Source organism: Pipra filicauda, unplaced genomic scaffold (assembly GCF_003945595.2).
Source record: "Pipra filicauda isolate LSUMZ 115617 unplaced genomic scaffold, ASM394559v2 scaffold88_size2543281_pilon, whole genome shotgun sequence".
Lineage (NCBI taxonomy): Eukaryota > Metazoa > Chordata > Aves > Passeriformes > Pipridae > Pipra > Pipra filicauda.
This window is the reverse complement of record NW_024105075.1, coordinates 1,055,841-1,163,796: the sequence shown is the minus strand read 5'-3', so window position 1 is coordinate 1,163,796 and position 107,956 is coordinate 1,055,841. Positions and strand designations below refer to the sequence as shown.

Genomic DNA, 107,956 nt, shown 5'->3' with positions numbered 1-107,956 from the left:
CAGAAATGCACCAAAAAAGCAGAGATGGGTCTCAGTGTTAGTAATCTGCTACCCTTGAGCAGCAGAGGTGGTAGGATGAAGAACTGAGGCAGTCCTGATATTGTTACCGAGTTCTGAGGAAGCTGGGTTGTTTCTTAGCCAACTCCCAGTGTCAGTGTCCCCCAGCCTTAGTGAGAGAGCAGCTCAGTGGGAAGTGACTCAGCTGTGCTGCTTGTAGCAGTGAGCACGAGTCAGCACTTAAATTCACTGTACTAATTGGCTTCACACAGTTTGTCCACACTGCAGTGCCTTGTAGACACAGCTTGCTTCAGCCCCATGTCAAATGTGTCCACACTGCAGCTCCAGCTCTGCAGATTCCCATGCCCTTTTGCACTATGACAAAGGTATTTGAGAGCATTTGTCTCCTGATTTCTCTACACCATACACCTCTTGTCAACCTCCAAATACTCTCAGGTGAGGAGTTCTCCACATTGCACTCACATTGCAAACATGTTACACGTTACAGGTGACATGATGTGTGATACCACTGCCAGGACTCAGGAGAGTTTTCTCCCAGCCTGACAGTGCCACCAGCAGCTGTTAGAGTCCTGCAAGGAAAGAGGAGACTATGGTATGGAGTGTGTCTCTATAGGTCAATGTTAAAGGGCACTGCATGCATATATTGTAGTCTCTATGCTCTCAAGCATTGCTTTTTTTCCAAATACCTCAACCATCTCTTGCCCCTCCTGCTCCTAATTCCTCTTTCAGAGTCAACCATTCCCCTGACACTGTATCATATGAAGCCTGTCTCCTTAAGCAGCTGTCCTGCCTTCCATACTCCCTTGCCCAGTACAATATATACTGGGGTTTAAAATCCTCCACGTGTTCTGTCCTAAATCTTAAAATAACATTTCCGTGTCATGAAGAGCTATTGCAGTCTAGCAGTTTCCTTCTCCCTGTGCCCTACACATAGCCAGGCTTTTCTTCCCACTCTGAGATACCCCTGCAATGCATATGCAAGCTCCCTGGTATAGACCCTGCATGTAGTCCTCAGGATGCTCATCAGAACTCTAATAGAAGCAGATCACACTACACCCCAGCTGGTGGCCTGGATAGATGATAAGAAAACCTTTAAGAAGCCAGAGAGCATTCAGCTTCAACAAGCTAAATATATTTATTCCCTCAGGAACATTGTAAAATATGGCTAGTCTTGGCTTGCAGTAAAAACATAAGTAATTAGGAAATCTAGTGCCCAAATGTACATTACATGCCAGCAGAGAAAGTGGCAGCAGCAGCAAGGTGTGACCAATGCAGGCTAACTAGGCTCTCTCAGGAGTCAAGAGAATATAATGAATGTTTGGAGGTGATATAGATCAGTCCCTGGAAGGAGCAGATATAGAGCCCCTGGAACTGATCAGCCTTTTTTACTGAGGCATCCAGAAAACACATCTAATTTTTTGGCCTAATTTTGCACAAAATATATTCTGGTTTAGAGTAGAACAACTTGATTAATAGAATGCAAGTGAGATCTCTGCCTCCTACCTCCCAACACACCCATGCAGACAGCACTTCAAATATATTCCTTGAGGTTTCTTATCTTTGAGCAGATGTCATTCTGAAGTGAACATGTCAGGCATCCTCATCCTTCTGAGCAAAGCAAGAGATGGCTTGCTGTCACATTTGTGTCTCCAAGAGTTCAGTTCACTTAAGTTCAAACACTTAAACAAATACACTCATTGCATTACAGCAATGTTGTTAGTAGGAGGATCTATAGTCCTTTCCAGCTGTACCCACATCAGAATTGCATCCCGTATCCCCATGTGTCCTCTTCCATGCGTTGCCTGACTTAAGAAAAGCTGGGCAAAGGCAGATGGGGAGATGCTTTTCCGTCTCTGCACTTGCTGCCTTTACTCCTCTGGGAGGCAGCTGAGGCAGGAGAGCATCCAGCAGGTAAGTGCAGGAGAGAGACAGAGGAATACGGTTGTCAGACTGTGGCTACAGGTGCTCCTGGGAGGCTTCTCACCCAAATGTTAATCTGTTGTCTCCATTCCCTGAGGTCTGATGAGCTCGAAACTCACATCTGTATCCTCTTTGTTGGTTTTTGCCTGAGGAAAGCAAGTTGTAATTCCCTGGAAGTATCGGTGATAAATCTGCCCCATTACTTCCATTTACTCTGGTCCTCTTGATACTTCTCAGTCAGTATGGCTCAGAAACACCATCTCACCAGAGCACTGCCTGTAGAAGGGGAGAGATGGAATGTGAACGTGAGCACTGAGTCTGGCAAAGAGCACATTGTGTAACAGATGACTATGGGTTCTTTTACTTTAATGATCATAATAATAAGTTTTATTTATATAGCACCTATTTTCACAGCAATAAGAGCAATATGTGTGTTTCAGTGAAATGAGACATGACAGCAAACAGATTAAAAACTACAATTCATCTTGAAATGAGGGAAAACAATCAAATGAATCACAGAGCCAAGCAATGGTAAATCATTATCCTTAAAACAGCATTAAAGCAAAACAAATGAAAAATACACTGTACAACACTTTTTTCTTGTCTGATGGCAAATACTGAGTGACGCTGCCAGCTTATGCAGAAATTGAGCCAAGTTCTCCATTTAAGTTTCATGGACACCCTGAAAAATGATATTATGTAAGTGAGACTTCAGCCGTGCATTGGCTATGTGCTAACTCCCAGTACACACATGGGTTTGGACCCTTGCAAAAAGTACTATCTCCAAATCCTTGCATTGCTTGTCATGTCACAAGGATAAGAAAATGCGTTTCCTCAAACTTTAAGCCCCTTCAAATTTAACAGATTTAAAATTGGACAATAATGGAGCAGAGCCTCTTAATATTCAAACTACATTTTCTCATATGGAATTCATCAGCTTCCTCAGCCCTAATTAGTTTTCCTGAGGCTGTCAGTTGCAAGCAATAGCAGCACTCTAGTCATCTCTTTTGCCTTCTCCTCCCATCTCCTCACCCATATTCATTATTCCTATCCCCTTCATGCCAAAGTGTCAAGCCTTCTCCATGTTCATTTCTCCTAATGACTCATCCTCCTGTAAGGCACCGAAAAAGTGATACAACAGTCTATACACAAATGAAAGAATCTTAACTTCAGAAGTTTGAAGAATCTGATTTTATTTACAATGGGATGGTTATGCATCTGATGCCCTATCAGATGCTGGCCGACTTTCAGGATGAGAGTAGTCTCCAGTTTAGTGAGAGAAACCATTCATTCAAATTTCGAATAATTTGACTTCAGCTGCTCTGTGAAGCTCTCTTCATAGGAAAGTTAGGCTTTTCCCTAGAATGTGCATCTCTAGACTTGTATGTTTCTGTTTATTATGTTTTTCTACCAATAAAGCTCTTCTCAATTTATTATGATACATAAATATTTCAAATAAGAAATGGAATATAGGGAATAGATGTCCTCCTGGCAGGTGACTGGATCTGCCCCATATTAAAGAGTAGCAGACAGAGCAGCACTTCTGTCAATTTAGAAAAGACTGTAACTCAGATTAACAAGGTTGTCCTTTCCTGGGCTGGTAGATGTACACGTCCGGATGTCACGAAAATGTATTAACACATGAAGAGGTTTTTACTCTATTAGCAGCTGTCCAGCTACAGTTTAATCATGCTGCACTAAAGCTGATGGCAAAACACTCCTCAACTTCTTGTGTCAAAATGTTTAGTTCTGGTGCATTCTCCCATTTCTTAGAGAGAAAAGAAAATATCAGCATGATTCAGGATATTTTAAGAAAACAACACAAGTGTCTTAAGCACCTGGGTGCCCTCTGTTCCCTGTCACTCCACTACTGTTAAATTAGGTTCTGACATAAGGATCAATGGAAAGATGTGGGAGCCAATAAACAATGGGTAATTAAGCTGAGGCATTGAAAAGCCTGTCTTTCCTGAACTTGGCCCAGAGAGTGGGAGGCTGTGCTCTGTGGTAAGCACCTGAGCTCCTAAACTCAGTTTGAGGGCTTGGAAAGGATTTGTGGCTGTGAACAGAGAGAATGAAGGCACCTGGGACTGGCTGATGGGAAATGCTCTGGCTGCATATGTTTTTCTCACCACATGCTTGCATCCCTTGCCCAGCTGCTTTACAGGGATATGAGCAGCACTTGGTATTTTCCGTTAAAACGAGAGAGAGGCACCAAGAAGAAAACAGCTTGTTGAGAGTAAAGTCTCAGTTGAAAGAACCCAGCCAAAAAAGGTCACTGAAAACTGCTGTTGATGTAAGTTCTCAGACAGGACATAGGAAGACTTCCATGGTCACTTTCAGCAAAGTTGAATTTAAGCCCAAGCTGGGTGAGCTCAGGCCTGTAGTCATAGAGCTGTCAGCTGGTACCTACTCCCTCAGGGACATAAAATGATGTACATGTCGTCTGCAGATGTTTGTATGGACCAGGGACCTACAAACTGTCAAATGCAAATTAAAGATGTTTGCAGTGCTGCTGCACAAACACGATCGCACTGTTTCTCCCTGTCCAGCTCTATGAGCACAGTGCTGCTGCCATCTCATCTGAGAAGAATACTCTGATTTGGTGAAATCACTTTTTTTACCAGTGTTTTGTAAACCCAGTAGAGCCACTTCCTGACAATGTTCGTCAGAATCTCAGTTTGGGAAACACTGTTGAAGAATCCTGTAAGAAATATGATGTGACTAAGGTGGAATCTTAGTTTAAGCATTTTGTTTTGTGATTTTTTGAGCATTTTCCAGCACAAAAGCACACACCATCTGCCTGTAAGCTCCTGCTGAGCCACAAGGGATTGCAGGTGCCCTTCAGTAGGAGCCACCGTGTTAAACAAGGGCTAACTGTTTAAATGATCAACTTAAGCAAGACACATTTCAAGCTAACCAAATGATTATGCCCAGGTCAAAACCATCATATGCAGTAGAGCTCAAGAAGCAAAAGGAAGAGTTCGGTGTATGAAGATATTTATAACTCTTCTTTTTGACTGACATTAATTAACTTGCCAGCTGGACTAACTCACAATGAATCAACATCCTTCAGAATTGCAATGTTCCACCCAAAGTGGGAATAGACTTTGCTACTGAGCTGTCAAACGCATATTTATAAAACACCACGATGCTGGAAAGCGGTTTTGCAGTGTGAAGAAGTGCAGATATGAGCTATACATCTCGGCATGCAGTATCATTTTTTTTTACCCATTTGGTTATTTTTACACAGACCACTTTTTGCCTTTATATTCATCTTTCAAAAATTAGTAAGACACAACAAAAAACACATATAAGGAAAAAAAAGTGAGGGACATCTTGATATATGTGTTTGCCACAGTAGTGCTGTTTGGTGCTACTGAAATGTATAGAAGATAAGTAATGTTACTACTCAAATATGCTGGGTTAGGATACTACATGAGGGAATTAAAGGACAATGTTTTGGCCACAAGAGGCATTCTATATTTTCCTGTTAAACCAACAGATACATTTTGAAAAACCTTAAAAGGTTAATTTGAAAATTAAATATAGACATGGTTCATTCTGTGCTTTGCCTGTTTTCTATTACCTGCCAGAATCTACACACATACTTGCTTTAATGGAACGTCTGTCTTAATCGCCTGTATTTTGATTCCTGAAAGAGAACAGTCAATTGTATGTTATTAAGATTCAGATTATTTTGGAATGAGTAAGATAATTACAGGCCAATCCTGCCTTCAGTTTCCTATCATAATTTAAAAGTGCTGATTCTGATTTCCACTGATACAAAGCAGTTTAAAAAAATTCTGAAGTAAAATATTTCTTAAATAGGAAAGATGTTTTTTATTTTTTATGTAAGATGTATTTTACATAAAACATTTCTGCTAGAAATTAATATCTTGATCCCTAGAAATGGAATCTGAATCTCCTACTGAATTTAATGGAAGCTGTTGGGGTTAGGCCACTGGTAGAACTAGAAGAGGGACACAAGGTATGGAATCTTTTGCACTCTTTATTTTCATCATCTACCTTGGACATTGCCTCTTTTCAACACCTAGTAAGAGTTATCAGGAGGATTAGAACCTTGTTTTGACTGCCAAAGTTATTGGTGAAATTTGATCAAAGATTTGAAACACAATGAAACCTATTTCAGGTTATGAATAAAAAAAGGCAAGAGAGATAATGTTGTTCATGTGCAATGTTCTTCATGTGCCATGTTCTTCATGTCTCAAAAGCTGCTAAGTGCTCTTCTCTTCTTCTAGGGTAGCTTTCAGCTCTCCAGAGTATAAATGAAGCATTCTCTTGCTGAGAACAGTGTACTATTTTGTCAATTAATAACGTCTGTAAACACCCACATTTAATGACAACTGCAATTCATTTTCAGCTTCAAAACAAAATTTGTGATTTTCTCTATGAGAACAGTGACAAGAATGTGAAGATGATGAAAAATGCAATCTATTTTGCCCATACATTTTTAATAAATGAAGCACGTATTACAGTGCACTATTTTTAAAGCTTTTTCGTCTGCGATGTTAAAGTGTGTAGGTACAAAATCCATCAAGATAATACATTAATGTTTAACAGTTAGCACATCAAACTCTGTTCTGAATAAACAGAGATGCTCTTTTACCAACTTGATTCTATTCTCTCCAACATTTCTTTATACTGTCAGAGCTTATTTACTTCACTCTATTTTTGAAGCACTAATGTAATCTTTTTTTAATGCACTAGAAAACTCAAAAGCCTTGCCATATTTGTAAGTTATCACAGCATACAAGTTTGGGATAATATATTATTATATGTTTATTAAGATCTGATAAAATACTAGACACAAATATAGACAACTCTCTACTGTAAAAGTTTATACACTAAACCAAGAAAATATGTATTGAGTAACAGGCACATTTAGAACATTTTTAAGTTAGTCTTCTCTAGCTTAAGAGTTAGTTTCCCCCTTCTTTCCAGTATCTGCAGCAGTTGTGACAATGCAGTTCTGAGCTCTGATAAGACTGCCTGAATTGCGACAGGATATGGAAACCTCAGTGCATCGGGTTGAAACTCCTGTCATTGTTAGATGTCGACATAGAAGACACTTAAAATACATGAGAAGCTTAGTAAGGTGTTAGTTGGCAGCTTTCCTTAGTTCAGTCCCTTCTTAGAAAGAGCCAAAGAACTTGTGGAGAAGACCTTGCAGGAACTGATCTTTGAGGCAGCAAAAGTTCTTGGTGAGAAACACATCAGCTGGCTCAGCTGGCTCAACTGCACTGGAGCAACTCAGTTACTTATCTCCTATCACCTTGGAAGAACCAGAATGCCTCAGTATCAAAGCTTTGTGGAAAGTCTGGAGAGAGCCTTCCTATCCACCTCTCTATCCATATGTCATTCTATCCATAGCTCATGGCTGAAGTATTTTTGTATTAGTCTAGAAGGTTTATTATAGGAGGTAGAGATTGCAATGGTAGTCAGTCTGATGCCAAAAAGTAGGCATACGAAGTTCTTCAGATGACATGAAGTATGTAAGACATCTGGGTAGAAATGACAGTGAAGATGAAGAGAGATCTAGAAGAGGCTGGCACCTTCTGGAAAGACGGCTGGACACCATGCAGGCTGCCTGCAATGTCAAAAATGTCTTCGTTTAGGCAACGATTTCCTACCCAGTATGACTCACATCTTTCCATGAAGTTCTGTGTCATCAGGGAGAAATGCCACAATTTGCTGGTTCTCCCAACACGTATGGAACACAGTGTTCTCATCCATTTTTTTAGGCCAAAAGCAGTCAATATCTCAGTGAAATGCAGATTGTTTCACTCCATAATATATTACAGAAAGACACAATATGCCATGTTTTAATGGTCTATTAAAATTCACCTGCTGTGCTTCAAAACACTCAAGGCTGGGGAACTTCAGCTACCCAAAAACTGTACTAATGGTCGAATAATACATGCCTTATTGTGTGCTATTCCTATAATAATTTGGTTCTCTAATATTTATCAATAAACATCCATTTTAATGAAATCTATTTCAATGAGTTCATACTCCTATTTATGGAAAAATAGATTGCTATAAAAGGAGAGGGCTTCTAGTGCACTCTGATAAAATTTTTTAAAGCTGCCATTTTAATATAGAACACTAGAAATGTAAGTGATAATAACAAATCATATTCACTGGGGTAAGATTTCTGTTAAATAAAAATCAAACTCAAGTGTATAGTTCAGATGATTACAAATTTGCACTTGGTTACTAATGCACCACTGAAAAGGTAGAATTTTTTCAACACTCCTTTTCCCTTATGCAGAGGTAAAAAGGTCATGCCACAGAAGATAAATGTACAAAACCATATGCTCCCTTCTGCTTCTGTGAGTGGAAGAGAGCAGACAGCTGCACATCGCAGCAACAGGATGGATCCCAGTAGGGACTGCCAGCTCTACGTTGGCTTTCAGTTCGACATAGAAACACTTCTCTTACCCTGGAAGGGCTAATTTAGGCCATACTCCTTACGATGATTTGGCATCCCTTTCTTTCTCTGGTTGGTCTTACTCCTGAGACTGGAGCTGTGAAGGGCATCGCTCCCCTGCAAAAATCTGTGTTTGCTCTAAGTGGCAGAGGTTAGCCTTCATCACTGGGGAAAAAACTTGAACCTTAGATGAATTCAAACCTCTAAGAACTTATTTTAATTTTTTAACAGCTGATACCTGCATTCAATGGTTAGCCTTTTAAGCCTGGTTTTGACATCAAGTGCTTTGCATTTGGAAGACCCCAATTAATTTCCAGGTTAAGAAATGAACATATTAGCTGTCACAAAACCTCAGCTGCTGGTCTTACCAGTAGTGGTGTGGGGTACAACTGGAAACATGAGCTCTTGTGACTGTGGTACTGGTGATTGGAGGTGGATTGGAGGGTGGATGCATCTTTCCCAGAAGCATCAATGAATTGAAAATTAGTCCTGGATTCTGCATCCAGTGTGTAGTGGACTATGTTCAGTCCTGTACTGGGACAAGAGTGGTTTTGCCCAGTCCAAACATCCGCAGACTTGCTGTAGATACAGAAACAGTGCAACTGCAGCCTTGCAATAGTACCAGTGGGTGCAGAGTGCTGGGATCCCATGATATGGAAGTATCACGTGGCTAAGTATGCCTTTGTGTCTATAGAGTAGTTGCACCTGGCCTTGCTATAAGTCACTTTTTCCCTGCCTTTGAGCTATGTCTCGTATACTTCAGACATAGATGGGAATCTAGATAAGATATAAATTCAGGGCCCTGAAACAACAATCAGGTTGCAATTAGAAGAAATCACACGGCCTTGTGACCTGGCCAAAATCTGTGCACCACTTTCATAAATCCAACCTACAGATGAATACTTTCTTTATTTCTTGTCTTTTTTTTTTTTTTTAAACAGCTGTGTACTGTTGAATATCAACGGCATGTCCTCTTTCCTTCTCCCTTCCCCCCTCCAGATTCCAATATTTGACTGACAGACAAATAGATAGTATCTCTGCATAACATATATATGAGTTTATAAAGCAGTTTGGTCTCTCATAGGCTGAAGTCCAATACAATACTAGGTTACAGGTAGTTTCCACTATTATCTAGCTTTCCTTTGAGTAACCTTATGCCTGGGAAACTACTGCTGCCAACTTCCACTTTTGATTGAAGATGTATTTAATTTTTGGTTGGTTTGGGATTTTTTCTTTAATGAGAAATGAAAAGCCAGGTAGGAAGGAAGTGCTGTTAAAATCACTGGCAGTCTGTTAACAGAAAGAAAAAGGATTTTTACCCTTGTCTGATAGAACTAATTCAACTGTGACTTTTAGCAGCAGCTTCTAAATTTTGCTTTAAAACAAGTCTTGAACTTTACATCATTCAATTTTTAGTAAAATATTTAAGAAGTAGAGAGGCAGCCCCATGACGTGTACACAGCTTTTGAAAGGCACAAAAATGCTAGAGAACACCTAGGAGGGGGTCTGCTAAAATCTGAAGTCAAAATAAAAATTAGGACCCAGTGTATGTAATGTTGTTAGAACCTAAAAAACACAATTTACTATTTTTACCAATTTTATTCATAGAAGTGCCTGTGGGCTAACCAGAAGTGGAATTTTAATAGATTGGGCACTCTTTAGACACAGAATGAAGATAATCCTTGCCTTATGAATCTTAAATGCAAATAAATAAGTCTGAAAAACAACAATTAGTAAGTACTGTAAAAAGGATAGTTCTTTTATGTAGCAAAACCTCTTTAAAACATTTTCTTTGTGTAAAAGAACATAGAAGCTATTCTAATAATCCAGTGCAATGTAAAACACTGGATAAATATAATTTCTATTTGGTTTATAAATCATTCTCTATAAATTACAGGAAACTAGGAATGCAAAGGATCTCAAAAGTCAAACAATCCCTGTCCCTGTTTCAAGGCAAGATGAACCATACCTCTGATAGTCTGAAGGATCTCAAAGACTGACGATGCCGGAAATTCTGCCATATTTCCTAGGTGATTTGCAAAAATAATATCTTGTATGAGAGAGTTTAGCCAATAAGCAGAAATTCAACCCTGCCAACAGCCTTAGTCCTGTGAAAAACATAAAATAACTAGCCTGTACCTCGCCTTTGGCATATGCTGCCCCAAATTAGTCAGCTTGTTCTCAATTGCCTCCTCTGCCAGAAATTTGTCTGAGGCAAAGGAAATAAGAGCTGTATCTGTAGCTCCCACGGACAGATTTGCATAGTACAACTCCATGCATTTGTATTGTAACCATCCCTGTTCCCCAGAAAAAATTGGACAAAGAGGTTCAGGAGGCTGTATTTTCCCTGGCTTTCCAAAATGCACTCCACAGCAAAAATGGTGTTTTGACTGGACATAAAACTCAGAACAAAAGGATACCATTAGTCCTACAAGCCAACTTTTCTCAAATGAGAAGCAATTTTGTGAAAGAAATTAACTATGGGAACAAAACGTACAGATTTGGGGTTGGTTTAGATGATGCAATATAAGTAATTAGTCTTTAAATGGAGATATTGTATTACATGTGCACACAGTCAATTATATTTTTTAAAGCCTGGTTTGCTCTGGTGGCCATAATTAGATTTCTTTCAAAGACTTTTAGGACTTTTAGGATGGGCTCAAATCTTAAAATTACATATTACAGTCTTACAAGCATTTGAAAATTAAAGAGGAAATGGAAGTTATGTAAGATCAATGCTATTGAAATAATTCCTTAACTACTCTTTCCATGGTATCATATTTGTCATAAGAATTTGATCCCTAAATGTGGCTGTAAGTAAATGATTCCTTTCTAAAAAGTAAAATACCTAATCAGCAGTTATTTTCCTCTCTGTTCTCCTTTTTAATCTATGCACCTTTTAAAATCATCCTGTATTGTTTCTTCAACATTTGGTCTTTACTTCCTCATTCAACAGAAAAGTGTCTTCTGATGCTGTTGTTGTCTCTGCCAGACTGACCTATAGGTTCCTTTAAATGAATTTGCTACAGCAGATAGCAGGGAACAGGCAGCAAAGCTTGCTACTGACAATGTTTGTCTTTTACTAGATTTTCACTGGAGACACATTTTTTTGCTGGTATTCCATTGAGCTGGAGACATGAATGGCAACGTATTTCATCTTAAAAAGATTTGCAGCTAAAGAGTTTGGGGAAGGAGCTGCCTTTTGTAGCCAGAGCTACAACACTTTAGGGAAGAAGACTTCGCAGTCTGAAGCTGCTAATTTGCTGTTCATTTCTCTCTTGTAAGGGGTGGTTCTTCCTGCCCTCAGCTGACTATTAATTTGGCCTTGAAGCATGAGGATACAAAGTTTCTCTGGCAACACTTACTGTAAGAAGAACACTGCTAGGAAATGAGCTGAGCCTACTCATGTAGGCTGCAGAGCTGTGGCTTTTCTGATATGCTTAGGTTCACAAATTATTTGATTCCCTGGAGTTTATTTGAAGTTTTTAATTAAAATTCTCTCCATTGGTACTCTGATTTTATTGAATGTGACAAAGATTTCTTGGGACTTGATTTTTCTTTAAACTACGGTCCCTTTACAGCCATCACATAGTGTGAAAGAATTTTGAAGTGTGTTTAAACGACATAATTTTAACAATATAAAGGAAACCTTTGGGAAAATGAGAATGTCTGTATTCTATTTTTCTGAAATTTCATCTGTGTGTCTCTGGACTGAAGACAAGACTGTGAAGTAGGAGAATTCTTACATTTTCTTTCAAGAAATTTTTTTCAGGTATGAGTTCCGTGTCAATACATTTTACAAGCATTATTTTCACAATTTTGCCATGCTTCTCTTTCACTTTGGGTGCCCTTCTTCTCTGGGAAGGAGGCCATGGAAAGGAAAAAAACTAAGACTTTTGTGGTGGCCAAAAAAGACTTCAGATATGCAAGCCTTCTTCCTAAAGCAGAGCAACCAACAGTGCATGGTTGCTGAGACCAAAAAGAGAGTAAACAATGGAGAGTATGGCACTAAGCTCACTTGCTACTGCACAGCTGGGTAGTTGTAGCTTGGATTCTGGCCCATGCTCCCAGTGTAAGTTACGATTTACCATTTTATTGGATAAACTATACCAGAGCTGTCTTCTTTTCCTGTCCTTTTTTTCCTTTCCTTTCCTTCTGTTCCTTCACAGTCCCTGTGAAGTTTTTGAGTCATTGAATCATTGAGTAATTCAGACAGGGAGGGGACACAGGGGGTCTCTAGTCCAACCTCATGGTCCAGGAAAGGACAGCTATGAGAGCACACCATATTGCTCAGGGCTTTATCCAGCTAATTCTTGAAAACCTGCAAGGAAGAAGACTGTAGAACTTATTTAGGCAAACTCTTCCACTGCTACCTAACGATGAAACAGGAAGTCATCCTAATGATGAATTAAGGTTGTTTTCTTTACAGCCTGAATTTCCCTTGATTTCGTCTATGTCTATTTTTTCTCAGCCTTCAGTCATGCACCACTGAGGAGCATGGCTCCATCTTCCCAATAACCTCCTAGTAGGCACTGCCGGGCTAGTGTTATCCCCGCTCAAAGCCATCTCTGCTCCAGACTGAACAAGTCCAGTTCCCCCAGCTTCTTCTTGCTGGACAAGTGCTCCAGTCCCCAACCCTCTTGGTGTCCCTCTGCTGAACTTGCTTCAGTTTATTCAATGTCTTTCCTGTACTGGGGGGTCCCAAAACTGTATTTAAATGTGATCTAACAAGTGACAAGTAACGGGGGCAATAACATACTGACTTTCCTCTTATATTAATAAAGCTGGGTTGCTGTTGATTTTCTTTGCTGCCAGAAGACACCCCTGGCTCATATTCAGCTTGCTGTCCACCAACACCCCTTGGGCCTTTTCAGAACAGCTGATGCCCAACCAGGTATTTTTGCCCAACCACTAACATCTTCTTCCAGCCTGAATCAGTGCAAGGAGTTAGTCTACCTCTGGTGCAGGACTTGACATTGGTCCTTGCTGATTTTCATGAGGTTGGCCCATTCCTTCACTATGTCAAGGTCTTCCTGAAGGGCAGACCTTCTCACCAGTATTTCAGGTGTACCCCAAACCGCTCTCATCTGCAAATCTGTTGAGCAACTCTGTGAACTCCTCCAGATCATTGTTAACAATGTGAAGCAGGACATGTTCCAGGACAGACCGTTGTGATGCTCCACTTGCTAGATTTGCTACTGTCCTCTTAGAAGAGCACAGTCCATTAACCACTGCTCTGTTGGCCTGACCATCCAATCCATCTGCTCATCCAGACTGAAACAGGTGAACTCAGGTAAAAGGGCATTGTGAGAATCAATGTCAGAAAACTTGCTGTATTTTATTAAGTTTTTTAAGCCTTGCTTAAGTCTTGACATCCATAAATCTAGCCATTTTACCATAGAAATGCTTTCAGGTTGGTTAGACATGATTCAGTCTTTGTAAATCCACACTTTCTCCAGTCACCTTCTTCATATGCTTAGAAACGTGTTCCAAGAGGACTTGCTCCAGGACTTTCCCAGGAACCTAAGTGAGACTGTCCCTCCTATAGTTTCCTTTTTCTGAAGATGGGTGCAAATTCTTCAGTTGTCAGGGACCTCCTTTAATCTCTATTACTTTACAAACCTTGTAGAGAGCAGCCTTGTAAGGACATCAGCCAGCCCACTCAGCTCTTTCAGGTGCAGTCCATCTGGTCCCATGGGCTTGCATGAGATGAGTTCTTGCAAGAATGCCCTGTCATGATTTTCATCTGCTGCTGGTACTTCTCTTTCTCCTTGCACAGAACCCTGGGAGACCTTGCTGGTGAAGAATGAAGGAAAAACAAGGCACTGATCACCTAAAACAGCTATGTCTGTTGTGACTAAATTACCTACCCTATTCAGTAAAGAGAACACTTTCATGGTTCAGCTCTATGGAACTTTTGTGCCTTGTTCTGTATTCAAGAGAATACTGTAGACAGTCAATGCTTTACTGAACTTGTTTCTGAGACCTGGGGAGTAAACAAAAGTTTTATATTTAATTCAACTTCATTTAGCTGAACCTTCTACAGCTCGGGGCCATGCAGCCTAGTGAAAGACACTGGATGAATATTCTTTCTGTAAGACAGATAAGCACTACTGCCCCTGCGAAGAAGTTTTGAAATTGTCTTTGTTTAAGCTCCTCTTATGTTTTCAGATTTTCTTGTCATGTAACCCAAGTTTCAAGATGCCAGTGAGGTTATGTTTTGGTAGACTTTTTCTGTGCTCTGAATGTGGGCTGAGAGGTGAGAATGCACATAGGCTGGGCACAGGGGAAAAGTATAGGCCACCTGAAAATAATTAGTACTTTTAAAATAAATATATTTGAGATACGGGTCAGGGTAATGGCAGTTGTTTCGTTCGAGGTATAGCTCATGGAAACAGACTTGTTTTCATAATATTGGTTTACAAAGAATTCTGCTGTTGTGCCTCCTAAGAAAAAACCCCACCAACTCATAAAGAGTATCACATTCACATAAATAACAAATTTTGCAGAAAAATAGCTAAATATTTTCAGTTGCAGCTAATATAATTTCCCTGATGCACACACTGATGGAAAATAAAATATAAGTATACACACAAAACACCTACAACAATATGTTCAGGCAATTAAAGAAAATCAACAGTACTTCCCAAACTAAATATTCCAAACACATGTCATTTCAACTCCTAGCGAAGAGCTCATCATCATTTGGGGCTGTGTCTTCCCGCCTAAACCGCTACTAAGATGCAAATTCTGTAACATTACTGACCTAACCAGAAGGAAATGTGCACTTGCAACCTGCAACATCTTAATCAACGCGATTCCCATGTCTAGTCAGTGACATCTATTTTTGAACTGGAATACCAGTCTCAGGTGGAGGAATTTTTGATAGATTTCAGACAGTGATGCACATGTTTAGGGGATTTTTATTTTTTTTTTTTAACAAACATGAGAATTGTAATTCTAAAATTCTGACAGTTTAGAGGAGCACAAGTGGCACAAGAAAATAGTGCTCTTTTCTGTGTCTGGCCAAGTACAGCCTCTGTTCTCTAATAACAGCAAAAGCTGGTTTCTTTAGAAGGTTGTACCTCTTCTTCCCAATAATAACCTTGCTAATTGTATAGTGCTGTATACAGTGGAAAGATTTTTCCTGACCCCGCAGGGAACTAGTGCTATGAAGCATGAGATTTGATTAGTCTTATTATCTTAGCTTGCCCAGTTACCAATGTTGTAAGCTGCCATGAAATTATCCACCCCTTTTAAAAATAAAGCCATACTATTTGTCTTCATTATCTCCTCCTGTGGAGTTGAATTCCACTTGCAAACAGAACTCAGTGATGAAAATAGCACAGGAATTAGACATATACCCTTTTAACTGTATAGGTGCTGTTTCATTCTATTCTTTCATGTTACTTTTACATATAAATCAACATTCTCCTAATTATTATGGTTTTGATAACCCACCCCTAAAAGAAAACTGGTTTTATTTTACCATCAATATTTGTAATCATCTACATGATCTTTTAATGAGTTCCTCTGAGATAGTTTGGAAAATTGGGTTATTTCTTATAGATTTTGCTGCATTTACTGGATCTTTTTTAAAATCTTCCATGATGTCTTATGTACAGACATGTAATCAAACTGTATACCAAAAATACATAAAAGTAATAATAATAATTAAAAATCCCGTGGTTCATTTCTTTGGCACAAAGAACTTAATAAAAAATATCTTGGATGGTGTGCCAGTGGATACATAAACATCGTAAGATTCCCAAATGGTGATAAACACAGCAAAGAAGCTGATACTTTATTGTCTTAATTTATTGGGTCACGAAGAAAACATATTTTAGGGGTTATCAAATAAAGAAGTAGTCTAGAATTCCAGCTGTCTTAAGACTGATAATAACAACTGATCCAAGCTAGACATTGGTTAATGAAAGTACACAGAACACTGGACTTGCTGAGTATGCCACCAATCAGTTTAAAACTTCCTTTAAAAATATACAGTGTCTCAAAATCTTTCACTCTAAGTGCTCAACAACACTTTGCCACAATAACTAGATGTGAAAAGGGTAACTAACTCAAAGTTACTCAAAGAAGCTCTTTGGGTACATCTGTTCATTTCATCATTAAAATCGTCATCGGAGCAGTGATAGAGAATTCAGAATTCAGACCCAGAGTTCTGCGCAGCATGAGACAAAAATTTTGACATAGTTGACACCGGGCAGTTGATAATTTCTCCACTATTGTGGCAGTGCTGGTAGTGATTACAGGTTTTCTTTTTCATGTGTACATCCAGAACTGTAAGTGGACTGAAAACCACATCGTCCTCCTTCTCACTTTCTGTATACTGGAGTGTCTGCTCCTCTAACTACTGTAACATCAGGGTGGGAGCCCCAGCAAAACTAAAAGACCCTGGATAAAGACCTCTACTTTGTTACTTGCAGCATCAGCACGGAACTATCACAACATTAGCCACCCTGGTCCCTGCAGTTTTACAAAAAGGAGCAGCAGACTTCATAGTAAAAGAAACCCTTTGCTTCAGTGAGATCTGTATCACCAAAGGCAGAGTTCAAAGCTCTGCAGAGTCATAAACTCCAGTTCTAGTGAATGCTAATCAGTCAGTCCAAAATTATGAGAGTTGGAGCTGCCCTATCATACAGACTTTATGCTCCCTGAATCCTGTGGTTTGACAGAGACTGAGATAATCCCTGGCATAAAGCAACTTGGTTTTGGCACTATTCTAACTTATGCCTAGCTGACCATGATCCCTAGCCAGACATTGCAGGGGCATAAGTCAGCCCTGGCTGGGTCCCCATCTTCTCTGCCCTAAACTGGGAACAGGGTGAGGTTTGGCTGAAGTGCAGTACTTGCCCATTAAATGGATAAAAGAGATTTACAGTCATTTTTGCACTGCGGGAATGGCACAAAGCCATCAGATTGAACAGGACCAGCAGGGTCCTAAGAACCATCCTTCGACGGCAGATTTCTTCTGTGAGCGGCATTTGAATGTAGGTAGTAAGGAGTCAAAAGGATATGATAATTCCTGCCGGAGGGTGAACATCAAATTCTAAATTCTTCTCTGAAACAATACATCTCTAATTCCTTCTTGACCCTAATGGGTCAAATGTATTAAACAGTGGGCAAAATACGGTGTGTGAGCATTTGGGACACATTATCTAGAGGGCTTTAATAGCCAAACAGCAGCTGTGGAGGCAAGGATGAAAGATGTTCAAAGGGCTGTGGAGCAGTCAAAGTACTCCGTGTTTAGATATTTCTGTTACAGCCAAAAACAGGCTCCCATGTTTCACAGGTTTGGATTCAAGCTTTAAGTAGCACTGTAATAAGGAACCTCTAAGTTTTGCAGTGAAGCAATTTTCTTTCATAGGCCACGAAGGTAAAGTCAGGATGTCATGAAAGATGTCAGCATAAATTGCTACAACCCTTTCTCCTTAATAAAATACTGTTCAGTCTCCACAAATGCAGGGACTGTAAGAGAAGAAGTCAACAAAATGTTGAGTTGTGAAATACAGGACGAGATGACATTTATGCATTTTGTGGCTCTGGTTCAAAAGATTTTCCATTAGAACACCACAAAAAATAAGCAAGAGGCAAAGGAGAGAGAATGATGTGGAGTTATTTTTTGAGGAGCGAAGATTTTCTATGCCTGTCAGTTTTTCCATCGTAGCTGCAGGGGTTCGAATGCCGAAATGGTGGTGTAGGTAATTTTGTAGCTTAGAATTCCTCATGCCATTTTAAGTTTCCTTTCAGTTTGATAAGGAAAAGATAACTGCTTGTGAAGCAAATTACTAAAAATATGTTCAATTTGGACTTTTTAACTGAGAAATTGCAGGAGGGCTGTAAGCTCTTTGGACCTGGGGATGCATAATTTCACATGCTTGTGAAGCTCTCAGCGCAGGGTAGCTACTGTAATTTTAAGAGTAAGTAAAAATGATTCCTGAAGGAATTTTACATGCTGGTTTCCTAAGATGAGGTCCACAACATCTTGTTTACTTGATGCAACTTTATTGGTCAATCTGAGAAAGGTTTTTCACCTGCTGACTGCTGTTCCACAGTTTCTGTAATTATGCCTATCATATATATAGGCTGCTTTTTTTCATATCTTTGGTTGCATAGAAATCAGCTTATTTGTTATCTGGTAGGAAAGCACAATCTGAACCCATTAGAATGAAAATTGGTAACTGTGGGATTTTCTGTTCAAACTCTGCCCCCACATAGTTCTGGCTTTCCCTTTTCCCCAATGGCTCCCAAAGGAAAAGCCAGTGTGAATTGCAGACTGCTTGTTATGAAGGGTTACCATGTCACACCAGGCTATCAGGTGTTCTTAAAACAGCAAAATTAAGCAGATTGCAGCCAAACTGTACACTTGGATTCAAAAGATGTCAGGAAAGTCTGTATGAGAAGGAAAAAAGTGAATTAAAACAAGCTGAAGAATGAAGGGTTGTTTTGGATATGAACATTTTCTTTTCTGGGGCAAGTTTTACCCTTAGGTAAAAACTAAAAAAAATCCACCTCTAGTTAGGGAGAATATTTCATACAGGACTGACCGAGTGCAACCCAAATTTCCCGAAGTCCAAGAGTATCCAAAGGTGAGAGCCTCTGTAGAAGCAAAAAGTGAAAGCTACTCTATTATCACTGTTCAAAGCGAACGAATGGTTTAAAGCAAACAGTGAGCAGAAGTGCGGGAAAATCGGTTTTTTCGTTGTTGCTTCCAACTCAGTGGTCTTGCAGGTTACTGGCATCAGGGGAAACTACCCGCCTCCCCTTTCCCCTCTGAAATACGTGACTTCTCTGGCAGTATTTCTCGCACTCGGTGACTGATCAGGCAGCGCCACGTGTCACGCCAGCGCGTCCCCTCCGGACTCGGACCGAGGAGAGTCCGAACCAGCCCGGGCAAAGCCCGGGCCCCGTCCGGGAGCGCCTGCGCTCCGCGGCGTGGGGACACGGACACGCTCGCACACGCTCGCTCTGTCCCTCGCCAGTGCTCCCCGTCAACAAACGCGGTGGCCCTCACACGCCTGTGCTTTTACACGAACACGCGTGTCCCCTCACACGGCCCCGCACCGTCCCCGACACGCCCACACGTGCCGCCTCACAGACACGCGCTCACACAGGCACGGTGACACGCGCAGTCACACACTCGCGCGCTCACACGCGCTGACCCCTCTCGCCCTCAGCCCCCGGCACACTCACGCAGGCTCTGTCACACACGCGCGCGCGCGCTCTCTCACGCGCAGTGACACGCGCTCTCACACGCGCCGACCCCTCCCGCCCCCAGCCCCCCTCGCTCCCGCGCACACACACACACACGCGCGCGCACACACACACACGCACACACACACACGCACACACACACACACGCACACACACACACACGCACACACACACACACGCACACACACACACACGCACACACACACACACGCACACACACACACGGAGGTGGGGGCCGAGTAGAGGCGCGCGCGCTCCCTCCGGGAGGTGGCTGGAGCGGTGTTGGGGGGGTGTGAACGGGAGGCGCTCGCGCGCGGCCGCCGCGGAGGCCGCGCGCGCGCTCGCCGGTGGTGGGCGGGGGAGGAGGAGCGGCGGCGGGAGCGCGTGCCACAGCCACGCCGGCGGCGCGCGCCGAGGCGGGCGCAGAGCGGCTGCGGAGGCACCTCCAGCTCGCGCCGTCCCTCCGGGAGACCCGCGCGCCAGGGATAATCCATGGGGCCGAGCGGCGCCCGCTGAGGGAGGAGGGAACGAGGAGCGGCGGGAGTCGGTGCCGGCCGGTGAGTCCCCGTACCGGCGGGGAGGTCGCGTGTGCGCGGGGGGGGGGGGGAGGGAGGGTTGGTCCACGCGCTTCTCCCCTCCCTCCGAGCCGGCGGGGAAATGGTGGTGGGAGGCGGGGTCCCGCAGCCATCCTGGCCGAGCCGCTCGTCCCGGCGGCGGGAGCGGAGGCGCCCCGTGTTCGTGTGGCGTGAGGGGGAAGAGCCGCCCGCAGGTAGCGGGGCCGGGCGGGCCTGCAGGGGAGCGAACATGGCAGCGCCAGAGTCCGGGAAGAGGGATTTTTGCCCCCAGAACGAGGATTAACCCTCCTCCTCCCGCCTCCGGATGCGTCCCCGGGAGACTCGCGCTTCATCTGCCGCTCTGGATTATCCACCCGCCCACCCTCCTTCCCCCACCCCCTTTCCCGGTATTTTCTCTCCTCCTGGAGATTATCAGGTTTCCCGCCCCTCCCTCTCCGGGATCCTCCGCCTCTCCCCCTCCGAGGGGATTATCTCCCCCCTTCTCTGCAGGATTATCCCCCCGGTTCGCTGTCCCTGTCCCTCACTCCCTGCTTAGGCTCCTCCGCAACCTCGCCTCTCGGGGATTATCTCCTCTCCCTTTGGGGTGATTCTTCCTCTCTTGATCTCTGCCCCGGCCTTTCCCTGCCTATTTTCCTCCCGAGGAAGTCAGCCCTCCCCTTCCGTCTGCTTCTGACTGGGGAAAGGGACGAAAATGTGGTTGTGATCGGGTGGGCAGGAGTTTCCAGCAGTGCTGTCACCTCCTCGGTCGCTGTACGAGTACTACAGGCAAGTGGATGTAGGTGGTAGGAGAGAAGGCACCAGGGATGGATGTGCGGAGCTTGTAGCGGAGTTCAGCCTGTGGCGTTGTGTTCCGTATGCAGGAAAATATCTGCACCCTTTCCGCGATGTTATATCTGATGGAGGTGAAGGAGAGCCGGTCTAGATCAGTGCTTTAAAAAGACACGCATGGTTGAGTGGTAGAGACTGCACGCCAACAGCCTCCGAGTTTCTTTGAGGAAAATGCAGCGTACAGGAGTAGCATTATAAGTGGGAGGGCACTTGGTTGACATTGCTGCTGTCCAGGGGTCAAAGCTTACTTGGATAGCTTCTGTCTTGGCTTGCAAGCTGGCTTGGGCTGTTGCTCAGTGGCGAGGAGGAAGGCGGCAGGTGTGTTTTGCTGAGGATCTGATGCTGATGTGGTTCATTACCATCAACATGCTGGCAGAGAAAAAATGAGTGTTCCTAAAGCGGACGGGGAAGGTTTGTGCCATGTGTTTGGCTGCTATGTAGGTTAGATCAACCTCATCTCATAACCCTTGGTCTTCACGCACGTGGGTTCGCTGGAGGAGAGTTGCAGATCTGGCCATCTTGCAGCCCAAGGCCCAGCATTATATCCATTAAACTTCTCCCACTTGGCTTTGAGAGGAGGAGAGGCTGTGAGAAATTGTAGAGAGGCTGGGCAGCTATAAATAGATGTCGGACTAGAGGAGGCTCTGCAATCTTAGCATGCTGCTTCTGAACAGATAGTATCTGTTAAACTGCTTGGTTTGACACCAGCATCATAATGTTTCCCTTTTTTTCTACTGAGGTAGTTGGCTTTTAACACTTTGAATACGGCTGGACCATACAACATCTGCCAAAAAATTCTTCTTCAAAAGGATATAGACAAAATTCTCATTTACGTAAAGTGCTGATAATTGGAGTCTAGTTTGAGCTTATTTAAATGTGATTTTTAAAGCACTCTTCAGAGAAATCTTTCATTTCGTCTTCCCTCCATTGAAATGTTTGGAATTGATGATCTTGCTCTCCTTAATTTGTTTTCAAAGTGTTGCACTATATAGGGTACCTGACTTCCATGTTGCTGTGAAAAATCTGCAGTACTGAGGTATGGCCTCTAGCACTGTTAGGTTTTTATTTTATTATTGAGCTTTTGGAGTTTTTTTGTTTATTTTCTTTTCTTTCTTTCTTAATGGAATCTTTGACATCTAACCAAAGTGTGTATATTCAGCTTTTTTGAATTCTGAGTGAATTCTGAATTTGTTTTAGATCCTATGCATCACTGCTCTTTCACTCTTTCAGCCTGTCTTGTCAAGAACTAATTAATATGGAAATTATTGACAAATATACTGTACTAGCTCTGTGAAATGGTGTCTGTTCTGCTGCTGTATTAGTGGGCTAACTGCATACCGAAACACTCTAAAATGGTTGTAAAACTGTTGCAACATAAGTTCAACTGGACCTTTATTGAACTACCTCTTGTGCCTTTTTTTTTCTTTAAAAAATAATGAAAGCTATTAACTTAAATCATGGGTTTGTTGTTTTGGTTTGGAGTGGGTTTTTTGTTTCTTTGTTTGTTTCTAATTAAGGAAAAAATAAGAAAGAAAGTAATGAAAACATGTCCGGCTAATTGAAAGAGTCTTAGTGAAGGCTAATAGAGAGGATGAATGTCTGCAGGAACCCTGACTTTTAGGACCTTTCTTATTGAAAGAATAAAATTTTAATCTCATCTTTTTTTTCTTTTTGTGAATTCTTGTATATGCAAACCTCAAGGAGGTAGAAAGGAACAGAAATCTTGGCAATATGACTTACTAGTTTTGGCATTTTTATTTGAGGTTTAACCATAGTAAGAGCAGAAAAACCAAGTAATCTACAAAATAATTTGGCTTAATTTTGAGCTGTTAAGGATGTGATCAGAACATTATCCTCAAACACTGTGGCTTTGGCCAGCACCAAGCTCCAGCTTGATATTAGGTCCTTGGGTCCTTGTGTTGGGTATTTCTCCACACAGAAAAAAAAGTCAGTGGTCTGGAGAAAACTTTATAGTACCACAATGACAAGAAAACGACTCTTTAGTGTGTCTTTGTACAGTGTCTCAGTCCCTGAATCATTCTGTTATTCTAAATGCATTTGTTTGTAGAAATTACTTACAGTTTGAGTGAAATTTTATAAAAGTTCAGTGTCCTGCTTTAAACCCATGCTTTCTGCTATAGTTATAGGTGATTTGAAGTTGTCATTTGGTCCCAGGCTCCTTACTGCCCTTTGATGCTCCGTGCAGGACGCTGATCTCTAGATCAGGGAGTCTTTTCTTCATGCTGTAGAAAAAGGGGGAGGATGTTCCTTTTACTTAAGAGACAGGTATGCACTTAGGGTTGTGATAGTGTTTGTGGTCGTAATTTAGGTGTTGCACTCTCCATACAGATGTGAAATGAATTATACTGTCTCAAGATTTGAAAGGTAAAGAACTCACAAGTTTAAATAAAATACCCTGTTGTGTTTTGTGTTCGAGGTAAAAATGGATAAAAACTGGAATGGGTTGACCTGGCTCATGTGGTGAAAACTTGACTTTTTAGAAGCATCCTGCGACTGGAGGGGTACAGACACCATTGGACTTATTTGTCCAATACAAAGTACAAAGTAGAATATGATGGCAGGATTAAGAGTGAGTCTGTTAGTGGGAAAGTGGTTGTACTGTCCATGATGAGAGAAGCAGCTCATAGAAAGTCCTGGAAAAGGGTGAGTTTAATTCAGGCTGACATGTGAGAGACAGGCTGAAATACAGGTGTGCTGGTCACAAATGCTGTTAGAGGGCTTATCTGAGCCCATGGTCGCTATAACCATTTCCAGATGGATCTCAGGTTATACTACAGCAAAACTGTAGTACAAAAAAGCACGGTGATGGTATTGTGCTATGCTGTGGCTTAGAATTGCGTTTTTTCAGAATAAAGCAAGACTGAATTGTGTGGTTATGGCTGATGTCATTCTTACAAGAGTAATGGAGATAAAAAAAGAGAAAGGAGAGGTTAGGGAGAGGTGTTTTTCCATATCAAAACATTTACATTCTTATTTTGGGTTAATTAGAGTCTTTTAAAGCTATAGCCATTTCACAACATGTGTTCAATAATAAAAACTTAAAAGTGGGAGGTTCTCTACTTTTACCATCATGTTTAATTATTTTCAAGGTCTCTGGCTTAAAGGAAAAAAGGTGTTACATACTGAGAATGCTTCATATTAGCAACCATTCTGTGGGTTTTGCACATCAGTTATTTAAAGAACTTGTTCTAATGTTAGTGTCCAGGTCTCATGAAGGGATAGTGGAAATCAGCAAGATACTGAAATAAGATGACATTTCAGATTTACTAGCAAAAAATGTTATTTAAGAAATTACTTTTCTAAAAATATGTTTTTTAGGAGTATTAATTAGTTTTGCATTCTGACAGGCAACTGTTTGAGAGCAGGGACTTTGTGAAATCTGTGTGAACTGCAGGGAATGGCAGTGGTTTCTGCAAACTTGTGTTTGGGACATGACACGTGATGACACGTCACATGCAAATTCTTTGCATCTTACACAAAAATCATTGCTCTTTTACTTACCCAAATCCCAAAGTTTCAAATTACTGTTTCAGTTAAATTCATTTTTCCAGTAGATGGAAACACAACTGTTGATTTCAAGTAAGCTTAAACTTTTACTTTTTTATTGCAAACATTTTGTCAAGACTGTTGAAATAATGAAAATTAGAACATAAGAAAAAATTTAAATTTTTATTTTAAGACAGTTCATTTGATCCTCTTTTAGTGAAGTAGTGTTGGCATTCAAATATTGTTTTTGTAGAAAGTGTCTACTCCAATAGTTTGGTTTTAATTTTCTAATTAAAACCTTATCTCCACCCAATGGTCATATGTGCATGAATGAAAAGTTAAAGTGATACCTTTTTAAATGTCTAAACATAGGATGGGGAAAAATAGTTTGAGGGTAAATGAGACTGAGGGTAAAATGATTGGGTAAAGTTTGGTTTGTAAGACTAGTAGCGCAATGTAGGGAGCACTCAAATAAATCAGCAGGGGAATAAAAGAAAAATGTATCAACCATTCTGACTGTTATTCCATTCCTTGATAATTTTTTTTTTTTAAATATTTGATTCCATGTTCATTCATTAGTTGTTCAGGGATCTGCATGCAGGTATCATGTGGGAGGTTTTGTGTGTAAAACATGTCAGCAACTTTTTATGTGACATTGATTTATTTTTTTAACAAGTCAGTGGGCCAGTTGGTAAGTCAGCCTTTACGTATCTTGTTAGAATTCCACCCCATGCCTTTCCTGATCCTCTGTTGAAGTTTACAGGAGTCTTTTTGCCAAGATGAAACTGCTTATGCAGCAGAAGTTCTGAAACTGGGAAGGCAAACTGTAGTCTAGTGAATGAAGTGAGGGAAAAGTTTTATTTCTCCTTTCCAAGCACTTCTGGCGTACTGTATTGTGAGCTGTTGTTCTGTAGCAAAGCACAGTGTTGCTGGACAGAAATCGCTTGAACAATACTAAGTTTGCCGTAGTCATACTGCTGCTTACAGCTTCACACGCATTTTTCGGGTCACTAGAAGGAGGTGTAATTAACAATTTAAAGTTCAGTTTACGCATTCTTTGGTAAAGAACATGAGGGCAGGGAGAAGTCAGTAAGTGAAACTTAATGTTCATGGAGTGTGCGATGGTAAGGCAGTCATCTGAATTCAAATCAGGCAGACAGCTGTGCTTCCCAGATCTGCTGGTACGGCTTTGCCGCTTACACTAGATTGGGTATGCAACAGCAAAATGGGATGAGCAGGGCTTGATTTGGTCACTTCTGACCAGTGCAGCTGCTTTATATAGATTTAATATTTGCACTGTTTAAACAACTTCCAGAAGTGTATTGCTTGATGTAGCTGGCATTTGTCATATGTGATCTCCCCTCAGAGGACAAACTCTGTGTGTACACTGCTACGTGTGGTATTTAAAGCAGGGTTCAAGTGAGGCTTATTTATGAAGTGAAATTCTGGTGATACTGGGGCTGGCTCTGTGATTTTTGTTTTGTTCTTTCATAGCTTTCTGTGCAGTGGCCCACTTCCTGCATGGATAAAATTTAACCTTAGCATGAGCCTGTTGTGTGAGAGGAGTTGTCCATCCTTAGCTCTGTGATAATCTTAGAGGTGTCGTGGCTCAAGGGGGTTTAAATGAATGGACTACCTTTGAGTTACTGTGCTTTGGGAAGCAAGATAAACCGGTAACCAGTGTTGCTGGGTTTTAAACAGCACTTCTGTAAAATTAGCTGGTCACACAGAGGTAATGATTGTGCTTGAGTTACTCTGACTGATGGTTCTGAATCCTCATCATTCTGCTGCTGCCTGCGGGGATCACATCCGCTTCGTGTTCCCATTGGTAGAAGGGAAAAATGTTTGGACAGTTTTGAGGACAGGCCATAAATGCAGTAAGAGAAAGGGTGGGAAAGGAGTTGGAGAGCGTTGAAGAGTTGGCAGTCGAATTGTCCCTTGAGTTTGACACATAATTCGATAGGAAAAAATCTGTCCATCCATCTGTCTGTCTGCACCTCCACCACCATTCCCCTGCTTATCTCCCAAGAGGTAGATCTTAGGGATCCAGGCATTGTTAGAAATCTTGCTGTTGGGATGGGAGAATAACGGGGTGTGTACACTGGTGAGATGGATAAGAGGATTTGGATGTTGTTAAAAGGTGCAGAAAGGTGTTTTTTATTTAGTGATTTCCAAGTGTGGAGCCCGAACGCTCCGGGTCTCCTCGGAAAGGTGGCTCGAGCGCGCCCTCCAGTGTCCACACTGGGACAACGGCGCCGGGACGCGCCCGGGGCTGCCGGAGCCACCGCTCTGAGTGAGTGACAGAAGCCAGCTCCGGTTGTGCGGGTGCCTGCTTGCTTAACTGATTACACTGATAAATAAGCCGTGGCTTCTTAACAAATAAGTAAATAAATACATTAAAAAAAAAAATCTGCTGTAGCCAAAACGTGATGCAGTTAGAAGGCTTGCTCTGGTAGTTGGATCAAGAAGTGACTCCTATCCAGTAATCTATTAGTTGAGGAAACTGGTGCAGTCTCTTTGTGGTGTCACCTGGAAGCATGCAAGTTTACTGCTGAATGGAATTTATTAGCTATGAATTGAAGTGTGCACATTTAACTGTCAGATCTTGGCAAATAACTCTGCGAACAGCACGGACTAACTAGACAGCAGCAGAATGAAATGTGTAGTTCTTACCAAGTTTGCCATACAGTTTTCAGTCTTAGGTCAGATTCCATGCTGTTCAGGAACACAGCAGGGACTTTCTGAAGGAAAAAGTTCATCGGTACTAATGAGTAGGAAATGGAAAAGAGAAGGGCGGACTATTCAGCAGCTGGACTCCTAATAAAGTGGAAGGTCTCAAAGTGTATTGTCATAAGTAATTTGAGATTTCCAAGATTTCATAGATGTTTCATAGATGATTTCAAGTTTCTAGTATTGTTTTGCTTTGTTTCTTTTTAACTGTTCAAAACTTGAACTTCTGGCTCCTCGTAGAGGTGTTTTTTTAGACAAGGCGTAAGGTTAGGCCTTGTTTGACCACACACCTTATTTCTCCATAAAGCCACCAAACTATTTTGAAACAGTTATATCACAGTAAGACTGTCAGAATGGTCCTCTTAGGTCTTGCTATTAACTGGAGTTGTTGAAATAAAACACTTCTTTAAGTAAGTTTAAGCTCATAAGAATATAGTGTTTGGTTTTCTTTTTAAAGTAATCTCGTTTGTAAGGTACTGGCAAAAATCTACATAGAGAAGCTTTCAGTGAAACCCATAGGAATTCTTTCTTTAGAGTTATAAAAATTAGTATAATTACAAATTTGGCAAGAAGTACTTTTATAAGACGTTCCAGAGCAATCTGCTACTTAGCTTAGAATGTATGGGCACTATATGGAAAAGTGCAACTGTATGTCTGTTCTTACTTGACATCTGGTGTGATACAGTCTTACCAGTTATATGTATCTGTTTGCCACCAACAAGAAGGACCTTATACAGAATATGTACTTTTGTACTCAAAGTTCTTTTCTCAGTATGTATGTCATTGTGAGGGTTTTACACATTTCAAATAATAATAAAAAAAATAAAATCCCTTGGGCCTCCCTACCCCAGGCATAAGTGATTTTACTTTAGAAATATAATTACTGTACTTCCAGAAGGTAATCTCTCTGGACAGCTATAGACTAGTTTGAATTAGATTACTCTGGTTTTTCCTCCAGGGTGAGTTAATACATTGAGTTTTATTTTTCTGTAATTACTTCAAAATTCAGATCACTTCTAATGCTTGCTATTCTTCCTTATTACTAGATTGGGAGAGCTAAGAATACTTGCATTTGAAAAGCTAACATCAACTTTTTTTTACCTGTAACTTTATTTCTTTCAGGTAGGTGTCTGCTCTACTTCTCAGCTTCATACAGCTTATGTTGTACTCATTTAGTCTCAGTTGTAGAGTTTCTTAATTTGAAAATACTGGAAATATTTACTTAATAAGCAGAGAGTAAGCACACTAAATCTTTCAGCTGTGACATTTAAACAAGTCTAGCTAAAGCAATGTTTTTGTTAAATCTGTATTTCCAGAGTTCTGCATTTGCAAACCTTTCAAGTAGTTTGGCAGTAAGCTGCATGGATAAAACAAGTTAGTACTTTTACCTCTATTACAAAATCTTAGGACAGAAAGCCAGTCAGTATGAAAAAAAACAGAGAAGCAGAGTCAGTCGTGGGAGATACTCAGTCAAGAAAATGTTTTTCCCATTTTTTTCATGAACTTCAGCAGGAAGTGCAAATCTCTGGACAGATGACTGTGAACCCCTGTGGGACACTAATTCCAAAATGCAAATGCTTTTATATAAATGACCTGTTTCTATGTGGATTTTTCTTAGTTTAAAAAGTAGCAGTACACTTAAGCACTAAATGAGAGAGATCTACAGAGATGAATTTGTAAGTGAACCTCGTTGTTTGATAATATAGTGCTGTTTTGAAATAGAAGAAAATCTTTGGTGTTTTGAGGTCTCAGGACATGACTTCCTGGTTGTATTGAATACAGGACTAGCCAAGATATCTGTAGAGGCAGTTCATTTTAGTTCTGTAGTTGGCATCTGGTATCAAAGTGCGGGAGTGTTATGTACTAATGCAAGATTTGTCCTGCAGCCTAGCTACATAACACCTGAGTCCATTGCAAACCTGAAAGTATTTTGGTGCTCTTAATACAGTAGGTTTTCAAATAATAACACCTCTCATTGGGTCGAACTGAAGGTCCATCTAACTCCTTTTTACAGCGTGCAGTACAACTTCTGAAACCATTCAGAGTCTGTCAGGAGCTCCTGTTAACATTGTCTCTGAGCAGATTTTCAAGATGGCAGAAGTCATGGATGTCTCTAGATGAGAAGGAGCTGGAGCCAGAAAATTTAGTGTCTGGATAGCCTTAAATTCAGCTTCCAGATAGGGATAAAGAAGAATAAAATGATCCCTGAGTGCCTAGACATCATTATCCAAAAACGGGTGAAGAATTTCATTGTGCTAATCTGCAACAGTGTCAGAATCCAAAATTTAATGCGTTGTTCACGACTAAAATAACATCTTATGTAATTGCCCTGGGCCTGCACATTAACAGCTTCCTAAAAGATCTGATAGCTTTGCAGAGGGGATTGAAAACTAAGACAGCAGAATGACTGATAATGATAAAGATGTAAGACTTGAAGGTCTCCAGGAAGTCCATCCCTTTGTAAACAACAGATAACACACTTGCCACACTTTCTCTGCTTTTCTGCAAGTCATAAGGGAGCCAGCGTAAGTGCAAGAGGATGAACTACAATACCAGGCACAGATTAGCAGCTATGGGTATGGCTACCTGTAAGAAAAGGATTCCATTTCCCTAATATTGCACTGAAGAAAGACCTTGTATCGGGACCTTTCTCCTGTTTGATGTGATCTTGCTCTATGTTAAGGTATTACCCATTTGAGCTGAACAGGGTTGTTAGCAGTAATCGGTTGTAAGTGGCAGTTCAGTCCTTTAAATGCCCTTTAAAAAATATGTTTATTTTATTTGTTTGTATGTGTGCATATGACTATATACATATATGTATACATAAATAAAAGGAGGAAATTTTTAATAAAATATGGTATTTTATATGTATGTGTAGAGATGCATGTGTGTATATAAAAAGAGCATTTGTCTCTAGACAGGAAGCCCAGCATCTGTGAGCTGACTAGGAAAGCATAAAAGCAAAGTAAGCATACATAACATTTTCCCCAGGTAATCTCCCAGAATCCAGCTAATATTTAACTTGAAGATTTTTTTTACCAAATTAGGTTTGTGGACTGCTTATGTAATTTGTGTTGTGTGCTTTTGCTATTCAAGATGCTTCCATTTCAAAACTAGTCTCAACTTCCTAATGGACTAGTATTCATACATAAATTGCTGCTGAGCCCTGGAGATCTGTTTGATTAAACATGAGAAACTCTTATCCTTGGATTGGATTACTGTTTAGTTTCTTTAAATAATTGATATGGGTTTTCACTGAAGTGCTTGATAACTGAGATGTGATACATGTATCATTGTAGCCTACTGTGAAGATTGAGCCAGTGCTAGTTCTTGTTTTGGTAACAGAGCTGGTGGCAAGTTTACAGCAGATTAATGATTACCCATATATTAGTTTCAGAAGCATGTCAGACTGACCAGGAGGCCCACAGATTGTTCTTTGGTTGGCCATTGCTCCATTCTGCCTAATAATGTGTCCAGGTGGAACAGCAGAAATAGATGTTTAGCCTCCAAACAGTGGAGCCTGTATGCCTTCACATATTCACCTACTCTCCAGGGCTACTGGCACCCTGTGTGAGGTTGGGCCTAGCTTTGGCCAAGATCCTGGTGTGGCTTTAAAGGTTCTTCTGCTTTCAGTGTGGGGTTTTAATGAACACAGACAGATACTGTGTGTGTAATGGGACTAAAGGAATAACATTTTAATAGTTTGAATTTTGGGTTGGTTGGTCACTGAGCCCTTTTAACTTACATGTCTGTGATGATAACAGGTGATAACTTCCATGTCTATGCTGATAAGATAAAGGGAAGACTTCTGGATTAGCAATAAAAGTGCTCTTTCAAGTTAGACAGTATGGTATCTTGTACCTGGCAACATCTTCAACTGATCTGTGGAAATCCATAGATAATATGGAAACAGATCACTGTTTCAAATTGCTTTCATTAAAAAACATTCTTCCTAAAGTCTCTCCTCACATGGTCCTATATCTGTACTCAGAATTGGGAACAAACTGTAGCAACTGGCTCATCTTTCACTTACTTTAGTCATTCTACAGGTAGCTAGCAGTTTGTTACATTCAGTATTACTTGGAAAACACTTCCAAGTTTACAGTAAAGACTTTTAAGCTTCTAGATTCAGTCCTGTGATGGCAGTAAGAAGGATGGAGTCAGGAGTTCTAGACCTCCTTGTGTTAACAGTGAACAGATGTATTTTGTTCAGTGAACTCTACTTAATGTGAGATCTTAGAATCCAAGCAGAATAACAGCATAGTGCTATAGAGATAGTTTCTACTGCCTGTTGGAAATGTGGTATCAAGGACTCAGAGAACTGTAAGGAACTCTTTCCTCTTATTTTTCACTCTGTTATCTTTTCATTTGTTGGTAAAAGTCAAGGCTCTCATGTTTGATCCCTTCATCAGTCGGTTGAAGAGGCAATAAAGAAGCACTGTCCCAATACAGTTGTCTAAAAAAGTTTTAAAAAATACTTTTTCAAGCTGACTTTCCTATTACCTTTTAAGAAGAAGTGTAATCACTGGCAAACCCCCAGTTTGGCCTAAATGGAATGCAGAAGCTCTCAGGCTTAACTTGAGTTGGTATGTTTATAAAACCAAGAGCAGTTCCATTACTAAGAACTTGATCTAAGCTTTTGGAGGTACTCTTTCTTCTTGGGAGAAGAGATTTTGATAGTGGTAGGTAAAACAAACAAATAATTATGGTGGGTTTTTTTTAATTTAGTTTAGAAATAATGTAACAATAGAGTTCAGAAAAAATTGACTGAATTTTTTTATCCCAAGTTGCACTAGAAGGGCAGGTTTTCCTCTAATTATTGGTATGTCTTCCTCAGAGAAAAGATGATGGTATAGCTAACTTCTGTTCTCAAAACCAGGTATAATAAGTGAGACTTGAACAGACTTGTGTTTTCTCTTGCTGAAGAAATAGATCCTTCGGAAAAAAAATTGATATAAAGTGCAGCATGCATATACTTCTTATATAGAAATAGGAGAAAAAAGAGAAGTAAAATTTACCAGCTATACATTGAATATTGTCTTTTCAAGTGATGCCCAAAAATACTCTTGCGCATCTGAAGATGTTGAATGCATCATAAATCTCAACTAATATTGTCTAGAATTGCTATACTTGGTTATCTGTGACCAAAATTAGAATCCTGCTAAAGCTTCTGTTACATACGTTTTAGAGTTCATTGGCAGCTTCGGCTGAGTTACAAAGAAGAGGAAGGCAAAAGAAGTGAGGAGTCATGAGGACTCTAGATCCTGACCATCTTACTTTAAAATAGAATTTAAACTGTTAGAAAAATCTCTAAATGTCTATAGCACAGGTTCTTTTTAATCAAACTGCTCATGGTTTTTATGCAGCTAAGCTGCCATTTTGGTTTTCTGCTGTTTCTTAAGCATTTTTGTATACTTAGGAAACATTAGGAGTACTTTCTTGAGTGAACAGAAATATGCAATGAATGGAAGGAGAGTGGAAAATATCTTGAGAATATATGAACCAAATGGGTTAATCAAGACTTACACTGTGTGACATTTCACAGTTTGTACTTAAGGAAATATATGCAAATACCTCTTGTCAGCCTATTTTGAGGGGATCTGAACATATAAACCTCCGAATGAGTCTTTCATTCAAGTAGGTCACTTCCTTTTTGCTTTTTTTTTCCTGGAATAATTCCCTAAGCCAACTTTAACAGATGCCTTAACTTTGAAGTCACAGGGACTACTTGCTTGCTTACAGGCGAACATACAATTAAATGCTTTCCAATAGTATTTTGGCAAATTCCACTTCTCTGTAATATTGTCTAACCCAACTTTTTTAAAGTCAGCAGGCTGAAAGAGGAGCACAATGAGTGGCAAGTTGAACCTACTCAGCTTTGGGAACTTCTCTTTCTTTCTCATCAAGGAAGAAATGTAATGTCATCTTCCAGGTAAAAGTGCCAGGCTGTGTACATGAAGACAGGGGGAGCAGGTGACAGTGCCATTTAAACACCCCTTCCAGCATGGTGTAAGCACCATGTTTTAGTGCTAGACTGTGTACAAAAAGGACAGACCAGGCATGGTTTCCTGGGCCATCAGCTAGAACATACCATTAGACATTTCACATTTTTTCTTTTTTCTTCTGATCCATTCCTTTTGTTGTATCTAGTTTTTCTGACTTCATCATAATGTGTTGCCTACTTTCTAGTCATTTTTTCCCTTTCATTCAATAAATTTTCAAATAATTCACTATTAAATAAGTGTTTGGGACTTTGGGTCTCAAACAAAATTTTAGTTTTATTTATTTATTTGTTGGAGAGATGACCAACTCTTCTGTGTATGGTAGGGTTTAAATTTTGGCTAAATGTTTTAAACACTGATGTTGAGGTGTGTGCATATGCATATGTTATGATGGCTGGTTTAAACTGCAGAAGATGACTGTAAAAAAAACCATGAGAGATAATCTGACTCTAAGATGATCTTGAATTTCTGCATCTCGGTGGTGTTTAAATTCATTAAAATATATTTTCCACCCCTTCCAAAATATAATCCAAAAAACCTTCAGAGGATTAAAGTCAATTTTTCTAGAGGCATCTTTTACGAAGTGTCAGGAGTGGTATGTCTGTAAGTTTGTTTGGGATGCTCTTGTGGTGGTATGTGTCTTTTGTGGATTCTGTTTCCCTTCCTCAGAAGTCATAGGACACTCCGTGTTATTGGCTTTGCTGTGAGTGCTGTAGATTCAAGTAAAAATGTTTGGGGAAAGCAAGAATGTCTCGGATGCAGTTGCAGTGATATTTCCATGCTTCAAATTTGTGGTAGAGTCTTGCAGCTGTGCTGCACTGTGCACTTCTCATCTTGTCACTCTTTGCATTGTTTTTCTGTATCTATCATACAGAAAAATCTGCATCCACCTGTTCTTAGAAAGCCCCATAACTGAAGAGCAAGGCTGGTAGAATTACTGTATTGATTATTTTATTAAGTCTTGAACTTAAGATGGTCTTCCTGATAATTTAAAATAAGAGCTCTGACATGTGTGCCCATACAGCACTGTGTGAATGTTCCTTCATCACAAAAAGATACCTGGTTAGGTTCAGGTGTCTGTCTGGAACAAGAACTGTCTACTGAGTGATGGACTTCATTAAAGAATTAGGAAAACTGACAGGCAGTGCTTTATCTGTAAGGCTTTGGTAAAAAGTCTTTAGGGGAAGGGTTCTACAGTATCCTCTTGTTAGCATTGTGTTCAGAATGGATGAAAATGTTTTTCAGTTTATATTGAAGTTTCTGGTTTGTTCACAAAACCAGGAAATTACAGGGCTTTTTGGTGCACTCTGCTTTCACTTGTTTGATATGCTAACAATTCAATTATTTAACACAGGAAGATTGGTTTTGAGGACATGTGAAATTTATGTAATTGCATTGTGAATTTCAAGTACTTAGAATGTATATAAAAAAATTATCATGAGACTATTTAATTCTCTACCCTTTCAGCCATAGTTTAATCCTGTGTTGATCCAACGCAATGCATGCTTGATTGTATCTTTATCCTTCATAGCCCTTGATGTCCATTGTTCTGAACAGGGGGATGGTAATTAATTTGTGAAAAGAATTTTTCAGTACAGACACCTGGCTTCTTTTTTGAACTACTGGCAGGAGCTCATTCAAACCAGTCTCTATGGTAGTAAAAGGCAAGTGTTGATTCCTTCTGTGTGAAAGTTGGCTTGTCTGGGTCTGAACTTGTGCTGAGAAGTGATGTGGTATTTAAATCCTGACACTGTATTTGGAAAAACAGAATCTCTGCCAGAGTTTCTGCAGTTGAGAAAGCTCCTTTCATGTTTCAACTGCTTCAGTCATTGAACACAAATTCCTTCCTATGGGATCAAATGTGATTGCTATTTTCTGCCATGACAGGTTTCTGTAGAGAAATACTTGGTGCCATCAGTAAACTTGATTTGTAGAAAGGCTATTATGCTAATGAAAATAAAAAATAAATCTCTAAGCAATATGGGGTTAGTATTGCTAAGGTCTCTTCCAAACTGATCATTCCAAAGGGAGTTTCAACATGAAGATCTGATGCTTCTAATGCATCTCTCTACGTGCAGATTGATGATAGTAGGTAGACCTGCAATCCAGTGGTTGCTTGCCAGGCTGCTGGGCTTGTGCCTTTGTTAGCGTGCCACTGGATCTGTCCGGGGACGGATGTTCTGGCAGTCTACCTGCATGGGGTTTACTTTATTAGATCTGTTTGTTCAACCTAGTTTTCCCTCATCACTGGACCAGAAACCAAGCTAAAGTCTAGCATGTGACCTTGCAGCTTAGCACGTACTTGTAGCTAACTCGTAGGATGCATGTAGCTGAGCTATCAGGTTCTGTTGATTTAGGGAAGTGCAAGCCTGGGTACTTAAAAATATCAGCTGCTCTTTGAGTAGAGAGAGTCAGCCAGATTCTGTCCTGAGTGTAGGACTTGTTCCTGAACCACATGACAGGTGGAATGTTTACAGGTCTGCTGGGGGCCATGTTAACAGCCAGGGTTTCTGAATAGTTGAAGCAAAATCAAGATTTCATTTGGGGTTTGGGCATGTCTTCAGGAACAGTGTAGTGGAAAACAAAAGAAATACAGTTGATTATTTGAAAAATAATTGAACAGATTAATTTCCTTTCTACAAAGATGAATTTACATTTTCTGAAAATGCATTCTTAGGCTATGTTTTGTTTCAGACCTTTCTTAAGGAAGAATGGGACCATTTGACTTCAGTGCCAAATTTGCACGAGACAGTGACTACTCCATCTGTTTCTTGCTACCTTGTGCGCTGCGTAACCTCTCTGCTGAGATAGGACTTGTTTTCTTTGTTGCCATAAGTTATGAATGTCATTAATGTGGTTTTGACCTTGTAACACCCAGGGAGCATTGTATCTTAGCATTATGGAAAAAGACATCATTGCCCCTTCAAGTTTTCTTGGGAACTTGTGGGTAATTTCATGTTAAATTATTCCACAGTCTTAAAACTAGTTGTGTCCAAAGAACCATTTTATCTGTAGGAGGTTACACTGCTCTCCTTTTATATTGCTCTCAGGGCCAATACTCTTCTGGGAAGGAGGAATTTAATGGGGAGTATAATAAACAGAAACTACCATGAATGGGACTGACTGCTCTGAGAACTCACAGAGTGTGAGGAGGCAGTCCTCTCAACTGCCATACTGAAGATGGTTGGCAAAGCAATTGCTCTTTTCCAGGTCAGGACCCAGACTTCATAAAACCTTCTTGTGGAAAAGCTGAAACATGGAATTATTTATGTATTGCAATGAAATTCCAAAGCTGGGGACAGAGAATCAGGGTCCCTAACCTACCATTTCTGATTGTTCATGGGAGGACTTTAATAGGCTATTTAAGGAGTCCTTTCCAGCTCTTTTCTGTTGATGGTATTAGTAAGTGGTTCTGGCTGCTGGTACCCAGGTAACTGGGCCTCACAACTTGTGTGAATCTGAGAGGTTCTGTTGTCAAAAACCAGTGAGGTTCTTGCTTGTACTTGTATCTTCTGCTCTTCTCCCATCCCTTTCTCTGAGACTCCTAAGCAGTCTGGGGAAACAACAAAACAAGGGGACTTGAGTGAAAGCCAAGATAATGTGGCTTTTATTGCTTCAGCATAAATAGATTTGAAGAGAGTGTATGAGGATGTATATGAGCTGCTTTTAAGAAGCAGCAATTGCAGTTTGAAGTCAAGAAAGACATTATCTTAAAACTTTTTCATTTTTTTTTTCCCCTCTGTAGACTTTCTCATGGTTCAGATGCGGTCAAAAAGCCAAGTTCCATCATGGCCTTATTTTTACAAGAGAAGACATTGTAAAAGACATCATGTAATAAGCAAAAGTTGTAGTTTTAGACATCTCTACTTCCAGATTTACAGCAATTTGCCTGTCTCAGAAAATGATAAAAAACCTCGACAGACATGATTCTTCACTGAGTTTCTTCTTGTCCAAGAAGAAAAGTTCAGCTGTGTTTACATTTGTCAGTACTTCTTTTGGGAAAAAAAAAGAAAAGAAAGCATTTGAACTGAAAATGTGCAGCACTTGGCTTGTGCAACAGTAATCGAGTGATTTGTGTAAAGTGAGCGAGTGGAACTATATACTTGAATAATTACTGCTATCAGGGAAGAGAAATAAACTGAAGTGAGATTCCTGGTGGGCAATGTGAAGCTCAAAGGCAACCAAGGCTTTCCAAAGAAACAGTGGAATGGAGCAATGTTTAAAATTCATTGTGTAATTAGAAAAATTGTAACTATGTGGTCAAAAGTTATTCACTGTAAGCCTTTACGTAAAAGTTCTCTGGTTGAGAACTTCAGTTGAGGTGACAAGGTACATGACTAAAAATTCAGAAGTTCCTAGGCAAAACTTAATGAAACCAAACTTGGTGTTCTGAGGGAATGGAGTAGAAAATTTCCAACATGTCAGTATGCATCATGTGCCATTTAGAAGATACCCTTTGCAGTTTCACTCCCTGTGCCCACCTTATACACACAGAACAGTGTCATTCAGGGGTTACGGCAGTGAGTTGGAAATTGGCTTTAGAGTGAAGGTGGTGAACATTCAAAGTGGCAGTTTCCTTAAAAACATGTAGTTCTTAATGCAAGCTGCCCCGAGACCACTAGAAAAAACTTCCCCCCCTTATTATTGTGCCTAGATATTATTAAATTGAAATTAGATTTCCCACTTCTCATTAAGCATTTGCAATCGTAAATAAATCCTGATAGCATAATGTGCGGAAGTAGTTCAGAAGGTGAAATACAAGACTAAGGGCAGTGTGACTTACTGCATGGAGTTTTTTAGTTCCCTTCAAAATACGAGTGTCAAGGTGATCTTTTCATTCCTTTTCCAGGGTTCTGGAACATACCCTTCAAAGGACTAAAGGAAGTGACTGCTGAGGATAACGAATATGCAATTGTGTAAATCTCAACTGCATTAAATTGAAAGAAAAGTTTAGAATAAAGTCTCTTAACTAGGGAAGGACAGAGATGTGTTTTGGGCATTCCTACAGGTCAGTAAACCTTTAACAAGCCATCATGTTTTGCCATCTCTGTATTAAATTACAAAGGTTTTATGTGGTATTTTTTCATTATTTAGAAACATCAGCAGTGTTGTTCTGCAAACAAATTTAGAAAAGCCATTTTGTATCTACTACATCACTGCTAACATTCCAAGTGTGTTTTGGAAATTTTCTTTTTAGGTAAAGCTTTAGCTGTGTCCTTAGAATAAACAAGAACTGTGTCATATGACAAGGGTAGCAGAGTAAACATTTTTCTCTTTTCCTTTCGCAAGTCACCCTGAACTATAACATCATTAATTTAGCAAATTGCTTTTATTGCTTCCTATTAAGTTTGTTTGGACAGAGATGGGGAGTGCTTGCTTGAGACAGATTAGTTTAGTGGAAGTGGGAGCATTAGAGTTTAGGGATGAACTGCAAATGAAACTCCTGGAAAATAATCATGTAAAATTGAAAACTGAGGTCCTGGGACAGAGATAATTGAATTTAAAATTTATAAATTTTGTAGATTCACTTTTCACCTTCAAACTGGGATGCAGTGGAAAATCGGATGAAATTAAGTTGATTCTGAATTAACTGAAAACTTCCCAATGGAAGTTCTGTATGGTGGGTCTTCTTCCCTCTATAATAAAATGGGCTAGATATAATATAATCAAATATATTTTTCATTCTTTATTAAAGAATATGTTGAAATAGTCTAAATATTTTGTAAAGTGCTTTAATTTATTTTGTGCTCCAAAAAGCTGTCTCATATTTCTGTTTTCTGCATCTACATTTATTGAGCAGTTTTCAAATGTTTGTGTAGCATCTATAATAGAATCTCAGAAATATTTTTAGGCATCCATTGATACGTATCTAATTTAAATACTCCAGTGTTTTGGGTTGAAAAGAATAATTTAATAAGTACTTCACAGGAGCAGAAGCCTGAAATAGGGCATGCATGAAATGTTAATATATGGGTGTGATGTGTTAAAAGGGCATAGGTGTAGTTTTTGAAGTGGCTGAATCATAATGGAGCAATCAGATTCTGAAAGTGCTGTGTTTGGGTGCTTTCATTTAGAAAAGCATTCTGCTGTTATGAAATAAGTCTGAGAATGTGTTATAATACAGCCTTGCTTCACTTGATATCAAAACTCTTCATCATAAAATTCCTTATTGTTAGAATTCCTCAATGGCTCCTACACTTAAAGCTGTAGAAGGAAGTTGTGTTTAAAGCAACAGTAGTATCTGGATGATGTGTGGTTTCTGGTGGATTCTGTCGTCTAAGCATTTTCACTGAAGCAAAAGAGGATCAAAACCAAAGTGCCAAGAACTGATTTGAAGCCTAAAGCAATAGTAGCGGACAAAATATACTTGTAGTATTTTCACTGAAGAAAGAGGACACTTTGTTCAGCTACAAGTGTCAGGTTTGGAGAAGAGTGAGGTTCAAAATGATGTTTTATACTGTTTTGTGACAGACCAGGAGATTAAGCTGACAGTATGATATAACTATAAGAAGGACAAAATAGATCTTATTATCTATCTGTCTCAGTAGAAAGGGAAGATTTCAGGTTTTGGGCAAGGCACTCATGAGACTCTCGTTTAAAATATTTTGCACAGTTCTGACTGTATTGAAAAAAGGTGCAGAGTGGAAGAAGTACAGGGAAGTTATGCCAGGCTTGCTTCTTTCCTGGTCAGTATAGGAGTGGAGAAGTTGTCCTCCGTAGGGCAGAAAATTGCCCTCTTTAGGTTAGAAGAATGAGAACTGAGATATAAAAAAAAATTGGTTTGGGAACAGGAACTAAAAAGAATTGTTTAAGCTAGATTTCCTAGATTACCAAGATTAAGGGAACACCTAGGTGTCTGAAGTGTGGATTGTTTTTAATGGTATCCTCCTGAGAGTCTGTTGAGTGATCAAGTCCTTTCAGATTGAAGGATACAAGTACCCCTGAGATGCAAGTGACAGTGGAATCAGCAACATCTCTGGTAATCAAATTCCTCATAGGTCTCTGGAGGTGCACAGTGTTGTTACTTTACTATACAGTGGAATATCTAATTCTGTTTATTAAAAGTATATTGTCTTGTTTGCAGATGTGCACAAACCACATTATAAAATACTTCTATCAGTAATGTTCTGAACCATGACATTTACACAGACAGTAGAGTATGTTACAACCCTTGTGAATTTTAGCTTTCTTCTTTGACTATGCTTGCCTAGCGTTCCTAGATGAAAGTGCAGATGGTTGAAAAAACATGTTCATAGCAGAACTTGAACCAGTTGCTGTTGGTGCCTGGTCTCAGAAGTGGGGCACAACATACAGCCTGCCTTTATGCACTAAGACCGTGTTGATTGGAGGCCAGCAACAAGTTGCAAGGAGGTAACAGTTGGAGTGGAATTCTGCTTCCCTTTGGAAGGGTGTTCATTATTTTCTCTTCAGGTCTAATTTTTGGACATGTGTGAAGAAGGGATCTAATTGAGGAAGAAATTATTTGAGTTTTAGTTGGCCCAGGCTTGAATTTTTTAATGGGATAAAACGGTATAGATAGTTCTGCATGGCTTTGCCTCAAGTTTTCCACCAAGAAAAGTGGTATAATAAACTGATATTTTGTTTGTTTGTTTTTTGTTTGTTTGTTACACAAAACTTGTTCCTGTGGGTATGTAACTGTGGTCTTTACTTATGTTAGTATTTTGTCGGTTTTGCTATCTTCAGGCTCTGTCCTCCTGCAACAGATAAATAATTTTGAGTCCTGTGGCAGAAATATAGAGATACAAAGCTTTGATTAATTTGGAAGGGTGCACATTAGAGGAAGAAATACTTCAAAAGATGTACTTGCTTTGTTGCATCTGTTTGGCTGGCATTTTGGACTTCATAAATACTGGCATTGATTACCAGAGTGACTGCAGAGAGTACAAGTTTCTTCATCCAGCTGCTGCTTGCAAATAGTAGGGAGGATGATTGATGTGATGCAATAAGCTCAGCCTATTCTATAAGTCTAGTGGAGTGCAGGATACATACTGAAACTTTGTTGAATTTGTATTAAATTTTGAGTACAAAGTAGTATCTTAAACTGCGTATCCACTGAATGTGTTTTGCCTTCATTTAAAAATCTGTTTTAAAATATTCTCCAGTACTTGAACTACTAAAGTAATTGGAGAACTAAGGGTAGTAGAGTCTTTCTTCAGCAAAATTGAAATTTCTCCTGAGGCATGTCCTAGTATTCATTTAAAGTACAGTAGTTTTTGTGTGACATCATCATATACTTTCCTAACATCCATAGCTAAAATGAAAGAAGATTTTGCACTAAATGCCTTCTATATTCTGCACACTTGTGTGTGTGTGCATGTGCGTGCTTCCTCAGTTAATCACATCTGTGCCTGAGGCTTGCATCAGTCTTCCTCTCATTAAAAAAGTCAGAAAATGTGGTAATACCTAACACCTGTATAGGCTTATCTTCAAAGCATCAAGCTTAGTGAGCATCAAGTTAATTGCCTTTATGAAATATTTTTCTTTGCAATCCTTTAAGAAAAAGAAATTTAACAATTTCTGCAATACTGGATTTTAGTGTATCTCTTATCAATATCTTATTGTTTGTCATGATATATGTATTCAAATAATACTTAACCTTTTAATTCTGCTGATTTTGGAGTTGTGATGCTTTGTTCCCTTTTTATCTTTGCTGAGATAATTTTTAAATAGAGCTTTTCTTTCCAAAAGATGCAGCTGTGTGGTCCATCTGTTCATCAGAAAATTTGTGCTTCTTCTTTTTTTAGACAAACTTCACAGCCTGAAAGAAGTATGTCTGCAGTGTTCAGGATGAGAAAGGGTTGTTCGCTCTTCCCCACAGCTTTTGTGACCTTCACAGTCATGAAAAGTGGGCTCGTAAGATTGAGCCAGGTTTGATAAGGGTAGGAACTGCTCGAGCTTCTATTTATAGCTATGCTAAAATAGCTCCATCTTGGTTGCCAGTAGACTTGGAAAAAATGAACTAAAAAGATTAGCAAACATTTCTAAGCATTTATGTTATTTCTTTTCAACATGCGAAAATTCAGTGGGCAGAATTTGAATATCCAGAACACTCATCCTTATCAATTAGACTTTCCTTCTTCCTTTGCAAATTCATTGCCGTATGTGATTATGCAGTCAGTACAGTGTGCTTGCTGCAGACAACAGCTTCCTTCAATAAGCAATCTTATTGTCTTTCTAGAGGAGATGTACTGTATTTACTGCATGAGGAAGGGGTCCCGTTTGGAAAAGGTGCCTGTTACAGTGGACTGCTGCCCAGGAATGTCTGAGTTAAGGTGGCTGGCTGCAGGGCTGGAGTGGCACTGGCCCAACACTGACAAATAGTAGATGCAAAGTCTGTGGATGCTTGAGAGCCCAAGTGCTGTCGTACTCTACTACAGTCAGCAGCGTGTGTGGGATTAGGTGTAACTAATTTGTACCCTATAAGGAGAAGCAGAGGAGCTGAGCTGCAGTGGTCCATCACTTCTGTAGCGCTTCTCTGGAGCAGTTGCTGAACGTGATCTCGGCTCAGTGGATACAGCTGCTGGCTGTGAAAACACAAACATAATGTTGTATGTCCTCACTGCATAATGCTTTCCCAGAGACTTATGTTAAAATCTGGTTTCTAGCAGTAGTAACAGACGGCTTTGTTAGTGTTTCATACACTCTCGGTCAATAGTCTGTTTGTGAATGAATTTGTTACATGTTCTCAAAATGTTACCTCATCCATAGGTACTCTTTTTCTAGATTGCCAAAAATACTATACTTTATAACTGGGGAGAGAAGTGGCCGACACAAAATAGCTTTTTTTCTTTGCCTTATCTTAAAGCATAAATCCGTTATTTTAAAAACATGAATGCAAATGGAAAAAGTTAGTGTTTCCATTGGTTAAGGGCTAGAGAAGTTACAAATTAATTTTCTTTTGTCTGAGCTTATTTGGTGTCTTGTGAAACTTTTCTTTTTGATAGATTCCACTTGAAAAGGTTTTAAGTCACACAAGAAACTATTTCCAAAGTTTCTGTATGTGACCGGGTTTTAATCTAATTTCCTAGACTATGTGTGACGTATCTGCCTCACCAATAGTCCTTGAGGTATTTATTATACCTTCCTAGCCAGATGAGTAGGCCATGTGGAAATAAATATGCATGTTTATTTAAATATATTATACATAATTTTCTTTTCATTCCTGTTATTTCGTAAGCTTGGAGACTAATAAAATGAAACTGAGCTAAAAAAATCTGTGCAAGGTATTCACTCTGGAAAGCTTTAATTTTCCCCAGTGAGTGACACATTTGTCTTCTGTCTGCAAATCTGGAAAATTTATTTAAATGTATGCTTCCTCTTTCCTTTACATAGAATTAATATAGACGAGAATTAGGCACTGAAAGAAAGAGTAAAATCAAATTTGATAGAAGAATCACAGTTGAGAGCTTGGTGAAAACCTGTCTTTTTCTTACAAATACAAGAAGAGTTATCATAGGATCTTTTACTTCTGTTTGATCTGAATTTACTATTGTAAAGTACAGTGTGTAGATTAAACCTTTGAAGCATCCTTTGGTTGTCTGAAGAGCTCTTTGTGAATTAGGAGGAGTTAATTATGGTTAGTAAATTTTGCATTAGGAAGTGGGATTTCTGTATTCTTATGCCTCAGGATGCATGCTGTTTGCCACAGAGATAATTAACATGTCTTCCCCCCTTTTACCTTTTTGATATGGGGTACAATTGACAAACTAGTTTTCCCAAGTATGGGGTCCTGTGCATAGTGGATTAAATTGTTCAGTGCATGTACACAGCAGACCAGTAGCTCCTGCTGAGTCTTGCTTGAGGCTTTAAACTTGCTATGGTTATGAAAATATTCTTTGAAAATTGACTGTGGAAATTAATTCTGCATTTGTGTGTGTTCCCTGTCATCAGAGCCAGGGGCTGGAGTGGAGAGGGGCCCATTGTAATCTCATTTTCTCTTAGGAATCCCAAGTCAGACTCAGTTTTATTGTCACTGTTTCCTAAGAATCGATTAATTTCAACACCTTGCCTCAGCTGAGAGCCTGTTTTTGCTGCTGGGTTCATCCTGTTGTGTCTGGAGGCTGTTGTCAGTGTGTGTTTCTTGTAACACCTGTTCCTAGATAGTCTGTAGTCAACATCGCCTATCTCATACTGTCCTCACAAAAGCAAATCCTCTTGTTTTGTGATAGGACTTTAAAGTTTTATGCAAATGGGTCTTTGAATATAGAAGAAGGCTTGTCTTCAGAGAGAGGAGGAGATGCATGGTAGAGCTCTCAAAGTTAGTATGTTCTTATTAGTTTTCTCTAAATGATGGGGCAAGAGAGACCCAATTAATTTCCCACTGAAGAAAAAGCTTTTAATTGGACACCAAAGCATTCAACAACAAGGAGCACTTCTGCCAACCTGGTTTATGCAGTTTGTTCATGTAGTCCTTGTTCTGCAGGGCTTTCTACTCCAGCAGTGGGTAACTTCTGTCAACATTTCAAGGGTGGATTTGCCACAAAAGAGATATGAGGCTCAAAAGGCAATTTTTGATGGAGTATTTAGATTTGGTAGTTTCTAAACTCCTCAGTTCCATCTGTTTCTTGCTTGATAGGACCTGGTCTTTTAAGTAAAACTTTGCTACATAAGTACTTCCATCGTAGCTTTCATTCCTGCTCCTCAAAAATAAGATAAGTGCTAAGGTGGCTTTACCCCAGAAAGAAAAGAGTGAAATAGTTTAAAAGACTGCTACTTGAAATTCCTTGTGCATATACATTATTCTGAAAGATCATTATAATTAAGCCTGGAAACAGCATATCTCCCACTGTTTGTTTTTTAATAAGATCTTTTTTCCCTAGAAATGAATAAACAAAAGCCTTTTGAATAGATACACAAGAAGAGGGCTCATAATACGTTTCCCAAAGTATCTTCACCTCCTCCCTTCTCTGCCCTTAAATAGTTTTTGGATAAATCAAATTGTTTGAAAGTACATGTATGAATATCTAAGGCATATGTAGGTCAGTACGTTGCTTAGATTTTCAAAGTTATTTTCACATGTAAGCAAATATTAGCATTTCACATTAAATGGGAACTATGACTTGCATAATAAATGTAAAACACTGAAATTAAAATGCTTAGTCTAGTCTGTCACAAAAAGCACTCGTATTTGTTGCCTATTCCTCTTATATAAACCATAACTCCTGTTGGAAAATGCTCTTGGTGACTTTTTGAAAAATAACATTTGATCATGTTCTGAATTTTTTTGCCAGGTGAATGTAAAGCAGTGAAGCATATAAATGTTCCTCTGCCTACCATGTGCTAGGTAAGAGGTGCAAAGACTTTGTTGAAGGTCAGGCTTTCTCTCCTCTTAAAAATTTCTTACTTAACATTGTAGCTGGCTAAAATAAAGGGGTACTTAACAGTAGTATTTTTTTTATTCAACTACTGGGAAAGATCTTCCCTTTAAGATGGGACATTAGCTATCCTGAGGCAATTGGGAGCCTCCTACTGTGTTAAACATAAGCAGTCGAGGATTAGTAAATGAGTTACCTTTAAGTAACCAATTTGCTTATTCCTGCTTCTTTGTTTTGCTTTCTAATATTGAGGCAACAGTACTGATAGCTAAGAAGACTCTTGCCATTATGGCTGTACCATGAGAGAAGGCAACCATCAGACACACAGCAATAAGAAGATATTCCTGAAAACAGCTGATTGGGGTTTTGATGACCTGGGATGCAAGTCTGCCTTTGTGGATTTTTTAAACTCTGAATGTTGATAAAGCTGGTTGCTGTTTTCCAAGAATGCCGAAATATAGTTAAGTAGTTCTGATGCTAGATGTTTGTGAAACCTTTATTAAATAAAATATTATTTTGAAAATACCCAGTCTACTTGTACAAAGGTTGAAAGGCATTCTTAAGAAACTTAATATTGCTCTTAACAGTTTATCATTGATTATAAAGTTTTTATGTAGGGACTTTATTTTTTAATTTGATCTTTCTAAGATAGGCAGAATTCTGAAAGATTTAAGTAAGAAACAGCCTATTATCGTGGAGATGTGGAAAGAATGCCTGTATTATGCATGCCTTTGTCACCATCAAGTGCCGGAATTGCAACTGGCAGTTGAGATGAATGCTTTGTCCTGAAGGAAGTTTTATATTTTCTCTGATTGTTTATAGGAGCAAAAGGCTAACCTGAAATCCTTTAGAAGCAATTTACATAACTGTTAAAAATGTAAAGAAAGGTTATTATTATAACACAGTATTATGCAGCACCTGATACATGACGTAAATTCATGAGAAACATCTGTCTACTTCTGCAGATATTATAGCTTACATGACTTATACAGTAAGAGTCTGTAATTGGAAACTGAGAAAACATGAAACAAGGCAATTGCATGTGCAGCTGAACTAGTCAAGATGTGGGGCATACCTAGTCTGAGGAAGTTGTGACTGTTTACAAAGCAATTTAGTGACTTTATGTAATGTGTGATTGCTGACAGCACTTTGTCTGTTATAAAGTAGAAATAATACTGCTTCAAAATCTGAAAACATAAAGTGTCATTTTCCCTCCTACTCATGGTTTCACAGAAAATTCGCTTTTTGGAAGCGAGAAGTATGGCTAAAACACGTTTAAAATAATGCAGTCTTTTGACATGCACTGCTGTACTTAAAATGTGACACATGAGATGATTTGATTGAAAAGTCAGTTCCACTTGACAGAAAGAATAGCCAGAATTTTTTTTCTCGTGATGGAATTTTCTAGGAAGAATTGAAATCAGAAAGTAGGTGTTTAGAAATGCTGTTTGTTCTGTTACTGTGCAGTGTTTCATAATAGCTTTCATTATAAAGCAATGAGGAAAGTTAAGGGTAAATTCCTGTGTGGGAGGAGGGGCATATAAGCTTTTCTAATTCACTTGGTATATACTGCTCTGCAGCATGCAGAGCATTGCAGAATGCAGTGGTTGTTCCAAGATTTTTTATCTTCTTGGGGATCTCAACAGGAGATTTTGTTAGTATACCTGTTTGTGTGTCTGATCATGTACATATAACTCTGCAGTTAAAAACAAGAACAAATTCTTCTTAGGACAAGACAGCTGGGATGGTGGGATTTTCCGGCTTTTTCTTGGGCAGTATTGTTCACTCTCACCCAAGCTGCTGCAGTTCTCTCTGCAAGTCTGTAGATAGCCAGGAAAATCTCCACTGAGGGTACTGTGCAGGCACAATACATTTCTCATTGTAGGGTATCCTTCCCATTGCAGTGTTCTGTGTTCAGATTGGTGTTAGCATCTGCACTTAGTGCCAGTCAGAACTGGTTGTAAAGGACTGATGGGGATGGACACAAGAGTCCCCAAGGTAAGAGCTGCCTTGGAAGCAAATTTTTGGTTTTAAAAAAAATTATTTCAATAACAATGAATCTGCCTATACAAGCATTGTAAAACTTGTAGTTGGCTGGTGTAGGTATAAGGTCTGGAAACTTCTTCTGAGAGAGGGATTAAATGAGAAGAGTAGTGAATGAGTTGCTTTTGTTGTATTTGGAAGATTATACTTACCTTGTACATAGTTTGTACTTGTTTGGTTTTTTCCACCTTTAAGTGGTAGCGAGTCTTGAAAGGAATGTGCCGGGCCTGGGTTTAAGTTGATGTGGTGGTCAGGGTTTGGATAGATCCTTTATTTCCATCTGTCAAACACACACAAAAAAGATCTTTTTCTGTTCTGTTCCTTTGTTCTCAGGAGATGTATTTGACTGCTTAACATCTATAAAGTTAATATTGTGGTATTTCCCAGAGCTTTTGCTCCTCATGGAAGGCTGTTTTGGTCAGTACTTACTCTTTGTTTTTGTTTTGTCAGCAGCCATGCAGCAGGTCTTGGACAACCTTACCGATCTGCCGACATCGACAGGCGCTGAAGAGATAGACCTGATTTTTCTTAAAGGAATTATGGAAAACCCTATCGTAAGATCACTTGCTAAGGTATTTAAACTTGCTGCTTTGAGTAGAATCTGGAAATATTTTAACTCTTAAATTATTGTGTGAACATTGAGTATGGATTGAGGTGTTAAGGCTTTCATGTATGGTATGTCTTATTAAAAGAATAGAAGGCAAGCTTGAAGGTGAAGATTTGGTATAGTATAATTTCTGTGCATGCTGATTAATTGTTATATGTAAGATTCTAGAGAAAGAAGAAGAATTCAGAGACTACAAAAATAATGTGGTTACATTATTTATGAAAAAAGTCAAAATACTTGAAATTAGACTCAGTCGATTTTAATGTAGTCTTGTAACCACTGTTGTGTGCAAAACCCATATGCCCTCTGATTTTTAGCATTTTTGCCAAAGATGAAAAGTGAGAGCAGTAACCTTCCTTCTCCCGTGGCATAAACAAGTTTTCTTTTTGTCTTTAGCTCAAAACTACTTTCTGATCAGCCCAGGAAAATATTGTCTTCATGCCCTTTCCTGGATCTCAGAATAATGCTGTTACCTTTGATTGTCAGCTCTCTGAGACATCAACTATCCTTAGTTTTGGTCTTGGGTTACGAAAATCTTTTATTTATAGATGGTAGCAATCAATTATGAATACGTAAGGTGATATTTGCAAAAAATCTTGGGGCTCTGTAATTAAAATGTAGGTGATCTTACCAATAGGAAATGCAGTCAAATATTGTACACCACTTAAATTCTTTCCTAATTTTATTTCATAAAAATAAGCTCCTTTCATGAGGAAAACACAGTTAACTTAAATGCAGCTGTGTCTTTAATAGGAATAGACATCTGAAAGCAATGCCCTCTGGGCAGGTGTGAAATACTCTGTAAAGCTAAAGGATTGTTGTGCAGGGATTTTGCTCAGTATAAAAATCTGGAAAGGAAAACTTCCCATGAGAATTCATAGAAGAATTTACTTCTGTTAAGCTGTTCAAAAAAATGGTTTTGAGTCAAAGACATTGCATAGTAATAAACTGAGAAGTAATAGAAGTGCCTCATCTGCTGGTGAAATGACTGTGGAGGGAAAGATTTTGTACTAAATTTACTAGAGTAAGTAAAAGCATTTTCTTGCTGAAGTTGGAAACAACTCGTTAAGTATCTGCTCCATAGGTCATCTTTAATTTAATATTTATCATGAAGAAAATGTTCATTGCGAAGTTTTTTCCTGTCAAGAATTTGTGCTTTAATGGCCAATTACAATTATGTGGAATTTAATGACTAGCAGATGTAAAAAATGTGCTTGTAATGGAAACAGATTCTTAACTGTACACATGCTTTATATAGAATGCTGAAAGGTTTAAATTGTGTTCACATGGCACGGCCACACTCATATTTTCTTTTGCAATTATTTTGGAAAAAATCTCAGTCTTAGCCATTAGAACTAAATAAGGGTAAGTTCAAAACACATTTCATGAAGTGTGTGTAGTTCATACATTTGTATGATATCCACTTGTCCCTAATATCCATTGTCCCAAATATCCATTTGTCCCTAAAAATACATAAGCTTGTTTTTCTATTAAAAGAGCTAGTTTTAACAGTATACAGCAATTCTCAGAACTCTGAGATGGCCACACTATTTAAACAGAATAATTTCAAAGCAGACCAGAACTATTTTCATTTTCCTTTATTAACCAGTTATTAAGGCTAATCGTTATGTAAATTATGCCATAAAGGACAAAAAGAAACTTAGGGAAATTGGCCACAGGTCATACAAACTTATTTTTTCTTTTCAGTCCTTAAAAAAATGAAGATAAGCAATAAGCATAGTAGTTAGTTTACACTATTTTGCAGTGCAAAGCATGGGTGATCTTTTGAAACTGGGTTAAGTTCATTTCACACTTTTTCTGTGTAGAATAAAGGCATCAAGGTAGAAATTACAGATCTTTTTGGGGATAGGGTTCTTTGATGGTATCTTTCCATTTTTTCGTAGGTAGTAGGAGAAAGGGGAAGTAACTGTAATCATTGTAAAATGTTTTTTCCTGTTACTTACTGATGTTTATAGAATCATACAGTAGTTTGGGTTGGAAGGGACCCTTAAAGGTCAGCTAGTCCAACCCCCCTGCAGTGAGCAGGGGTGTCTTCAACTAGATCAGGTTGCTCAGAGCCCAGTCCAGCCTGACCTTGAATGTTTCCAGGGGTGGAGTGTCTGCAACCTTTCTCTGGGCAACCTGTTGCAGTGTTTCACCACACTCATTCTAAAAACTATCTTTGTTATATCTGAGCTCAGTCTACCTTCTTTTAGTTTTAAATCATTATGCCTCATCCTATCTCTGTGGGCCCTGCTAGAAAAATTTTTCCCATCTTTCTTATAAACCCCCTTTAAATATTGAAACACTGCACTTGGATCTTCTCCACACTTAACAACCTCAACTCCTGTGCTGACATTTGTGTTCAATCCTAACTAGCCTTTAGAATTATTATGCTTTTTGGAAAATAGATGTTGAGCTTGGAACGTGCATGAAGTTTACTCAGTTTTGCTACTGCAGTTTACTCAGTTTTGCTACTGAACTGTCTTATCAGAATTCTCTTCTCCTGGATTGTTAACTATTCTTTCAAACCTCAAAACTTTTATCTTCTTTCTGCAGTCACACTATTGCTTTTAGCATTGTATGCCTGCACCATACCAGCACAATGCCTAACTCAGACCAAGGAAACGTCTTAGGAATAATCTATAAAATTTGAGTCCAGTATTTAGGATGTCGTATTGTTGGAGGTAAAAGCCTTACTATTTGAACATTTGGCAAGTATAATAAATATCGAATGCACCGAAAGACTCAATTCAGTATCACTGTTTCTGAAACGATGAATTGAAATGAAAAAAGAATTACAGTATCTAAGTTAGGTATTCCTGTTTGTCTGTTGGTTTTTTAAATTATTCATACCACTGTATCCTGCTACTCCTCAATATATTACAGGATCAGAGGTTGTTCACTGATAAAACTTCCTGTTCCCTACTATATACATGGCCTTTATTTTGGAGTAAAGGGTTAGGATATTTGTATTTAAATTATATTTAGTGGTAGTATTTTAAAATGAATATATGAGAAATAAGATAACCCATATTCTCTAATATCATAAAGGTTCTGCAGTTGGATTATGTTTAAAAGTCATAAGATTTGTATTTTTACTTGCTGTAAAAGAAGTAAACTTTAAAAGAAGGATATTGTTTACTGTATGTATTATGTACAAAATAGCATTCCCTTATTACGAAGAATGTGTGTAGGTGCCAAGCTTCCTATGCTTTGTAATCACAGTGATTTGGTTTGTGTGTGTTGGTGTTGGGGAATGTTTGAAATGTCTTTATGTTAAGTTAGCCTTTCCAGAGTTTGATCATCAGTCTGGCAGAAATACCATTTTATAGATACAAAGTAGAATTTAATATTCAGATCATTTCAGGAAACAAAATTTTCTCGCTTTAGCAAAATTTTATTTTAAGGTCTGTTTTAAAGTGCTAATAAGAAAGTAGAAGTGCGTGAATACTTTCAAATTACATATATGGGAAGTATATATGGGTGAATCTCAATTATATCTGCTATTTGTTTGTTTTTTATATGCCAAAGTGATTGCTCTTTTTTAAATTTCTTGTTGCTATGGTGTTGGAAATAACTCTTAATTAAGCGAGTTGAGAATCAGTTATTTTTGGCCTCCTCCTTTTCCCCTAATTCTATGATACAGCACTACCTGTAATGAGTTAGTGAAGTATTCAGATTTATGAGATGTTTCTCTTGCTGTTTAAAGCTCCTACCTTTAAATGAATTTCAGTATCTGCAGTGTTTAGGAAAGGATTATGTCTGCAGGAATAGCTCTAGAAATAGATGAAAAGTTGTCAAAGAATCACAACATAGTTGAGGTTGGAAGGGACCCTCTGGAGGTCATCTGGTCCACCTGCCTGCTCAAGCAGGACCTCCTGGTTGCCCAGGACCACATTCAGACAGCTTTTGAGAATCTCCAAGGAGTGAGACTCCATCCTCTTTGGGCAACCTGTGCCAGTGCTCAGTCACCCTCACAGTGGCAAAAGTGTTTCCTGATACTCAGACAGAGGCTCCTGTGTTTCAGTTTGTGTCCCCTGCCTCCTGTCCTGTTGCTGGACACCACTGAAAAGAGCCTGGCTCTGTCTTTTTTGCAGGTACCTGCAGGTACTTATACACATAGATGAGATCACCCTGAGCCTTCTCTTCTCCAGGCTGAACATTCGCCTTTCCTCAAATGTGAGGTGCTGCGGGCCCTTCATCATATTTGTGGCCCTTCACTAGGCTCTCTCCAGTATGTCCAGAACTGTACACAGTATTCCATGTATGGCCTCACCAGTGCTGAGTAACACTCCCACTTCTGGTAACATTCCTCTTAATGCAGCCCAGGATGCTGTTGGCTGCCTTTACCACAGACTTTTCTGTAGCATTTCCTTTAGTTATGGAGGGTTTCCTTTAGAATGTGCTGTTTTGAAGGTGTTTCAGTGGGAGGAGTCTAGGGTAAATGCTTCTCTTAAAGAGTTTATTTTTTTTCTGAGCTCCCATAGTTCCTTTTTTTTGTCCTTCTTCTAGAAGGTGTGCTTGTACAGGGTTCTGAAGCAGAAAAGATCCTGAGGCACTATACTGTTCTGAGAGGACTGTCAGGTGTATATATAGAGGTTACAGGAAATGAGGACATACAAGCTTCTCTGACAGGTGTTCCTTATGAAGTTTGTTGGGTCACATAGTTAAGCATGTGAAATCCTTCAGCAGTATAAAAATAAAATATACAGGTTGTCCTAAATGTGATTTTTCTGGCTTTCCTGCTGAAGGTTGCACCAAGAAATTACTTTAAAAGTTTATAGATGGGAACCTCTTGAAACTTATTTACAATATAGTCTCACATATTTAATCTTACAGGCTCATGAGCGACTGGAAGATTCTAAACTTGAGGCTGTCAGTGACAACAACCTGGAGCTGGTGAATGAAATTCTCGAAGACATCAGTCCGTTAGTAAATAAAGATGAAAATATTGCAGAATTGGTTGGAATACTCAAGGAACCTCATTTTCAGGTGCCGCCTTTTTACTGTATGTTACCAACTTACTGTATCAGTCTCCACATATGAATCTAGGAATAATAATGAAACAAAACCTGACCTGTAGCAAACTAATATGTAGAATTTTACTCTGAATGAAAGGTAAAGCAGAAGACCTGTGGGGTTACAAATAAGCCTGATTTTATTCTTTGATATCACCTCAAGAATATCTTCACTCACTGTATTATAATCTACTGGAGTTTGTGTTATAAATCTCGGACAAGCATTTACTTTCTATATGAAAGTTTTCATAACAATTCCCTGAAGGCGTCATCCTTAACATTTCCAGGTGATCTATTGATGGTTCAGCTCACTCAAGCTCATGTGTAAGATGTACAGTTTGCAGAGTGAAGGAACATGACTCTTCTGTGATCTGATCTGCAGCTGAAGTTCAGACACTGCATCCTTCTCCCTATTGCTCTGCTTAAGTGAGGTGTTGACGTGCTTGTCAAAAGCAGATGTTTTTCCATAGCTGCTGTTCTATGACCAGCTGCCATACTGACTCTTAAAGATTGGGGTTTGAAAATCTTTGGTAGATTCTGGCCTTTCTAGGCGGGCATCAGCAGACTGTAGTACTTGGCTATAGGTATCCCATAGAAGAACAGAAGCAAACCTTTTGCCACAGTACAAATGAGCTTCTTTTGGCACGCGAGTATGGAGTTGTAGACATTTTTGGGGTATATGAGTTTTTCCCTAGGTTTTCAGTTACAAACTATACAAACATAGCAGTGAGGTGCCTTACTGTTTAACATGGATAAACACTGGAAATACTGTGAAGCTGTATTGTGGTCTCTTGAAAGAGGGAACACTTTTAAGAGCTCAGCTTTTGAGGTAGTAGCTCTTGTGAGTGATGACAGTTCCACTGCCTCTCCTGAAGAGCAGTGTGTTGGCCTCCTGTCCAGAAAGGCATCATAGCTAAGTGATCAAAGGCTACAATTTGGAGACTTACTGGTGAATAAACCTGCAAATCAGTTTTTGATCCCTTAGCAGAAATTGATACTTGTATAGGAGAGGAAGAACTTGGAGGAACTGGTATTAAAATGTAAAAGGATTAGAATTGGGGGCCAACAGGTGCAGTGACACACTTGACAACTATCTATTGTGTTAGATAGAGAAACCAAAGCTGAAAGTTAAAGAGGATGAATCAAAAGATGAAAAGGACATAATAATCGAAGTGCTGCACTTGGAAAGGCACTGTAGCAGTGATTTCTGGAGAGAGATGGCAAAGACCAGAAAGCAGCTGGGCAAAGGATCTTTGGGGTGGAGACTGAAAATGACCTGTAGGAGAGTGAGGTCAAAAAAGAATTATATTTAAAGTGAATAGCCAATACTGAGGCAAGCCCAGCATTCACTCCTGTTCAGTGGTCAAATTTACAGAAAGGCACAACATGATGCTGGTGTCAAATACTCCATTAGTTCAGGCTTAAGCAACTTAAATGGGTAATCTAAAAGTTCCAAAGTAGCTGGCAAACTAAAATGTTAGTATTTATGCTGTTTCTTGTATGTTTTTTGTTGTTTGCTTTATAGGAGCAGATGTGAAATTGCATATTGCTACCTTAACTTTACAGTTTTCCTCTGATCTTTTGTTAGTATTTCCTGATTCCATGTTAAAGGTTCATTTAACAAACATCTCTTCTGTTTTCCTTCCCTGTCCCAGCAGTAGTGAAGACTGTAAGGCTAGGACAAGGCAACTGTGATACCTCCCAAAATGTTTTGTGAGGATTTAGTAATTTTTTTGCTCAGACTTCTGAGTGAGAAGTGGTATCATTCACCCATGGTTCTCCTCCATGAGATTGTTTTCTGAGTTGTTTTTTCAGTCGTTTTTTGAACCCATATGAAAGTCTGTGCTTTTTTGGTTTTGAGACTGTCTCCTGTCAATTTAACTTAATATTCCCTTGCTTTTGTGTAGGAAGAAAGTGAACAGTTTTTCTTAATCAGCTTTTCCATGTTACCAGTCTTTGAGAGATCTCATTGTGTCTGTCTGTCTCAAGTAGATAAAATGAAGGGAAGCAAAGCTGTATACAGTGTGGATTTATGAAGTGGTGTCATAATTTCCATTGCATCTCCTACTCATGGCCTAAAAGTTCTTAGTATTTGGTTCGCCTTTTTAACAGCTGATGAATAGACTGGAATAGTTCAGTTGGAAGGGACCTACAGTGATCATCCAATCACTGCCTGACCAATTCTGGGCTGACTAAAAATCATGTTATTAAGGGTGTTGTCCAAATGTCTGTTAAACACTGACAGACATGGCACATAGGCCACCTCTCTACGAAGCCTGTTGCAGTGTTTGACCACCCTTTCAGTAAAGAAGAGGTAGCTCTAGAGTCAGAAACATAGAAGTGGATTGGTTGTTAGACTTGGATTGGTTTTGTACTGTTTGCATCTCCGAGATACCATTTCTGAGTCTGTCAGTTAATATGTTAAACTAGGATTATGTTTTCCCTTGCAGTCTGTATTGAATTTATTTGCTCTGTTGCTCATGAGGTGCCTCTGCAGGTTACAGTCAGTGGTTTTAGTCCTTGAATAGCTGAGCAGCATCAGCAGCATCTGTCATTTCACTTCTCATCCCCGTTTCCTAGATCATTTATCTGACATGTCAGTGTTATCGACAGGTGTAGGACTGAGCACAGCTGCCTGTGGGAAATCCCCTGGTGACATGAATTCTGGAAACTAATACTACTATATTCCTGGCACCAATTTTTCTGTTTTTTAACTGATATTTTCTTCCACTCGAGTGTCTTACTGCTTATGCTATTGTAGTTTTGTTTCTTTAAAAGACTTCTATCAAAGGCCTTATGGAAATTGATCTATATTAACAACTTTAAACTGCCTTGTTGCTGTGCCTAATGACTCTTCCAAGGAACCTGACGAGATCTGAGAAGCATGTCTTCCCTTTATTAAAGCATGTTGATGCTTTCCTGTGATCTATTTCATCCAGTCATTCTGGTTTTTATAGAAACTTCTAATTTGTTTAGTATCAACATCAGACTTACTGTTTTGCCATTTGTTGACTCTTCCTTGGAACCCAGTTTAAAAATTCATGTCATGATTATTGCATGCTGCTGCTTCCTGGGTGGGCCATGGGTATGTAAGAGCAATACGCTATTTCTAGAGCTCCCAACTTCATTTGCTGCAAAACCTGGATAGCACAGAAAGGACAAAAAAGTGTGAAAGGAAGAGAAAAGACTATTTGATGGTTAAGATAGTAAAATACTGCCCTGGAGAACTAACCTATTAATCACTCTGTCAGAATTAGAATTCCTTTAAAAAAAAAAAGTCTAAAGCAGCTTTAACTTGTATTTTTTTAATATATTTTCAAAGTGGCTGTTGTGAGGCCTTCAGTATCATTTGCAGAAACAATGAACACTTTTGGCTGCTGTGTACAAGCAAAAAACTACTTTGAAGTATATCTGCTGTGATTCAATTTTGAAGCCTAAAATTAGAGCATACTTTTTGGCCCTTCATTTTGTGCTTCCATTACCCATGGCGAGGCAGGCAACAAAACCAACTGAGGCTGAAGTACTATTATTTTGATTAAATGTTTTTATTTAACTGATATCATAGTTATGGTGTCTAGAAGAACTTCTGGGGCAATTTGCAGACCAAACTGTGGATACAATATTCTTTCTAAGGCTTGGGGAAGCTATATGTCTCCCTCTCTGAAAAGGAAAGAGAAAATTACCTAACTACTCAAGAAATAAGTGCTATCTTTTATGCCTCATTTGGTGCAAAGTGGCATATTCCAAATTGTGCAAGAAGGGAAAAAGGAAAAATACAACATCAATTGCAATTATAGAAAATGTCATTTGTATCCTTTCTCCAGTTCAGTAAATGTGTAAACAAGCCACCCTGACTCTTCTGAAGTTTCATGGACACTATTGTGTAACAGGTTTAGAGGTTGATTCTGTATTTTACAAATGAATGGTGCCACTTTATCACAGCATCACCTTACAGCTGTAACCTACCTTAGCATACAAGTATCAAATGTGGTATACAAATCATCACTGCAATAGCTTATTTGAATGTGTCATTTAGTGCTAAAAATATCAAATTACAGGACTTAATTTCTTTTACACATTTTTATAGTAGAACATTTGGGAAGGACTAGCTTTAGGAGTACAGGTGCATGCATGGCTATAGGATTATGTTTGCCTGACTTCCCTCCCTTTTCTTGTTTCTCCTTTCATTCCATTCCTTTTCTTCCCTTCTGGTTTTAACTCTTTTTAGTTTTAACGGAACCTTTCAGGGGTCAAAGTGTGGAAGTTCTAATGAGTTTCACAGTATTGATGGCTGGCCCATATGTTTTGAAGAGCCAGCTGGCACAGGCAGCACATGGCAAAGGCTGTAGCAAGTCTTATCAGGCAGTGGCTGGAGAGCAGAAGAGAAGAGTGCTAAGAGAAGTTGCCTTAAGGGAAGAGGAAGCAGTTGAAAATTACCAGACTGTTGAAGTGGTTAAACATGCAGAAGAATCACTTCTGCTGCTTATGGAAGACCTTTTTCAGTTACTTTCACCTTTTCAAGAATTAGGCAAGCCATTCATCCTAAATAGTAGATTCTGCTGGCAATAAAATACTTAATCTGAAAAGCAGCCAATATATTATTCTAATAGTTAGGTTTATAATGGCTGATCATACCTTTAAAATGTTTCATATCGAAAAGTGATCTTAAGTTGCCTCCTACACAGATATTAATTTATAAGGTTATTTCCCCCACATATTCCTGTCTCCTTACCAGCCTACCTGATTTCTCTAAGATCATAAATGATTTCTTCATGTTTTCAGAATAGCCTTTAAAAATGCTTCATAACATGTATACATTGTGTTGAGAATTTTTTTAGGAAAAACAAATTCTGAATTTGAACTTGGCTTCAGCACTGCAGAGAGCCTTGGATGTTTAACATTTCTCTGAGTTTTTACTTACTTTTGAAATAGTTTTTTAACCTGTTAAATATGTGCAGCCACAGAAAACTACTGTAAGGAAGTCAATATCTCTTAAGTTTATGGGTTATCTTATGACAACATCTTGCATAAAGGGATCATACTGTCTGCCACAGAACTGTGTGTCTTTTGTGTGATATCTCTTGTGCTTTGTAGAGCTCTTCTAAATGTCTTATTCTGACAACACTGCCATTTTTTTCCATGAGAACCTTTCTACAGCTATCCAGTCTTGGATAGTCAGCTGATCCTGTTTACAGGAGGAAACTTTGAACTGTTTTATGGTTGTTAATTGTTCAGTCTGTGTTGTTTTGCAGACTTTGGCAGTGGTTTTATAAGTGTTCCAGGACCAATATGGAAAGGTCAGATTCCAGGGGAGCTCTGGAGTTGCAGGGGCACGGGATATCACTTTTTCCAATACCACAAGAAAGAAACAAGAGAAGTTCATGCAACTGTATTTCTCAGATCACTCAGCCACGTTACTGAAATAAGAAAGTAACTTAGCGACATAGTTGGCGAGGGGTCCTGCAGTGGTACAGACACATGGCCCCTGTTGCCAGGTGGCTGTGCTTAAGTGTTCTTCAGGATTGTAGGCCATGACCTGGCTGGCTGGAAACAGCCTCTTAAAACTGGTACAGATTCTTCAGTTTCAGATCTGAGAGTTGGGGGTGGGATGATAATAAATGAACTATGATTGCAAGGAAACCAATGAACTACTTTTCTTAAAGAAACCACTTTATAGTTCTGGGCAGCAGTGTACACATCCTGATAGTCCTTCTGTGACCCAGCCATGAAATAGCAAAAAAAAATCCTGTGATTGAGAGATGGTTAAGTAGCAGTTAAAAGACTTTTTGCTGATCCATAAAACTGAGTGGTTAAAAAGTATCAGAATGTGGAATGGGATCAGATTTAAGAACTGAAGAATCTAACAGAGCACGTTAATTTGAAAAGGATAACACAGACTGTTAGCTTAGTAGTCATTTTGACTGTGGATCAAATGATAATCCATAAATTGCATTACCATTAAAGGGCAGGGAGCTGTACAAGCATAGTTATGTGTAAGGCTTCATGAAAAGTATAGTGGTTGCAGCTAGAAAGTTTGGGAACAATTTATTCTAGCACATGACCAAAAGAAAACTGGAATTATTATGGTGATGTATCTACCTGGTTTTATCAGTGGTAATGTGTTAAAAACTGTGTAGCTGATGCTAGTTGGTTTCATTTTGAAAATACCGAAAGATCAAAAAAAAAATGTTGCTTGCAAACATTGGCAGAGAGAGAATTGGATAGTGAAGAATTAGAAACTGCTACCGTCTGACAGCTGCTTGATTTAAATAAATGATTGTTTTTCCTATTTAATTTGATTTCAGAGTATCAGAGCATCCACAATAAGCAGCTGTCTTTACAGTCTTAATGGAAGGGGCAAAACTGGTGAATTAATACTTCCTTCTAACCTCAAGTTGAAATATCAGCAGGTTCATTGTGTAATGGGCAGATTAAGATGACTGTTCAGGTTTGTGACCCTTTGAGGGCTTGTATGCTGAGCTTAGCACTAAACTAATGTGGTTACACAATGTTTAGCTTGAAGGTGGCTTACAAAAGGATGGAGTGGACTGCATAGCAAAATCTTTAACGTTACCTACTTGCCTGCTCTGCTTTATAGTAGTTCTCTGTCTTCCTTTGGCATGTGCATGTCCACATCAGTGACAGTCCCCGTGTGTCTTCCCTTTTTAGCTACTGTTGTGACACCGGTCAGTAATCTGATTTAAGACTGTATCTCACCAGGTCACTGTTTGAAACAAAGCTACATTGTTTGAGGCTAGTAGGCATCTCCTCTGCTTGCTTCTTTTTTTCTCTCTGTATCTGTCAGTGTGACTCTCTGTGCTGTAGGGGCTTTAGCTTGAACTACTGTATATGATAGCTATTGGGTGTCCCTATTTTTCTTGTTGATTCATAGAACAGTGTGGGTTGGAAGGGACCTTTAAAGATCCTCATTCCAACTGACCCACCACAGGCAGGGACACCTTCCACTAGAAGGTGACAGGAAGACAGAAAGTCTCCACTGTCTTATTTTACAAGTTTGATCTTGGTTTACCTGTATGTATTGTCTTAGAAACTTTTCTTTAAATCTTAAGGTATCTTTTATCAGAAAATCATGCCTAAATTGCATTGTCTTCCAAGCATGATGATGTTTATTTCCATCTCCTCTTTTGGCTTTGTATTTGTGTGGACTGGTGAAAACACTTTTAACTTGTCTTCCAGAAAGTAAATTCTGTCAACTTGGATTCATTTAGTGCTAGCATTCTGCCTTGGCTTTGTGCAAGCAGGAAGCATTCATTCTACAGATTGCTAGAAATCCTTGCTTACCTGTAATTATCCAAATTACTGGTGAGGAAAATTTTACTACATTAAACACAAGTATCTAATGATGAGCTGTCTTCATTTTTTACAGTGGGTTGTTCATTTACTGTAACCATTTGCTGGGATACTTTCTCATTAGGTGAAAGACTATTTTAGGTACTCCTTTTTCTGTCTTCTTCCCTGGCAAGGTCACACATTCCTCCCAAATTAATTACATTTCTCCTATACTTCCTTAAGAAGCAGCATTTACAAAAGAAAGCATATTTGCCAAGACAGTAGGCTTATCAGTCCATGTGAGCACTGTTGATGTCAGTTTTTTCTTCATTCCATGTGAAGTGAGAGTTTTATGATCTGGTCCCAAAAGATTATTCAGCACTAAATCCTTTTGCAAATGATTATTTCAGGATTTAAAGAAAGACCTTTTCTGTTCCTTTGCAGTCACTCTTGGAAGCACATGATATTGTTGCTTCAAAATGTTACGATTCCCCTCCTTCTAGCCCAGAAGTCAATAATTCTTCAGTGAACAACCAGGTTGTTCCAGTAGATGCTATTCGTATCCTTGGAATTCACAAAAGAGCAGGAGAACCACTGGTAAGTAACTGAAGATGAATTTGTCTTTAGATTAGTACAGTTGAAAATGTTTGCATGTGCCTGATTTCTTGCATTATGTTTTAATTATTTACATTATTATGTTGTGTAATTTAATGAGTGATAAGATCTGTATTGAGAGGTTGAAATAAATGATAAATTGATTTAAATAAATGATACTTATGTGTTCTCTCGCTAAGATATAACAGGGTAGTGAATAAGCAGTCACTAGGCCAAAGGACTTGCTAGCATAACTGACTAACACATGTTTGGTCCCAAGACAAGATGGCAGGGTCGCATGCCGTTGAGAACAACACAGTCATTTTTCAGTCGTATGAAAACCCTGTCTGAAAGCACTTTTATGTCACCTGATGCTTCTCTGTGTATTGGGAGCTCTTACTCTGTAGTAACTGTTACTGTCTGTTTTCATTGGAGTAGGTGGAATATCCCATAGCTGTGTATTTCTGCTTGAGATAATGGTAAAACGAAGCTGAGATTCAAACAGTGGTGAATTGGTTGTCACATCTCTCTTTCAGGGTGTTACATTTAGAGTTGAGAACAATGATCTGGTAATAGCACGAATTCTTCATGGAGGAATGATAGATCGACAAGGTCTTCTGCATGTAGGTGACATTATTAAAGAGGTGAATGGCCATGAGGTTGGAAATAATCCAAAAGAATTGCAAGAACTGCTGAAAAACATTAGTGGCAGTGTCACTTTGAAGATTCTTCCCAGCTACAGAGACACCGTTATTCCTCAACAGGTGAGTAGCACATTTCTAATGGTTCTGTCAAAAGAACTTCTTCTCAGTACTGTTATTATGTAAGGTTATTTTAAGATTTTGGATTAAACATAGTTTGATTATTTTGTGTGTATAGTGCTAGGAAGAAGGCTAAAATGTAGATACCTGTATTAATTTAATTACATTTTTGTAATGTGTTTATTCATTACCTTAATGTGCTACATCCAATACGCCTGCCTGAAAAAAATCTCATATCTGAAATTGCTGAGCATTTGTATATTACATATAAAGCATGTTTCTTTGACATCGAGTGACCTCTGATGACCCAGCCACAATCACACTAACATGCAGTGAACTCTGCGGGTGTGTTTATAACATGTTTGGCGTCCAAGTAATCTGTTTCATGGAATTCAGAAACATACTGAATTCAACAGATTAGCTGGAACCCACTGATTTACATAGGAACTTCAGTGGTGGCTATTCCTTATCCTTTCGTTGTTGCTGCAGGCTGTCAGTTTCTCCATGGCAGAAGTAACTTGTTGCTCTAAATCAGTGCCTTTGAAACACCTTTTAAGATGCTCCTTCAGTGGGTCTTAATGCCCATGACTGTAACAGGCTGTGCTTACACTGAGTAGAGGCTGAGGGAATGATGTGCTGTGTTCGAGGCAGTGCTTCCTCTGCTCCCCAGCCTGATACAAAGAAAGTCAAAAGATGTTTCCAGTCGACTGATGCACCTTACTGTTTCTTCCCTTGCATCAAATTTGAATCTTAAGCAATCATGTATCTTATCTGTTTTAAAACATTGAGTTCATGGCAAAAATAATTCTTAAGATTCCACAAGCCTTGAATTCAGTGCTCACATTCTGAGAATTTTTCTATATTTTTAAGTAATTAAAAGTCAGAATACTAATTGTATATACTGAAATGCAAAAATGAGTGTTTTGTAATACATTGTCCAAACGGAGCAGTCGGTTTTTTTTATTTTTATCATGAAGCGTTTTCAGCCAAGGTTTGCACTGTTGATTATTCTGTCTCAGCTGGTATATGCCTTTTTTTCCCCTAGTTTGTATTTTACATGTCAAATGCAACTTTCATCATGTCAAGCTTTTTATGCTCTAGGTAAAGACATTACTTCAGTTTGACAGATAAATTAGTCAGAATGTATTTTATAATGTCTTAGCTTTGTTAATTTTTGCACATTTCAGGTTTTTGTGAAGTGTCATTTTGATTATAATCCATATAATGACAACCTCATTCCATGCAAAGAAGCAGGTTTGAAATTTTCTAAAGGAGAAATTCTTCAGATTGTAAACCGGGAAGATCCAAATTGGTGGCAGGTTGGTAAAAATATTAAAATAAATAAAATAAAAAACTGAAAAGCATCAGTAGTTGCCTTAATAATAAACTCTTTAAATTGTGATCTGCTTCTATTTAGCAATAGATACAAGAAAAAATATTTACACTGCAATTCAGTTTCAAGCTAATATCAAGATATTAACAGTTGAAACTAGAGGAAATTAAATGTTTTAAATTGTATATGTAAGGCTTATTTTGCTGTTAGGGCTACTTGTTTTGTTTTTTATCATAACCTGGATGTTCCAAAATCAGTTTAAGTGGAAAATTTCTAGCAAAAAGTCTTAGGTTGACTATGTTAATTGTGGTAAGCCTTCCCTGACAGCGACTGTGGAAGAAGTGAACCCCTTCCTGAGTGCTCAGAGTTGAGGAGAGAAGGAGGGAAATTAATCTTATGGATTTGAAGAAGGGTGAGAATAGCTATTTGGAGAAGCTGTATCTTTTATTTCTACAGTGGTGATCAGCGTCTGTGAGCTGTATCATGCATGTTCATAGTCCTAGTGTTTGTCACTGTTTCAAATATTAACAGTTCATCCTGCTTTAAGGTTGTATTTCTACATTCGATCCTTTAGTAGAAATGTAATCCAGTGCTTCTGCTATTTTGATTTTTTCCAAGACACTATACAGAGAATTGAACATCATGAGTGCCTTTGAAAGTGGGCCGAGTGAACCTTTAGGATTTTTTCAACTGAGGTACTCAGAATTAGAAGTGTCAAAGAGTTTAGCATTATTAATTTCCCTTGCTACCCCTACATTGTTCACCCTTTGCAAGGTAAAAAGCAGTAGACAGCCAGACATTACTTGAGAACAATATATACGACTTCTTTAAAAGCAGCAAAAATATTTGAGTATGCATAATCAACTGCTGAATTTTGTTGCTTGTCAGTGACAGAAAGAGAATAAAAAGCATGAGGGAAGGCAGAAAATTTATTACTGCCAACTTAATTAGTTTCAGAAGTTAGACACTCCAAAACTCTGGAGTAGTTTGACATTTAGCTACCATGCTGACTTCTGTATTGCTTTTCAAATTCTCCAGCTGTAACTTGTGGGAGTCCAAGAGAAATAAATCTTCAATACTTGATCAGTGGCAAAATTGAAATGTATTAAATCGCTATAGTGTATTGCTATGCAGATCATGCCGCTGGAAAAAAAAGTTACTTTTTCCTTGTGCTTTCTAGAAATGCCAGACTGTTAATGAAAACTTCATACTGTAAAAAATGAGTTAGTCATAGGTAAAAGCATACAAGTTGGAAAGCAAACATTTCCTATTAACAAATGAAAGATTTATGCAAGCGAAAGATGTATGGAGAATTATAACATTTCATAACTGTGTGTTTGTACGTGTTAAGCTTGCTGAGAATTGAGCGTGCCATGAAATTATTTTATAGAGAATCTTAGCCAAATTTTCATTACAAGGAATACTTGAGTTACTAAGATTTTAAATGTGTAGTTACTTAGTGAAAGGAGTTTGAAGGCACAGTTAGGCACGTGTTAATGGCATTCACTGTGAAATGACAGTTAATAAGCTGCACTGGAACCTGTTTGTAGCAGCCCAAAAGACAAAATAAGTGTACTGTGTACTAGAAAATCTTGTTTTGTCACTTGAGAGTTCCATATCTGGAGCTATAGAATTCCATTTTATATTTTCATGCTGAAGGTTTATGGCTATAGGAGCTTACTAACTTAATGAGAACCAGTAATGAAACTTGTATCTATTTTATTTAAGTTTCCAGAATTGTAATACTCAATGGCAAGACAGTGTTCCTGTAAAGGAGAATTTTAATATCCACATCTGAGTTTGAATTTCCAAATTTCAGTAGTAAATGTGTCAGTATTCACCACTGAGAAACTCTGGTGGTATGGAAGTCAAGTCAACACCATGTTGATGAGCTCAGTGCTTCTCACAAGTTATAATTTTTTTGTGTTATTTTTTCCCCCAGGCTAGTCATGTCAAAGAAGGAGGAAGTGCAGGTCTAATTCCCAGCCAGTTCCTGGAAGAGAAGAGAAAGGCCTTTGTTAGGAGGGACTGGGACAACTCAGGTGAGATTTAGTGAATTTCAGGAGTAGCTTTTGCTCTGGCTCCATTCGTTTTGCTTTCCCTGCCATCATAAATAATAAAAAACTGCTGTGTGAGATTACACAGAATATTGTGAAATGCTAAATATTATATTTTGACTTTGATTGAAGGACAAAGGCTAAAATCTCTGCTTAGTGTTCAGGGATGAACTGATTCAAACCTGAATCAGTTTTGCCATCTGCTGATGAAAACCTGAATGAGGTGGGACAGGCATAAGAATTAACTTTTCTTTTTTTAAATGATGGGATTTTTAGTATGCACTGAAAGTTACTTAACAAAACACGGATTTTCCTGCTGCTTTTTACAAAGCTTTGTAGGAAAATATTTTTTTCTTTGTGTTCAGTTCTTCCTATACCATTTGATGTGTATGTAAATAGATGTGATCTCCTGCCTTAGAACATACAAAATTCTAAAATAGTCCTTATATATTAAATTAATCTAAAATTTCATATATTTGTGTAAGTAAAACATATTTAACAAAAATTGCTAGTTCATATCATTTTTTATTTTTAGGGCCTTTTTGTGGAACAATAAGCAGCAAAAAAAAGAAAAAGATGATGTATCTCACTACAAGAAATGCAGGTATCTCTTAATATTACATATGAGTCAAAGTTGTCTAGATTTCTAAACTTGCAGAGTCTAATGTATCTAAAGATTTGCAGTAAAATATTTGATCATAAATTTCATAGATCAGATAGTTTTTATGGTTTAAAAGCAATAGTAACCAGTGAAGATATGGTTGTGCTGAGTGCATCATTTGGTAGGTGGAAGTCAGAGAAAAACTGGGTGTTAAAAGAGAAGAAAAGCAAAAGCTTTGTTTCCAGCAGGTTGAGGGGATGTGATCCTTCCCTTCTACTTGGCATCAGTGAGGCCACACCTGAAATGTGGCATCTGAGCACCTGAGCATCTCTCCAGTACAAGAGAGACATGAGCATACAAAGGTAGTGAAAGGACTGGAGATCTCTCCAGTGAGAAAAGGCTGAGAGAGCTGGAACTGTTCAGCCTGGCGAAGAGAAGGATCAGGGTGGGTCTCATCAATGTGTATAAATACCTGAAGGGAGGATGGAGCCGGGCTCTTTCAGAGTAGCTCAGTAACAGGCCAAGAGTCAACAAGCAACAACGCAGGAGGTTCCCTCTGAAAACACTGTTTCCACTGTGAGGGTGACCGAGCAATGGCACAGGTTGTCTAGAGAAGTTGTGGAGTGTTCCTCCTTGGAGATACTCAACAGTTGTCTGGATGTGGTCCTGGGCAACCATCTCCAGGTGGTCCTGCTTGGGCATTGTGGTTTGGCCAGATGGCCTCCCAAGGTACCTTCCAACCTCAACCATCCTGTGATTCTGTAAAAACTCCTTAATTGTTAATCACAGTTTTTCCCCTCTGATCAAACTCCAGTTTTCTCTTTGGAAGTAAACGTGAGAATCTGACCTTGATGCTGTACATGGAGGGATAGCTATCTCACTCCCAAACCAATTTAAAGCAAAAAAGCTCATATTAGACTTACTGCCCTTTGAGTACTATTTATATTCACATGGGGTCTTTTGAAATATAGCAGGACTGCTTAGTTGTTTTTTTTCTTACAGCACTGACTGTGTATTAAACATTTTTGTACATCTCTCAATCTAGAATTTGATCGCCATGAAATCCAGATCTATGAGGAAGTGGCCAAAATGCCTCCTTTTCAAAGGAAAACACTAGTCTTGATTGGGGCCCAAGGAGTGGGGCGAAGAAGTTTGAAGAACAGGTTCATAGTACTGAATCCTACTAGGTTTGGAACTACAGTGCCATGTAAGTTGTCAGCATTCCTATCATCATATCATACTTTAAGTCTCTGATTATCTGGAAAATACCTGATGTTTATCCCAATGATTCAGTGTAGGATTACTTTTGTCAGAGTATAAAAATTATATAGAGTGGGAAAATGAAAGACACTTCCTCTTTTCAGACCATTGAACTAACATATGATGACTGTGAAAATATTTGTAACTAGCAGTTAAATGTTACTGATGCTGCAGAAAGCCAGTTTTTGTCTGTGCAGTATTTCAGTCTGTGGGTTTCTTCAGTGTCAGTCACCATCCCTTCCTGGGGAGATTCTAGAAGTTTCTAGTAGCCTTCTGTAAGGAACAGCCAGTGGAGTTTCTCAGGTCTGCCTTTTAGTTTTCCACCTGTGTAAGCATCCTAGTCATTATGAATTGTTGCTTTAGTATTAGAAATGTAGGGAATAGCAAGAAACGTCCAGTAAAACTGAAGTGTTTGTACTCTCCAAGATTTGTATAACAAGCTGATGTTTTTATATATCTAGCTTGAAGTCCACGGTCCTTCATTTTTTCTCTCTATCAGCTGCAGAAAAAAATGCTCCTCCGTTACTGAAGTATTGTTTCCTTGCCTACCTTTCAGATACTTTGCTCATTCTCAAGACCTTTATGTTTTTTAACTGCTCCCTCCTGTTTGACTGCTGACCAGAGAAGTCCACCCTAGCTACATTATTATTCTCTGCCATATGCTTTTCAGAATTCCAAAACCAGTCTGTTCCCTTCTGTTTTCAGTGGGAAGAAGTAGATCTGATGATAACAGGGGAGGAGGGACAGGTCTGAAAGATGAATTGTGCAACATGAGAGAACCAGTCTCTCTCGTTTTCTGAATCTCTAACACCAAAACTAGCCAGGGTGTTTAGAATTGGTATATAGGACTGATAATAAGGTTGACTTCTCAGTGTTACTTTTCTAAGGAAATCTTGCCCTGGGAACCTCATTATTTTATATTGGCAAAATAGTAATAGACTTTTTATTGCTTCTAAAATTCTTATTCTATTTTAAAAAAGCCCTCAGAATTAATTGTTTCTCTAAAATGCTATATAAATGCTTAAATATATATGTAACAGTGTTAAAATACTTGGGGTTCTTGAACACACATCAAACACATAAAAATTAACTTTTCCCAATCTTGGCAGTCTAATCATGCACATGCAGTACCTAGTTTATTATATGTAGATTCTCCTCTCTGCTTTAGATTTTAACTGGGATAATCAGTAATCAGTAATTTTAGTTGGTCTCAGTTTCTTTATTAGAAGAAAATTCTCCAAGTTATTCACAAACTAGTATATGTGGGATTTTTTAGGGGTTGGTAAATGGCTGAAATGGATCCACAGTGCTATGGAGACAACCATGTTCTTGGTGCTGAGCTCTAATCCAGCACATGCTGCTGTGGTTTCTCTTCAACAGAGGTACCTGGACTGTTAACTCGTCTTCTGGCTGTAAACTGTTAAATCCCATTCTCTAAAATTTATTTCAAACTGATATGATAATATTTTTTTTTGTATTGTATTAACCATTATAATGTTAATGTTTCTATAGAATTATGGCTAAAACCAGATGTTCTAGTACTACTGTTTATCATTAATAGCTTCAGAAGATCATTTTCCCTGAGACTTGAGTTTTCTATCATATTGAAGTTGATAGGAATTACTGGAAGGGAGAGACTGCTTTCCACTTGTATCACCAAGTTGCACCAAGTGCTGATAAAAGTATTACCAAAGGAATCCATTCACTGTTACATTTAATATGTTCAAGAGTTCAAATCTGATTAAATACAAGTAGTGGGTAGTTAATATGGTGATAGGATTGCAAAGTCAATAATAATTCAATAGGGTATTTTATTTTGTTTTTACTTTCTTGCTTAAATAATGTCTGTACTGCACAGTTTAGTCAATACCCAAGAGACTTGATAATGCTTTACTTGAATATTGGCTTTAATCTTTCTGCAGGGAATTTACCTTATTTTAAAGGGTAAGTTGTCCTGGAAAGCAGCATCGGTTGGCCTCCTCTAAGATTCTGCAACAGTGACTGGGCTGCTTCTGACATTTAAGTAACTTTCTTTATAGCTAGCTTAGGTAATTCTATCCTGAATAGCAAGGGCAAATACAGCGAGCAAAGGTTTGGGAGTGGGATGAGGCAGATCTTGTTGTGTGTTCAGTTATTTTCAGAAGTACATTTGGCATTTGAGAGTTAAATTTCCATTTGATTTCCAAGTCACTTAAATAATTATTTAACTAAAAATACGACATGAATGAGTATTGTATATTGTGTGAAGGAGTAATTCAAAGGAAATAGGCAAATGAGTAAGAAACATAGAGGAAAGAATAGAAATAAAGGGAACAGGAGGGGCTGTGTTCAGTTTTAAAACTTAACACTAGAATAATGAATTAATCTGTACATGGAACAATTACAATTGTATATTAATGTATATTATATTCTCCCTAACTTAATAGGCAGACCAGTCTCATATTTTTATTCCAAATATAAAAAGAAAACATTCAATTTATATTTTAAATTTTTTGTTTAGTTACTTCACGAAAGCCAAGGGATGATGAAAAAGATGGGCAAGCGTACAGATTTGTGTCACGAGCTGAAATGGAGATGGATATTAAAGCGGGAAGATATTTAGAGCATGGAGAATATGAAGGAAATCTTTATGGCACCAAAATTGATTCCATCCTTGAAGTTGTTCAGACAGGAAGGACCTGCATCTTGGATGTAAATCCACAGGTATGTCATTTATAATGTTCCACTACAAATGGAGGAGTATAATGTTGAAGAGGTGAAGAGGTATGCGTTAAAATTTGAAGGCTTCTTATCTGGTTTCAAGATTACAATATCAACTGGATTCATGCCTTTGTGCCACCTCACTGGAATGCGTTAGAGAAAGATGGAAAAAACCCAACCTAGATTCTGCATGAAAAAGGAGACTTGCAGAGTAGTAAATAATCTTTTTAGCCAAGGAAGGAAGGATGTCAAGCATTTCAAAAAACTGTGTAGGAGTTTCTAAAATAGAAATAAGAATGTTTGCTTATGTGTTCCTGTCCATTGTAACAGATTAGTTTTGCAGTGCCCCTTAAGTAAAGGGGATATGTGGTGAGTCATTCTCAAACTTTGGGGTTTTTTTCTTTTTCTTTGCTTCTAGGCCCTGAAAATACTGAGGACTTCAGAATTCATGCCCTATGTAGTGTTTATTGCTGCTCCAGAGTTGGAGACTTTGCGGGCTATGCACAAGGCTGTGGTAGATGCTGGAATTACAACCAAACTTCTCACTGTAAGCAGATTATTTCTTATTTATTTGCTTTTGCTTTGAACAGGTTATTCTTAGATTTTTTAAAAAATTTTTACTTTTATTTTAGGTTGAATTTGTTCTGAAATTAATGTCTATAAGAAAAATTAGGCAAGACTTTTGCTGATTACTTAGTAAAAGTTAATCAAATACTACATATAAGGAAGATTGCTTCTTTCTTAAAAATAGACCTCTTTCAGGGAAGTGTCGATTACAAAAATTATTTGTAATGTGTTCTTTGGAAAGTGTCACCTTTGATTATTTGGTTGATATTTCATGGTGGGAATTGTTCTTTTATGCAAATGTCTTTCCTTCACTTTCCGTATCTCTCCCCCAAAAATCTTTGTTCAGTTTTGTCTTATAATACACATGTGCCTTAAAAATGGAATCTGTCATCCCTGGGAAAGATATTGCAGCTTTTGTAAACTAAGCCAAACAAACAACAAAAAACCTCAACCATCCAAACAAAGAAACCCCCAATAAAAACAACTAAGAATGCAGGTAGTCCTTGTTTCAACTGCTGCAGCAGCACGTGCTGCACTGAGAAATGGCTGAGAGCTGCCAGAGTAGGAAATGTTGAACAGCTTCTCTTCCCCTGAAGTTCCTTGGATTTGTCATATAAAGCAAAGTGGCCCATTTTATTAATTAGATCTTCCCTGCCTTTCTGAGACACGGTGTGTAGCAGAGGGAAATGAGACATGCTTCCTCAGGCACAGCAAATTATAAATATTCTGTGTGGGCATGAACTTCCCAGCTGCAGGAGCAAAGGGAAAAAGCCAGATTGAGCAGTTAAGAAAACTACCCTCTATGTTCAGCAGGGCCACTTCCCCATCGGAGAAAAGCCGAGGTTTGCTGACAACTCACAAAGATAGTGCTGCAGCTTAGTAGCAATGTCTTGAAAAATGCTGACAAGGCATTCAAAGCAGTAAAATGGGGGGTGGGTTAGTATTCCACTAAATGAATGTGTGATTTTTAGTTATGGATTCCGGTTATCTTATATTGTATTCTAGTATCTCCGTGGATGCTCAGCCTTTCCTTCTCCCTGCCCCAAATGTCCCCTGAATTTTGTGGTGCATATACAAGAAGCCAGTGTTAAAAACTGTCCAGACAAGTATAAAAATGATTTCCTGCACTTTCTAATATTTGATTCCCTAAGGGACATCCTTGCCTCTCTATTACTTCTCCTTATGAATAATAAAGAGCATAGTTATATTTCAAATATGCATTTTTGTGTCTTTACGGATTCTGAATTGTATCTGTGCACGTGTATACAGTATGATTTCCTATTTCATATTCTTGTGCTTCCTCAACAAATGAAAAACAAATGTAATTTTAAGTATGATATTCTGCTTGTTAGTGGGTCTGTCTGTATTATTTCTAGCATTCTAAGCCATTCCATTACAAAAATTTTGGCTCTTGTAGTCATACATTTACTTGTCTCCTTCATTTACTGTGAAGGAAAGGCTATTCACAAACTTACTTCTTCATTTTGGCTTTTGTATTGACAACTGTGTCAGGACTTGAAAATATGAAAGTAAATATTGTAAAGGGGGACAAATCTCATAATTGCTTACAAAAAAAATTCTATGGTGCAAAAGAGGAGAGGAATTTGCTAAGAATGTAGGACTAATGAAACACAAAAATGTACTCAGAGGTACCTTCATGAAGCTTCATAATGTAGGAATATAAATTTCTTGCATATTTTGTAGCTCATGTCAGAACTACAATAATGCAGCAGTAGTTCACAAACCAGTGTCTGGTGAGCAGGGCTGAAACGCTGCCTCTAAAGGCCATATAGTATTCTAGAGCTTTATTCTGATAGAAATGTATCTTTCATTGGGTTTTGTTTCATACTGATTTAAATCTTGGATTTTTGGTGCTTTCTGTGGAAGTAAAAGGGGCACAAATATATTTACAAAACTGATTCACTCAGTCATTCCTAAAAATTTTATTCTGGTTGGATCATCAGTTGCGCGTACAAAAGGATTAACTACCTGTTGTGCACACCAGCCCAAGTTCATGTGATTCTAATGATTCAAAATTGCAAGACTGGCAAACATTTTCTTACCATATTTAACATTATTGGCACAGCTTGTAACTTTTTCAGCCCTTTTAATGTATTTTAACTAAAGTTCTGCATGGATTTACTATAAATGAAAACTTTTCTTATTTTTAAATATATTCAGTATATAGCTTTGTAATATGTACTGAAGGGATATTCTTCTGTGTTTATAAGGATTTGCCAAGTCTTATCATCAAATCTTTAGTAAGATTTAGATTTAGTAATCCTTCAAAATCTCTTCCACAGGACACTGATCTGAAGAAAACAGTAGATGAAAGCGCCCGGATCCAGAGAGCGTACAACCACTACTTCGACCTGACCATTGTCAATGACAACCTGGACAAAGCCTTCGAGAAGCTGCAGACTGCCATTGAGAGACTGAGGCTGGAGCCACAGTGGGTCCCCATCAGCTGGGTGTATTGAGATGTCTCGAGAGGAGCTTAAGTAACAAATAAAATCAACAGCAGCAAATGTGACATGTAGATACCGATGATAACCTACAGCACCTGTGCATTTTTACTCTGTGTATATTCAAAAGTACACTGTTCTGAATTTTTATAAAAATGTTGAAGAGAAAGTGTACTTAAATATGTAATTTATTTTAATTTTTCTAACTTTTTACAGATAACCTTTCTATTCATATCACATAAAGGAAATGCGTTTAAGCATTTTTCTATGTTTTGATTTAGTACCTTTGCCTTTTTCATCTAAGAAACTTTCAGTCATTCACTTCAACATTTACATCTTGGTCTTACATTTTCACTGTGATTAAAAAAAGGATACTTGAAACAATTTTTGTAAAATTTGTTAATGTCAGTGTTTAACTGATCAAAAGTGTATCACTCTTATTAGGAAAGAACACTAATTTCTTTGTCTTTTTTTTTAAATTCCTTAAAAAATCAAAATTTCATGGGAGCAGAATTATAAATATTACAAGCAGCAACAAACAACTCCATTGCTCCAGCTTCTTTTGGCTTAATGTGGGTGCATTCCTGATGTTTCACAAGTTCTTGATATCTCTTGATTTAGGTAACTTTTATGTAGGTTCCCTTATATCTGTCTCCTAAGTTAACATAGAGCAATACCTTGCAAGCTGCTTATTAAGCTTTCTTGGGAGCCAACCTGTTTGTTAGCCCATTAGAGTTGAAGTACTGATATTAGAAAGTCATATGCCAGGTAATTCAGTGCAATTTGAATAAAGGTGAAGTAGCTTGAGAGAGAACCTGATAATGTGGAGCCTTGTAAGTGACACTTAATGTTTAGGACTATTTATTCACACTTGTGAAAACAGACTGCTTTAAGAAAAAAAAAAGGCATTTTCTTTTCTTAGAACATTGTTCTATATTTGTATAGTGATCTGTGGCTTCATTTCCTGTGATGTCTGGCTGGGTTCTAAATTATCTTTTAAATATTTGTGTGTGATCAACTGCTGTATTTTATGAGTGTTGCGTAATGGCATTACTGTGCTTTTTCTCACATTGTTTTTAATTGCATTTTTCATTAGATAGCTTGTGAATTGGAAGCTTACTACTAAAAAGCAATGTTGTTTATACCTTTTTTGTTTTACAATGTATTTTCTTTTGTTTAGTGACAGTTCTCCCCTCAAGTAGGCTCATTGATATAATTTGTATTAGGTTCAAGTTCATCGATCAAAACTTAGGCTGATGTAAATTTCTGCTTAATGAGAACAGAACAAAAAGACAGCTTGTTGCTCAGACGAGCTCTTTTTGTGACCATGTTTTATATTATAGTGTCAGCTGTTGTATATAGTCAGATTCACCATTGTGTACTGGGTTAGGTGTCTAAACTGAAGTCATCTGTTTAATTTCTCTTCCATCTGGTGACAGGCACCTGGCTTCTGGATTCTTTCTCAACACCAAAGTGTGACATGGAATGCTATCAAAAGGCAGCTTCCTCAGAACTATTTCTGGAGGAAGACAGGCTTAGACACTGAAAAACAGTATTGCTTCCTGGGGCTCTCAAAAGACTTTTATGTGCACAAGGAAAAGAAAAAATGGAGTTGATGCACTACAGGAAAAGTGTGTTAAAAAAAATCCCTCAAAACACCCGTATACTACAAATGATTTTTACAAAGCCTATGAAGTTGGTTGTTGTGGGGAAAAAGGGGCAGAGGGGACTTTAAATCGCAGTGTATGTGGAAAATGTCAGTCAAACTTGTGTATAGCACAGGAAATCTTTGTGGCTCTTAATACTGAGATTTCAGTCTTTTAGAGGGAATCTGAAATTCTCTAAGGAAAATTTGTACCACTACTTTGTTTTACTGCTATACTTTTCAGGATGTGTTTTCTCTGATTTTGTTTAAGTTTGGCAGAGCTTTTAAATGTGGCACCAGCATGGGACTCTTAGTTTCCTTTCCCAGGAAACATGTTCTGTGATCCTATCACTCAGAGGCTGCTTTGAGAAATGGATCAAGTTTTGTATGTAGCAGTAAATGATAGCAGGGCCGTTGCTTGGCTATTTTAATGATTTGCTTTTGGCACTCTATGCTGAACATGACTGAAATGTGTTTGTGTATTGTGTCATAGGAGACCTCCATATGCTGTAAATAAGATGTGCTGTCTGGACAGATATGATGCCTTTTCATTATGAGTTAGAAAAATACTCTTATTTATGATGCCAAAAATGGGCTGAGTTCACTCTTCCCTAATGAATGGAATGAGAAGATTCTTTAGTTTACACACCGTAGTTTATATTGCAAACATCACTTATTTTTATCTTTTTTTTTTCTGTAAGTTTACTTAACCAAATGAGACACATGAAACATGGACACCAAGGTTTAGTCAGGATAAGCTCTCTGCTCCTTCTGCTTCCATCTCAGAGAGAACACTGTCGAAAGAGTCTCCTAGTTAGCAATCTCCAAAATATCCACATATTTGCTGAAGCCTAAAGCTTTAGCATTTGCTACAGGTTCGCACTGTGTGTTTAAATCAGGCAGTGAGCACAGTGCAGCCTGGTGGCTGAGCATTGGGTGGTGGTAGTGTAGATGCCAATGAGCAGTACAATTCTTAAGCAATAAGAGAAGATGGCTTGCTTAGGTTGCAGGCAATGATTGTATGGAAGTGTCTGCAGGTTTTATCTGGATGTCCACATGCCAGGTTGTAAGGGGGAAAACAACCCAAACACCACACTCCTTGCATCTTTTAAATCTTGAGGGTTCATACTGGCGTGTTTAATGTTGAGAGAGGGAGAAAGGTTGGCTTGTTTTTTTGCAGTGGTGGGTCTTGGTTTTGTTTTTTAGCAAAAACAGATTTTCATCAGATATTCTGCTTAGTTTGTCACTACCTGGTAGGATGACTAGCATGAGAATGACAGTTACTTTTTTTAAAAAAAGCATTCTTGGGGGTTCTTACAGTGCTGGTGCCATTTCAGTGACATCCACGCAGTGATAGTCCCTACCTGCCAGGGTGTGCTGGATCAGCTGTTACACAGGGACCTGTATATTGTGCAATTAGGGGAGAAAGTCACCATGAAAGGCTGATTTTGAGCAAGTGAAAACATTTCATAGAACAGCTGTTTGAAGTATTTCAGAGGAGTTAAAATAACTGGGATTTCATGTATCTCATTCTGTACTAAACATTAATTTTCCAGATACTAACAGGAAAACTTTTTACATTGACTGTTAATGATTACAATAGGTGTGTCTGAGCGAGGTGAAGATGCTGCTAAATGTTTAAGATATGTGGTATGTATCACAAGATAAATATTTAAGTAGTTTAGAAAAGTAAATTATCAAGTAGTTGTCTGTGTATATGTATGTATGTGGATGGTAAAACAAAAAATGCTCATGTTGGTTATCACATTACTAAGCTACCATGACTTAATCCAGAAATGTACCTGCATGTGAGACTTCAGAACTGGTACACTTCTCTACCTGGTTTATTGTGTTTACTAATGTATATTTTTCTAAATATACAGATATTTCAATCTAAAAAATTCTATATTTATCTGTAATTTCTATCTGTTTTGGACAGTGCATGAGGTGCTGTAAAATTCTGTACATATAGAGACTTATAGAAGAAACACTGTCGTTGCCCTGTGAATGAAAAGTTATACATAGAAGTACAGTCAGTATGCCAAGACCTGTAAGTTATTTCCCTGAATTCACCAAAAATTCCCTTAAGCGTGCACCAATCTCAACTTTCATGTAAATACCCTGGTGCATGTGTACCCAGGTGATTACCTTGCTGTCTCTAAATGTTACTAGCAGGTCTATTTTAGGTTCTGCATCATGTGACAAGATGCAGTTCAAGTTTAGTGGGATAATTATAATGGAAAGTGGGATAGTTATAATGGAATATTATAAAAGTCTTTTAAAATGTTCTGCAAATATACAGTGAAGGTAAAATTGGAGCACAATCACAGACCTTTGTAGGCAAAGAAAATTGAATTTATTACCAACGCAGTATCTGTAACCTGTGCCGTGTTCTCAGATCAGGGCAGCTCTGTGTACTTAGTCATACAAAAGCTTTGTGAAGCAGGATGGTGGATCAGCTCATCACTTTTGAATTTGTGTTTATATAAACTGTCACATCTTGGATAGGCTCAAAATGTGACATTTATTTCCCCATCCTCTGTACTCACTGCATCTTCTAAAATCACACCTAAGTGACTTGCTGTACAAATTGCCTGCAGCTCAGTGCTCAGAAGTCATCTGGGTTTGGTTTTGTTTTGAAAAGGGTGATTCAGCTGAGAAAAAGGAAAACTTTTTTTCTCTTTGAAACACAGAAAATCCTTGGCTGGGTACCCCCTTGAGCCCAGCTGGCCTATCTGGTATGCTTAAGGACCAGTGGAGGACGATCAAGCAGAGCAGTCCACAAATAAGGAACTATGGGTTCTTACCTGTCCTTATGCATGAGCTGATATTGTGTACATAAATTCAAACTTCTTTCACCTATTCCTTGGTTTCCCATCCAGGCTTCCTCTAGCTTACTGCTCCGTTCAGACTGAACCTTGAGGCAGATGCTGTTCCTCGCTCGCTGTGCCTCTAAATGCAGCTCTAAAACAAATACAGCTGGAGCTCTGTCACATCTGTCACGCAAATCTGTACAGACTGTTTCTTTCATGCAGGGTTTCTTTCCTGCCTCACCCATATTCCGAAGGGTTCAACTACCACATTGTTATTGCCAAACTTCATGATACTACTTTTGCAAAAGTGGTGAGATCACTTTATTGATGTCTACATAGCGGTTACTGGATACAAAGACTTGTAGTCTGCTAGGCCTCTTGCCTTAAGTACCCCTCAGCTCCCAGCTGCCCCCCGGAACCTCTCCTGGGCCATTGAAAGGGTTTCTGTACTTAGATGTACTTTAATTTGCTTTCTCTGGTGGACTGTCATGACTGACGGTGCTGAAGTCCTGGCCCCCTGTTCTTTTTTTCCGGCTTTATTTTTTTTAGCCTCTCCTTCTCAGTTTTCAGGTATGTTTAACAGGCTTTCTGATGGAAAGTGTCTGGGATTCTCCACTCATGTCTTGTAGGGGAAATAATAGTCAATATAAACATTGGTATTTAGGACTAGTGTAACTTACTGGTTTTAGGCCCAAGAGAAACACTTAAAAATAGAGTAAAAAATGCTTGTAAAATAACCAGTTCGGGTTATTTTACAGGCAGTGTTGGCTTCCAAACATATTAAAAGTGTGCTCATGTTCACACACATACATGTAAAACTTAGGGGTAAATACTGCAAGTAATTCAGGCAGTATCTGCTAATTTACCTGAATTCTCCATGGTGGGATGCTATTCCACAAATGGTCCCATTTTCAACTGCTGAACTCTTGAGTTCATTTGCTGGTATTGCAGCTGAGATTTACCTGTACAGGCTTAAAAACAAACCCCAGTTTGGTGAAGGCTGTTAAGCAATTTCACCTACAAAAAGAATTTATTCAGCAGGGGTTCAGCAATATTTATATTTTATGGAATAAATTACACTTGAAGTAAATTAATTTTGTTCTCAGTATTTGGAACCATTTCTTACTTTCATTGGGTATGGAGTTCCTTTTGCTATTAGGGCAGTCATTGGACAACATAGTTGAAAGTAGTCCTGGAAACACTTTTTCCCATTTAGCCTTCTCCCTTTTACAGCAGCAGCTCCATGCCAATGCTTCTCCGTGCAACTTTGGCTGTCCTCATGGCTCAGCCAAGTATTATTCCACAAGGAGCCAGCATTTACCTAAAACACAGCAGAGCCTCTTCCAAAACCCCAATAACTTCTCCGTTATTTGACCTCTCACGATACATAGTGTAGTGCAAAATGAATGGCACTGCTTTGTACAGTTCCAGGCTGGCAGCCAAATTGTTGGCTGCAAAGAAAAACTTGACTGATTTTTGTTTGGTTGGTTTAGGTCTTGTACACAATTATATATGGAGATAACTGTTGAAATACATTTTTCCCCCTATGAAAATGCATGTTGAGCATTCCTTCCCTGCCCCTGGTCCCCCATCATATATTGCCCGTGTGTAACAATTGTGCACTGTGGTATAAGGAGGGGAACCACCTCTGTGGATTTTAAAATACAAGAAAGTTTGCCTCTCTCCCACCCTACACTGGGCTAAGAACTGTAGAATCTTGGTTAAGTGTTTGGGTTTAAATGTCTGTTAGAACTCTGTCACTTTGTGTTTCCTTACCTTGCTTCTTCTCACAACTGGTTTTGCCAGTTGGAAGCTCTTGTGGTTTTTGTTTGTTTGTTTTCATTTCTACAGCATATTAAATTAAACTGGATTTGACATTTGTAAAATTTTCAAAACTGCTCTCCTGTAAAAAAATTAGTTTCTTTAGCTGAAAACTTCCTACAAAAAAAAAAGTTAACTATTAGCTAGACTTTTAATGTAAACCTGAAAATTATTTAGTACCTAATTGTTTGAATACTGTACTGTAGAGCAGGCCTAGGATATGGGACTTCTTAGCATTGTGACTTCATACTGATAAAGTCAGCTACCATGTGGGATGTTTTTAAATTGTGACTTGTTTTCTAAGACCCCCCCTCCTTGTCTTTTTCACAGCTAATATTTTCACAATAAACACAGCCAAACATAAAAATATTAATGTACAAATGATGAAATTCTGTTAATTCCCAACAAAATATTTTTGTATATAATAAAGATTTAATATTGAAAAAATGTAATTGGCTTTTTTCCTGATTGTTTTTGGTCATACTCTTGAATTCTAGCCACGTAAGGTATCAAGGAGCAGTCAGTGCACCTCTGCCTTTTTATCTTCAGATCTCAAGTGCTCCACGTTCAGAAAAGCAGCTTTTCAGTTGGTCTTATTTAGCTCCATGTTCATGCATGTGCCAAATCCCCGTTCCATGTGCAGGAAGACCTCAGGGCCTCTTCGGCCACCCTGTGAACGTCACCATTGCTGAAGCTGGGTGCCCTGTTTTCTGAGCACTGCAGCACTGAGGGAGTCACTCTCTGGGGCCTGCACTGTAATTAGCCAGTGTACAGAAGCCCGGGGGACTCGGGACTGAGCAGCTTGAAGGAGGAAAGTGCTGGTTCCTGGCAGCACGGCAGAGCCTGCTGGCCTCTGGAGATAGCACACGCTTTTTGAAAAGAGGCTGCTGACCTCCTTCCAGATTGCAAAGGTATGGATTCTTCCCCCTTCCTCCTGGGGAATGCAAAGGGAAGCGGTGTTTTCAGGAGTAAGGCAGGATGTGGAATCAAATCTTTTATGAGACAAACTTCAGCCTTCTCTAAAGCACCCTCCCCTCCAGCTCTTTCACCAACTCCTTTCCTAGGGAAGACCACATCTAAGCATTTTCTGTATGAGGTCAGCCTGTCACAAGGAATTGCTGGTTTGTCCAAGAGATAGTAGATGCTCATCCAGCTCTTCTGAGGTGGACTGTGAATTAATTTGGGCCAGTGCAGCTTCAGCTGGGTCCCTGAAGAGGGTATGCTCTTAGCTTAGGGAAGGGCAAGAGAGGAGTTATTTGAGAGACAGGCTGCTTCTCTTGCTCCCTTGGATCTTCTTATTTCCAGTTTGACCTAATTTTAAAATTCACGTGAGTAACAATCCTGCATTCAAGAACATGGAAGAAGGAACCGGAGAGAAAATGGTGATCATACAACCTGCCTTAGTGTTTCTTTTTTTGCCCAGTTGTGCTGCTCACCCAGTTCTAAAAAGGCCATTCTACCCTACCTGCTGTTCTAGAGGTGCTTCTGTGGTCACAGGAGTGCTGCCAAATGGAGGAAAGCTGGGAAACCCTTCCACAAAGAGCACCTAATGGGACAAAGCCAAGGCTGAAGTGCAGCCAATGACTTCTGCAGATGCACTGATCAATCCTAAAAGCACAGCAGCAGATGAGGTGAGGACCCAAGAGACCCAAGCAACCCTCATGACGGGCAGGAAGCCTGGGCTGCCTGGGACACACTCCCGTTGGCCAAGTGTCTGTCCTGTTGCCTGAGTCCGAGGCTGCCCATTCAGTGGGTTGAGCTGAGGCAAAAGCCTAATTGTATCTGAAGCCAAAACAGCAGGAAACAAACAAAACCTTTTCTTTTAAATTATGTCTCCATAGAACATCCAGCCTCTGGGGGGTCTTCCACCTCTTTAAACAAGTTCCCTCTTCTACATCTGTGATACAAAATCACATCCTGAAAGCAGTTACACAATATAGTGCACAGAAGGCTCACACCAAAGCTCTGTAAGGAAGATCAGAGCACATGGACAGTGGCACTGTGTGGATGCCCAAACAGCCACTTGCCATCTGTGCACCACCTTTCAAAGCCAAGGGAACCCCCAAAAGAAAAACAACAGAAATTATATTCATGATGTTATAAGTTGTTCTCTTTTTTTGACATAACATTGAAGAGAAATTTTTGATAAATTAATTACAGAGGCAACTTTTGAGTAGTGATTGGCAAAAGAAGCCCATTTACACACATCGTTCCAGAAGCAGAGTTACATGCTTCCATCCTCCTAAAGGATCTTTCCATCTACACCAGTGCAAGGTTCAGGCAACACCATCAGCTTCACTTAACAGATGAGATGCAGAAATGCCCACGGCGCAGCGTGCAGAGCTACCCTGGGCTCTTGGGGTATGGAAAGGTTCCACGGTGCTTTTCTGCAAAGTCCATGTCCTCAGGGAAAGCTGAACTGCGGTGACTTTTTGATAACTTCTTAGTCAATCTGCTCAAGATCATGTGGGAATAGAGCAGGAAACAACCAGACTCCTATCCACCACCTACACTGCAGGGCCTGGTTACTGATCACATAGGTTCCCGCTTGTTTGTCAGCCATCTCAGAGTCTTATCTGCAAGCACTGATATTCCACTTACCTGGAACATCGTCTTCCCAAGCCCACATTTGCAGTGATCTCTGCTGCATTTCTGTTCCATCCACAATTACAAAAAATTATGATGGAAAAAAAGGCAAAATAGTTCAAAGCATGCAGTGAGTGCTTTACTGACACTTTGCTACTAGTCAAAGAAATGAGCAAAGCATCTGCATTTAAAATATGGGTGAAATGATCATTTTTGTGGTGTGCAGCAGGGACCCTTCATGTGCACACACCAAAAGGCATCGCCACACCTCAAAGTTCCAAATGCAATTTAAGCTTGCTAAGGTGAGTAAAAACTTATTAGAAAATAGAAATGCTGTACCAATGCATAAATCACTAAGGTGGTCTTGGTTTTTGAAAAAAAGGATTTTATATTTCCTGCATTGTGCAGGAAACGCCAAACAACAATAAGACAACCTAATCAAGTACCTCTTTGAGAGCCCTCCATTCCACTTGCTCCAGAGTGAAGGATTCTGTACATCCAGTCTTAAAGGAGCAAAACAATTGCTGCATTGCAGAACCCTGGATTTCCACAGCCTGCTTGTCTGCTTGCTTGAAAAAAGCAGTTTGTACTTTGCTGTTTTCTCCCATGCATATTAATGCAAGCAATCAGGTTTCTACTGCCCTGCAGATCTGACAACTACCACAGCAGCTCTGTTCAATTTCTGTTCCTCACTTCTCTTGTTTAATTCCCCCCCTTCATCCTTTATTTGTGTTTTTTCCACTGGAACCGCAGAGGGGTGGCACACCTGATGGCAGCACAGAGCCTGTACCCCTGGGTGTTCCGAGTGCCCCCTGACCGCCCTAACCCCTGGCTGTGCTGCCCTAAGCACCCAACAGAGCAGCTCTACTGCTTAGCCCAAACACACCAACACTATGGAGCTATAGAAGAAAGAACAGACTAGAGCAAAAACTGGATACTCAGTAAAGCTCCTATACATTCCCACCTAAAGCATGAAGCCCACACAGCGCAACATAAAGAACGAGTGGGAAGAATCGAGGTTCTTTCATAGTTACAGCTTTTACAGAAGACTCTGTCATTTCCAAATCAATGTTTGATGAAGCAAACAGCCTTTTCACAACATCAAATCTTCTCCTGTCAGTGAGAGTGGCCACCAAAGGACTGCTCAGCGCCACACTGCCATCGGCTGAAGCAACATCAGGCTGTATTTATGAGAGCAAAAGATAAAAGACATGAAAACATTTTCCAAGCAGTGCTATTCCTGCCATTGCACAGCTCAGTTCTTTCATACAAAACCACTGTAGAGCTTACAAGGCAGCAGCAAAAGGGCAAGATTCCCTTTACTATTGGGCTTACTGATCCAGAACCAAAGCTCTATGGCATCCTTTAAGGAGAAATATCCCTCCCTACTGTCCATCTGTTCCCCTACTTCAACTTCTCTCACTACAAATCACATTTAACTCTCACTCTGAGCAAACAGTATCACTCCTCTTGCCCCTACATATTTAAAGGATTTTACTATTGTATTTGTAAGTGAGCTTAAAAAAATCAAAAAATGAGAAAAACATAGAATGTTTTGGGTTGGAAGGGACCTTAAAGATCAGCTAGTTCCATCCCCCTGCTGCCATGGGCAGGGACACTTTTCACTAGACCAGGTTATTCAAAGCCCCATCCAATCTGGCCTTAAACACTTCCAGGGATGGGCCATCCACAATTTCTCTGAGCAACCTCACCACCCTCACAGTAAAGAATTTCTTACGAGCACCTTGATTTAAACCTACCCTCTTTCAGTTTGACTCCATTCCTCCTTGTCCTGTCACTACGAGTTATTGTAAAAAGTCTCTCTCCAGCTTTTTTGTACGCTCCCTTCAGGTACTGGAAGCTGCAATTAGGTCACCCCAAAGTCTTCTCCTCTCCAGGCTGAATAAACCCAATTCCCTTAGCCTTTCCTCATAGGTGAGGCACTCCATCCCTCTAATGCCCTGCACCATTCCTTCAGCAGTTTCAATAAATGGCCTCAGAGTTTTGGGACTTCAGAGTTTGCCATGGCTCAAGCACTGCTGCTGTCAAAGGAGAATTTCTTTCCCAAGGGAGGTGATTACTGTTACTGAGCCTTTAAAACAGTGAGACTATTAGTAAACTAAAATTCAAGCTTAAGTTACAATTTTCTTTTGCTCACAACCCACGAAACCTCCCAAATACAGAAATGTTTAGAAGTTAGGTATCCACCTGCAGTAAATTATGTACTTCATTTGCCACCGTCAGACTGACCTTGGCTAAGCTCTGCCTACGGCTGAAATTCGCACTGGAGCCTGACATCTCCTTTATTGGGTGAGAAACATGGTGAGGACAATGACATGGTCATTCCTGCTGCTGGGCCCACATGCCACACAGCCACTTCTCCATTACTCACCAAACAACACAGTGCTGGAACAACCTGAAGATCACAGCAGGCACGCAGCAGGACCAGAGTGTAATCAGACAGCTCTGCGAAGGAAGCATTAGGGAAAGATTGTTTCCAATGAAGGCTGCACGAGGCTGGCTGCTGGAAGGGGGCCTTTAACAAGGAGTTCTGCTATGGGATTCTCCTTAGCTGGATGTTTGGAAAAGGCTGATCCAACCCTTTCCTGCCTGAAGAATAAAATGGGATGGGCAATGGGTCTGATTACCTCTGCCCTTGAGAAAAGGCACTAGTAGAAAAGGGGATTTCCTTCCCATCATCCTTCTCTCCTCCCTACGTATCTCCCCAGTGTTTCACCCCACATCTACAGGCTGAATAAATGACTTAGGCCTTGAATAAATCAAGAACCTACACTCTCAAAATTTATACGAGCTACTGACTTCTGCAAACCACAATCTGAGAGGAAATGACACAGCTGAGACTGCCTTCGGGCTGGGAGATGGAGTAAATGATCCCTGTGGTGCCCTTCAACTCTGTAACAAAAAGGCTGTAATTCCTAACAGGCAACAGAGATAATACAGCTTTTGAATCTTAATCTGGCTACACTTATGCCTGGACTTTAGCAGCAGACATTATGTCCAAAGTCAGGTGATAATGCAACACACTCAGTTAACTGCATCAGCAGGTTTCTGTTTTCTATTTCTTTTCTGTCTCCACAAATGAGTTAAACTATCCTAGCTGGGTACAGTGTGTATATGGATGCACACTGACATTTTGCTGCACAGTGCCACATCTACACTGGACTTCCCTTCGTTACCTTAATGTCAGGAAATTCTTTACATATGAGAGAGAAGAGAAAAAAGCCAGGGAAGTCTGGCAAAGTCGTGGACTTTGCAGGTAGCTTTTAATTAACACTCTGATGCCAACTAGATTGTGAGGATGGCATTTGTTTGACATTTATGTTTAATCTCCCATTTCAGTAGCTGCAAAACAACCTTCTAATTGCAGTGTCTCTATGTTAAACTCATTTTTGCTAAATTTAGTTTGCACCTCAACAATATCCGCTGTTCTACAGGAGACATCACCTAGTTTGTAATTCTCAGCACTTAGGCGGGAAGAACTCTGGCATGCAATAAGTACAGAAATTAGCTTGCCAAACTGCAAATGCCCACACTCAGCAGAAGCAGAGTCGAGCAGTCTTGAGGGAATGTGTATTTTACACGCAAAATCTGTTGGTGATTGAGGGCTGAATTTAATTCACAGGCAGGAATGCTAAGCATAGTATACCAAACTCATAAAAAAGGAACAGAACAATTTATGTTCACTCAGCCACCAACTGCTCAAAGAGAGCCATAAATGCTTTAGCATGGAGGGAGCTTCTAAAAGGAAAATCAAATTAAAAAAAAAGGGCTCTTAACAACGTACCAGAGATAGCACTGATGAGAAGGTGTGCAGCTGAGAAAAGTTCTTCATCCTGAGGCTGATATTTCTGCAACAACAGCTCACTCTGTAAACTGCACCCTAAGAGCTGCAAGAAGTCAAGGAGGTCTCTTTGTTGTGTAAGTTTTAACTCCTCCAGATCTGGCTCGTCTCCTGTGCAGATATCATCACACTGAAAGCAAAAGAATAAGCAAAATTTCTTGAAAAGAGAAAAATTCAAGCAAAAGAGAATGTTCATGCTATTCTGAAATTACTTTTAGGAAGCAAGCCAAAGTTTCTTCATCTTACCACATCCCCCAGGGCAGTCACCATTTCTTCATGGAGCAAGAGTTCACAAAGGGTTTTATATAAAGCTCTTTGCTTGTCTTCTGGAAGCTTCACAAAGGGCTGGAACTGAGTCTTCAACTGTGACAAATCTTTCCCGAGAAAGCAGTAAAAAGTAAAACTAAGTACTTCTACACAAATGCCAGTAAAAACAGTTAACATTTTTGCTATGTGTTTCATAAGTCCATTTATCACCACACCCTGACTACCTGATTTCCACAAGCACAAGTTATAATGCAAGGCTGAAACAGATGTGATTATAGTTCCTAAGGAGCCAATGAAGCCTTAATGAAAACGCTAAGAAAGAAGAACAGCTACCAAGGATCACCGTTTGGTGTTCAGTATTTTCAATATTTTAAAATCAGTATTTAAATGCTAACCAAACTAATCACATCTTAAGTTTCTCACTTGAAATTTATCTCCAAAATATGTACATTTATACAGCAGAATGATGAGTTCTGCTCATAAATTTACTTCTGATCTGTGGTTAGCATGAATTACAAAGTCAATGGTGTAAGTCCACACAGAGATTTATTAGTATCCTACATTGTTGTCCTCGTATTTCATCACGTGAAAGAAAGAATTACAGCCCTTCACCCCTGACCTAATTATTATTAAAAGAGTCAGGACAAAAATGCCTTCTTAATTGAAATTCCGAACCCATTACAGTACATACAATAGAAGTACAAGAAGTGCACTGCACTTCTTTCACTACAGTTCAACTATGATCATGTAACTAAATACTTTGTGACATCAAATTACCACTTTGCTAAAAGAAAATAAGTTTTCAAATCAATAATGCCAGCTGGAAGGTTGGAATGTTTTTTCTCACATTCCAAAAATATAGGCATGCAAGTGTTCTCAACCTTGTTTAAAAGAAATTTTCCTTCATGTCAGTCCAGTCAAAAACACGCTCTCTTTAAAAGATGTCCTTTATATCTAAAAAGTTACTTCACTGGGGAAAAAAAAAGCCCAGCCACAGGCAGATATTTTTTTATCTGATGCAATTGACTGTCTATACAAATAACAGAGAAGGAAACCTACTTTCAAACTCCTTAGCAAAAACAAATTTTTTTTAGTTTTTTTTCCCCCCAAGAGACTGTGCAGGTTAATTAATTAAAAGAAATCTCCAAGCCTTTTAAGCAAGAAGGGCACAAAGGTATGTCAAGCTAAAACAAAACACAGAACTGTGGCATACCATTCTTTTATAAGTAAGTGGGTTTTATATACACATGGAGACAGTTATTCCTTTCAAGCAAGTCTACATAGGAGAATGACAGAATTTACACAGGGACAACAAATATCTATTCTGGCCACAGTCTACTGAACAACCATTAACAAAGGGTGAAATTTATAGATAACAGAAGTGATGTTCATCAGTAGAACCAGCTGTAAGAACTCTACCAAGAACTGATGAAAAGCAAACTGTGTTCTGAGGCCTTGATTGGTTTTCCCTTTTTTCTTTCCTCCAGTAACAATCCTGCCCCTTCTTTCCACAGTCCTACAACAAACAACTTGTACCTGGCCCTGTTTTAATTTTGTCAGTTATAAAGCTTCTCTGAAAATAACGAGGCTAAGTCTTTGTAATTTTGAGACTTAACCTCTAACTATTACAGAGAGTATTTACAGAGAGTATTTTTCAAATATGAAAAAGTATTTTCAGTGACCCTTTATGAATGAAAGCATAAATCATCACTAATCTTATAGAGGTTATCTGGAATGTAACAGAGCTGACATAAACACCTGACTTTGTAAGATCATATTTACGACAAATGGATTCAGGATGCTCCTAAGGAACAGTCCACTGCGTATACCTATTGCAGAACTAATTTTTTATATCCTTTCAGTGCATTCCCCAAGAGTTCCTGATAAGAGTTATTAAAATGAACTAACGAGATTTCTTATGTACTATTGTACTAGATTATTTCTCCCTATCATGTTGCTTAATTCACTGTAATGTAATCATTTCTGGTAATACCTTGTTTCAATACACTTATAGAAGCATCACCGGGAACGAGGTTTTTAGCCCCAGAGTACATCTCATTATCAACAGCATCTGGCTGATAGAGAAATGAAGCATCTCTGAACAGAGCTGAATGGGGATAAGTCGAGCCTTCTGTGCTTTCTTTTTCAAAACCTCCTTGCTGTTCATCTAGCAGACAGAACTCTGTAATTAGAAATTCAATTAAAAACAATAATTAATAAAATACACAAGCAATTACTAAATAAGATGCTAGCTTGTATTTTCTAGTGTTCTTGCATGTGATTTCTCCATGTCTCGTCTCTTCCAGATGGAAAGAATGCCAGCTGTTGCTATACATGTGAATTATGGAGCATTGCTGCAGCCCTGGTGCTGGAATGCAGGCTGCTGATCCACTCATGATGGAGACACATGACAGCACTCTCTGAGACTCGTAAGAACTCTTGAGAGTCCTTCACAGAGCTTCTTTTGGTCATGGCACTGACAAGACACTTCTTTCTCAGCTAAGCCACAGGTCCATCCTCAAGTTCTCCAGATGAGTGGAAAATAGAGAGTCTCGAAAGGACATCACCTGGGCATGTTCCCAGAGTCACTGCAAAATACTGTCTCTTTGCAGTAACTTCATGGAGGAAATAACGTGTCCTGGCTGGATTATCCTTTCTGCCTCATCTTTGTGACAAGCACTGACTGACCTCACCCAACCAGGACTGCCCTCTTCCTGCCACCCCAGTGCCCTCAGCTTAAGGGACTCCTGCAAGGTACGGGAAGCCTCTGTAATATGCTGAGAAAGCCGGAGTATCAAGTTCTGTGCTCATGTGTCCAGCATTGTGCCCCAAAGATGCAGAATACAATCAAAGCTCTATGCATATTCTGATCATCTTTTATTGGCTCAAATGCAAGATCTGAATCTGTTCCCCTGGGACACTGCAGGAGGTCTGAGGAGAACACAGGCAGGTTAGCAAGAGAAACTCAATTTTAAAATAATACCTGACAGCAAAGAGGGAAAAAAATGTAACTAATCAAGTACAGTGCTCACGTGTACCAGGCACAAAACCTAAATATAACCCTCCTGCAGTTGTAAGACTCTGTCTCACTAAATTAAGGACATTCAAAGCAGATGAGAAAGCATGGAGAGCACTCCATCAGCAAAAAGCTTTTTCAAAGGGAAAGCAGACAAAGAAATCTCTGCCACAGAGGAAGAAAGAAGACAGACCTTTATGCTTGCATAACCCTTTGCAGAGAAGAGCAAGTTACAGAGAAGCAGAAAGTGATTAACACAAGCTAAGAACTTCCCAAAGCATCAAGACTCTGGACAGCAGCTGAGGCACCATCAGGCCAACTCGCTCATGTTACTTTCCTTGATAATAACAAGGCTTTCACATGAACCCTGAGGAGGAGGACAGTGCTGACAAACTGACTCCCCTCCTGAGGCAGAATGATGCTAATAAGGGAAATCAAACTTCTCAGATGATGCTGTGTGTTAAGAGATACAGACCCTGCTGTTAACTCTTGTAATGGGACTCGATTCAGAGGAAAACACAGGACTCAAAATTTTGTATTAATAGGACTGTTAATGAATTCTCTATTGAATGCTATCACATTAATCAATGACAAACCTCCAACAGTGCAGTTAGAACTTGTTAGTTATTCAGAAATGTTAACAAAAATGCACGAAAACCAGAGATGATCAATGAAAGCAATTAAAGAGACTCCTTTGTGTGAAAAGGTGGAAAAGATTAGGACGGTTCAATTTACAGATACTTAAGAGGAAGCAAGCCACACGTTTTACATATAAAAATGTCCAAGCATGTTCCGTCACATCAGCCAGAACATTTTAAGGAAAATTTATATAACATTCTTCCTAACAATAACTCAAGCACTGCCACTGGCATAGAAAAACAGACAGTAAAAAGTTTATATGCACCCTATTCCGTAATTATCTCTGAAGAGAATCCCACTAGGTTACACCTGCTACGGGTCACTTTCAGTCTCATGAGGAAGGACTACATTAGGCCCTGGATTTAACTTTAAAGGCCATTTCTATTTCCATAAACAGACACTGATCACTGCTGCTTAGACATTAGCAAGCTGAAGTTTAGGCTCCACCAGACTTATTCTTGCTGGCAAATCCTTAATTTTGTTGTTAATTCCTACCCTTTACCTTCTCAGTGATAGTCAGGCAAGGGAAAATAGCTCAAATTAAAAAAGAAGAGGCAAGACATAGGTTGTTTGAGATAAAATATGAAACAAGCTGTGCTGGTTTTGGAGCTTGAAAGATATTAACATTAAATATGAAAAAAAGAGTGGGAAAAGAAGCAGAAGTGGAAAAAGAGCAGAGAAATACAGATCATTAACAAGACCCATGTATCATCAGCCAGCAGGACACAGGAATTTCATCTGGAAATCACTTAAGTAGGTTATCAGCTACACACCTATGTAGTCAGACAGCCTTAACTGCACCTCATTACTCTAAATTACAGTTCTATTATAACCATGAAGTCAATGTCCTTTGCCACTATCTCTGCGTTCAGTCTACGTCAGAGCAATTCCACATTTCAGAAACTTTTTACAGGTTACATAATATTTACTTCTATTCCTGAGCCTATAGACTTCCTTAAAATCAGAAGTCACTTGAAGGAGAATGATGCAGAATTATCTTCTGCATTTCTTATCCAAATAAAGTGCATCCTGGATTCAAATCTCAACTGTACTTCAATTATTTCTTCAACGTATCTCCTGTTTCTCTCCACATGAGTCCTTCCCTACTTCCAGCTCTACCCAGTCCATCTGATTTCTTTTCTTCTCACATAAAATCCCCTGAAACCTCCTTTAGGTCAGGGAGTTTAAATGAGGACAGACAAGAAAGAAAAACCCAAGTGATTCTGCAGAGCAAAGTTACATCCCCCCAAAGCCAATTTCAACATTTTTTTTACCCTGAAAATTATTCGACCTGACATAAGTAAAGCATGACCAGAAAACATGACAAGGACATTTCTGCAAACATTCTGAGGGCAATCTGTATATGAAAGTGTAAGTTAGAAAAGTTTAAATTCCAGTCCTGTATGAATGATTCTTTTCTTAACACGACTGTTGTCTAAACATTCCTGGTTGGCCCTTGATTTACATTCAGGTCACTCTCCTGCCAACAGGTGAAGGGAACAGTACAAGCCAAGGGGCAGCTAGTTAGAAGCAAAATTGCAGAAAAAGACCAGGACAACAAATTTGAGAGGATAAGCAGTGTGCCCCTGCAGTTACCGAAGTTTTCTGCATACTGGGCTGTACCGACTAGAGTGTAGCTAGCAGATTGAGGAAACTGATTTTCAATTTGGGAGACTGTATTCAGTGTTGTGCCCAGTTTTGGACTCTCCAGTACAAGCCCCACATGCACATAATGGAGCAATGTGGCAAACAGCCACCAAGATCACTGGGGGTTGGAGAACATCAGAGATGAGGAGAGGCTGAGAGACTGGGTTTGGCCAGCCTGGAGAAGGCACTGCTAAGGGAGAACCTTACTGCTATCTATAACTACCCAATGGAAGCGTGAAGAGAAGACAGAGCCAGATTCTTCTGTATGATGACAGGACAAAAGGCAAGAGACACAAATTAAAGAAAGGGACATTCTCATTAGATATTAAGGACAAAAAACCGTCACCATGATGGTGGTCACACATGATAACAGGCTGCCCAGAGGAGTGATGGAATCTCTGTTTCCAGAGATAATCAAAACTTTAGAATAGACAAGCAATCTGATCTAAATCTGAATTTAGATCTAAGTTCAAAAGCTGGCCCTGCCTTGGCTGGGGCTCTAGCTAGATGACCTCTTCCTCTGAAACCTAAGTAATTCTGAGTTTAAAATGTATTCAAGCAAGTAAAAAAGCATTACTAAATCAGAAGTGCAGCATTTCCAGCACAAATAATTATCAAGGCAAAAGAGACCATACAACATCATCACCTTCATGCACAGGGAAATGCAAAAATCATTGCCCAACGGACAGCTTTGTGCACAGCTGAACTGGGTGCCACAGAAAATGAGCCTTTTACTTACCAAACTTGCCATTGTGCTTTATAAACAGTTCAATGACACCATAGGCAATAGTGGTTGCAGGAGGAATTTCAAGAATCACACTAGAATCCTTCACCATACTTCCGTTTTCACTTACTGAAACCTAGAAGACAGATTTATTCACCATTTATCTGATTCAGCTATTGCATAGCTTAAACCCATAACTAAGGTGAAAAATACAGAGAAAGAATGTGCTTTATTCTCTGTGATGTCTAACTTAAGCATGTAACAGTTGACATCTGCAAAAGGAAGTAGATGAAGAGCGAGGGACAGCACAATGCCGAGAGCAGCTCTCAAACTCTTAGCTACCCTGTCTCAACATGAAGTTGAGTTCCAGGTGCAGCTTTTGCCACACATAAAACACCATGTCACTAGGAAATGGGCACCCACTTCAGTATCCTGCGCTGCCCAATTCTATCGTGACATATCTTTCGCCCAGCTGGAGACTGTTACCCAGAAGGTGGCACTTGCACAGAGGGTGGTTGTCCTGCAACTCCCGGATTTCTGCTACTGGAAACACCCTGTACACAGAAGTGATTCATCTCTACCATTAAAAAAAAACCTTAAAATGAATAAGCATATGTTTTGGCTTTGGTAATTCCTTCTCAATTCATAGGCAATTTTTCAGATATCCTCATAATGCAGTTAATCTCCAGTCCCATGATCGAAACCAAATAGCTTCCCAATAAATATGAAAACTCAGTAGACACTGCAACCATTTGTGAGGAATGATTACTTGGCTTTTCAAATAAATTTGCCTCAGCAATGCATTTTTCTATTCAACTTTCAATGAATTGCTATACATTTGCTTTATGTTCTGCTGTAGGCAGGAATCTACACAGAAACTGAATTGCAATTTGATAGTGTTGATGGAAACTACATTCCAGACTCACACTAAAAGATGGCATCTTTTGCCAGAAAGGCAAAAGAAAAAAATATTTTGCCTTTCTGAAGTTTCACAATTAAGCAGTACAGCAAATTCAACATGTTAAGGAAGCACAAAAAATACTCTGAAGCCTATCTGAAGAACCCAAAATTTCTTCTCAGATAATCTGCAAATGTTCCATTCCTTGCATATTTTTAACAACTTTTACCTTTACTGTTTTTGCAGTGCATCCCATCACACCACTGACTTTTTCTTCTGTCTGGATATGTTCAAATATTGTACACCTCTGAGTTGTTATTATCTTTTCTCTCAATATGCACAGCACTTCCCGTTTTCTTTCTATTACTTGTTGCAGTAAACTACTGTTTAGATCTATTGTTCTGAAAAAGAAAAGACACCATTAACAACATAAATACTAGAATTGTGAAAAAAAATATTTTCTTAATTGCTTGAAGAAGTTTTTATTGTAAAAACAACAATGGTTTCTGTATGAGCAGTCCCCTCAAAATTATTATGTCCTCTTTTGTTATTTGGTAGCAGTAAATATCTGTATTCCACAGTAAGTCCCGACACACATGCTGAAGTCCTGATTACTTACTCTTGAGCGCAAATGGCAGTTGTCTGGCTACTTTCTGAGCAAACAAAAAAGCACAACTTGAGACAACTTTAACCTTCCAGGGTAATATGAAAACAACCAGCCAGGCTTGTGGACACTAGACCGAATCCTCTCCTACTCTGAAATTACCACGGCCATAGCAGCGGATGCCACACTAGGAGAGCGTTGCCTCAATGCCAAACCTCACTGCTTGCTACAATCTGTGTCAGTGTTCACTTAAACCCTGAATGGGCTGAGTGGGATTAGCACCGACCAAGTACTTCAAAGGGCTGGATGAGAAAACACAAGATTTCATGGTTTTTAAAACTGAAGATCACTGAAAAAAACACCTGCTGCAAAATCCTGTGTATAGACTGAAAATTCAAAATTAGTGACCAGGACTGTCACAGTCAAAAGAAAAACTAACTGTGGGAGGGACCTCAAATCTCTAGCCCATGCCCCAACTTTACAAGCCACCCTACTGAACAGTGTAATTCAGCATGTTTTTAAATGCTGCTGGAGATAGTTCTAACGTTAAGCTCTTCTTAGAATGAGCAGAAGACAGAAAGTGAATTCCCAGAAACAACACAGAAGGTTTATTTTCTAAGAAAATGTTACAAAATCCTCTGTCTTTTGGGGTGTTAACAGATTTTTGGTAGCAGTTAAAGCAACTTCTTAATTGCATTTAATTGATTAAAATATGTCAATTATATTATACTTTTGCAAAATACTCACTGGAGGTCCTCAGATGAGATGTCGTATTTTCTGTGAACAGATAAGTCCAGCAAGACAGCTGGAAGATTAAAGGATTGCTATCCCTGGCTCAAGTTATTCAGTCTCTTCTCCTCCCTTTTACTGTAAATGGCTATTCGTGGAGCTAAATGGCAATTCCCCAAAAATGTGACAGAAAGACATGTCTGACTCCACTTCATCTAAATCGAGATATTTCCACTTTTAATTAAAAAGTTTTAGATTTATTAGATTCTGGAGTTTGGAATTTATGCAGTCTGTGTAAGTCTGAAGTCAGCTTGGGTTTTTATTGAATTAAAAATATCCTCAGGCAATTTTTGATCTTTGGAGAGTTACATGCTTATATAAAAGTTCAATCAGTTGGAATGAACTGTCTGAAAACCTTAAAGTTGATTGTTTAAACAAGGGAAAGAAAATACCTCTGAAGCAGTGCAGCAGCCACTAGAAAAGCACCCCAAACATTCCTCAGATTATTAATATAACTCTTCTTTTCTTTTGGTGCAAAGCCACGCTTTATGCTTGGAATGCAATGAATCTTTGGATTAAGCAAAGATTGAAGAAATGTCAAGCAATCACAAACATCACTGCTCTCAGAAGTGTCTGCCAAACCAGAGCCATTAGTTATCACAATATCAAGCCATCAAGCCTATCATATACTTCACAATAATTATTTATGTTTCTGAAGTGGTGTGCTAAGCATCTCAAAAACACAAATTAATGCACTAAGACCTTGCAATTCTAACATTTGACCTAGGAAGCCACAAGGGGAAAAATACAATGAAAAAGCATAAAAGTAATTTGGCTGGGTTTTTTTTCATGTATATTTTTGGCTGGTTTTAGAGGATGACAAACTTGCTGGATATCCCTAATATTTAGAGGAAAAAAAAAAAACAACCAAACAATGTAAGGTAGAAAAATACAGATTAAATAGAGACTTGCTATTTCTGAATGAATGTCAATAAAAGAAGCATGACCTAACTCTATACAAATGAGTTACAAAATAATTCAAGAGACTTTTTCTTCCATCTGCTTCTACAGTATTCTGCCTGAGGCAGGACTGGCTCAGACCCTGTCACACTCCTGGCTCTGAGGTCCAGATGCAGAACTAACAGGAGTGTGGCAGAGTGGAAGAGTCAGAAGACACAAGTTAACATGCAAAGAGGCACAGTGAACAAATTTAGGAGACAGTGCTGGAGGAGCTGCTGCAGCACTGGAGGCTAAAGAGCAACAGCAACACACAAGGGCACAGAGGTCACTGCCTGGCCCCTGATGCAGCACTCTCACCTCAAAGGTGACTGGGGTCCTCCACACAGAGCTGCATGTGTGGCAGACACATGGCCACTGCCTCAGTCCCAAGGTTTGAGTGACTTCAGTGGGCTGTGTTCAATTGCAAAGCTGTCAGAAATGCTCTCCTCTGCCCAGAAAGTTTAGTGTCTACTGAATCCAGAGCTTTAAAACGCATACCCTTACCCACAGGTACAAAAACCTTTTGTTCTAGGGCAGCACAGTTAAATGTTCTCCTCTAGATTTTCTATCATAAAACAGACCCTAGGGTTGTGTGTGGACACATCATGAGTTACTACTGGGGCACAGCCTGTTGAAGACAAAACATTCTGTTCTTCTCAGTGACTCAAGCAGGAGATGACATGAGGTAAGCAAATACCCAGCTTATCTAAATTATCATTGAAAGCAGTCATCAAGAGCAAAAAGCAACAGGGTTAAAGTTTGACAATCAGAGCAGGGCTTCAAGTATTGCAGGGCAATGGCCACAATCTGTAACTGTATTTTTGCAAGAGCTCAACTTACTTGCTAGCATAACACCGAATAATACAAGATGAGTTATACATGCATGCAGGTATATGAATTGCATTTCATTTTATTATGTTACAGGTCATGTTTTAGAGCTTTTATTTCTGTTCTAAAACCATCGCTCTTACCGTCTCTTCCACTATCTATTGCACAGGAGCCCTCACCAACCCTGTGCCACCTGTCCCACATCACTGTACTCCTGATCTGAAGCACTATAAAGTAACACTGTATAAAATACAATGAAATTTTGGTTTGCTAAGTCCCATTATCAACACACAGAGTACGAGCCTGTATAAATAAAGATCATTTAAAAGGATTATAGCGTTTTGCTTGTTTGTTTGTTCTGCTTAAATAACCTTCCTGGGGTCAACGATTTACCATGCTGGAAGCTCTATAGGTCAAACATGTACAGAAAATAACCTCTTTGAGTTTTGGTCTCAGTCCCCATTTAACTGGATTAAACACTTTCATTCTCCTACAATGCAAAGACTTCCTTCACCCTCATTCAACTTTTTTCTTCTTGCGTGAGAAAAGTAGTGGAAAACAGAAGCACAAAGGCAATTTTCTGCATACTGAAGGCAGAAAAGAAGGGAGAAATGCGGAAACCAAATGAAGATAAGAGAAAACAGACAATACTTGGCAATATAGCAGACTCACAGTTAAAGCAGAGAGCAGGTGCCTGGTCCAAACCCCACTGCTGAGACTGAGGGTCTTTCCTTTAGGCACAGAATTTGATCGAATTGTCCAAAAAGGACAGGCCTTAGGACCATTTTTCCATCAAATCCTGCCCAGTCTTCTCAGTAACCCACCCAGGAATCTTCAAAGCAAGAAGCTTGCCAGTTTACAACAAATACCAAGAATGGTTACTGCTGTGAGCACTCTCTGTCCTCACATTGGACTCAGCACTGCTGCTTGCCTGCACAGATTTTCACTAGTCCAAACTACCCATGAGTGAAAACCTTTTCAGTCCTGCACTGGGCAATGTCACTGCAGCACACCTCCTTTCCTAACTCGAGACACGGGCAGCCCACACTCACAGCCTCCACTGCATTTATAATGTGCAATAATGTCTGATGTCTTCCCTACAAATGCTGCTTGTTGCACAGCGAGAGCCTTCAGCCAGCTTTGATCCTGCTCTAGTAGAGACATCTTGATGAATGCCATGGAGTAAAATCCACCAGACCTCGGTCTGCCACTTTCTGCCAAACACAGATGGCATAATATTTATTTTGTTAATCCATTTCAAATATAATCTCTCTGACCTACTTCTTACAGAACACAGCACCTGCAATAGTCAGCTTATTGACAGCATTTCAGTATTTTCCCTACAGAATAACCTGACAATTACTTCACAGAACATCTTCCTCAAGAATACCAGAGACTTCTCAGACTGCAAGAGACAGGTAGTTCCTCTATTTTCTCCTTATTATTTCTCCTTTATCCTTATAAGGCATGCTCCTTATGTTTTAAATCACAGACACACACAATTGCTTTTATTCAATCCTGTCTCATAACATTCTGTGACTTCATATTACCATGTAGCACCTTTGGTGAATGATTTTCTCACCATATTCATAAATGCTCAAAGAAGTTTAATAAATAACAAAATGGTCTGAATCTCCATGGTACTCAGATTAAGAACAGGCACTTATTTTCGTCTCAGTGTGGACAATAATATGCACTTTCACTGATTTCAGTATAGTGCAATATGCAATAGTGTAAAAGTATCTTTCAACTATGCTAGAGTATGTTGCTAATAACATACTGTTTTCCTAATACGCTAATCACAGAGTTAGGAATCATTCACGTGGTATGATGAAAGAGTGACAGGCAATTTTTTCTGCAGCTGATGTGAAGTGACTGGCTGCTGCCACTTGGTCCTATTTCTGCCGTCACTGTCATCTCAGAACTTCTCTTTCAATCACCTCACACGACTTTTAGTGAAATGGTAAAAGCAAACAAGCAAATTTGTTAATCCATGAGAACTACAGAGATTATAACCTCCTAATAATCCTTTTTACTGGAGGGAAGAATACAGAATGGTTGAGGTTGGTCTGGTCCAACCTCCTGCTTATGCAGGGCCACCTAAAGCAGTCTGCCCAGGATCATGTCTCCAAGGAGGGAAACTCCACAGCCTCCCTGGGCAACCTGTGCCAATCCTCAGTTACCCTCACAGTGAAAAAGTCTTTCCTGATGTTCAGACAGAGCCTCCTGTGTTTCAGATTGTGCCTAATGCCTCCTGTTCAGTCTCTGGGCACCACTGAAAAGAGCCTGACTCTGTCCTTCAGGTATTTATATACATTAATAAGATTCTCTCCTAGCCCGAGCCTCCTCTTCTCCAAGCTAAGCAGTCCCATCTCTCTCAGCCTTTCTACAAATGTGAGGTGCTCCAGCCATAGTGGCCCTTCAATGAACTCTCTCCAGTATGTCCATCTCTCCCTCGTAGTAGGAAACTGTACACAGTACTCCAGGTTTGGCCTCAACAGTGCTGAGCAGAGGAGAAGGATCACCTCCCCCTCATGCAGTCCAGGATACCACTGGCTTTCTTTGCAGCAGGCACACATTGCTGGCTCATATCCAACTTGATGTCCACCAGGATCCCCAGGATCTTTTCTGCAAATCTGCTTTCCAACTGGTCAGCCCCCAGCATGTACTGTCACCTGGGGTTGTGCCATGTGCAGCACTTTGCACTTCCCTTCCTTGAACTGCATGAGCTTCCCACCAGACCAGCCTGTCCAGGTCCCTGTGCATGGCAGCATGACCCTCCGGGTGTTATCAGCTACTCCTCCCAGCTTTGTGTCATTAGCAAACTTGCTGAGGATACACTTACTGACTCCATCACGCAGATGATTAATGAAGGTGTTCAACAGGACTCCATGTAGCATTGTCCCCTGGGGTACATAATTAGTCACTGGTCTCCAACTAGACTTTGTACCACTGATCAACACATTCTGAGTCCAGCCCTTCAGCCAGTTTTCAATCCACCTTACTGTCTGCTTCTACAGCCCATATTTCATCAACTTCTCTATGAGGATCTTATGGCAGACAGTATTGAATGCCTTAAAATAGAAGATGGAATATACTCTTAAATCCACAGCAATCCAACTAAGTTAAAGGCACAGGATTCTGACCCAAAATCAGTATGTTACAGTACTGTGTGAACTAGCAAGCATGATGTAATACAAAACCAAGACTAATGTAAAATGAAATATGCCAAATATTGCTTAACTTTATTTTAATATTGCATATTATATGTTCTGTGTTTACAACGTCACTGCTTCTGCAAACCAGGAAGGATCTCATCCCACATCCTTCAGTTGTCATCCCTTTTCAAAAAAAGGAGCCATTGCAGCATCTGGGATCTAATTAAAAGATCAGTAGGATTCTCCTTCAGAAGGTTCACCTAAGAAGTGACAGGAAACCGATTAGCTGCCACTAGCACTTCCAGCTTGCTGAACTCTGAAGACTCACATGACAGTTTAAAAGGCATAATGGATTTGACTTTTTAGAGTTTTCTGCTATTTATCTGCAACCTTGACTTAATCAGCCTAATACAAGAACATATTTAAAATGCAACTTGATTAGGCTATATATGTAGAAATAATAAATAAAGCAATGATTGATCAAACAATAAAGCAATAATTGATCAAGCATAAGCACCATGTGTCATTTAATGACATCAAGAACACTTTGCTGATGCTCATTTCACAAGGACTGACAGGTAAACATCCTCTTACTGCCATTAATGTTTTGCATCCAAAAATCACTAACCTGTAGGCACCAGCATTCCCAAATTCCACAAAAAGCTCCATGAATGAGATGCAAGCTTGAAGCTTGGACACAATCAATCACAAATCATAGAATATTTATGAACAAGTAAGCAGAATTTAACCTATAACGCACTGCCACCATTTCCAGTGAGCCTCTGCATTACGCTGAAGAAAAAAAAAACCCCTGAATTCTGCTATCATCATCATTTTCAGTGACCTGGCAGAAGGCAGACTGACTTGATATCAGTTATACACTGCGCATCATAAGCTTTAATAAGCTATGAGCATCTTGTCTATGAATTGAGAACTAGCTCTTTACATGAAGTGGCACACACATCAGCCTTATTTACAGTTACATATAGATTGGTGTAGAGCTACTCATTTACTCAAAAGAAGATAACATATTTCTGAGTATTTAGTTACACTCAGGATTACAACCCCAAGATGTGCTGCTTCGCTACGGGAGGATTCTCTGTGTGAATCTGCTTATTGATCTGAATCAAAGTTGCTCTAGTTTCTTTCTCTGTAGGACTTTTTCTAGTGCTAGAAACAATCTTGACTGACACTATTTTCCTGATATTAGATGCATATTAATTTTACAGACTTGGTACACACATTTAGCCCAGTATTTTCTGCTTTTAATAAGGCATTTAGCACAAAGAGAGCAAGGTGCCTTATTAGAATAAATCTGTTGCCTTGTGAATGCTCATAATAAAAAGAACACCAGCCATTTGTTCCCATGAAAATGGAGGATTATTTCTAGAACATCAGTGTATCTAAAGCAAATTTACACTGCTTCTGACAACTTCTGCACTGATAACAAAAAGCTATCATCTGTATCTTCAGAGCATCAGCAAAGGTTGTTAAATTGCATTACACCCCCTGCTGCAGATCTAGAGTACAATGCTGTCAAAACCAAACCACCCTCATCTCCCAGGAGTCAGGACCTGCAATACAGAGTAGATCCCTGACTTGTCAGCTGGTTGCCAAGTAGACTTTGGCCCAAAACTGTCTTATTGCAACATTAAATAAATCCAATTTCAGAGTAGGACAGAAAGTGAGGAAGTGTTGTGTATCTTGAAAAATACAGAATATGGTTCCCTTCTGTTAACACAGCATATAACAGGGAGAAGTAGATCTGTATTTTGTTCAACTAGTAGAACATGTGTTGACCATGCTTGCTCACCTTTGCTATTCCTTCAAGTAATCCAATTTTTTAGCACAGTTGCTCACACACACACATACACACACACACACACATACACAATTACAAAACCTGCTTACAAGAATATTAATAGTTCTGAATTCAGTTTCCACAGCATTTGCTCCAGTAACATACAGACACTAATGCATTTTTTTCCAGACTCTTACCTCACTACAGTCCCACAAAGAAGGGAGTAACGTATTCATGCAAATATGTAAGATGAAATTACAGAGAGATGTTTTTAAAATGAAAGGGAAAAGTTTGATCATCAAGATTTCAAACTACAGAAAATTTTGGTTTTGTATATATGATTGATCGCCTGAATATGAGAGCTTACAATAAAAATCATTTTCAAACTACAGCAACACTATAAAACTGACTGCTCAGCGACTGTACCTGGCCCAAGTCTTTTCAGCTCTAACCCTTCCCGGCCATTACAATGCCAACATTAGAAACATACCTGTCCTTGACGTCTTTCATAAGCTGCTGCAAGTCAATCTCCTGCTTCCTCAGGTTTCCAAATGAGGACTGGTTTTCCACATAGCCCTTCCTTCCAGCTCCCAGGCTGATCTTTGCAAACGATGCTTCAATACTTCCTTGAAGGAAGTCTTCAAACTTCCCCATATATTTTGCAAAGTCAGACTCCACAACCACTAGGAAAGCAATAAAAGTAATTTCTACCTGTGAAGGGAAGTACTGAAATGGTCCTGAAGTGACTGGAACAACAGACACTTAATATGACAAGTTAGTGAAGGCAGCGAACAGCATCGAAAGGTAAATAATGAAATTTACAGCTCTGCAACTCTTATTTCTGCTTCCTTCATGTTTTCATCATCTTCGCTCTGCTATCTTTTATATTTTTGCCATTTCAGGAAAACATAAGGTGACTGAAATACTGAGCTCAGATGCTATGGAAGATTTATAAAGAAGGATTGAAACTTATTTCAGCTACAAAAAAAACCAAAACCAAAGCACACGCACTTGTACAATAGGGTTAGTATTTTGGCATTATCTTGGTATATCTCCTTACAGTGCTGTCCCAAAGCTCACTGAAAACAAACTGAAGCATCTAACTGTTTTAAAACAACTCGGAATCTTATATACCTACAAACCTATGAACTGACTCAGAATCAGCTAATCTTCCAAGCTAATATCTTAACTTACAGACTTATTTATTTTCCTGTATGGAATTGTGACACGTCCAGAAATACAGGATTCCATGTTGTTAATCCTAAAACCTGGATGATGTAGTTGGATGAAGAAAGAAGTACAAGAGTCAACCATTTTTAACAGTCTGTGCAAGATGAAAGGAAGCAGTGGTAAAACTTGCCTGGCCTGGCCTGGCCTGTGCAAGCATCCCCTGGGCTACTGTCACCAACAGGACACTGTCTATTCACCGCTTTTTGACCCGGAGCACAGTACAGTTTCACACTGCTATCACATACTGGAACCACCCAAAAATATCATATGGGAGTTCCTGTGACTGCAGACAACAGTGTTATTAAACAGCAGGACTGACAAGTTTCAGCACTCAATTTCAGTAGTCTACACAGGCAAACATTTATTATTATTATTATTATTTTAGTTAAATAAATAGTCAAGTGAGAAAAGAGGCACTCATCTCATTTCCACAGATGGAGAACACTTCAGAGCATTCCTCTGAAAGGAGCCCTCTAGTAACATGACTGAGAATAATAACAAAAAAAGATTAGGGTTTGTATTCTTTTTATCTGCAGTAATAGTGCTGACCGAGTATGGCTTTACCTGGTTTTATCGGTTTGTCTTCAATAAGCACATCACTCAGGGTGACTGTCAAGAAATGATACTTGGGCTTCTGCCAGCACCAGAATTTCCTCCTCTTCGTAACTAAGCTCAAAAGCTGTAGCTTCTCTGAGGCGTTCAAGTGGGAGACAGGGATCAAGTCACCTCCACTGTCAGTTTCTCTCACAAAATTCTTAGTTGCTTTTGCAAACATCTTGAGGAATCAATTAAAGCCTGAAAGAATACATCTGCTCTCAAACAACTACAGTTGGAAAGTACAAATATTTACATTGTCACTTTAAGAAGTTCTTCATAGTATTGGTATTAATGCAAGAACAGGTAGTGTTTTCATCCCACCTTCTCCACTCTGTCCTGGGAATGACAGTTCAAACAATTTATCCTAAAGTAAAAAAATGTTCACAGTAACTAACGAAAGAATTTTAGTTAAAAGGAACGTTCACAGGTAATTAATCTATTAGAGAAGAAAAAACTTACTCAGCCTACCTGAAATTCTATGAAAAAGCCTCTACTAATGAGCTCCCTGCAGAGACTGGCTGGGTTGAGGAGAGCACTGGGGCAGTGGCAAAGGATTTTTTTTTCTTTTATTACCTAACATAAAACCATCTTGCTCCATATAAGGTAGTTACGTAGTTAGTTATTACGCAAATTATCCTGATCTTTTTAACAGGGAGTAAACACATATAGGGATAATAAAAATTACTCCATAAAAAGCAACAAATATTTGAGCTGGCATCTTTGTTACTAAGTTTTGTTTCTGAACTACACCCCTGGAAAGTTTCAATTAATTTTTTTCTTTATGAAATCCTTTTTTATCTCCAATATTTTCAAATTTTCTATTTTCCATTTACATAACTACAGCTAAATTGAACATATGTTATTTGCAAGTGCTATTCATATCCACTAAACAGCTACATACATATCCCTATTGTAACTTTTCAATGATTTTAATTCAAAAATATCAGCATCTCTTATCATGTAAGATTTTCTTTATCCCCAGCAACACATTTTGCGGTATTTACAAGGAATTTTTTCAATAAGGGAAACTGGCTAAATGCACAGAAGAAATTGTAAAAATGACCATTCACAAGTGCTAAACATGCAAGTCTAATAAACTAATATTTGAACCTCTTAAGAAATCTCATCTTTTTCAGTTTTTCAACTCCATGGTTTTTGAGCTAATGGTATCTCCAGAACTAAATCAATTTTTTTTAAAACTGGCAGTGTTCCTTTGAATCCCCCAGCTGGCACTGACTGGAAAGTTCACCTAAGATCATAAGCTGTCTCAGCTGGCTATCCACACATTCATGATTAATTACCTACCTCGTTCTGCAGAGATCTTAGATTTGTCGTTGACAAGTACAGGCCAGAGTAAGATAGAACAGACTTCAAACAAAAACGGATATTGCAGTGAGCACTCAGCATTATTAACAGAAAATGGAAACCTGAATAAAGATATTACTGCTTGGACTACAGCCTCCATATTTTAGTATCGGAGGGGGAAAAAAGCCTTTTTGCAGATGGAAACTTACCTTTCCATTAGTCTTTCCCAAATCCCATTTTGGATATTTCACACAGTATTTACCAATTCCTGTTGAGGTAGCTACCACCTCATGAATCCTCCATGGCCTAGTCTATGTAAGGAGTAAAGGGTGTACAAGTAAAGGGTGTTTTCCAACAACACCTGCCTCAAAAGGATTTGAGCAATGTCAAAGTCACATAACATTTTACTAAAGAGTCTTCTGGGGCTTTCACTGTAATTGCAGCTGCAACAAACCCTGCAGCACAGCCTCAGCTGTATGCACTGGGAATACTTCCACTCACTTTCTTGTTCTCTGACCTTTTCCTAAACTGAACCGAGACTGATTTTTTGCATTTCTCCTCTTTAAATTTCCCTGGTTTTAATCTCAGTGAGAACACTTTAACAGAATAAAGCAATGAAGCTCCACTGCAGAAGAAAACAAAACAAAACCAAAACAAACCAAAACTAGTTTTCTTTATCCCTGGGACTTCTTTCGCAGGACACTGTATTTTGCAAACAGCCAGATGACTGCTTTGTAATGGAGGGGACCACCAAGGAAATTCTCATGAGGGAGAATGCATGAGCTTCCTGCATGAGCTGCCTTTCCCTAGCATAACCTTCTTCAGACATTTCTGTGCTTTACATGACTGCTTGCTCATTCTGACCACCTTCCTACATAGCCAACTCACATGGGCATAGTCTCTGAAAACAAAAATGCCACCAATTTCTGAGGAGTTTATCATAAAAGAAATTGCAAAAAACAATTCCTAGTACTGTTAAACTTCATGTGAAAAACCACTGCACCATTCTATTAAACTTCCAATTCATGGTATTTTGGCTTCACTCCTAGGCACCACACTTCTGACGGGCAAAAAGAACAACCAGGAAAGAGCACTGTGCTTGTGAGGACTGAGGAGACTCACCAGGCAGGAGAAATGGGACAGTTTTCAGCCTCAAAATGGCATGTCAGTGTCTTCCACACTTTGCTGCGCTGGGAATGTCTTTGCAGGGAGCATAGTTGCTGGTGCAGCTGCCCCTGCAAAGCAAGAATATTCTATCCAAACTGCCGTTTATGTCTCTTTGGATATAGCGCCTTTAACACAAATTTGACAATGCACCCAAATATCTTGTTTCCCAAGTTCACAAAACAAAGGCAGAGAGCAATTGAATATGCCATTAGCCAACATCAGGGAACTCCTATGCAGCCACCAGGATTAACAGTGTCCTGACTAAAGGGACATGGATTGGTTATGGACCCAGCATTAAGAAAACTCTGCCTCTGGAGCTTCTTCCTCTGGAAATTTCAGTAGAGATGTCCTTGGTTTGGTAGAATTAAAAGGGAAGGTATCAAAGCTGGTAAGAAATGCCTGTCAGAGTGAATTCACTCTCACAGATTGATAGCCAGGCATAAAAGCAGAAAAGGAAGGAAGAGCACCTTTCTTGCCTACTGAGAAATTTAAAATTAGCCTGAACCTAAGCTACAGAAGGATTATTTAATGACAGGGATGAGATCAAGTGAAGATAATTACAGCAACTTCACTGTTTACTTAAATAATCTCACCCAGTTCCTTTGCTTTATCACAGCTCCCTAACTCAATACAGTGGGGCATTGGATCCAAAGCAACATTTGATGAATAATCAGTGTTTACCTCTGTCAGCACAAAAGCAAGTTCTCAGCAGTTGCCTGATATTTCTTACAGTCTATATCCTTTACAGTAAATACAAAAATGTTTTTTTTTCTATTTAACATAAGGTTACACAGCACGCTGGGCACAGTACACAGGGAATCAGGGTACAGAATGGCAACTGGATTGCCAAATGCGGGCATACCCCTTGCCAAACCAAGCTGTAAGGAAACACAACCCCTGAAGGCCAAAGAGGACCGGGCTGGAGCCGCGGTGTTGGAAGCGCTATTAAGCATTACAAAAAAAGCATCCGTAAGAGCTAATACACAAAGCCTAGCAGGACTATTCACACAATGCATTTCAGTCTTTGGACGCACGTGGTCTCCAGAAACACATCCAACAGATTTTAGCCCTGGATGTGGCCCTCTTTTGTGCCTCAAGGACTGCGCAGCACGTGTCTCCAAAGACTTGAGCACCGTGGAGGGATGCGGCGTCCTTTCCTGGGATGCCAGGCGCCGTCCTGCCGGGTGCTAGGACTCTGGGAAGGGGCCGAGCTGCCCTTGTCCTGGGTGAGCACACCCCCGCCCGCCTCACGGGGACCGGCTCGGGCAGGCGAGCATCGCCCCGCCGGGCCCCGCTGAAACGCCACTCAGAGCCACCGCTCGGAACTGCGGCCCTTCGGCCTCGCCCCCGCGGCGGGAAGGACGGCGGGGCTCCTCCAGCCCCCCGGGAAGGGCGGCGCGGTAGCGGTCGGGGCAGCGTCAGGCACGGCCGGGCCTTGCCGCCGCCCCGGGCCCGCCCCCGTACTCACGGCATTCCCGGCGCTCCCCGCCGCCGGCACCGGGGATGCGGCGCGCTCCGCCCGCGGGCGTGACGAGCCGAGCCGAGCCGAGCCGCGCCCCGGCCGAGGCGCCCCGGGGGGAGGGAGCTGTGCGAGCAGCCCCGGGAAGCTCCCGTGGCAGGCGGAGGGGCTCCTTGCCGGGCTGCGGCGCAGCGGGGGGAGCGCAGGCCCCGCCCGGGTGCCCCGGCCGAGCGGGCGGGCGCGGAGCAGCGCCCGGGGCGCCTCCGCCGTGTTGGGCGGGGGCCGCCGCCCCGGCACAGGACAGCGAGAGGGGCCGGGGCGCTGCCCGTGCACCCTGTGAGCCCCCGCGGCGGCTTCTGCCGCCCCTGCCATCCCTGCCCGCAGCTGCCCCGGGCGTTGACAATCCCGCCGTGAGGGATGGCGGGATGGGCTGCTGGCCGTGCTCGCCGTGTCCCGGAGCGGCGGGCAGCGGTCCGGCACAGCGGGAGGTCTCGGTGTGGGGCTGCCCTGTGACGGGCTGAGGTGCGGGGCTGGATCATTCCCACGTCCTGTCACATTACACAGGCCTTTCCCTACAGGCAATTGCCTGACAGCGATGTTCTGTGACAGGGTTGAGGTGGAAGTGTTTATGGCATCCTTTCAAACCTGGCTCGGGTGGCTCTGTGGCACAGAGCCAATGCAAAGTCTGCTGGAAGCAACAGCCCTGCCATGTCTTGGGCTGCAGCTTTGCAACTTTAAGTTGCCACCCTTGGGTGGGCCTTGCGAAGCTGCCGTGGTCCGAATGGAAGCTCCCAATCCAAGGTCCCTAGTCTAGGGACCTTGAACAGAAAATGAGAAATGTCAGTGGAGCATGGAGGGCAGGTTCGTGAACCTCAGCATGAAATACTGAGCTCCATCACCATATCTCAGCTCTCTGAGAACAACGCAACACCACAATAAAACAACTTGGTTGTTTATGATGCCAAAGGAGTGATACAGTGAGAAGCAGATGAGTCTGCAGAAACCCAAGTAGTATTTCAAGTTAATAAATATCAAAGAAATCTTTTTCATGTGAACCATGCCACAGGCTGGGTACTTCCCTTGTGGTTTGAGGAGAGAGCATTTGAGGCTGTGGGGTGTAGTGACAAGTATCACATCACCAGATCTTGATGGACAAAGGCTTTGGAAAAAAGGGAAGTTGAAAGCTGAATGTCCTTAAATGAACAGTCCTGGGTGAGAGGTAACAGTTAATGCATGTAGCTGAAGTAGATCCATTTCTTCCTTA

At 39.5% G+C, this 107,956-nt stretch overlaps 2 protein-coding genes across 16 annotated transcripts; one reads left to right on the top strand and one right to left on the bottom strand.

The window, feature by feature from the left end:
• The first annotated feature begins 20,031 nt into the window (after positions 1-20,031).
• On the top strand, positions 20,032-79,628 carry MPP6 (membrane palmitoylated protein 6). Of its 13 annotated transcripts, XM_039390943.1 has the most exons (15): positions 20,032-20,178; positions 38,113-38,271; positions 45,515-45,567; positions 45,851-46,058; positions 48,095-48,213; positions 53,091-53,243; positions 61,004-61,156; positions 61,690-61,917; positions 63,102-63,233; positions 65,190-65,289; positions 65,840-65,908; positions 66,951-67,112; positions 69,666-69,868; positions 70,284-70,412; positions 72,736-79,628. In XM_039390943.1, the coding sequence occupies exons 4-15, from the start codon at positions 46,046-46,048 to the stop codon at positions 72,910-72,912; spliced, it is 1,638 nt and encodes a 545-aa protein (XP_039246877.1). In that variant the 5' UTR covers positions 20,032-20,178; positions 38,113-38,271; positions 45,515-45,567; positions 45,851-46,045; the 3' UTR covers positions 72,913-79,628. The 13 variants fall into 13 exon arrangements, with proteins under 13 accessions (XP_039246877.1, XP_039246879.1, XP_027594203.1 ...); XM_039390945.1 differs by lacking the exon at positions 45,851-46,058; XM_027738402.2 differs by lacking the exon at positions 45,851-46,058 and having other exon boundaries at positions 48,092-48,213.
• A 1,631-nt stretch (positions 79,629-81,259) lies between these two features.
• On the bottom strand, positions 81,260-106,952 carry GSDME (gasdermin E). 3 transcript variants are annotated; one of them, XM_027738443.2, is made up of 11 exons: positions 106,702-106,952; positions 105,189-105,301; positions 102,729-102,959; positions 101,425-101,617; positions 93,045-93,216; positions 91,933-92,053; positions 87,885-88,073; positions 85,871-85,998; positions 85,568-85,754; positions 84,155-84,228; positions 81,260-82,943 (listed from the first exon to the last, which is right to left on the bottom strand). In XM_027738443.2, the coding sequence occupies exons 3-11, from the start codon at positions 102,937-102,939 to the stop codon at positions 82,713-82,715; spliced, it is 1,506 nt and encodes a 501-aa protein (XP_027594244.1). In that variant the 5' UTR covers positions 102,940-102,959; positions 105,189-105,301; positions 106,702-106,952; the 3' UTR covers positions 81,260-82,712. The 3 variants fall into 3 exon arrangements, with proteins under 3 accessions (XP_027594244.1, XP_027594247.1, XP_027594248.1); XM_027738446.2 differs by lacking the exon at positions 106,702-106,952 and adding an exon at positions 106,268-106,591; XM_027738447.2 differs by lacking the exon at positions 102,729-102,959 and having other exon boundaries at positions 106,702-106,937.
• Between the last annotated feature and the right edge of the window lie 1,004 nt (positions 106,953-107,956).

Bases quoted from the DNA above. Each gene is read 5' to 3' on its own strand.
- GSDME (XM_027738443.2), bottom strand. From the start codon at position 102,939: ATGTTTGCAAAAGCAACTAAGAATTTTGTGAGAGAAACTGACAGTGGA. The intron at 92,054-93,044 runs GTAAAAGTTGTT...TCTGTCTTCTAG, and splicing joins GCACTGCAAAAACAGTAAAG to GTTTCAGTAAGTGAAAACGG. The intron at 85,999-87,884 runs GTATTACCAGAA...TTCTCGGGAAAG, and splicing joins TATAAGTGTATTGAAACAAG to ATTTGTCACAGTTGAAGACT.
- MPP6 (XM_039390943.1), top strand. The intron at 65,909-66,950 runs GTATCTCTTAAT...CTCTCAATCTAG, and splicing joins TCTCACTACAAGAAATGCAG to AATTTGATCGCCATGAAATC. The intron at 67,113-69,665 runs GTAAGTTGTCAG...TTTTTTGTTTAG, and splicing joins GTTTGGAACTACAGTGCCAT to TTACTTCACGAAAGCCAAGG.